The sequence below is a fragment of the Macaca fascicularis genome, chromosome 10 (assembly GCF_037993035.2).
Source record: "Macaca fascicularis isolate 582-1 chromosome 10, T2T-MFA8v1.1".
Taxonomy (NCBI): Eukaryota; Metazoa; Chordata; class Mammalia; order Primates; family Cercopithecidae; genus Macaca; species Macaca fascicularis.
In genome coordinates, this window is record NC_088384.1 from 94,425,496 (window position 1) to 94,534,195 (window position 108,700).

Here is a 108,700-nt window from a genome sequence, read left to right on the forward strand (position 1 = left end):
AGCCAAGATACTAGACTCTAAAATGTGAGCATTTAAATCATTACCACTACTGCCTTTCAGGACAAGAAAACACTAAAGCATCTGTTTTCTTAAATGTTCTACTATCCAAAATACAAAAGAAATCAAAAGTAGAAAGAAAAATATGAATCCTTACGTCTGTGCCACCCAGCTTCAAGGGAGTCGGTAGGTGGGGGCATTTGGGTGGTGGCACAGAGCGGGGGATGGGGTGCTTAGGGAGGGGAACCAATCTGCACACACACATACACACGTGCACACCCGTGTACACACAGGCATGCATACATGCACATGCGAGTCTCCCAGGCTGCACTTCTCCCTGCCTGTGGGGCCCTAACCACAAAGGAAAACCACAGCTGCCCTCCCTCTCTCCCACTCTTGCCACGTTCCTTCCTCCTTTCCGCATTCTACTGACTTGCATGTCCCCAGTGGACTCCTTTATAGCTCTGTGGTCCCACCTCAAAGCCTTGAGGTCTTGGCAGCTCTGGAGGATGAGAGAGGACGTGGCCAGGGGCCTTCACGATGCGCCAAGATGGGCATCCCTGCTGGTGCTGGTTGCTGTGGGCACCACCGTGACAGCGGCCGCCAACCCTGGCGTCATGGTCAGGATCTCCCAGAAGGGCCTGGACTATGGTAATTAGATGCCTTCCTTCCCTCCTCTCCACCCCTGAGGAGCAATTATTGAGCATCTACTGTGTACAGCCCTTTAGACCCATCACCTGGCATACTCATAGCTCCTCAGGGCAGGTCCCCTTGCCCCCATTTTATATATGAAGAAACTGAGGCAGAGCAAGTTGCCTAAGATCACAGGGCTGGGATGGTAGAGCTGGGATTGGGGAACTGGTCTAGAGGACTCCAAGTCCAGTGCTCAGACCCCTGAGGGTCCTCATGGTCCCCTCCTTCCCTCTTTGCAACCTCCATCTTGGACTTCTAAGCCCTTCTCTTCTTTCTAAAGCCAGTTCTCAGCCTTGCCATTTGCTTCTCAATGCTGAGGAGGCTGAGCAGTCAGAGGGAGAGTGTGGGAGGACCTCCCCACCCCGTGCTCTCCCCAGTGCAGGGACTGGTGGCCATACTGTGCACAGTGCTCCGCTGGGTGACACAAAGAGGGTCCCCCCAGACCACTCACCCAGGCCCAGGCAGAGGAGAGAAAGGCATGAAACAGCCGGTGCTGACCTGCTCTAACCTGTGCCAGGCATTGAGCTAGGAACTTTACACGCACCATCTCATTTACCCTCGCTTCAGCCTGTGTAAGACAAACTGCTGCTGTCAACACTTGCACGCCAGAAGCTGGCAGCCTGGATTTGAGCTCTGGTCTTGCCTGATGCCCCAGCGTGGGGTTGCTCGATGCTGCCTCCCGGTGGCAGAGAGATGACCTGCAGAGCAGTGGGTGATAGCCAGCCCCAGGGAAATCAGACCAAGGGGAAGGCAGAGCCTCTCCAGTTGGGGTGCCCTCGGGAAACAGACAGGACTCAGGAGGAGCTGGTATCCCATCCCTGAATTCCCACCCTAGCCCAGCAGGACGTCTCTGAATCCTAGAGCCGCAGACAGAAGGCCACACCAGACAGAAGAGCTAGGAGGAAGGAGTATGGCCCTGAAGCCTGTCAAAGCAGAGGCTCAGTCATGGTCTTTAAGTTCGGTGGTCTTCATGCTCCGTCATAGCAGCCTCAGTTTCCCCTTCTACCCAATCCCCTTGTGCCAATCAGAGTGAGTTTTCTGAAATGCAGCAAATCTGTTCACGTCCTCCCCTGGCTCACATTCTCCGTGGCTGCCTACTGCCTTCAGAGCTATCCTGACCCTTTGGCATGGCATTTGAGACCCTTCGAGGCCTGGTCTCTGTCAACTTACAGATCCTGGACACCACACATTTTTTTTCCCTCCACACGGTGACCAGTTATGTGTCATTTACTTTTGAACCCCCAGAAAGCCTTCTCTAGGGCATGGGCTCTGGGACCAGAAGGCCTGGGTTCAAATTCTGCTCCTTGTCAGCTGTGTGGCCCCTAGCAAGTCACGTCAGCTTTCTGAACCTCAGCTTCCTTATCTGTGAAATGAGGGTAGTGACAGGACCTACTTCCTAGGATTGTACAAATTCATACATGCCCAGAGCCTAGAACAGCGCTTGGCACAGAGTAAAGCTCAATACATTTCATTGATATTATTATTTCCTAACTGGCTCCGAGAAAACCCAAAGTCTGGGCTCCCTCATCTTACTATTTACTCCTTTTCAGGTAATGTGTTTGCCTTTTAATTGGTTCTTTGATGCTGTTAGCCACATCATAACTGGTGGTAGAATTTCTGCCATTAGGACATTATTTATTCATCTAATAAATCTTTTTTTGTTTTGTTTTGAGACCGAGTCTCGCTCTGTCACCCAGGCTGGAGTGCAATGGCGCCATCTCAGCTCACTGCAACCTCCACCTCCGGGGTTCAAGTGATTCTCCTGCCTCAACCTCCCAACTAGCTGAGATTACAGGCGCGCACCATCACACCCAACTAATTTTTTGTATTTTTAGTAGAGATGGGGTTTCACCATGTTGAACAGGCTGAACTCTTGAACTCTTGACCTAAAGTGATCCACTAGCCTTGGCCTTCCAAAGTGTTGGGATTACAGGCGTGAGCCACCGCACCCAGCCTCATCTAACAAATCTTAAGTGCCTTCAAAGTGTCAGGCACAATGGGAATGTGGGGGACACATTAGTAAATAGAACAGATTGCTGCTGACCTAAGGGGCTTACATGTAATAGGGGAGGGACATTAGTCAGAGTAATGTGAATAAATGCATGATTACAAATGGTAACGGGGGCTCTGGAGGAGCCATCCACAGCATCATGAGAATAACACAGGGTGTTGCTCTGATCTACTGGGCCAGGGAGGGTTCCCAGAGGAAGTGATAAATGAGCTGACTAGAGGCTGACCGGGTGAATATGGGAGGGAAGAATTTCTTAGGGAAAAGGAATAGCTTGTGCAAAGGCCCTGGGGAGACAGCCCAAAACTCAGAGAGGTGGGGGATGTGGGGGGGTGTAGCATAGAGCAAATAACAAATTAAGTACCCAACAAATACTAGTAGGATGCATAACTGGGTGTTTCAGGGGTGATATTTTAGACCACGGGTCAGCAAACTATAGCCCTCAGTTTTTGCATGGCCTATAAGCCAAAAATAGTCTTAATATCTTTAAATGATGGGGAAAAATCAAAAGGGTCCGGCATAGTGGCTCAGGCCTGTAACTCCAGCACTTTGGGAGGCTGAGGCAAGAGGATCACTCGAGCCCAGGAGTTCGAAACTAGCTGGGCAACGTGGTGAAACCCCAGATCTCTGCAAAAATGTTAAACACATTTTTTTAAAGTTAGCCTGGTGTGGTGGCAAACACCTGTGATCCCAGCTGCTAGGGAGGCTGAGGTGGGAGAATCACCTGAGTCCAGCAGGTCGAGGTTGCAGTGAGCCGTGATCATGCCTCCGCACTCCAGCCTGGGTGACGCAGAGAGACCCTGTCTCAAAACAACAACAAAAGAAGAAAAATACTATCTCACAACATGTGAAAATTATATGAAATTCTCATTTCAATGCCAACAAATAAAGTGTTATTGGAATACAGGCACACAGAAGACCATAATATTGTCTATGGCTGTTTTGTGCAGTAACGGCAGAGCTGAGTATTTGTGACAGAGGCAGTTTGGTTTCCTATAAAGGGTCAGTTTACTATTTGGCCTTTTCTAGGAAACCTTAACTGGTCCCTGTTTTTGATCCTTCCAGTGCCACTGTTCATGCTATGAACAGGCGCCCAGGGTCCAGAGCCTGCCCTGCCCCTCTGTCCCCTGCTCCAGGCCGTGCCTCTGACTGTCACCCCTGCCTTCTCCCTTCAGCCAGCCAGCAGGGGACGGCCGCGCTGCAGAAGGAGCTGAAGAGGATCAAGATTCCTGACTACTCAGGAAGCTTTAAGATCAAGCATCTTGGGAAGGGGCGTTATAGCTTCTACAGGTGAGGCCCGCCAGAGCTCAGTCCTTGATTTGCAGGACTTGCGGTGTTCTGGGACCACCAAGAGCTAGAACGCAGAGCCACAAACTCCTCAACTCACAGAGTTTCATATCCCAAAGCCTGTGTTTACATCATCCCAAGGAGAGGCAACCTCCCAGCTGAGCGTGGAGAAAGCCACACAAACCACAACTCCCAGGAAATGTCATGAAACCCCAAACTCTGTGCCGTTTTATCAATTAGAATGTGCCATGTTTCAAGGTCAGAAAATCTTTTCCAAAATGGCTTAAGGCAGAATGCATTGGCTCACATGACTGAAAAGTCACTGGAAGAGCCTGGCTTCAGGTTCAGCTTGAGGCAGGCTTACATGCCACTGGGCCCTGTTTCCTCTCTTGCCACCTCTCAGCATCACTTCCTTGGACAGGCCCAATTGGCAGGCAGTGTATCCCCTCCACAGGCAAGACAGTCACCGGTAAGTCTCGCTAGATCTCCTGCTCAGCACTCTGAATGGAGAGCCCTAAGACTCACTCTGACTGGCCCACCTTAGGTTACGTACACAGCCCTGAGCCAATCACTGTAGCCAGGGAATGAAATACACTACCTGGCCGAGCCTAAGTTGCAAGCTCCACCCCCTGAAGATGGACATAAGATCAACTTTCTTTGGAGTGGCATGGAACAGATGTGGGGAGGGGCTTCCCCTAAATAATCTAGTAGTTCTGTTATCACAAGAAGGGGGTTGTGCACTGGGCAGAAAACCCATGAAAGTCCTCTACAGAGTTTTGTACACCCATTCATTCACAGATATTTTGAGCACCCACTGTATGTCTGACACAGCAGGCTCTGGGGCTGCAATAGCGAAACAAGACAGAGCTATACAGACTTCTCCTATGCAGAGTTTCCAGTTAAAGGGCCTCCTATTTTATCTTCATTGATTGTCATGCACCCTGCAAAATAGAGATCATTGTGCCCGTTTTACAGATGAGGAAACTGAGGCTCATGGTAATTATGCCCAGGGTAACCCAAGAGTATATTAAAGAGCAGGATTTAAATGCAGGTTTTTTCTGACTTCAAAACCTAAGCCACTCCAGTTGCCTACATGTTTGTCAAGGCTGCTGTCTTAGCTTTGGAACTCCTGGAATGGACGGAGTGAAGGACCAGGTGGTGGGGGATGAGTCTGCATTAACCATTAACCAAGTCCTCATGTGGGCACCTAGGATTATATGAAATTATATGAAATTCACATTTCTCCTTTGCAGCATGGACATCCGTGAATTCCAGCTTCCCAGTTCCCAGATAAGCATGGTGCCCAATGTGGGCCTTAAGTTCTCCATCAGCAACGCCAACATCAAGATCAGCGGGAAATGGAAGGCACGAAAAAGTTTCATGTGCGTTTCTGCGCTTGCGGTTTGTTGGGTGCGCTCTTGGTGATATTTGGACGGGATTAGAGAGTCAGGGCCTCTGGAATGCCCAATGTTTGCCTTGCCTGTGACCACCTATTGCCACAGGGTTCCTCAGGAAATTCTACACATGAGAAGATTTTACATGACCCTTGGTTAATAACTGAGCATTTATCCACATCTCAGTGCAGGATACTGGCAAGGCTGAGTTGGTGCATGTGGCTTCCGGTGGAAAGCTAAGTGGAACTTTCAATTTCTTCTGTTTATCAGTTAGCTATTGCTGTGTAACAAACTATCCCAAACTCTGTGGCTTAAAACAACAATCAGCTGTCATCACTTATACATCTGTGTGTTGGCTGGGGCTCAGCTGACCTGGGTTGGGCTTAGCAAAGGAGGCTTGGCTCCACCTGTGTCTCCTTCTCCTTGGACCAGTGGGTTATGCAGAGCATACTCTTGGTGATAGCAGAGGTGCAAAAAGGGAAAGCAGGAACACACAGGTCCTCTTAAGGCCCAGGCTCAGAACTTATATAACACTGGCCAAATCATTTCACGTGGCCAAGCCCAAAGTCAAGGACAAGCAAAGGCACCCTCCTCAACCCCGCCATGATAGGCAATGGTAAGGGTATGAATGCAGGGGAGGGTGAAAAATAGGGGCAAATAACCCAAACTACAACTCCGAATCTAAATCCTGGGCTCTCCCCACAGCTACCCTGCCCACTAACAGTGGTTCAGAGTGACCGTCGCTTTAGGAAGGTCTCCTTTCTGGGGAATCTAGGGAGGAAAATGGAGGAGAAACCGCCCTGGCGAATGAAAGGGGCGTGAGTCTGCCTGCCCTTACAAGAACTACTCGGTGTGTCTCCTCCCTACAACAATGATCACTTAACTCTCTCCCTGGGGCCTTTTGCATCTATCTTTTCCCTTGCTGATCACACACAAAAACAAAAGAATGTCCACTGTCTTATCCAAAACCCATTGCATCCCTGAGGGAGGAGTTATTAACCTCATTACTGAATTAATGGTGCCATTAATTAATGCAAGTCATTGGCCCCAAACACCCAGCTTTTTAGTAGCAAAGCTGGGACACACACTCTGGTGTCTGACTGCTGAACCAGGGTCTGAGGGAGGAAATGGAAGCTCAGAGAGGTAAGAAACATGCCCAAGGCCACACAGCTGGGGCGGCAGCTGAGGCAGTGGTTAAGAGCAGGTTCCTGCCAGTCAGACATGAATTCAGAGTTCAGGTTGGAATCCTAACTGTCCCACTCAGCTGCTGTGTGCCTCTTCTCTCTGAACTGCATCTCCTCGCCTGGAGTGGGGATAATAACAAAACCCGCCCTCCCGCACTGGGGTAAAGTTTGAACGGCAGTGGGAAGAAAGGATTTGTTCCACGTTCCTCTTTGTTTTTCTCCAGAAAAACAAGCGGCAATTTTGACCTGAGCGTAGAAGGCGTGTCCATTTCGGCTGATCTGAAGCTGGGCAGTGACTCCACATCAGGCAAGCCCACCGTCAGCTGCTCCAGCTGCAGCAGCCACATCAACAGTGTCCACGTGCGCATCTCAAACAGCAGAGTGGGGTATGGACTCCAAAGGGCTGTGGCTGGGAGGAGGGACCTAAAGAACAACTCTCTCAATCATCCCTGTATTCCGAAAACACACCCAGAGTGCCACCTGCATGCCAGGCCTTGCTCAGAGGCCTCAGGCATGGCACGGGAGGCAGGGGTCCACAGATGAAGCAGACACTCTCTTTCTCAAGGCATCGTTTGTTTATTCCATATTCATTCAGCAGACTTAACTGAGCACTTACTATGTCCCAGGCTCATACTAAGCACGTTACATATGCACTAAATTATATCATCATCACAAATCTGTAGGCATTCATCTATCCATCCATTCAACAAATATCTAGTGAGACTCAGATCTGCACCAGGCTTGTGCAATGTGGTCAGGAAATGAGTGACCAATGAAAACTTAGTAAGAGTTAATATTTGTCAGAGGCTGACTGTGCCCAGCACTGATTTGAGCACACTCATTATCTCATTCAAGCCACACCATGACTCTGTGAGATCAGTCTATTATTACCCCGTTTTCTGGGGAGAAAACCAAGGCATGGAGAGATAGGCAATAGCTTAAGTTGCTACAGCTGGTGAGTGTTCAAGTCTAGGTTTATTTCACCCCAGACTCAGCCACACAGTCCTGTTCTCTTAAAGTTTTCAGCCCAGTGGGGAAGAAAATCATTAACCAAAGCATTGCATGAATGAATGGTTCACACAGAATTACAAAAGGAGATAAGAATTAAGAAAAAAGAGGTACAAACTTGTATGAACACAGAGAACCGGAGGCTCTGACCCCATCTGGGGGCAGGCCAATTCTTCCTTGGCAAAATGACATTTGAACTGAGATGAAAGGATAAGTAGGCATTAGTTAGGGAGGTGTTAGGGACGGGGGTGTTTTAAGCAGAGGGAACAGCATGTGCAAAGGCACGGTGGTGGGAGGACACACAGGAGAGAGGACATGGCAGGCCAGTGTGGCTGGTGTGCAGTGAGGGAGGGGCTGGTGAGGAATGAGACTGGGGCAGGGGCCCAACCACGCAGGGATTCAGGAAATAGCCTCATGAACAGGTCACTAAATCGGGGACAAGCGTCTGATGGGGTGTGTGTGCAGTTAGAGCTCAGGGGAGAGGGTGCCAAGGCCTGTTTCCAGGAGGGAAGAAAGCTTTTGAGACGATGCAGCCTCCTTAATCCAGCCCAGGGACAACCGAAAAGCCTCATCTATCTCCCTACTTGTCCATCTCTAGGTGGCTGATCCGACTCTTCCGCAAAAAAATTGAGTCTACGCTTCGAAACAAGTTGAACAGCCAGGTAGGAGGGGCTTGGAGCCCCATCAGCGAAAAGAGGGGAAGGGCCCTCAGTGACCACACACTTCCCCCTTCTCCGGACACTCTGCTGTCACTCCAGACCCCTTGGTAGTGCTTATAGCCCTTTGAAACCACAACCCCAGCTCTAAAAGCCAGTCATGTATGTTTTGCTGAAGAATCCACCAAGAGACCAAGAGATGATCACTTCCCACACTCCCAACAAACTTTCCCTCATGCCTGCTTGGGCCACCTCTGCTTTTCCCCAGCCTTCCTCCCTGCTGAGAAAATGCCATTCCCTTCCTGCCTCCCTCTCTTCCCATACCCCTGGTAGACTCCTTCCTCCACCCCACCCTGAGTTCCTTCCTTGATGCTCCCCATTCAGACAAATGCCATTGATGAAGCTACATTTCTGGGCTTTGGCCAAACCCCAGTAGTAGCCCATTCCCTGAGGCTGGAACTAATATAAGGGACAGGTGTCGGCCAGCACTCCTCCAACCATGCCCACAGCCTCAACCCACAACCCAGATACTTCAGATAAGGGACGAGGCCATTCATTCAGCTGGTTTTCCATTAACAAATTATAAATTTTTAAGAATCATCTGAGCCTGTCTCAAAAAGCAATGAGTTTTGGCTCTCTCCAGAGGGCAATGGAAGTCGTTGAAGGTTTAGGCAAGGGGGTGACCTGGCCAGATCTGTGCTTTAGAACAATTTCCCTGTCCGCTGTGGGAATGACTGGAGGGGCCAAGAGTAGGGGCAAGGAGACCACTGAGGAGGCTTGTGCAGTCTTCTAGGTGGAAGACGTTGGTTTCCTTGTTAAAGACACTAAACAGGTAGGGGGGCATCAATCATGTGAGAACATCTATCTGAAGATACTGTGTCAAAAGCTTAAAAAGCAAGAAATCAATGCATGTTTGTCAAAATGCATAACACAGTGGACTATAGAATGGGTTTTAGAGTCACATGGCAAGAGTGGAGCCAGTGGCTCGGTTGGGATTAGATGGGACAGTTCCAATGAGCAGGACAATCCCCAGCCAAAGTCTCAGGATAGCGTCTCGGGGTAAGTTTTGGCCCTGGCTCCAGGGCTTAACTAGCTGTGTAACCTTGAGGAAATGACTTGACCTTCTTGAACCACAATTTTACCATCTGTAAAATGGGGACATTAGGCCGGGCGTGGGGCTCACGCCTGTAATCCCAGCACTTTGGGAGGCCGAGGTGGGTGGATCACCTGAGGTTAGGAGTTCAAGACCAACTGGAGAAATCCTGTCTCTACTAAAAATGCCTGACCAACATGGAGAAATCCTGTCTCTACTAAAAATGCAAAATTAGCCTGGAGTGGTGGCACATGCCTGTAATCCCAGCTACTTGGGAGGCTGAGGCAGGAGAATCGCTTGAACCCAGAGGTGGAGGTTGCACTGAGCCAAGATCATGCCATTGCACTCCAGCCTGGGTAACAGGAGCGAAACTCTGTCTCAAAAAAAAAAAAAAAAAAAAAGAAGAGGACATTAATACTTTCTTCACCAAGGCACTATAAGGATTCATGAGATAATGCAGAAAATGTGCTCACTCACTAGGCTAGCTCACCCACAGTTCAGCTGTCTGTATAATCAAGTAATAGTCTGAGAAGAGTGTTGAGATATATTTAACATTTGGAACAATTACGATTATTTCTTAGTACCATTTAAAAGTGGCCCCTATAGCAGCCAAGCTAATAAGTAGCAAAGCTGCTGCTACTGTTGATGGTGATGATGATGGTGAGGTTGACGATAGTGATGGTAATGGTGGGGATGATGATGATGATGGTGATGGTGAGGATGATGATGGTTATGGTGAGGATGATAATGGTGATGGTGATGATGGTGATGGTGAGGTTGATGATGGTGATTATGAGGTTGATGATAGTGATAGTAATGGTGGAGGTGATGAGGATGATGATGGTGATGGTGATGATGATGGTGATGGTGAGGTTGATGATGATGATGGTGATGATGGTGATGGTGAGGTTGAGGATGATGATGGTGATGATGGTGATGGTGAGGTTGATGATGATAATGGTAATGGTGGGAATGATGATGATGATGGTGATGATGAGGATGGTGATGGTGATGATGATAATGGCGATGGTGAGGTTGATGATGGTGATGGTGATGGGATGATGATGGTGGTGATGGTGATGGTGAGGATGATGGTGATGGTGATGGTGGGGATGATGATGGTGATGGTGAGGTTGATGATGGTAATGGTAATGGTGGGGATGATGATGATGGTGATATTGAGGATGATAATGGTGGTGGTGATGATGGTAATGGTGAGGTTGATGATGGTGATAGTAATGGTGGAGATGATGAGGTTGGTGATGTTGATGATGATGGTGATGGTGAGGCTGATGATGGTGATGGTGGGGATGATGATAATGGTGATGATGATGGTGGAGATTATAATGATGATGATGGTGATGGTGAGGTTGATGATGGTGATGGTGATGGGATTATTATGGTGGTGATGGTGATGGTGGGGATGATGGTGATGGTGATGGTGGGGATGATGATGGTGATGGTGAGATTGATGATGATGATGCTGGGAATGATTATAATGGTGATGGTGATGGTGAGGATGATAATGGTGATGGTGATGATGGTGATGGTGAGGTTGATGACGGTGATGGTGGTGATGATGATGGTGATGGTGAGGTTGATGGTGATTATGAGGTTAATGATGGCGATAGTAATGGTGATGATGATGAGGATGGTGATGATGATGATGATGGTGATGGTGATGGTGATGGGATGATGATGGTGGTGATGGTGATGATGGGGATGATGGGGATGGTGATGGTGAGGTTGATGATGGTGATGGTGGGGATGATGATAATGGTGATGGTGATGGTAGAGATTATAATGATGATGATGGTGATGGTAGGGATGATGATGGTGAGGGTGGGGATGATGATAATGGTGATGGTGATGGTGGAGATGATGATGATGGTGATGGTGATGGTGAGGTTGATGATGGTGATTGTGGGGATGATGATGATGATGATGGTGATGGTGAGACTGATGATGGTGATGGTGATGGTGGTAAGCATATGCCCATTTAATAGACATTTTCTTCCTCCAAGGCAGGAGCTCATTCTGGGCAGTTTCAATGGTGATAGTGAAGTTGATGATGGTGATGGTGATGGTGATGGTGATGGTGATGGTGATGGTGGGGATGGTGATGATGTTGGCCCATATAATATATGGAGTGTTTATAGTGATCTGACACTATGCTAAGAACTCTTTCCATGGATTCCAGCATTTAATCCACACATTCTGGCACTTAATCCCCTGTGAGAGAGATTCCATGATTATCCCTATTTTACAGGTGAGTAAACTGAGATACAGAAAGAGGAAGTAATAGTGCTTGGATTCAAATCCAGGCTACCCTGCCTCAGAGATGAACCTTGCTCTTAATCATAAGATCCGATTTAGAAGCAAGTACTGGCCTGAATGAATGAATGAAGGAATGAGATGTCATGATACCAGGAGGGGCTGGAAATGGTGAGGAGTGAGCCAGGGAGTCTGCCCCCAGGGAATACAGTGTGTAGGATGGGTGTCTGAGAGAAGGAAGAGCCTGTGTCAGTACAAAGTGTGCATGAAGGGAAGAGCAGGGAGGGAGCTGGGATCCCATCAGGATTTGCTGTGATCTGGAGCCATCTGTTGGCCCTGATAGGTGAGCAACACTGGTGACAATGCCTGAGGTGCAGCTCAGGAGTCCAGCAGGGCCCCAGCTGCCAGCTGTGCGGCCCTCTGTTCCTGGGTCATTTGGAGAAGAGGCGCAGGTTCCTCGGAGAATGCCAGTCCAGGTCCTCTTAAGACTTCAAGAGCCTTATGTGGTAGAAACACACTTCAGGGAAACCAAATTTTCTCCTTCCCTCCTTCCCACTGCTGTCTTCCCTCCTTCCTTCCTTCCTTCCTTTCCTTCTTCCCTCCTTCCTTCCTTCCTTTCCTTCTTCCCACTCTTCTTCCTTTCTTTTGTTTTGTTTTGTTTTGTTTTGGTGATGAAGTCTCGCTCTGTTGCCTAGGCTGAAGTACAGTAGCACAATCTCAGCTCACTGCAACCTCCGCCTCCCAGGTTCAAGAGATTCTCCTGCCTCAGCCTCCTGAGTAGCTGGGATTACAGGCATCTGCAACCATGCCTGGCTCATTTTTGTATCTTTTGATAGAGACAGGATTTCACCATGTTGGCCAGACTGGTCTCGAACTCCTGACCTCAAGTGATCCACCCACCTCAGTCTCTCATAGTTCTGGGATTATAAGCATGAGTCACCGCGCCCAGCTCTTCCTTTCTTTTCTTTCTTTACTGTTTTTCTACCTTCCTTCCCTTTCTCCTTTTCTCCCTTTCTTCCTTCTTTATCTTCCCCTCTTCACTCCTTCCCCTTCCTCCCTCCATCCCCCAGGAAAAATAACTTGATTGACAGTGTAGAAGGAGGGATAGGGGGAGGATAGAGGTGACCTCTAGGCAGATGGTGCAGCCAACCCTAAGGAGGAGTAGGAACCTGAGGAGTTTGGTTTGGGATGTGCCAGCCTTGGGGACCAGTAGGACACCCAGGGACAGTTGTCTATGAGGCATCTGGGTCCCCAGATAAGCCTGGGCTGCAAAGTAGGGCCTGGGTACTGGTCACATGTTGGGAGCAGTGGGGGTGACTTCACCTGGGCTCCCAAAGACAGATGCTGAGACAGGGTTTGAGTGCAAGTCATTTACTGGGAGGGGTTCCCAGGCAGCGCAGTGAGGAGGTCGGGAGGCAGGGAAGGGGCTTTACTGAGTGGGTTGCTGCTATGGGCAACTGGGACTCAGTCCTGCTGGCAATTCTCAGAGGAAGGGTGGGGAGCACACCTCAGAATTGTTCCAGAAGCGGGAAGAAGGCTGGGGTATTTGTCTGCCACCTCCTAGCCTTCTTTCGTTGAAGGCTGTTCTTAGAGACCTAACTTCTTGGCACTTCTGAGCACAGTCCAGAGAGTGTGGGCGGGGCGCTGCAGCACCTGCCACAGGGGCCATGGGGATGCCTGAAACAGCTCAAGAAGAGGGCCTAAGTGGAAGGGACAGGGAGCCAGGAAGAGAGCCCAGAGAAGCTCCCACGTCTTCAGTGAAAGAGGAAGAGCTTGCAAAGGAGTCTGGGGAAAAGCCTGTAGGGGATAGGAAGAGAGCAGAAGGTCTTGGTCACAGGTCTCTAGAAGGAGTGTTTCTAGAAGGGAATGGGCAACCACACCAGGAGCTACCCAGTAGTCGAGAAAGGCAAGGACTGAAGAGACTCTGCTGGATTACTGAGGGGAAGGTCATTCAAGAACAACATCGGGACAGGGAGGGAAGGAGCTTGTCTGACCACCAGCCCCAGCCCCAGTCTCTTAGTGAGGGGAAGGCTGTGGTTTCAATCCTATATTCCAGCTATCTATTGCTTGAAAACAAACAACTGAAAATTTGGTATCATAAAACAACCAGCATTGTTAATGTTCATGGATTCTGTGCATCAGGAAATCAGATGGGCATGACGGGGATGGCTGAGCTCTCTGCTCCATGAGGTCTGGGGTCTCACCTCAGAAGACTCAAAAGTTCCATGTTAGAATTACCTGGAGGGTTCCTCGCTCCCATCTCTGGTGACTGGGCTAGGAAGACTTGAAGTCTCAGCTCTGCTGGGACTATTGACCCAAGCCACTACCATGGCCCCTCCACGGGGCTTGGGCTTCTCATATCATTGAGTGGGTTCTGCATAGCCTTTTACGACCTCACCTCTGAAGTTACACAAAGGTGAGGTGTATTGTTGTGTACTGTTGCTTAGAAGCAAGTCACCAAGCCCAGGTTCTAGTGGCAAGTTCACAGACTCCATCTCTTCGTGGGGGTGTGGCAAGGCCACATTACAGAAGAGCAAATGGAATGAAAAATATGATTTGCCACATTCCATTTTACAGATGAAGAAAGAGAGGTCTAGATAAATGGAACAACTTTCTCAGTGTCAAAGTCAGTGTGTGACCCAACACAAATCTTCTCAGGCTAGTGTTTGTTCCATTGCAAGTCACGGGCTAGGGGACAGGGGGATAGGGGTGGGGTGGCAAAGGCAGGTAGGGAATGGCTTCTCTGGCCATACATATCAAACGTGAGGGTGCCCACCTAGTTAAGTAGAAAGCCTGCCCATGCTCCCAGAAGCCCAGATAAGGGAAGGCTGGCCATTGACTACCTCGTATTTGTTTACTACCTCATTCCACAAAGGATCTGAGACAGGAAAATCAAACAGAAACAAAAGAAAAAACAAAACAGCAACAACAACAACAAATCGCCTTATAAAATAGAAAACATAAACACCCATCAGGAAAGTTCCACACACAGGGCAGGAAGTAGAATGCAGTTATGTAGGCCATACAGTCATATACAGTTATTATTGCTAAGCTACATGTTCAACTCTGAGCTTCCTGGTGGCCAAAAAGAAAAAGGAAAGTTGATTGGCTACATAATTTTCAAGAAAACATTCAAGGAAAGCAAGGCATATCTGGCCCATTATTGCCAAGGGACATTTTTCACTATGGGAAGACCTTACTGATTACTTGTTTGGTTCTCCCCAGGTCTGTGAGAAAGTGACCAGTTCTGTATCCTCCAAGCTGCAACCTTATTTCCAGACTCTGCCAGGTGAGGGCTGGATGAGGATCAAGGATAGAAAGGAACAGAAGGGGGAGGGTGTGAGGACGTCATGGTGGATGTGATGGGGCCGGCAAGTTTCCCAGACAGCCCTGGGCCTGGGTGGGAATGAGAAGAGTAGTAGGTTATGTTCAAGTGGCAGCTAGCATCGGATCAAGTCCTTGTGCTAGGTCCAGAAGTGAGGAGGACAAACAGCCCATACCGCCTCATTCCCTTAGCTCTGCAAGGGCCAAACAGCCAAATACTCCCAGCTCTCTAAGGCCAGAGACACATGACTGGCCTGAGATCTGATATTGATCACTTCTTTTTGGATCTCAGTTTCCATGTCCTTAAAATGGGGACAATAATCTTCACCCCCAAGTACTTGGCAAGCTGCAAAGAACTGTGGCAGGCACTCAGGAAATTGTCCCCTCTCAGTCTCCCAACACTTCCCTGAGAGAAGCATTATTCTCCTCGTTTTTCACCCCATCCCCCTGTTCCCTAGCCCGTAACTCACAATGGAACAAGAGTAACCTGGCTGGGCTCACGCCTGTAATCCCAGCACTTTGGGAGGCCATGGCAGGCGGACCACCTGAGGTCAGAAGTTCAAGACCAGCTTGGCCAACATGGGAAAATCCTGTCCCTACTAAAATTACAAAAATTAGTCAGGCCTCATGGCAGACACCTGTAATCCCAGCTACTTTGGAGGCTGAGGCAGGAAAATCACTTGAACCCAGGAGGCAGAGGTTGCAGTGAGCCAAGATCATGCCACTGCACTCCAGCCTGGGTGACAGAGCGAGACTCTGTCTCAAAAAAAAAAAAAAAAAAAAAAAATGAGGAACCTGAGGCTCAGAGAGTAGGTGAGACTTGTCCAGAGTCATGAAGCCATCAAGAGGCAGAAGCAAGATCCAAATCTGCAGCTAAGGTTTCCTTCACTCCAGAGCCGGGGCTTTCAGCTGCTCTCAGGACTACCTCGCTGTGAAACCTTGCATGGTTGGCACATAGTATATGCCCATTTAAGAGGCATTTTCTTCCTGCAGTACAGGAGCCCATCCTGGGCAGGTTCGATGCAGCTGCACTGCCCAAGGTTTGGCCTCACGAGGCAGGAAAAAGATTTTGGTCTGAATCCCAGCTTCATCCCTCACCAATCATTGGACAACTTGGATTTCTGAGCCTTGGTTTCTTCTCTGCTAACTGAGAAAAGGGATAAAGGAAGGGCTGATGTTTATTTAACTCTCATTGATTACTACTGGGAAACAGAGAAACTCTTCAGACTTGAGCCAGCCAGGGCTCAGCCTGGGCTATTATCAATGATCCGGACAATGATCCTCCCTGGCTTTTGCATGGAAAGGGCATTGGGCATCCACCTTCTCTCAAAACCCTCCCAGCATCTTTGAGGTCACTAGGATTCTCTCATTCTACAAATGACAAAAAAATGACTCAGAGAAGTGCAAAGACTTGTCCAAGGTCATCCAGAGTTTGGTTCAAGCCTAAGTCTCTCTGTGCCCTTGACCGTGTGTCTTAGCCACTCATCTCAGGGCTGTTGGAAGAAGAGAGTAAGGGGGTGTCTGTGAATGTGGGGTGTGGGTTCATTTTCCCTTAAGGTGAGCTCCCTTAAGGAGGGCTCCCTGGAGGAGGTGGGAATGGAACTTGCACTGTAGTTCTTGATCCAATTTTAGGGGATTCTTATCCTGCATTTCAGTTTCCAGGGATGATGCCATGGAAGCTAACTCATGGTCCATCTTTCTCTCTAGTAATGACCAAAATAGATGCTGTGGCTGGAATCAACTATGGGCTGGTGGCACCTCCAATAACCACGGCTGAGACCCTGGATGTACAGATGAAGGTGAGGCTGACACTGAGAATCACACACCCTCACACTTCTGTCTCAGACACTCCAGGGCTCCCCAGTCCTTGGAAACAAATTTTATAATGTCCCCCACTTCCTATCTGACTCACCACCACCCTCTCTACTCTCCCAGCCTCTCCCTGCTCCAGTCACACTGGCCTCCCCGCCATTCCTCAAACACACCATGCCTGCCCGTCCCCAAGGCCTTTGCCCTTGCTTTTTCTCTGCCTGGGTGCCCTTCCCCAGGTTTCCACACAGCTCTCCCTTGCTTCCTTCAAGTCTTTACTCAAATATTCCCTTCCTAGAGAGGCCTTCCCAGATCACTATCACTGAAATAGCTCTCTCCTCTTCCCCTACATCCTGCTTTATTACCAATACACACACACACAGTCTCAAGTCTGTCTCCCTCACTGTGATGGGAGAGAAGGAGCTTCAACTGCTTTGTTCACTACAATATGTGCAGCACCTAGACCAATGGTTGGCACATAGTAGGTGCTCAATAAATTATTTGTTGGATGGATGAATGGGTGGATGGATATATGGATGGAGGGGTAGTTTGATGGGTGGGTGGGTGAATGGATGGGTGGGTGGGTAGACAGGTGGATGGGTAAGTGGATGGGGGGGTGGGTGTGTTGGTGGATGAATGAATGGATGGATAGATGGATGGATGGATGGATGGATGGGTAAGTGGGTGGATGTATGGGTGGATGAAAGAATGAGTGGGTGGGTAGATGGGTGGGTGGGTAGGTGGATGGTTGAGTGTGTGGGTGTATTGGTGGATGGATGGGTAGGTGGATGGGTGGGTGGATGAATGGATGGGTGGGTGGGTAGATGGATGGGTGGGTGGGTGTATTGGTGGGTGGGTGGATGGATGGATGGATGGATGGATGGATGGATGGATGGATGGATACATGGATAGTTGGGTAGGTTGATGGGTGGGTGGATGAATGGATGGGTGGGTCGGTAGTGGGTGGGTGGGTAGGCGAATGGGTTGGTGGATGTATTGGTGGGTGGATGGATGGATGGATGGATAAGTGGTTGGATGGGTGGGTGGATGAATGAATGGGTGAGTGGGTAGATGGGTGGGTGGGTAGGTGGATGGGTGAGTGGGTGGGTGTGTTGGTGGATGGATGGGTAGGTGGCTGGGTGGGTGGATGAATGGATCAGCGGGTGGATGGGTTGATGGGTGGGTGGGTAGGTGAATGGGTGGGTGGGTGTATTGGTGGGTGGATGGATGGATGGATGCATGGATAGATGGGTAGGTGGATAGGTGGGCAGATGAATGGATGGGTGGGTGGGTAGATGGGTGGGTAGGTAGGTGGATGGGTGGGCAGATGAATGGATGGGTGGGTGGGTAGATGGGTGGGTGGGTAGGTGGATGGGTGGGTGAGTGTATTGGTGGATGGATGGATGGAAGGATGGATGGATGGATGGATGAATGGATGGATGGATAGATAAGTGGGTAAGTGGGTGGGTGGGTGGATAGAAGGAAGGATGTATGTTTGTATGTACGGATGGATGGACGGATGAATGGATGGATGGAGTTTTATTGCATGCTGCTCCCTCCCTTACTCACCACCCTCCAACCAGGCACACTGGCCTTACACTTCCTCAAATAGGTTAATCTTCCTCTCACCTCAGGGCCTTTGTCCTAGCTGTTCCCTCTGCCTGGTACTCCCTTCCTTCCCAATGCCCATCTGTACCCTGCTGGCTTCTTACAGTACTCTGCATGGATCTTCGCTCAGCTGTCACTCCCAGAGCAGCCTTCCACACCACCCCAGCAAGGCTGGGTCCCACTCTGAAATTCATCCTGGATTGTGCCTCCTTCAGTCCTTCCACATTGGTGATTTCCCTCTTTGTTTACAGTTTGTTTGTTTCAAAACACATTCAATGTGAAAAAGAAAATTTAGAAACTGCAGAGGAATTCAGAAATAAATATAGGAAAGAAGGAAAAGATAGAAAAAGAGAGAGAAGAAGTACCTGAGTCTACAACCTACAGATAAGCACCATCAATAAACAAGTGTAGATCCCTCCAACCCTTGTCTTTGCAGAAACAGAGGAAGATACACACACACACACACACACACACACACACACAGAGAGAGAGAGAGAGAGAGAGAGAGAGAAACAAATGTACATAAAAACAAATACACACAAAAAACAAATACACACAAATACACACAAATACACACAAATACACACAAAACCCACAATATAGAAACAGGAAAAAATGCACACACATGTACTCACATACAGACAACAAAATACACGCAGACATATATTTTGCATGTGTCATATTATATATTCTGCTTTACAACTTTAAAAAATCGATATGTGTAATAGGAACATCTTTGCCATCCACAAAATATCCTCTTGCAGCCCTTTACTGGCTGCTTGGTTTTTCAGCGGACAGCTTGGGATAAGGTACGAGTACAGTGCTCCCTCCTGGGACACTTGGGCTCTCCATTTTTTTCTACAAACGTAACCAAAGCTGCAGTGATCATCCTTGCAATTGTGTCTCTGTCCATCCTTGAGCATTCCCTAAAAGAGGAATTGCTAGACCAAATGGCATACTAAGAAAAAAAAAAAATGAATACCCACATATATCTAAGTGATACAACAGAGGAAAAGATTAAAACAATAGGTAATTATCTTCAGTGAATAAGAAAGGTCCTGTTTATCTCCTGGGCTCCTGCCCAGAGTTGATCACTGACAACCATGGAGTGTGTTAACTTCCCAGGTCCCTGGTTCTAAGCACTCACATAAATGCATAAGAAAATCCATCTAGGGGGGCCGGGCGCGGTGGCTCAAGCCTGTAATCCCAGCACTTTGGGAGGCCGAGATGGGTGGATCACGAGGTCAGGAGATCGAGACCATCCTGGCTAACACGGTGAAACCCCGTCTCTACTAAAAAATGCAAAAAACTAGCCCGCCGAGGTGGCGGGCACCTGTAGTCCCAGCTACTCGGGAGGCTGAGGCAGGAGAATGGCGTGAACCCGGGAGGCGGAGCTTGCAGTGAGCCGAGATCCGGCCACTGCACTCCAGCCTGGGCGACAGAGCAAGACCCGTCTCCAAAAAAAAAAAAAGAAAATCCATCTAGATTTTGCTGATGATCTACATGAATGGTTACACACTGTTCTTCCACTTGCTTTTCTCACTTAACAAGATGATTTCTAGTCAGTACATAGGTCCATCTTTATTATTATTATTTGAGATAGAGTTTTGTCTTGTTGCCCAGGCTGGAGTGCGATGGCGTGACCTCCACTCACTCCAACCTCTGCTTTCCAGGTTCAGGCGATTCTCCTGCCTCAACCTGCAGCAGCTGGGATTACAGGCTCCCGCCACCACGCCTGGCTAATTTTTTGTATTTTAGTAGAGATGGGGTTTCACCACGTTGACCAGGCTAGTCTCAATTTCCTGACCTCTGGTGACCCACCTGCCTTGGCCTCCCAAAGTGCTGGGATTACAGGTGTGAGCCACTGCGCCCAGTCCATCTTATTATTATTAAGAGTTGCATGTATTCCATAATATGGAGGTTATGTTTGTTAATTTTAAGTAATAAAATAATTATAAGGTACAGAGAATGCTATACACTTCCAAGTACCCAACACACAGATTTAAGAAATCTTACCATTTTGTCATATTTGCTTCTGATTTTTTAAAAAATAAAAAACATTGTAGAAATAACTAAGGAGGCCCCCTTGAGTGCCTCTCCCCACACCCCAGAACCGTGCTGATGATGTTGGTGTGTGTCCTTCTTGCCTGTGTTTTTATACTTTTTATGGGCCTTTAAATTTTACATAAGTGGTATCCTACCATATGTATCCATCTATAATTTGGTTTTTTAAGCTCAACATTTATTTGCTTAAAAATGATCTGCTTTTGCAACATATTGCCAAATTGCTTTTCAGAAACATAAAGAGCAACCCTAGAAACTTATGAAAGCTCTCACAAAACACTAGATAGCATCAGTTTAAAGCACACACAACACTCAAAACAATTGACCTCTTTTCCCATTTTGCTAACTTCACAGATGAAACAAACAAGATTTCACTGTTCTTTTCGTAGGGCTTCTGTGCTTACTAGCAAGGTTGAGGTTGAGACAATGGAGTGGTTAGGAGAATGTTCACTGGACATTGGAGGCCTGGGTTCAATTTCTGGCTCTGCCACTTACTAGCTGTGTGACCTTGGGCAAGTCACTTCACCTCCGTGTGCCTCAGTGTCCTCTCCTATACGATGAGCAAAATTATACCTGCCTTCCCAGGACTGGCATGAAACGCACTTAGAAACTAATGCCCAGGAGGCATTTGATGCTACTGTTAACTTCTGATCATTGCTTTTTCTTTTTCTTTTTTTTTTTTTTTTATTTGGTCATTCCTTTTTCCTTTGCGAGTGTACAAATGGTGTCTTCAGCCCATTTTTCCCTGGGTGGAGATGCTGACTTATAATTCCTGAAGAACACCTGGGCTCACTCTGTTGCCTCTACCTCCAGGGGGAGTTTTACAGTCAGAACCACCACAATCCACCTCCCTTTGCTCCAGCAGTGATGGAGTTTCCTGCTGCCCATGACCACATGGTATACCTGGGCCTCTCAGACTACTTCTTCAACACAGCCGGGCTTGTATACCAACAGGCTGGGGTCTTGAAGATGACCCTTAGAGATGACATGGTAAGGCTGGGCTGTGGGTGGGTGTGGGAAGAACACTGGACCCAGAGTCCTGCAGCCCTTCCAGACAAATCTGGAAAAAGCTTTTCTCACATTGAGGGAGGTTAAGGTGTTGACTCTAGAGTCAGCTAGAGCTGAGTTCCAATATCGGCACCCCCCGTCTCCAGCTGGGTGGCCCAGGTCAATTACTCTACCTCTCAGAACTTGTTATGTCTTCTGTAAAACACCAATAACTGGTTTTCTCCAAAGGGTGTCATGAAGATTCAATGAGATAGTAATGCCTGATTAAACGAGATATTAGTCTATGAGAGGACCGAACACAGAGCTTTGAACATAGAAAGTAATGAATAAGAAACGTAAGGGCTACATTGACGAGTACTTGTCAGACTCTGTTATCCAGTCCTAGCATCACACTAAGGCAGAGGCAGACTCTGCCTTAGCCTTAATGTGGCATCCTATGAGATTGGTTTGAGGGCAGATTGGGCTTTCTCAGGAGCAAAAAGCAAGCAGGCGGTCACTGACTAGCTCCTAACCATTCTGGGCCAACTGCTGCAGAAGGTGTGGCTTGGCTTCCGGGCTGGTTGCTGCAGAATTTGTGGGTCGGTGCTCTGTTGTCACATAGGGGCTGGCCACTGTCGGTGTGTGCAGTCAGCCTCTCGCCCCCATATAGGACTTACCCCCTCCACTCCGTCTATAACAGCATCCTCCGAGATCCTTTTCTCATCTCTTGCTACAGATTCCAAAGGAGTCCAAATTTCGACTGACAACCAAATTCTTTGGAACCTTCCTACCTGAGGTATGGAAGACCTTGCTTTCCTTTAGTGAGCCCGGGGGTTCTGGGAGGACAGGGCTTTGCTGAGTGGATAAGGAGACCCTCCCCTCCACCCAACATACACACACAAGATCCAGAAGCAACCCAGCATGAAAGGGTGGAAACAGCTTCATCCCCAGAACAGAGAAAGGCTGCAAGTGCCCAGTTGATCAGGTGTGGGAGTAGATGCTGGCTGGAGGTGGAGGGAGGATCTTTCATGCAATAAATTTCTATTGAATGCCCACCATGTGCCTGGGGCCCTGTGCTGGGAACCCAACAAAACAGGCCACCTCCCTACCCTCCTGAAGCTCCCAGACCAGTAGAGAGAGAAAAATATCATCCAGACACCCAAAACAATAACAAAAATAATGTGGACTGTTACCAGTGAAGCCAACAGGTGGATGAGGTTACTTTAGACAAGGTGGTCAAGGAGGGCCTCTGTCTTTTTCTGCTCAGGCTGCCATAACAAAATGCCACAAACCAGGTGGCATAAATAACAGAATTTATTTCTCATAGCTCTCGAGACTGGAAGTTCAAGGTTAAGGTGTCAGCAGATTTGGTTTCTAGTGAGGGCTCTCTTTCTGGCTTGTAGACTGCCTCCTTCTTGCTGTGTCCTCACAGGGCCTTTTCTCAATGCATGCATGGCAGTGGGTGGGAGAGAGCTCTCTGGTGTCTCTTCTTATAAGGACACTAATTCTATCGGATCAGGGCCTGACCTACCATTATGAACTCACTTAACCTCAGTTACTTCCTTAGAGGCCCTTCTCCAAATGAAGCCACACTGGGAATTAGGGTTTCGACATATGAATTTGGGGGAACACAAACATTCTGTTCATAGCAGCATCTCTGGTGGTAAAACCCCATAAATTTCTACACAGAGAAGCTCTGGTTGGGGGGAGAGGTGCGGCCGGCAGGGGTATCCAGGAGTGTTGTCTTGAACCTTCTTTGCATAACAATCACTTTATTTTTACTCAGACTGTGGGTTTAACTGGGGGAAGATCAGAGACTAAGAGAGACGGGAAGAAGGTCACCAATGCCCTCCTTAGTTCCCCCTTGAAGCCGCTACTGCTGTCTGAGAAAGTAACATCTGCAGAGACCTGAAGGAAGGGAAAGAGCCGAGAGAGAAGAATGCAAGGAAAAGCATCTAACAAGGGGGAACAGAGAGGGCAAAGGGTTTTAGATGGCAAGAGAGTTTGTTGAGTTTGAGGCACAGAAAGAGTTCCGTGTGGCTGAAGATGGAAGACAAGAGGCAGAGGCACATGTGGTAAGGCTGGCAGGGTGCCAGCTGGCAGACTGTGCAATCTTAGGATTTATTCTAAGAGCAATGGGAAGACAATGAAGGTATTTAAGCAGGGGCAGGCCAAGACAGGATTCATAAACATTTTAACAGAAACTCCTTCTTTCGTTGGTTGTCTCCACTGGGGGCTGCAGGTGGCCAAGATGTTTCCCAACATGAAGATAGAGATCCACGTCTCAGCCTCTGCCCCACCACACCTGTCCGTGCAGCCCACCGGCCTTACCTTCTACCCTGCCGTGGACGTCCAGACCTTTGCCGTCCTCCCCAACTCCTCCCTGGCTTCCCTCTTCCTGATTGGCGTGGTAAGCTGTTCCTGGGTGTGGACAGATGAGGAGCCCCAGACAGTCCCAAGAGCACTGTCTTTGGAGTCAGGAGATCATGTGAATCCTGTCTGGATTCAGACCTGGACTGTCACTCCAGAGCCTGAGACTTGAGTCACTGTACTCAACGGTGCCGGCTCCTGAAGGTATTCATCCCCCCAGCCATTCACTAGTGCATTTGTTTACTTACTCATTCTATTATTCATTCGGTCAATTTCTCATTCATTCAATTATTCATTCCATGTTGGGGTGAAATATGTGTACTGTTTCCAATTCATTCACTTATATCTTTAGTCATTCAATTATGCATTTGTGTATTTGTTCATTCATTCAATTATTAATTCATTCAGTTATTTATTAGATTGTTGACTTGAAATATGCCTTTTCTGATTCCCACACGCATTCATTTATTCAATTATTCATTTACTTATGCCTTTGTTCAATTGATCATTCATTTGTATATTTGTTCATTTATTCATCCATCATGTATTCATTCATGCATATCTTTGTTATTCTTTCATTCACATATTTTTTAATCCTTCATTTGCCTCAGTTTTCACTCCATTGTTGATTTATCCATTCATCCCTTTGATCACTCCATCACTCCACAAAGATTTGATGGCACCCGTACGGCCACTGAGGGTGTGGTTCAGACACTCTCTGCACCAGGAAGCACTTAGAGGCCTTAGGCAAGTCCACGTGGTCTCCCAATCTGAGACCTGTTATTCCCACTTTGTGCACAGAATAGGTCCTGCGGGGTCATCCAAGGCCACACAGACTGCACAGAACAGCTGAGGTGGGAACCCGGGACTTCCTCCTCCTATTTTTTGAATGAATTAATGAATGAGGGATTGTGAGAACAGTGCTGTCCTGGACTGCAGCCCTGAAGTCTGCCTTATGTAGCCCCTCCAAGAGTGGCCCAAGAACTCTAAAATGGTCCTGGAAGTAGAGAGAGAAAATGGAATCTGGCTGACAGTTTAGGACTCAACAGCCACAAAGCCAAGGGAAGGGTCTCCACTCCTCCGGTTCTGCGGGCCTGACCCCACGGTGTGCGCTGCCCTGCGGAGCCGCTGTGAAGCTGACCCTTCTCGGTTTGGAGGCCTTGCAGCCAGGCGCCTGGGTCGGGGCACTTCACCCTGGGTTGTTGTTTTGGCAGAGCACGACTGGTTCCATGGAGGTTGGCACCAAGTCTGACAGGCTTGTTGGAAAGCTCAAGGTGGATAGGTAAGTGGGCCTGTGAGGGGAGGAGGGGGCTCCCCCTCTGTCTTTGGTGTCCATGGGATGGCAGTGGCCCTGTGATGTATAGAAGCACTGCATTGTTGCTTTCCTGTTGGTTCATCACATTAAAACCTCAAAGAGTGTGCAATGGCCACAGTATCCCCATTTGGCAGACCATGAAACTGATGCTCAGAGAAAAAGTGATTTGCTCGAGGTCACACATTGTAGGTGACCAACCATCTCAGCTTACCTACAAATGTCCCAGTTCTAGCAGTGACAGTCCTGTGTTCTGGGACATGGCCAGTCCTCATGTCTGGGAGGCATCAGCTGATGATCCCCACTGAACCACAACAGCATCCAGCTGCCCCATGTCCCTGGCTTTCCTTGACACTAGAAAATCCCACTTCAACTTCTTCTCACCCCATCCTCGGGACTTTAACCACCATCCTCTGCTGGGAAACTCTAGAATCCACATGGCCCTGATTCGAGTCCCGGCAGGGGAGTTTGTGGTTAAGAGTGTGGCCCTGACATGAGGCTGCCTGCGTTTGAAGTGCAGCTCACCTTGGCAAGCTCCAAAATGCTGCCAACTTCAGTTCTCTGGCTGTGAAATAAGCCCAGTAAGGCCGGGCGCAGTGGCTCACGCCTGTAATCCCACCTCTTTGGAAGGGAGGATCACCTGAGGTCAGGAGTTTGAGACCAATCTGGCCAGCATGGTGAAACCCCGTCTCTACTAAAAATACAAAAATTAGCTGGGCATGGTGGCGGGCGCCTGTAATCCCAGCTACTGGAGAGGCTGAGGCAGGAGAATGGCTTGTACCTGGGAGACGGAGGTTGCAGTGAGCCAAGATCATGCCACTACACTCCAGCCTAGGAGATAGCGTGAGACTCTGTCTCAAAAAATAAAATAAAATAAAATAAGCCCAGTAATTACTTTGCCGACAGCATCATTGTGAGCTGAAATGAGGTATTAATATGTGTTGAAGTGTTTAGAACACTTCTAGGGACAGAATAAACACTCAATATGCAAGAGGGAAAGAGAAACAGAAACTCAGAGAGAAATACAGGCCAGGCAAGGTGGCTCACGCCTCTCTCCCAGCACTTTGGGAGGCCATGGTGGGAGGATCACCTGAGCCCAAGAGTTCAAGACTAGCCGGGGCAACATAGTGAGACCTCGCCTCTACCAAAAAAAATTTTTTTAATTAGCCAGGTGTGGTGGTGCATGCCTGGGGTCCCAGCTACTCGAGAGGCTGAGGTGGGAGGATCAGTTGAGACTGGGAGGTCGAGGCTGCAGTGAGCCATGTTCGAGCCACTGTACTCTAGCCTGGGCAACAGAGCAAGACCCTGTCCCAAAATAAATAAATGGATTTTTTAAAGTAAAGAAATACAGAAAGGGAGGTTGAGACATAGAGAAAGAGACAGAGATACAGAGAGTGACACTCAGAGGAGACAGACACGAAGGAAGGGAGGGGAGAGATGTAGAAAAGGAAAGGCAGAGACAGAGGGAGACACTCAGAGAGACAGAGGAAGGGAGTAGGGGGCAGAGAGAAGGAAACACCGTATGCAAGCAGATGTGATGGCCCCCCGCAGTGAGACCTGACACCTGCCTCTTCAGCACGTTTGCGCTGTTTTCACGCAGCCTTGACCCACATCCCTGCCCGGTCCCGCCTTCTCCCTGGCACCGAGCCGTCCTTCTTCACCTTGAGACAGGCCCCAGAGGTTTATGCGCAGCTCATTTCTCCTGGCATCGTGTTGACAAGCGTTACTGCTTCAGAAACGTATAGATCTAATTTCTCCTGAAACACCCATGGGCCTCTCGAGTAAAGGAGCTGGAGAGGATACAGCTGGGTGTGGGCTGAGCACAGGCTTTCTGGAATATGCAGGGGATGGGGATAGGGTGTGAGAGTCCATGGAGCAGAAATCCTGGGGCTACTGACTCTTGAGGAGCAAGGGCAAGTTTTCAAGCTTTGTACAGTGTTGGAGACAACCCGGGCTTTGCCTTCGAGGAGCCCTGTTTGAAACCCTGCTGTCTTTCTTTCTTGCTTACTTGCTTGCTTTCTTGCTTTCTCTTTCTTTCTTTCTTTTCTTTCTTTTTTCTTTTCTTTCTTTCTTTTCTTTCTTTTTTCTTTTCTTTCTTTCTTTCTCTCTTTCTTTTCTTTCTCTCTTTCTTCCTTCCTTCCTTCTTTCCTTTCTTTCTTCCTTTTGTCTTTCTTTCTTTCTTTCAGAGTTTTGCTCTGTCACCCAGACTGGTGGGCAGTGTGACATGATCTCAGCTCACTGCAACCCCCACCTCCCGGGTTCAAGCGATTCTCCTGCCTCAGCCTCCTGAGCAGCTGGGACTAGAGGCACACACCACCACACCTGGCTAATTTTTGTATTTTTGGTAGAGACAGCGTTTCCCATGTTGGCCAGGCTGGTCTTGAACTCCTGACCTCAAGTGATCTGCCTGTCTCAGCTTCCCAAAGTGGTGGGATTACAGGAATGATTCACTGTGCCTGGCCAAAACTCTGCTTTATTACAGCCTGGGCAACATAGTGAGACCCCGTCTCTACAAAAAAAATTTTTTTAATTAGCTGGATGTGGTGGCATACACCTGTAATCCCAGCTAGTTGGGAGGCTGAGGTGGGAGGATCACCTGAGCCCGGGGGGGGTCGAGGCTGCAGTGAGCTGTGATTTTGCTGTGCAGTGCAGCCGTGACTACACTCTAGCCTGAGCTAGTGAGACCCCATCTTAAAGAAAAAAACAAAAAAGAAACCCTGCTTTGCTGATTGTTAGCTGTGTGACCTGGGACCATTGCTTGACCTCTGAGTGTCAGTTTCATCATATGTAAAAATGGATGTAATGGCCCTTGCCTCTTGTAATATTACTGGGATTCAGTGGGATAAAGCACCCAACACAGCTAATGAAAGGTTGGGTTTCAATAAACAGCCATATGTTCCCCGCTTCCTCTGAGATCACTGTTAAAAATGTCATAAAGGCCATAAAGGAAAAATACTATATTGGCTCAGATAACTGAAAAATCCAAGGTTTTCAGGCAAGGAAAGACCCAGTGCTCAAATGATATCCTTAGGAATCTGTCTCCCTCTCTTGGCTTTGCTATCCTCTGTGCTGGCTTCACTGCCCAGCAGGCTGTCACCAAGTGGCAGCAAAATAGTCACCAGGAGTTTCCTTATTTTCCCAGAGAAAAGAGATTACCTAATTCCCAGTATTCCCAGCAGAAGTCCTGGGACTGACTTGCACTGGGCCAGCATAGGTCAGAGGTACATTCTTGCAGCAATGACTGTGGCAGGAGAGGTGGACTATGCCCTTTGGCCAGCATGGCCCAGAGCTCAGTGTGGGGTCAACAGCACTAACAATGCAGGGACTGTGTGAATTCTCCGAAGGAAACATTGGGGGGCTGTGACGGTGGAAGGGGAGTGGATACTGGATGGGAAAACCGGGCAGTGTCCACCAGAGTGGGTCTCTCCTCTCTAGAAACTGGGTTCTCACGCTAGTCGGGCATCTGGTGGTCTCAGTCCCCCCTCCCCCTCTCACAGGCTGGTCCTGGAACTGAAGCACTCAAATATTGGCCCGTTCCCGGTGAGTCTGAGGCCCTTGGTGGCTTCTTCCTCCTCCTGACCTGGTGGTGGGGAGAGGGACATGCCATAGGCTCGTAGCATTATTTAAGAAGCTACTGGCTCATTTGCATTTAATTTGGTTGTGAATTAATGATTCGAGAAGCTTGGTGGGCAGAGGGATCTGAGCCAGAATCCCTGCTCCGTGCCTACTAACTGTGAGGCCTTGGGCAAGTCACTTCCCTTTTCTGAACGCCAGACCTTCCCACCTAGGTAAGTGTAGAATGGTTTAAATGGGATTAAACATGCACAATCTGGTAGAGAAAATCTGCTCAACAAATATTTGTTGGATAAACAAATGAATTACTTTATCGAGCACCTATTATGTGCCAAGTACTGCTCCAAGTGCGGAGTAGGCTGATGCACAAGACGGGGAAGTGATGCCTTCTCAGAGCCTTACATGGCAGCAGGAACACAGCACAAAAAGAAATGAAAGACCAGGTACAGTGGCTCACGTCCATAATTCCAGCACTTTGGGAGGCCAAAGCAGGATGATTGCTTGAGGCTAAGACTTCAAGACCAGCCTGGACAACATAGCAAGACCCCATCTCTTATAGAAAATAAAAATTAAGTGGGTGTGGTGCCATGCACCTGTAGTCCCAGATACCTGGGAGTCTGAGGCAGGAGGATGGCTTCAGCCTGGGATTTCCAGGTTACACAAGCTAAGATCATGCTACACTGCACCCCAGCCTGGGGGACAGAGTAAGATCCTGTCAAAAAAAAGAGAGAGAGAGAGAAATCATTTCAGTCCCAATCAAAGCTATAAAAACCAAAGCAGGGATGGGTGGAAAGTGGTGGTGGAGAATGAAGTCAGAGGATGTGATCAGGGAGGGCCTCTCCAAGGAGGTGATGTTTGGACTGAAGGAGGAGAAGGAACCCTGTGGTGGGGACAAGCTTGGCATGTTTGGGGAATGAAGGGAGCCTGTGTGTCTGCAGCAGAGCAAGTAGGGGGCATTGGAAGAGATGTGGCCAGAGGGGCAGGCATAGGCTGGCTCATTCAGGGCTTTCCGGGCTGGGCTAGAGGAGGGGAGATTGTTGTATTGCACAGGCAGTGAGGAGCCAGTGCACTGTTTACCGCAGGGAGTGCTGTGGGTGGAGTTATACCTTTGTAAGAGCTTCCCCTGGCTGGGGTGGGGGGATGGATTACAGACAAGGGAGTCAGTGGGAGGCTGGTGTGTTTGTCTACGTGAGATGCTGGGGGTGGGGACTCAACCAGGAAGAAGAGAAAGATGGTGGATTGGAGACATATTTTGGAAGTAGATTTAGACAGAACTTAGTGAGAGATGTGAGCCTCTTTTATAAGGTGTATTTAAATATTTAACGCATATCAGTCGCACACCTTCTTCTGCACCCAGCATCATACTAGGCACAGTGGGGTATAACATGTGGTCCATGTCTGGCAGATTTAGACACAGCACAGAAGCCTCCCTCATGGCTGTGTGGTGAGGGAAAGGATTGTCCAGGTGACTTCCAGGGTTTTGGGTGGAGCAGCTGGATAAATGGCAGAGCTACGTAGTGACATGGAGAAAGGGCTGGTAGGAGAGGGAGGAGCAGGGAGAAACCCAGCTCACGTCGGTGGTTCCCCTGCCCAGGAATCACTGCTCGTCATTAGGTAGATTTGCCCCTGCTGCCCTCACGAGGGGCATTGATGACGAGTTGCCCCTGTTAGCAGTAAGTAGTCGCCCACGTTGTTCAACACCAGCCACACAGAGTGCCTGCCCTGTGTCTAACATCAGAAGCTGCAGTCTGCTGATCCTGTCCAGGGTCTTGCTACATTGACCTGAATCTCCTGCTGGCCTCTGGTTGAATCCCAGTTTCTGCTGCTCTGGAGAACATTTCCTTAAATTCCCGAGATGCCCCCAAGTTCCCCACCAAGTGAGTGCCTTGTAAGCCCCCCAACCCCAAAGTCATACCATCCCAGTGTCCCCTTTAAATCTGATAAAAATCCAGCCAGCCATTTCCACCGAATGAGATTCCAAAATGGAAGGACCAAATGCAACCTCACTGTATTTTCATGGACTTAGTGGTTCCAAGGCTCTCTTGGTGGCTTGACTAAGTCCATAAATAATTTCTACTTCTGTAGAAAATAGAAATTTAAAGTTCCCAGGATTCATAGGAAGGAGGGCACGGCATTTGGTGAGGCCAGGGAATAACAGACCAGGAAAGGAGACTCGATTGTTCCAGAAACAAAAATGTGTATATTTAGAAGTTGTAAATGTCACAACTACAGGCAAGCCTCTTGAGGGTTTTACAGTATTTTTAAATTTTTTTATTATTGCCAAAGCAAAACATATGCACTATAGGGCAATCAGAACCTACAGATTTGGAAAAGAAAGAAAATAAAAACCACGCATATTTTCATCACTTAGTTAATAATTTGGAGTATATGCTTCCTGACCTTTTGCTATGCCTATTTAATTAAAAAATGAAATGATGTGATTTCTATAGCCTGGTTTTCCTCACTCAAAAACATATCATGGTTATCTCTGTGTTGATACTTACATTTCTGCAATATCATTCTTAACAGTTGCATAATATTTCCTTCTATTAAAGTATTACCATTTTCCACCAAGTGATTCCCCTATTGTTGGACATGGAGGTTGCTTTTAATGTATTGTTTTGGATACATTTGTTGCTTTGGTCAACATTCTTGCATCCACATTTTTTCCTACACCCTACGTTATTTCCTTAGGATAAATCCCTTGGAGGAATCTTTGCTAGCCCAAAAGGCACACAGGGGTCTTGTTATGTTGCCCAGGTTGGTCTTGAACTCCTCCTGGTCTCAAGTGATCTACTCGCCTCAGCCTCGCAAAGCACTGGGGTTACAGACATGAACCACCGAGCCCAACCAGGCACACATAGGCTTTTGATGAACATTGCGCCAAATAGCCCTCGAAGAGGTTGATTCGATTTGCCCTCTTACTGCAGTGTCTGAGAGGACACATTTTTTAAGCCGAGCTTTTCCCATTTGAATACTCTCTGATGACCTTCCTCATCATTGTCGTGAGTTGTAAGGCCTTGCACCTTACAGTTGAGAACATGCTTTACATCTGGAACCATCGGAGCAAAAGAAAGCACTTCCATGACCTTGACTGGGCTGCCAAGTGTTCACATATCACTTGCGTCCACCTCTCAGCAGTTTTCCCAGCTGTGCGGTTGCTGAGCAGCACTAGGGGAAAGGAGGGTGACAGAGGTGGGGAGATGAGGACTGCTGGTCCCGCAGGGTCCTGGCGATGCAGGACCATCCTCCCACCCTTCCTCTGATTTCCAGGTTGAATTGCTGCAGGCTATCATGAACTACATTGTACCCACTTTTGTGCTGCCCAGGGTTAACGGTAAGGAACCTTGAAGAAACCATTCATTTTTAGTCATGGGGGAAGAGGGTGGGGTTGATTACCTACAGTCACCTAATACCTGGCCCCAGGTGTGAGGGCTGGGCAGTGGTGATGTCCAGTGAACCTCAAATGGCATCTGACCCAGAAACGGATGGAACAAAAAGGGAACTCACATGGGTTGACTTACTACACATGGGTTGATTCATTATTGCATGAATTTGTCCTTCCAAAACCCCCATGAGATGAAGGATTATTAACATCTCCAACTTTTATGGGAGGAAGTGGAAGAACAGAATGATTTAGTGACTTAGGTCACAGAGCAGACAAGGGGTGGGGCATGAGTTTGATCCCAGCTGTGAAGACAAAGCCCAGGGTCTTTTTCCAACTCTGGAAGAAGGATGAGGGGGTGCCCTGATAACCCCTCCCAGAGCTTAGATCACCACGCTGGTAAAAACTTCAGGCAGGCCTGCCCCTGATCTTTGAGAGCAAGGGGCAAAAGTACAAATAGAGGCCCATATAACCTGTAACTAGGATATTTAGAACTTACTGATTAATCCAACAAATTATCATATGAAATATGATACATCAGTCCTGGGATCTGTCCTCCTACCTTGACAAATGTAGCTTTGTAATGACCTGGGAGGCCACGTTCTAATTTAGATTTCTCCAGAGTTCCATGTCAGAATGTGGCGGTATGTGGGGCACAAGCCCTGGCCACTGTCCGCCTCTGGCTTTATCCTTAACGTTGAGGAGTTTCATGCACACATGCATTAAATACCCCTAATTACACACCACGCTCTGTCCACACCATTGCAAGCAGCAGATTTTTGGTTTAGTGTACACCAGTGGTGCTGCACCCTCAGGAGGGCCGTCGTGGGGACAGAGTCCATTCAGGTCCTAGAGGTAGACTTGGGGCTGATGGACAACGGGTGAGAAGTACAGACTCCGGGGCAGCCTTCCTTTCAGGCGTGTACGCCCATGCCAGTCCCTACCTAGGGCCAGGCGTGCCAGTTCAGGGAGGCTTTCTACCCAGGCTCTCTGGCCTTCCCTCCTCCTCTGCCCTTCTCTTTCTTTTCTGCTGGTCCTCACCATTGGTCTCTGTCACAGAGAAACTACAGAAAGGCTTCCCTCTCCCGACGCCCGCCAGAGTCCAGCTCTACAACATGGTGCTTCAGCCTCACCAGGTGAGTCCCAGGGTCTTTTCCACACATCTCCCCTAATGATAGTGACCAACAGCAGCCCATGGCCGCAATGCTTCCTGCATGCCAAGCCCTGTGTCAAGTGCCTTCTACCCTTACAACAACCCTGGGAGGTGGGTGCTGTTAAAAAACAGAGAAGACAGACCAAGTTTCAGAAGAGCCACACAGTGTTAAATGAAGTCCAGATTCAAAGCCAGGTTCCTGGCTTTGAACCATTGCTGCATCGTTCCCATGCTACACTCGGCAAAAATGAAATACATTTATTGGCCAAAGAACCTCTTTTATAAGGTGCATTTAAATATTTAACAAATACATGTTGTATGCCTTTTGCACCCAGCATCATACTAGGCACTGTGGGGTGTAACATGTGGTCAATGTCTGGCAGATTGAGACACAGCACAGAAGGTTCCCTCGTGGCTTTCACCCAGGCCTATCTCCATCTGCATTTGACACGATGCCTTTCCTGGGCATGCTTTCTTCTCTTAGTCGCCAGCACTCCCCTAGCTCCTGGTTGTCCACCTGCCACCTCCTCTGCTTGTTCTCCCACCCCTTCTCTGCAAGCTGGAGATCTCCAGGACCCCTCCCCAGGCCTCTTCTCTTCCCCCACCAGTGGCTGGCCTTCATCACTCTCGTCAACCTCTTCAGGCTTAGCTGCCATGTGTGTGCCACCCAGCATCCCAGACATGCTTCCAGTCTTTATTTTTTCCAAACTCTCAGCTTTTGCATTTGCAGGCTCCCTCAATGTCTCCACCCTGAGGCCTCTTAAACCCAGCATGTCCCCACAAAGCTGTCACCTCTGTAGCGAAACCATCACCCAGTGTTGCATTTGTTACCTTGGTCAAAGGCTTTCCTGATAACTTGTGGCCCTCATGGGTAGCCTTGCATCACCCAGATCCCGCCCTCTCCCTTTCCCCCAATGTCCAGTCCATCAATCCTCAATTCTTCAGACCAGGGAGCTAATTAATGGGGCTGAGAGACTGTAGAAAAATAGCCAAGAGTGCAGAGGAAACACATACCGCATGTTCCCCACCTTATACCAAGTTCATGCTTTTTTAAAAAAATGACCCATGGCACAATTTAATTTCTTCATTTCTAAAAATCCTGAGTGAAGGGCACAAAGGAGCAGAGAGAAGTGGTTTTGCAGCCTTGATTGTAACAAGCACTCCCTTGAGCTGCCATGAGGCAGGGCTGACAAATGAAGGCCTCTAAAACAGCCTGGGGGGGTCTCCGTGTCTGAGAAGGAGGCAGCTTCCAGGGAAGCTGCTGACAGATTCGCAGGTGTTGGCAGCTGTTGATGTGTAGATCCAGGCGGCGAGACACTGAGTGACCCCCACTGGCCCTACCTTTCTCCTTCCCAATAGGCAGGCTCCCAAAATGTCCTTCTTAAAACTCCAGCAGCTGCACACTCACAAACAAGGGGTGCATCTTAACTGGTGACGACATTCTCATCTCTCCCTAGAACTTCCTGCTGTTCGGTGCAGATGTTGTCTATAAATGAAGGCGCCAGGGGTACCAGGGGCTGTCAGCCGCACCTGTTCCTGATGGGCTGTGGGGCACTGGCTGCCTTTCCCCAGGGAATCCTCTCCAGATCTTAACCAAGAGCCCCTTGCAAACTTCTTCGACTCAGATTCAGAGATGATCTAAACACGAGGAAACTTTATTCGTTGGAAAAGTGCATGGTGTGTATTTTAGGGATTATGAGCTTCTTTCAAGGGCTAAGGCTGCAGAGATATTTCCTCCAGGAATCGTGTTTCGATTGTAACCAAGAAATTTCCATTTGTGCTTCATGAAAAAAACCTTCTGGTTTTTTTTTTATTTTATTTTTTATTTTTCCTGTGAATTCTGTGTGCTGGTATTGTTTCTTGTTTTATGTTCATTTATTTATTATTCATTGGCTGTAACCAATGTGGCCGGCAGTGCCAGTTTACAGCACAGATACAATCATCTCTTTTTATTTCTTTAATTAATCTATTGAGTCCCCACAGCCTCCATTAACAGAAAGTCTCATTGTTCCAACTGTCCTTGGGATTTTCTTAGTCCAAATTCCTAATGTCACACAGAGAGGGTCTGGAGAATGGATCAGTCCACTATGCTGTTGTTCTTTCCATTACCACATGGTGTCGCTGTTGACCGGTCATTCTGCACAGCCCATTGTCCTGTGTAGTCACCCGTCCACTAGGACTGTTGCTCCTGTCACCACCACACAGTGTCGCTGTTGAACAGCTAACCTGCACAGCCCGCGTTCCCTGCCCCACTCTTGGGCTCCATGGTGATGACCCCCACTTCATCCATGTTCTCCTGCCCAGCCATTGTCCCCAAAAGCAGAACACTAGGCCAGGTGACAGAGGCCATTAGGGTTTTCTGCTTCAGTCACATATTTGGGTGCAATTAGCACTTCCCCGTGACTCTCCCAGCCCTGGTGTGGAAGCCAGATCACCAGTCCAGACTGTCTTTGGAATTCTGGGGAGTTTCCTTGGGGGCTTTGGGCCATTTCCTGCCATGGGACATCAGAGGGGGCTATCTCAGCCCATTAGATGGGGTTTTATGGATTGTACTTCAAATTGATTGAGGAGTCCTGGAAGTCCTTTCTATGCTGCTGACATTTGCTCTGAGACCAGAAGGATGAGTGACAACACACTGGAGGAGTTTGATGCAGATGGTGGAGTGGGGGACCACATGACCAGATTTAGTTTTTAAAATGTTTTATTGTGACTTCTGAAAGCATCAGAAGGACAAGAGTGCAAGGAATGGGCACAAATTAGGAATATTTTGTTATTCAAGCTTCAACCAGGTTGGTGATGGTAAAACTGAAGAGAAGCATTCGTAGCGAGCAAAAGCAGATAAAGGGTATTTATTTTATTTATAAAGAAAAATGTACACAATTCTGCTGACATCACTGATTCTCTGTTAAATGGAGGTAAAGGCTCTAGGGCCACAGAAGAAGAGGGGACCATTGATCAAACACTCTCAGGAGTCAAGCAAAGGGCATAAATGATCTAATTGAATCCTGATAGCATTCTTCATCCCCCAAGATGGGAATTGCTCAAACCTTTTTGGCTGCTGTTTTTGAGACAGAGTCTTGCTCTGTCGCCCAGGCTCGAGTGCAGTGGTGCGATCTCAACTCACTGCAACCTCTGTCTCCCAGGTTCAAGTGATTCTCCTGCCTCAGCCTCCTGAGTAGCTGGGACTACAGGCATGTGCCATCATGCCTGGCTAATTTTTGTATTTTTAGTAGAGATGGGGTTTCATCATGTTGGCTGGGCAGGTCTCGAACTCCTGGCCTCAACTGATCTACCTGCCTTGGTCTCCCAAAGTGCTGGGATTACAGGGGTGAGCCACCGAGCCCAACTGTTCAAATGTTTTAAATTGAGTTACCCTTCCCTGATCACACAGCCAGCAGGTGGCAGAACTGGAATTCCCACCTAATCTATACCCACACGTCAGAGCCCACGCTCTTTTCGCTCCTCCCAGATGTCAAAATCTTGTCTGTTCTGGGGGAGTTGGCATGTTTAAAGCAGAACTTCTTTGCTCCGTGGCATAGGTTGTACACTGTAAAAAGGTACCAGGTTGAGGAAACAAAAGTCTTTCTCTAATTTGTCCACCAGGAGGATGCATCTTTTTCTCCACTAGCCAGGGGCTAGTGGAGGCCCTGAATAGAAAGAGAAGAGCAGCTAGCAAGGATGGAAGGAAGAGAGAGAAGGGAAGCACAGTGTGGGATAGACTGGGAGGCTATGAGGACTGTTAAGGACTCTAGGTTTTGTTCCAAAAGATAAGGCAAGGCATTGGAGAGTTTTGAGCAGAAGAATGTCACAATCCAATTTGCATTTGAGCCCTCTGGCTGCTGGGGAGACTTGCTGGTAAGTATGGAGACACACCTGCCATCCCCACGCTCATTCTCTTTGGAGTTAGCCCCCTTCTACACCTGCCCTCTACTTTCTGTAACATACAGGCACCCCTGCTCCATGCTCTATAGGGGGAAAAAAAAAAAGCAATTATTAGGTTGGTGCAAAAGTAATTGCGGTTTTTGCCATTACTTTTAATGCAAAAACCGCAATTACTTTTTTTTTTTTTTGAGACAGAGTCTCACTCTGTCACCCAGGCTGGAGTGCAGTGGTGTGATCTTGGCTCACTGCAACCTCCACCTCCCAGATTCAAGCCATTCTCCTGCCTCAGACTCCCAAGTATCTGGGATTACAGGCACACGCCACTCTGCTCAGCTAATTTTTTTGTATATATATATTTTTAAATATAGACAGGGTTTCTCCATGTTGGCCAGGCTGGTCTCAAACTCCTGACCTCAAGTGATCCACCCACCTTGGCCTCCCAAAGTGCTGAGATTACAGGTGTGAGTCATGGAATCCAGTCTTGGCCATTACTTTTAATGGTAAAAAAACATAATTACTTTTCCATCAACCTAAATATTTCTTGGACCTGAAGACTGGTGCATTGTGCCTGGGAACTTCTCTCTAATGGTTGAGAAAAGGCAGTTGCTTGGGGGTTAGGGTTTGAGCAGCATTCGCCAACACACTCCAAAGGTTCTGCCAAGTTGGTTACAGAACCACTATTTGAGCAGCTTCTCCCTTCAGGCTAAGCATTGTCTGCTGCAAATGACTGCAAATGTGTATTCAGGGTTTCTTTGGGTGGTGTTGAAAATGTTCTAAAATTAAATTCTGGATTGTACACTTTAAATGGGTTAATTTTATGGTATATTAAATGTATGTCAAAGTGGCAAAAAACAATTGAAGGAAAAAAAAGGAATTGCTCACTCCAAACCGCCTAAAAGCTCACCATCAGAGCAGCTTCCCTTCTGGGATAAGCATTGCCTTCTTGGGGTCCTTTTGGAAATGCTGACTTACTAAATAAACATGAGGGAGGAGTACCCTATGCAAGGAGAGAAGGTGGGAAGGGGCACAGGAAGACTAAGCACTGTCTTCATCATTTTGCCATATCCCGCTAGCGGCCATAAGCAGCCCTGGCCCTGGGTCTGTCTCTTCAGGCTTATTATCCTATTTAATCCTCATGACAACTGCTAAAGGTAGACACATTGCCCTCCTTTTTCAGATGAGGAGTCTCTAGAAAAGTTGTGTGGCCTGCTAAGCTAACTGTTTGGAGCCGGGGCTCTGGAGTCACCTGGCAATGGTTTCAAACATAAATCCAGCCCGCCCCCCCATGAGCTGTGTGACTTTGCAAATGTTCCTTAACCTCTCTGGCCCTCTATTTCCTCCTTTGAAAAGGAGAGTTAAAACCTTGCCCTCTTCTTTGGCATGAGGTTATTGGGAAGAATCAGAGGTATGATTGATAGGGTCGTGGCTGATAGGGTCGTGGCACAATGGTTAAGACTGTGAACCATGATCCCAAATATCTTGGGTTTAAATTCCACCTCTGCTATTTGCCAACTGTGTGGCTTTGGGCAGTATACTTAATTCTCAGGTTTTCTATTTCTCATCTATAAAGGGAACATCATAATATTACTTACCTCATAAAGTTGTTATGAGAATCAAATACATGTCAAATCTGCGGTACAGGGGTTGACAAGAGTAATCCAAGTTTACTCTAATTTGAATAAACACAGTTCTTCTTACTATACCGTAAAGGCTATATCTGACCAGGTGCAGTGGTTCATGCCTGTAATCCCAGCACTTTGGAAGTCTGAGGCAGGCAGATCACTTGAGCCCAGGAGTTCGAGACCAGCCTGGGGAATATGATGAAACCCTGTCTCCACTAAAAATACAAAAATTAGCCAGGCATGGTGACAGACACCTGTAGTCCCATCTTCTTGGGAGGCTGAGGCACAAGAATCACTTGAATCCAGAAGGCAAAGGTTGCAGTGAGCTGAGATCATGCCACTGCACTCCACCCAGCCTGGGTGATGCAGTGAGACTCTGTCTCAAAAAAAAAAAAAAAAAAAAAAAAAAATACTCCATCTGGCTTGCTACGGTAGTATTCCCAACACCTGCCACATAGTAGGTGATCAATAAGTGTTTATTTTTAAAATGATCTGGGATTTCAACCCACATCTGCATAACTCAAAACCATTATGCCAGTGATTCTCAAAGTATGATTCAGGGCTGTCTGCCTGAATGGGCCTGACCCCAAGAATCAGAGCCCCTGGCGGGCCAGAAGTCTGGGTTTATCCCCGCCAGTTGAGCAATAGGCTCACAGTGTGACCTGGGCCAGTTCTCCCTCTCTAGGTCTGTTTCCCCATCTGTAAAAGCAAGGGCTCTCTGGGGTAAGGAGCTGTTTATCCACATGGCCAGTCCTGCTCCAGGGGGGCTCCTGGTATCTCAAGACATGCAACCTTCAAGCCACAAAGGATCGTCACTGACATTACTACTTTTATTTTGTAAGCCTGCATGTCTCAGGGCTCATGTGTGTGTGCCTGTGTGTGTGTGCACACAGGCACACATTCAGATCTGCAGGTGATGTGGCTTGGGGAGAGGCTGCCATAAATATTAAACTCCCAACTCCAAAGTACCCTGCAGAGATTCAGAACTGCAGGAATTCATAATATCGTTCTCTTTCAAGACTCAGTGTTCTCAGGAGTGTGGGCACCGTCATAGAAAACTATCGAAAAGGAGAGTGAAGAGTTAGAGAACTGCTGAGCTCAGAGGGAACTCAGAGCTCATTTAGTCCCTTGTTCCCAAAGCTTCAAGCATGATCCATGGTCAGCAGCATCACCCTCACCAGGGAGCTTGTTAAAATGCAGAGGCTTAGCCCCCAGAGGAACACGATGGATCAAGATTTGCATTTAAACAAGATCCCTGGGGGACTTGCCTGCACGTCTTTGTTTCTGAAAAGTTGTCCTAGTCCCCAGCCCTCATCTGCATTTGGGGGAAACTTGAGGATCAGAGAGGGGTGGAGTTTGTTCCAGGTCCCCCAGTCCATTAGCAGCAGGGCCTTGACAAAAACCTGTGCAGACTCTATTAAAGGATTCAAAGCTCTCTACAAGAGATAGGCGTTTGCACAAAAGATGAGTAAGTGCAGAAGAAACGCACAGTGTTGCTACTTGTGTCCATCAGGGTTCAGGCAGGAAAAGAGAATCCAACTGCAATGGTTCTTGGGATTTGAATAAAGTGGCTATTTCTAGAGTTGGGGGACAAGCTTGAGGAAACCAACCAGGGACTGTTATCCCTAAGGCTCAAGCAGCAAAGAAAAGCATCTGGGTATCCCAGCCCAGGGAGATAATGGGAGCCACGGACAAGGGCTTATCAGGAAGGACACAGCCAACTGCCACACTTGTGATCAAGAGAAGACAGCAGGGAAAAGTGCCCTGACATCTGGCCTCCTGCCATGCCACCGTCTGGCTGAACCCAACTAGAGATGAGGAAACTGAGTCACAAAGTGCCCAAAGTCACCCCGTGGGGGAGTCAGGATTCAAATCCTGACCATCTGGCCCCAGAGTCCATAAAGATAAACGTTAAGGTTTGTTTATTCCTTTGGCAATTACCTACTATTTGCTGCTCAGTATTCTAGACACTACGGATTCCAAATTCTGGGTTTTTCAAAATCTTTTCGGTAACACTTTTGTAGTCAGAATGGTATCCGCGGCGAGTCCGCAGCACTGCCAGCCCTTGTCTTCTCAGAGGAAAGAATTCAACTGAGAGATGGAGGCAAGTTTTAAAGCAGAGGCAAAGGTTTGTTGAAAGAAGCAAAGTTGGGCGCAGTGGCTCAAGCCTGTAATCCCAGCACTTTGGGAGGCCGAGACGGGCGGATCACGAGGTTAGGAGATCGAGACCATCCTGGCTAACACGGTGAAACCCCGTCTCTACTAAAAAATACAAAAAAAAAAAAAACTAGCCGGGCGAAGTAGCGGGCGCCTGTAGTCCCAGCTACTCGGGAGGATGAGGCAGGAGAATGGCGTGAACCCAGGAGGTGGAGCTTGCAGTGAGCCGAGATCCGGCCACTGCCTGGGCGACAGAGCGAGACTCCGTCTCAAAAAAAAAAAAAAAAAGCAAAGTGCAATTGAGAGATCAAGTGCCCCGCTCAGCCTTTGGCTCGGGGTTTTTATACACTGGCTTGGTTCTGGGGTTCCTTCCTTGGGCGGGCTGTTACGTCACCCCTGCGTGCGCAGTGACCTGCCAGCCCTTGGGAGGGGCCGCATGCGCAGTGTGTTTACTAAGGTTGTGCGCATGCTCACTTGGGGCGATTTTCCCTTACTGGTCTGTCGCACCAAGAGAAAGATCATATACAAGTCAGACTCCTCCATTTGCCCTTCTGCTCATGGTTAAGACCTTACCAGGGAATTGTGGTTTGCTGGCTCCAGATGACGTCAACTAGATGTTAGGGAACTCCTCTCCCTCTCGGCGCCATTCGTGGCCACTTATGTCAAAGGGACAGTTTTATGATTGCCTGTCCATCATTTGATGCACTGCCATTTCTGGGGACCCTCTCCTGCACAAGAACACAATAAACATCCTCGTTAAAAGAGCCCCTATTTCACTGCAATAAGACTGAGTGGTGGCCAGAGTGGTAGCAGCTGTTGCTTTTGTGGAATTGGATGGACAGCCTGGTAGGAGAAAGGCCCAGGGGTTCTGACCAGCACTGGGGTCATGCTGCTCCCTGAGGCCTCTGCTGGGTCCTGGGCCATCAGCAGGGACCTTAGCCAGGAGTGGGAACCTGCAGGGGTGGAGGCTGGGCCTGGGCCACTTGGCAGCTCTAAGGTTGCTGCTGTGGGAAATTCCCAACCCTGCAAATGACCCCCAGCCAGGGACATCCTTAAACTGCGGCCAGAGGAAGAGTGACATCTATGTCCCCATAAGATCCTTATGCTCCAGAATGTCCTCCCCCACTCTCCTCCGCTCCTGGGCAGGCTGAGGTCCAGGAAGCAAAAGCCCCTAGGCACACTGGGGATGTACCTGTGAGCCCTTCCCTGCTCCAAAGCCTCCCAAAGGCTGGCTCCTCACCCTGAGGCCTCTGCTCAGCTTATTGCCTCCCAAGAGAAGCCTGCCCTGACCAGCGTTTTGGAATGGCATCCCGCAGACCTGGACTTAAATTCCTGCTGAGTGACTGCGGCCTACATCACTTCACCCTGCTAAACCTCAGTTTCTTCATCTCAAGACAAGACTAAAATATGCACCTGGGGTTGCTGATGCAGGGATGAGAGGAGACGTGCAGCTTAACCAGCAGAGCACCTGCACATAGTAGGTGCTCAATAAATATCAGTTTCTTTTCAATTCCTGCCAGGTGCTGCAAGGATCTCAGGAAATGGAAGACTCAGCCCTGCCTGCAAGGAGTCACCAGACTGGTGGGGTGGGGGCTGGGGGGAAGGACAGAAGAGGACCCCAATAAACCTCAGCCCCAGTGACGGGAGCAACGCGGTACAGAGGAACAGAGAGGCCTGGACTGTGGGGTTCCCTGGGCTTAATGTGGGATGTCCTGATCTTAACCTCAGTGCCTGCCTGTGCTGTTTGTGACCTATTGGGACTCACCCTGTTAATCCCAGCACATTCGATTGGTTGAGGCCATCATGAAGACCTGCCCAATTTCAAGGGAAGGGGACAGAAACACTGTCTTTTGATGGAAGGAGTATCAAACAATTCGTGGGCATATTTTTAAAGGACCACAATTACCAAAAAGCAGAGTGGTTCATGCTGTGGTGGGGAAAGTGCGAAGGGTTCTGGGACCTCAGGGGAAACCCTTTCTAGAATCTAGAAAAGCATGGGAGTGGTCAGGGAAGGCTCCCTGGGGGTGAGGGCAGAGCAGAACTCCCAAATGTAAGCAGGGCTGGGGCAAAACTCTAAAAATTAAGCACAGTCCGTACTATAAATTTTGTTTTCCAGAATGAAATTTTACTATCTTTACTTACGACAAATATATGCCAGGGACCATACCCCCAAGAAAATAAAAATTTTAGAGGCTGGGCATGGTGGCCCAAGTCTATAATACCCGTATTTTGGAAGGCCAAGCAGGAGGCTCACTTGAGCTCAGGAGTTCAACACCAGCCTGGGCAACATAGCAAGACCTCGTCTCTACTAAAATACAAAAAATTAGCTGGACATGGTGGCTCACGCCTGTAGTGCCAGCTACTCAGGGGGCTGTGGTGGGAGGATCACTTGAGCCCAGAAAGTTGAAGTTGCAGCGAGCGATGATCGTGCCACTGCACCTCTGCCTGAGCAACAGAGTAGACTTTGTCTCAAAAAATGAAAAAAGAAAAAAATATTTACATATCAACAAGCAAAACCTTTTTTTTTAACACTTATAATTCTACCCCCTAACCAGAGACAAGGCCTCATGACTCCTTTCTAAATATTTTCCAGATTGTTGAATATGGAAGCCTATTTTGAACCCCCCCAAAATAGAACCTTACTCTATGGTGCCATTGGAAACGGATGCCTCATGAGACCCCTTTCCTTGCCAAGAAATACCTTTATTTCTGCAGCCTCACTTTAAAGTGTGTGTCATAATTCATTTAACCAATGACCTTCTGTGGGATACATGAGGTTGGGTCTCACTTCTCCTGTTTCACACAGCATAGCAATGGTATCTTAGAGCAGTGATTTACTGGCACACTGACGCAATTATGTGCTTAGGGGCAAGTCCCTGAAATTGAATTCCTGGGTCACAGGGCATGTAGCTGTTTAAACATTTGCCAATTGCCTTCCAGAAAATTTTATCACCAGCAAGGTTTGAGAGAGGCTTTTTCCCATGGGGGAAAACATTTATTTTTTAAATAAACAGAGCCGGTATATTTAAAAAAAAAAAAAAAGAGAGAGAGTTTGGATGGCGCCAGACGTGGCTTCACTCTCAACCCTGCCGTCTGCTGGGTGTAAGATCTTAAGGGGACTATGTGGCTTCTTTGAGCCTCAGTTTCCTCATCTGCAAAACCAAGCCTTCCTAGCCGAGCTCTTAAGAGACTGGCTGAGATGAGGCAAGACGAATGGTGATGAATGTGGGTCTTTCCGTGGGGAGGGTGGACAGGGATGATCATAGAAGCCAGGCTTCCTCATCCACTGATCTGGGCAGTGAAAACTGGCTTCTAAGTATGACCTTATGACTTCAGTGATGTCGCAAGCAGGTTCCAGTCCCTGTGCCTCCCCTTCCCGCTCCCAGGAGCCCACCCACCCTCAGGAACTGCCCCCAGCCATCGGACCTTGGCCACTTAAGGGACCTGGGCCCAGTCCACAGCTGGGACAGTCCCAGCCCACTGCACTGGGAATCTAGGATGGGGGCCTTGGCCGGGGCCCTGCCGTCCATACTGCTGGCATTGCTGCTCACGTCCACCCCAGAGGCTCTGGGTGCCAACCCCGGCCTGGTCGCCAGGATCACCGACAAGGGACTGGAGTATGGTAAGAAGCCACGTCTGCTGGCTGGACTTGGCAAACCCAGGCCCCAGGCTGCTCTGCGTACAGTGGGGACAGGGAGTGGGGACACAGACCAGACCCTCTCCCTGGGGCAGTGCCACCTTCTGGGTCAGGCAGCTCTGGCTCCGATTCTGGCCTCACCGCCCACCAGCTGAGTGCCCTGGGCACGTTATTTGTGGTATTTGTCCACCACCAGCCAACAGAACACAGCTTTGCGTGCAAGTGGTTGATTTGGGAAATGATCCCAGGAAACACTGTAGGGAATCGGTAGTAAGATGAGGAAGGGAGGGCAGCCAGGAGAGAGTGTGCAATTAAACCAGCCACCACCTCTGACGATGGGAACCACCCAGCTGGGAAAATTCTGCGTAAAGTTTGGAAACACATGCCTCTGAACTAGAAGTCAGAATTGTGGTCACCTCTAGAAGCAGGCAGAGACCCTGAAGGGCATGAGGGAGGGGAGCCTGCCGAGGTACTAGAAGGTGCCATATCTTGATCCAGGTGGTGATCACAGGGCTGTATAAACATTAAAAGCCGGGCATGGTGGTTCACACCTGTAATCCCAGCACTTTGGGAGGCCGAGGCGGGCAGATCACAAGGTCAGGAGATCAAGACCATCCTGACTAATACAGTGAAACCCCATCTCTACTAAAAATAAAAATAAAAATAAATTAGCCAGGCGTGGTGGCGGGCACCTGTAGTCCCAGCTACTCGGGAGGCTGAGGCAGGAGAATGGCGTGAACCCAGGAGGTGGAGCTTGCAGTGAGCTGAGATTGCGCCACTGCACTCCAGCCTGGGCGACAGAGCGAGACTCCGTCTCAAAAAAAAAATAAAATAAACAAAATAAACATTAAAAATTATTTAGCGATACCTTTAAAATTTGTGCCCGTTAGGTACTTTATGTATATTATTCCTCAGTTTTAAAGAATGGTCAGGCCAGGTGCAGTGGCTCACACCTATAATCCCAACACTTTGGGAGGCCAAGGTGGGTGAATAGCTTGAGGCCAGGAGTTCAAGGCAAGCCTGGCCAACATGGTGAAACCTCGCCTCTACTAAAAATACAAAAATTAGCCAGTCATGGTGACGGGCACCTGTAATCCCAGCTACTTGGGAGGCTGAGGCAGGAGAATCGCTTGAACCTGGGAGGCAGAGGTTGTGGTGAGCCGAGATCATGCTACTGCGTTGCAGCCTGGGCAACAGAGGGAGACCGTCTCAAAAAAATAAATAAAAATAAAACAAAGAATGAGCAAAAGTAGGAATATTTCTTTTAAAATGTTGAAACAAAGCCTCCAGACTATCCAGGTGGCAAGGGAACTGGGATATTTATACACCACAGTGATTAATTGAGGGTTTCTGGGCCGGGGGTTTGTCAGCGCCCCAGCACTTCTGTTGCATGTACCTGCTTTCTGCAGTTCCAGGACAAAGAGCCTCAGGACATACAGGCTCAGGGAGGCAGACACTGGCAGCTGGGAGTCAACTGTCACTTACTGGAAAGACTCAAGGATATGGACAGGCACTGACCACCTGTCTTCTCACATTCCTAGAGCCTGAATTGCTTTACCTATTAAATGAGATAACAACATTCCCTTAAGTAGGGTTGTTGGGAGCCCAGAGTGGCTCGAGGCAGGGAGAGGGAAATCAGGGAAGGATTCCAGGATAAAGTAAAATGGAAAAGACAGTGGGAATTACCCAGGGACAAGGGGTAGTGTTCCAGGCGGAGGGACTCCAACATGGGCGTTTGCTAGAGGGAGAAGAGCAAATTGGAAAGAGGTGAAAGGGGAGGCCGCTGGTCATCTGCGTACCCATGCCTGCCTTGGGGGCAGAAACCTGGGTCCCTCAGATCTGGGAACAGTGGGACCCGGTAACTGCTACTTGCATTGAAACCGTAAATCAGGAGAGTTTGTCTTTTGTTCCTTTGCACTGTGCACACACAGCATGTTTATGTAACCTGTCCTCTGAGGTTGGGCATTTTAGTCCTTTCCTTTTTTATTTTTATTTTTTATTTATTTATTTTTATTTATTTATTTTTTTTGAAATGGGATCTCACTCTGTCACCAGGCTGGAGTACAATGGCACAATCTCAGCTCACTGCAACCTCCAACTCCCTGGTTCAAGTGATTATCCTGTCTCAGCCTCCCGAGTAGCTGGAATTACAGGCACGAGCCACCACACCCAGATAATTTTTGTATTTTTAATAGAGACAGGGTTTCACCATGTGGGCCAGGATGGTCTCAATGATCTGCCTGCCTCAGCCTCCCAAAGTCCTGGGATTACAGTCGTGAGCCACTACACCCGGCCCCTTTCCATATTTTTAATAATATAAACCCTGTTTACTGTTCCAGGCATTTACTGAGTGCCTGCTGTATGCCAGGCACAAGTTAGGAATGCTTGTTATCCTCCCAGCCCTCTTCTTGCTTTGCAGTTTCGATGCCAACCCAATGAGGAAAGTTTTGTTTTGTTTTGTTTTGTTTGAGGTGGAGTCTCACTCTGTCGCCCAGACTGGAGTGCAGTGGTGCGATCTCGGCTCACTGCAATCTCTGCCTCCTGGGTTCAAGCGATTCTCCTGCCTCAGCCTCCCGAGTAGCTGGGACTACAGGCGTGTGCCACCACACCAGGCTGATTTTTGTATTTTTTAGTAGAGATGGAGTTTCACCATATTGGCCGGGCTGGTCTTGAACTCCTGACCTCAGGTGATCCCCCTGCCTCAGCCTCCCAAAGTGCTGGGATTACAAGCGTGAGCCACCACGCCCAGCAAATGTATTGTTGTCATTGCTCTTTGACAGATGAACAAAGTGAAGGTTGTTTGGGGACTTTGTCAAAGTCACCCAGCTAGAAAGATGCCCGCTTTCTCTAGCCCCCAAATCCTTCCAATTTCTTCTACACAGACCAGATGCCATGGAGGACAAGAAGGAGGACCACCTGTCCAAGTGCGCCGCACTTTTGCCTTCAGGGAGTTGTTGGCAAAGGCATTCCATTTCCTTGTCAGTAAAATGGGTATGAACCTAACAATGCCACAGAAATGCAGGGACGCCTCTGAATGTCCCTCATGCTACCTGGCACACAGAGGGGCTCATATCCTGTCAGTGTACTTAATGCTAATAACGATGTTGACCTCTCTCTTCAGGGCAGGTGGGAGCCACCGTAGGGTTTAGAGCAGGGGAGGAGGCAGGCCGATCAAGCTGACTCCCAGCTATTTCCTGTCCACAGCGGCCCAGGAGGGGCTATTGGCTCTGCAGAGTGAGCTGCTCAGGATCACGCTGCCTGACTTCACCGGGGACGTCAGGATCCCCCATGCCGGCCGTGGGAGCTATGAGTTCCGCAGGTGGGGCTCTCCCTTCTGCTGGGGCTCTGAGGTGGCTGGAGCTGGCTGTGAGGGCGAATTGGAGAGTGAGGAAGAGAGAGCCTCAGGATTGGGCTGCGGAGGGACCTCTTTGGGGCAGACAGTGGGATAGTTCCCTGAAGAGTTCAGAAGGAAATTCTGGGAAGGAATTGAGCTCCTCCACTCATTCATGCAGCAAATATTAAGGAAGACCTTAATATCTGGCTGTGTGACCTGAGCCTCGGTTTCCTTACCTGTAAAATGGGGTTTATCTGCTTCCTCCTTCAGAGTGCTAATCCAAGATCCAATCTGGCCACTGGATATAGTTTGGAAGAGAAGATAGACCTTACACTTTAAATCTAGTAGCCCAATGGTTAGAGCTGAAGTTTGTACTTGGGGGAGTCAGGGAAGGCTTCCCAGAGAAGATGGCATTTGAGCCAAGACTTCAAAAGATCACTAGACTTGAGCAGTTGATACTTTAAAATGGCGTCAACTGCTTTTCGAGGGCTGGGCAGTGAAGAAAGTACAATCAGGCCCGTAGCACATTGTACCCCTCCCCGCTCACTGCTATTGAGTGTTTCCTTCATTCCTGCCTTCTTTTATTCAGTCCATCAGCAAACATCTATTGAGCACCTACTATGTGCCAGGCAAATAAAACAGAACTTGACCATTCTTTTCTCACTGTTGGCAACCTTGCTGACCCTTTTGGGTCTTCTCTTAAGGCTGCCACCATATTCCCTGAATCTGTTTCCCGCCTAGCTGGATGTATTGGGAGAGGGGTGGGTTAGCAGGAGCTGCGAACCCAAAGAGATATGTCTACGGACCTCCTGAGGATGCCACCTGGGGTCATTAGATTCATGGTTTCTGATGCTGACTGCAAAACTGCGGGTAATTGCATCCCTTCCTCGAGGTTCTATTTCCCCTTCTGTGGAAAGGAAACAAGAACAGTCCTGACCCCCTCAGTGTGGCCCAGATGGCATGAAGAATGTAATGTGCTTAGCATGGACACATGGTCGGTGCCTGGGACACACCTGGTGCTCACCTGGAGCAGATCCTGCTGGTCTAGTCCCCACTGTGGAGAGGGGAGGCCTGCAAAGGTGGGAGCAAGGGCCCTGGTGAGGCTGGGTCCAGGCCCAGGGCTGACAACTCCTTCCGTGTCTCTCCCTTCAGCCTGAATATCCACAGCTGTGAGCTGCGTCACTCTGCACTGAGGCCTGTCCCCAGCCAGGGCCTGAGTCTCAGCATCTCCGACTCCTTCATCCGGGTCCAGGGCAGGTGGAAGGTGCGCAAGTCATTCTTGTAAGTTGGCCCTGCTCCCAGGCCCTGGAGCTCTTGGCCTTGGCCTTCGCCCCATCCTTCTTAGGTCCAAGGTGTTCCTAGCTCATCAGAAAGGCCACGTGGTGGACAGATGGAGTCCAAGCCCAGAGGTGGCCTGGGGATTGAGTCCTGGCTCTTGGATATGAGTGTCTTTCCCTCTCTGAGTCTCTACTTCCTCATCTCCCAAGGGGGACAGGCCTGCTTCCTTGATGGAGTCACGGGAGGGCTAAGTGCGATAATATCATGTCTCCTTGGTTTGCTTCCCACAGAAGCAGACCTTAGGGCAAGAATTCCAGTGCAATACTTTATCCTGGAAGTGATCTGAGGAAATCCACAGGGGAAGTGAGGAAGGGAAGGGAAGGAAGTCAACCTGGTGGGCAAGTGAAGCTCTGTCTAGCTGGGGGACGGGGACGGCGGAGAACACGCCTCTGAGTTACTCCAGCCCCACCCTGTCACCCCTTCCTCCTGTTTGTCATTGGCCAAAGGCTGCTTCCAGGGGCTCTGGCTCTCAGGCACTTTGAACAGATCTCTGACCTCAGAGGCACTTGGATGGAAGGGTATTCGTGTGCTAGGGCTGCCATAACACACATAGACCGGGTGGCTTAAGCAGAAATGTGTTTTCTCACAGTTCTGGAGGCTGGGGGCCAAGGTCAAGGTTTTGGCAGGCCTGGTTTCTTCTGAGGCCACTCTCCTTGGCTTGCAGATGGTTGCCCTTTGGCAATTGTCCTCACGTGGTCTTCCCTTTGTGCTTAAGAAATCCCATTTCTGAGGCCATGCACATTGGCTCACCCGTGTAATCCCAGCACTTTGGAAGGCTAAGGTGGGAAGATCACTTGAGGTCAGGAGTTCGAGACCAGCCTGGCCAACATGGCGAAACTCAGTCTCTACTAAAAATAAAAAATAAATTAAAAATTTAAAAACTAGCCAGGTGTGGTGGCAGGTACCTGTAATCCCAATTCAATTACTCAGGAGGCTGAGACAGAAGAATCATTTGAACCCTGGAGGCAGAGGTTGCAGTGAGCTGAGATCACGCCACTGCACTCCAGCCTGGGGGACAGAGCTAGACTTCATCTCTTAAAAAACAAAAAAAGAAAAAAAGAGAAAAGAAACCCCATTTCTCTCTGTATGTCCTAATCTCTTTTTTTTTTGAGACGGAGTCTCGCTCTGTCACCCAGGCTGGAGTGCAGTGGCTGGATCTCGGCTCACTGCAAGCTCCGCCTCCCGGGTTTACGCCATTCTCCTGCCTCAGCCTCCCAAGTAGCTGGGACTACAGGCGCCCACCACCTCGCCCGGCTAGTTTTTTGTATTTTTTTTTTAGTAGAGACGGGGTTTCACCGTGTTAGCCAGGATGGTCTCGATCTCCTGACCTCGTGATCCACCCGTCTCGGCCTCCCAAAGTGCTGGGATTACAGGCTTGAGCCACCGCGCCCGGCCCTAATCTCTTTTTATAAAGACACTAGGCAGATTGGATTAGGGCCCACCCTAATGGGCTCATTTAAATGTAATCACCTCTTCAAGGGGCCTATCTGCAAATACTGTGACATTCTCAGGTACTGGGGATCAGAGCTTCAACATTTGAATTTGGGAGGCAGGTGGTGACACAGAGCAGCCCATAACAGAAGGAGCAGCCCAAATATGGGTGACATGGCCATATTCATACTTCAGATCTGCACTGCCCAAAATAGTAGCCACCTGCCATGCCTTTACTGAGTACTTGAAAAGTGCCTGGTACAGGTTGAGATCTACTCTAAGTATGCAACACTGGATTTGAAGATTTAGTATTTAAAAAAACAAAACAACAACGCAACAACAACAACAACAAAAACACTGGCCGAGCGTGGTGGCTCATGCCTGTAATCCCAGGACTTTGGGAGGCTGAGGCAGGTGGATCATTGGAGGTCAGGAGTTCGAGACCACACTGGTCAACATGGTGAAACCCCATCTCTACTAAAAATACAAAAATTAGCTGGACATAGCTGTGCACACCTGTAATCTCAGCTACTTGGGAGGATGAGGCAGGAGAATCGCTTTAGCCTGGGAGGCGGAGGTTGTGGTGAGCCAAGATCGCGCCACTGCACTCCAGTCTGGGCAAGAGAATGAGACTCTGTCTCAAAATAAATAAATAAATAAATAAATCTCATTAATAATGTTTATACTGATTACATGTTGAAATGATACCATGTATTACTAAAACCAATCTCAGCTCTTTCTTTTTATCTTTTTAATGTATCTTCTGGAAAATTTAAAATTACATGTGTGGCTCACATTCTATTGCTTTAGAAAGATGCCCGGTTTATATGTCACCTACACATGCACATTCTTTCTAGTTCCATGAAAGGAACCGGCCACACTCTCCTACCCTGTCTTTTGTCAGTGAAATATCTTAAATATCTCTTTATATGGGCATATGATGATCTACCTCTTTTTTTTTTCACTTTTTTGAATGTGCTTTTAAAAATTGATATGAAATTCACAGAACATAAAATTGATTATTTGAAAGTATACCTTCAGTGGCATTTATTACATTCACAATATTGTGCAACATCCACCCCTATCTAACTCCAAAACATTTTCATCATCCCAAGAGAAAACTCCTTACCCATTAAACAATCATTCCCCATTTCCCTTCCCCCAGCTCCAGACAACCACCATTGGGGTTGGAGACCCCTGGAATAGACCACATTTTGACCCATTGTTTTCAAAGTCTGCATAACATGGGTGCCTACAACTTATTCAACCTGTCGCTGCTGGTGGACATGTCGGTTGCTTCCTTTTTTTTTTTTTCTACTGCCCATGATGCTTCAGTGAGCTGTCCCACACCTCACATATATCTTGGCAGGAAGAGCCAGAGGATAAAGGCTTAGAAGTTAAATTACTGGGCCAAAGAGTATGTGTGTTAGAACGAGGAGCGATCTCACTGATTTGTGTTTCAGAAAGCTTGAGCCAGTGTGCTCTCCCAGCCACAGTGTCTGGGACTTCTGTTTACTCGTACATTCAATAGCATTGGGTATTAAAACTTCAAAAGTTGTTTTGAATCTGATAGGTGAGAACTGGTGTCATTGCTATTTTCATTTTTAATGACTTTTATATGCTTATTTTACACTGCATTTCCTGTTCATATCTTTTTTTTCCTTTTGAGTTGTTTTTCCTTTCCTTGTTAATTTGTATTGGCTTGCTCTTTGTATATTAAGGAAATTAGCTCATATATTAAGGAAATTGGCTCTTTGGATGTCTCATACTGCAATTTTGTTTTTTACTTTACATATGGCATTTTTTTGGTCCACTGAAGTTTTAGTTTTCTATGCCGACAAGTTTATTAAGGATTTCCTTTATGGCTTATGAGTCTTGGATCTTGCCTAGAAAGGCCTTCGTCCAGCCCTGACTGTAAATACTGGATCCGGGTTTTCTTCTAGATCTTTTATGGCTGTATTTGTTATTCTTAAATCTCTGCTCAGTTCCATCTATTAGGAGGTAAGAACTGAGACTTCTATTTTCCCCACAAATGGTGGCAGACCCTGGTCTAGGAACCAATCGTGGCTTCTCTTATCTCCTCCAGGAAACTACAAGGCTCTTTTGATGTGAGTGTCAAGGGCATCAGCATTTCAGTCAACCTTCTGTTGGGCAGCGAGTCCTCAGGGAGGCCCACAGTTACTGCCTCCAGCTGCAGCAGCGACATCGATGACGTGGAGGTGGACATGTCGGGAGACTTGGGGTAGGTCTCCATCGGGGCACTGCCAGCTGGACTCCTGGTTGCAGCTCCTGGCCGATCCGGCGCTCAGCCTGGCCTCTGATAATTGTAATGATCCAGGTGGCTTGCACAGGCACTTGAAGATCATTCTCTGGGGAACGATGTTGAGATGAACAGACTCAAGCCAGGAATATTGGTGCATCATTGTCATTAAAAAAATAAACTTCCATTTATTTGGAAGTTTATTTGGAAGTTTATTACCAATCTGGCTATTGGAGGAACACAGAAACTTTGGTTAAAGGAGAGTTTGCAAAAAATATACAAGTCTTTGGACGAGTCATTTCATCTCTTCTAGTCTCTGTTTCCTTGATTAGAAAAGTGTGACCAGGTGTGGTGGCTCACGCCTGTAATCCTAGCAATTTGAGAGGCCAAGGCAGAAAATCACTTGAGCTCAGGAATTCAAGACCAGCCTGGGCAACATGGTAACACCTGTCTCCACAAAAAATACAAACATTAGCCAGACGTGATGGCACATGCCTGTAGTCTCAGCTACTTCAGGGGCTGAGTTGGGAGGATGGCTTGAGGCCAGGCGACAGAGGTCACAGTGAGCTGAGACTGTGCCACTGCACTCCAGCCTGGGTGACAGAGTGAGATCCTGTCCCTCGCCCCCTCCCAAAAAAGAAGAGAAAAATGTGGATTCTCAAGCCGCTTCCCCAAATCTACTGAATGTGATCATGCGATGATTGGGGTGCCACAGGCGCTGGGAAGCCAGACACACCGAATCAGGCTGGATGTACTGGGACACAGCAGGGCGCCAGGAGGGGGTGGAGAGGGCTCCCTTTGTGGACTGGCCTGGCCAGGGACCCGGGCCCAGCTTTCCCAGGAACCCGGCTGTCCCCAAGTTCAGTGGCAGGCTGTGCTTCTCTCCGCAGGTGGCTGTTGAATCTCTTCCACAACCAGATCGAATCCAAGTTCCAGAAAGTACTGAAGAGCAGGGTAAGAAGGTCCAAGCTTCTGGCCTCCCCCGAGCTTGGCGAGGGCTGAATGGAAGACCTCACTGACCGCTGGCCCTGGACCAGGCCATGGGGGCTGGTTTGGATGTACTTGGGCCCAAGGCTGAGGGAGGACAAATCATTTGCCCAGGTCATGGAGCTGTTGTGGGGCACGCTGGGGGCAAAGCTCCAAGTCCATTCAGTCAGGGCAAAAAATGGTCAACTTCTTGGCCAAGAGTTAAACAGCAGGGGCTAAGCAGAGACTCCAGCCCCTCTCTCTGCTCAGCCTTGCTCAGTGTCCCACACTGCCCTGCATTCCACCAAGGTCCCAAAGGAAACCATTCCTCAGGTGCCTGCAGGAGACCAGGCAGGAAAGCTCAGCGAGGGCGTGGGTCAGGTGGGAACTGGGCAAGCTCGTGGGCACCAGCCCTGGATGGGGAGGCAGCAACACTGTCAGACTGGCCTGTTAAAAAAGAGTATGTGAAATCTTCGGAGTTTGTCATCTTTAACTAAATCAAAAAGATGTTGTGTTAACTTTCAGTTCCTCTAAACACTCATTCATCCCAAAATCCCATTTCTGAGATACTAGCCAAAGGGTATCTGTAGCAATGACTGTGGGAAAGGAGAAAGTGATGAAGGAAGAAAGGGAAAAATACACACAAACACACACACACCCCACACCCCCCACACACTCCCCCTTCCACCCACCACACACCATACACACACTCTACACACACACCCCACACACCACACCCCCACACACACCACACACACACACTACACACTCCCCCTTCCACCACACACACACCATACACACACTGTACATACACACACCCCCACACACACCCCCACACACCACCCACACACACTACACACATCCTACACACACACCCCACACAACACCCCCATACACACACCATATACACACCCTGCACATATACCCCACACACCACACACCCCCACACACCCCTCATACACCACACACCCCTACACACTACCCCCGACACTCTCCCCCCACACACACCTGCCACATATTCCCCTACACACACCCCACACACACCCACATACCACACCCTCCACATACCCACACATACCCACACACACATCCCCACACTCACACCCCACACACACACCACCCTTCACATACCACAACCCCACACACGTCCCACACACCCCCCACACACACCCCACACACACCCTCCCACACACACTTAACACACCACATCCCCCTACACACATCCCCCACACACCACACACCCCACACACACCCTCCCACACACACCTAACACACCACATCCCCCTACACACATCTCCACACACATCACACACCCCACACACACACCCTCCCACACACACCTAACACACCACAACCCCTACACACATCCCCACACACACCGCACACACCACCCACACACACCCTACACATACACACCACACACACCAACCCCCCACACACACAACCCACACATCCTGCATCCCCCCAACACACTCACCCCTCACACACCACACCTCCCCCCAACACACACCCCCACACACCCTCACGCATGTACCACACCCCACACAAACACACACACCCCACATACCACACACACACCCTACACACACCCCCTACACACACACCACACACACCACAGACACCACACACATCCTACACACACAAACACACCACCCACACACACCACACACACACCACACACACATGCACACACACCCCCACCCCCCAAGTCTGTAGGTCCAACCTCTGGTTTGGCTTTGAGTGCCCCCTCGTGGTTGAAGCAGGAACCGCAGGCAAACCCTGCACTTTGGATGTGGCCAGTTGTGCTGTTTCTTTTCTGGTTCTGGGTCCCTGGGATTAAGTGACCTTAAGAAATATGCCAACCTACTCAGGCACCCTGTTGCCATATTGCTGTGCCTAACAATAGTAATGTAGTACAATTATAATTATTATAGTAATCACGTACCATGATAATTATTGTTTTGATAAATGAATATAATTAATGCTGTACAGAATATATTATTGTATAACTATTCTGATTTATAACAAAAATGGCTGCTATTTCTTGAGGCTGTGGCCAGGGATAACGAGCTCAGCACTTCGTGTGCACAGTCCCATTGGATTTTTTTTTTTGAGACAAGAGTCTCACTCTGCTGCCCAGGCTGGAGTGCAGTGGCACGACCTTGGCTCACTGCAACCTCCACCTCCCGGGTTCAAGCAATTCTTCTGCCTCAGCCTCCCGAGTAGCTGGGACCACGGGCACGTGCCACCACACCCAGTTAGTTTGTTGCATTTTTAGTAGAGACAGGGCTTCACCATATTGGCCAGGCTGGTCTTGAACTCCTGACCTCGTGATCCACCCACCTCAGCGTCCCAAAGTGCTGGGATTTCAAGTGTGAGCCACCACACCCGACCAGTCCCATTGGATCTTAACCTCAACCTTGGAAGGAGGTGCCATTTTCCACATGGACAGAGGAGGCTGAGGGGTGGAGTAGCTTTCCCAGTGTCACCTTGCTGGTGAGAGGCTGAATCAGGAATGGAGCTTCCTAGGATGTGGAGCAGCTCATATCAAACACCTTCTGGGGCTGGGTATCTTGGGAAAGATGGAGATCTTACCTGACCCCTGATCCTTAGAGATCTTCAAATTCTCTTCCTTCCGGAAAAACTAAGAGCCTGGTGCAGGCCTTTCTAATTCCCCACTCGGGGTGCGATGTGACACCTGGACCAGCAGGGCTAAGGAGAACAAGCGCTCACAAATGCTTGCTCTCTGGGTGATATATACTCACTACCTCATTCCCCAGCTTCCCAAAATATTACCAGAAAGGGGTCCCGATCCGGAACCTCAAGAGAGGATTCTTGGATTTCGTGCAAGAAAGAATTTGGGGTGAGTTCATAAAGTAAAAGCAAGTTTATTAGAGAAGTAACAACAGAAAAGAAAGGCTACTCCACAGGCAGAGAAGCCGCATGGCCACTCAGCTGCGTATACTTGTGGTTATTTCTTGAGTCTATGCTAAACAAGGAGTGGATTATTCATGAGTTTTCCTGGAAAGGGGCGAGGACTTCCCAGAACCGAGGGTTCCTTCCCCTTTTAGACCATCTAGGGTAACTTCTGGACGTTGCCATGGCATTTGTAAACTGTCATGGCGCTGGTGGTCATGTCTTTTAGCGTGCCAATGCATTTTAATTAACATATAATGAGCGGTGAGGATGACCAGAGGGCATCTTGGTTTTGGTTGGTTTGGCCAGCTTCTTTACCGCCTCCTGTTTTATCAGCAGGGTCTTTATGACCTGTATCTTGTGATACCAATCCTGCTGACCTCCTAGCTCATCCTGTGACTAAGAATGCCTGACCTGGGAACGCAGCCCAGCAGGTCTCAGTCTCATTTTGCCCCTGTTCAAGATGGAGTCACTCTAGTTTGAACACCACTGACAAAAACACCCTGGGAAGCACTTGGCTTTGCCATTGTATCTTGTGGGTAAGAACCAAAAAGCAGAGAGAGGTTCTGCAAAGGTCAAACAACCACTGGGGACTGGGCAGGATTTGAACCCAAGTTTACCTGGCTCTCCTGCTGCACCCCTAACCACTACCCCAGCTGCCTCCCCAGGAGGCCCTGCTGTGTGTCTGTGACTCAGGCATCCCATGCCTCCCCTGCCCAGTCCTTTGGGTCCCTAGAGACTGGGGCATCCAGGTTCCAGGCTTTTGGGATGGTCTAACGGGCTGTTGTCTGAAGGAAAGGCAAGAAAGGAGCGGTCTTCAGGGAGATGGGTGGAGTTTCTTGGTTCCCTTGCAATCAGCCACGAACGTTCCTCACCACACTTGACCTTGCTTTCTGGCAGCTCCTCGCTGCTAAACTCCCCTCCCAGAAAGTGGAGCAGTTGCAAAGAGAGGTTAAGATATAGCCTTTTGCCTTCCCAGCCCCCAGCATCGCCCTTCCATCAGCAACCCAGTGCCCGATGGATGGTGCCTGCTCACCCTTTAGCACAGAAGCCATCTGTGACCCCTGCACTAGGCCAGGGCCCTGCATGTCCCTCTCCTTCACTGTATATGTGGATTTGTTGAACGATAGGTGGTAGCTGGCTGACAACAAGAGCTGTTTAAAGTGAGGACTTTCTCATCGCACATAAAGAAAATATTGACGTATGAACCCAAATGTTTTAATGGTGGAGTTTCCGACAGCATCTCCAATGCCCCCTCTTCAAGCTGTGTCAGTGAGTGCCCACAGATTTTCTTTGAAAATGGTCTCTTGATTGACATTGCCCTTGGTCTTTCCTGCATAAAACATTAACCTGCTACAAATTCCATCCCAGGTTTCTTTAACCACAATGAGAATTTAAAGATACTTGCAAAGCCGTCCCAGTGTAGAATCCTTCTTGATCTTTATGATTTTTTTTTCCTCCTAAGATTTTCTGTTGTCTGGTCCAAATTTAACCATGTTTTTAGAGGGTTTTTTTTTAAAGCACCTCCACTTTCCAGAGGATTTATCTTAGGTTTTCATAGAAAGAACACTTTTAGCTGGGGCCAGGCATAGTGGCTCATGCCTGTAATCCCAGCACTTTGGGAGGCCGAGGGGGGTGGATCATTTGAGGTCAGGAGTTCCAGACCAGCTTGGTCAACAAGGTGAGATCCTGTCTCTACCAAAAATACAAAAATTAGCAGGGTGTGGTGCACATGCCTGTAATCCCAGCTACTTAGGAAGCTGAGGTAGGAGAGTCACTTGAACCTGGGAGGCGGAAGTTGCAGTGAGCTGAGATTGTGCCATTGCACTCTAGCCTGGATAACAGAGCGAGACTGTATCTCAAAAAAAAAAAAAACAAAAAACCTTTTTCCTCAATGATATTGCATTAGTGTACATAATAAATAATTCGAGTGATTACAAAAGCAAGTACAGCAAACAGGTGGTAGGCTTTCATGTGGGCCCCAGTAGGGCTCAGTTGGACTTTTCAAAGTCTATCCCAAGGCCGCATAATAAATAATTCGGGTGATTACAGTGGCAAGTACAGCAAACAAGTTTGGAAATGCACATTTCCTTCTCTTGAGAAGCAGGCCGCACAACTGGTGGCAACTGTGTGTGAGTAACCTACAGACCCCAGCATTCAGTCTTCCAGGAGTACCAGCGGGAATGGGGGATACTGATCAATCCAGCCAATCTGTTCAGGATGACCATGAAGAACTATCTTTGGCTGGGCACGCTGGCTCACGCCTGTAATCCCAGCACTTTGGGAGGCCAAGGCGGGTGGATCACCTGAGGTCAGGAGTTCAAGACCACTCTGGCCAACATGGTGAAACCCCGTCTTCACTAAATATATAACAATTAGCTGGGCATGGTGGTGAGCGCCTGTAATCCCAGCTACTCGGGAGGCTGAGGCAGGAGAATCACTTGAACCTGGAAGGCAGAGGTTGCAGTGAACCGAAATCGCGCCACTGCACTCCAGCCTGGGTGATAAAAGTGAACCTCCGTCTCAAAAAAAAAAAAAAAAAAAAAGAACTATCTATATTAACTGTATGCTTATTTGTGTGACTATTTCTAGTTAGTGTCTAGTTCTGCTATTAAACTCTAAATTTGGAGAGGCCAGGACCTCCCAAAGGAAAACTTGGTGACGGTGGAGTTTCAGGCACTGTCTCCAGCCGGCGCCCTCCTCAGGCTGGGTCAGTGACTCCCTAGCTCAGGTGTCCAGCCTTGGGACAGACTGAAAAGTCCAATTGGACCGTAGTGGAGTCCACATGGGAGCCTACATATTTTTATTGTTTCTATTTCCTTGGTACCTGGCTCATGACAAGCACTTATAAATATGTGTAAACCAATGATCACTGAGCATACACTTGGAATAATGTGACTGCAGTGATGGGCATGGGGCCAGACCAAAGCTGGGGAACTCACTCAGGCATTCTCTTTCCATGTTTTTCAGATTTGCGAAATGATCCAGAAATCAGTGTCCTCCGATCTACAGCCTTATCTCCAAACTCTGCCAGGTAGGACACTCCATCCACCCCTGGGACATTTTATTTCTATTTATTTCTATAAGAGCATATATATACCTTATAAAATAGTAAATGGGGCAAAAATATAGAAAGTAAAAATTAAAGGCCAGGCGCAGCGGCTCACGCTTGTAATCCCAGCACTCTGGGAGGCTGAGGCGGGTAGATCACCTGAGGTCGGGAGTTCGAGACCAGCCTGGCCTACATGGTGAAACCCTGTCTCTACTAAAAATACAAAATTAGCTGGACGTGGTGGCGCATGCCTGTAATCCCAGTGACTCGGGAAGCTGAGGCGGGAGAATTGCTTGAACCCAGGAGGTGGAGGTTGCAGTGAGCCGAGATTGCGCCATTGCACTCTAGCCTAGGCAACAAAGACCAAAACTCTGTCTCAAAAAAAAAGAAAAGAGAAAAAGAAAGTAGAAATTAAAAGTTCATTTTTCTCCCCAACTTTTCTTCCAAGAAGGAACCTCTGTTTTGGGTGTATCTTTTCAGATATTTTCTTTGCATGTACAAATATAAATACATGTAAGCATATGAATAGACATTCTTATATGTATTATTTTGCTCATGAATCTATGTGTATATGCATAATTTAAAATATGTATGTTCATATACACATAGTATAGGCATTGTTCTAGATTTCTTTTTTTTGAGAGGGGGTCTCATTCTGTGTCCCAGGCTGGAGTGCAGTGGTGTGATCTCGGCTCAGTGTAGCCTCAACCTCTTGAGCTCAAGTGATCCTCCTGCCTCAGCCACCTGAGTAGCTGGGACCACAGGTGCATGCCACCACACCTGGCTACTTTTTGTATATTTTGTAGAGACAGGGTTTCTTTATGTTGCCCAGGCTGGTCTCGAACTCCTGGGCTCAAGTGATCTGCCCACCTCAGCCTCCCAAAGTACTGGGATGACAGGCGCGAGCCACTGTGCCAGCTTGATTTCATTTTTAAAAACTTTTTATTGAAGTATATCTATAGAGAAAAGTGCTCTAATCATAAGTGTGCTGCTAAAGAGTCTTTATATGCATGTAACCAGCTCCCAACCAAGAAACAGAACATGACTGTTTTTTCAAAGCCCCTGGTGTCCCCCTCGGTCACTGCCCAGCCCTCCAGGGTCACCACCATCCCAATTTCCAGCAGCAAAGATTAGTTTTGCACTTTGCACATGAATGGAATCAGACAATATTTTGAGTATCTTTTCAAAAGCCAGAAAGTTTTCTTTGTTCAACTTTAAAATATGAGGTCAGGGTTGGGCGCAGTAGCTCACGCCTTTAATCCCAGCACTTAGGGAGACCAAGGCGAGTGGATTACCCGACGTCAGGAGTTCGAGACCAGCCTGGTCAACATGGTGAAACCCTGTCTCTACTAAAGATACAAAAATTAGCCAGGTGCCGTGGTGGATGCCTATAATCCCAGCTACTTGGGAGGCTGAGGCAGGAGAATTGCTTGAACCTGGGAGGCGGAGGTTGCAGTGAGCCGAGATCGCGCCACTGCACTCCAGCCTGGGCAACAGAATGAGACTCTGTCTCAACAAAGAAAAAAAATAATAAATAATAAATAAACAAAGTAAAATATGAGGTCAGGTCAGGCGTGGTGGTGCACACCTATAATTCCAGCACTTTGGGAGGCCAAGGAGGGAGGATCACTTGAGTTCAGGAGTTCAAGGCCAGCCCGGGCAACATGGCGAAACCCCATCTCTACAATAAATACAAAAATTAGCCAGGCATGGTGGTGTGTACCTGTAGTCCCAGCTACTTGGGAGGCCAAGGTGGGATGATCGCTTGAGCCCAGGAGGTCAAGGCAGCAGTGGGCTGAAATTGTGCCACTGCACTCCAGCCTGGGCCACAGAGTGAAATCCTGTCTCAAAAAAAAATGAAATAAAATAAAACATGAGGTCAATGCATATCGTCGCATGCACCTGTAGTGCAGCTGGTTTATTCTCCTTGCTGCGTAGCATATCACCATGTCGATGCTTCCCCATTTATTTGTCCATCTTAGGGGGGTGTTCAGTTTTAGGCCATTATCCGTAGTGCTGCTATGAATGTCCTAGTACCTATGGTCGCATGTCTTTGGGTATATACCTGGGAGTGAATTTGCAAGCTCATGTGATATGCCCAGATTCAGCATTATCAGATCCTGCCAAACAGTTTTCCAAAGTGGTTGTAACAGCCCTTATTATGTTAGCAGCCATGTAGTATTCCATCACATGGATGTGTCCTCATTTATCTAATAAGTCCCCCACTGATGGACGTTTGGGTGTTTTCCTGTCCCTTGCTGTTGCCAACAGGGCTGCAGGGAGCCATCAACAAGTGGAGTCCCTGGGTCCAGGGTGCACACATTAAGGTTGGAGGGGGAGACCCTGATAAATGATCTGAGATGCTCTCTGATGCCTTGGCTCCCAAGCCCCTATGCGGTTACTTGCTGACATCAATTTTACCAGAAGTCCAGGCGGGCAACCCAATACTGGGACCTGAAACATTCGTTCATTCAGGGTTTTGGAGGGCAGTGTCTGGGCCCTCTGGGCATACCATGCCTGACCTTCCTGGTTACTGGCTCAGCATTAAGCTCCAGGTGTGGCTGGAGAGGTGAAGCCTGGACTCATGGTGTGTGTCTGTGTGTGTGTGTGTGTGTGTGTGTGCGCACTTGTCTGGGAACTACTTAGGCCCTAGGCTGAGCATACACCCCCACCACTGTTAACTCATCCAACGGAACCCATGTAGTCTCTTTCTTGAAGAAGCAATTCTTTGCCCCAGGGCCGGGCTGGTAGGGAGATTCTGAAAAAAGTCACAGAGAATGCGAGTCAGCCAGAGCCCTTGCCCCTCCTCCAGCAGCTGAAAGTGGCACCTGGCCCCTAATTCTGCCCTGTCGTCATTCACAGTTACAACAGACATTGACAGTTTCGCCGACATTGATTATAGCTTAGTGGAAGCCCCTTGGGCAACAGCCCAGATGCTGGAGGTGATGTTTAAGGTGAGGGTCCTGGGGCCGGGCTGGGTGGGTGAGGGTTTCCCTCAGGGTCAGCCATTCCCTGGGCCACCTGTCCCCCCAGCTTCAGATCTGTCCTCATCTTCCCAGTGGTTCCCGCTGTGTCGAGGGCCGGGTGATACGGAGTGGTGGGATGTGCTCCCAGAGCTAGGATTCTCCACGGCTGTCTTACACCTCTCAGGTCTTAACCCTTCCCTCCTCCTTCTTCCCCTACTTTGCCTTGCCCATCATGCAGAAGAGGCCAATCAGAGCGGGCCTAGGGAGTGTAGATGGGCCTAGGGCATATAGAGGGGCTGGCCAGGACATCCTGTGGGTTAATACAGCAAAGCTTCTGGGGAGCTTTTCATTAAAAGACATAACACTGCCTTTAATGGTGGAGTTTCAGGCAGTGCTCCAGCCAGCATCCCTTCATCAGACTGTGTAGGGAAATACCTGGCCCCAGCCCCGGGACAGGCTTTGAAAAGTCCAACTGGACCCTATTTCCCTCTCCAGGGTGAAATCTTTCATCGTAACCACCGTTCCCCAGTTACCCTCCTTGCTCCAGTCATAAACCTTCCTGAGGAACATAACAAAATGGTCTACTTCGCCGTCTCAGATTATGTCTTCAACACGGCCAGCCTGGTTTATCACGAGGAAGGGTATCTGAACTTCTCCATCACAGACGACATGGTGAGGATGGTGGCAAACAGGTCTCTCAAATGAACACGTAACCTCCTGCTCCTTCCTTCTTTCCTTTTCACCTCTGTGGACATCAGTCAAATAGTAAGTTATTACTAAGAGAAAAATCAAGACCAAGAAAAATATATTAGCACAATCTCCCTTTTTACTTTGGTAACCAAGAAACTCAAAGTCAAAGTTCTTTCTCCCATGGCCGGGTGCGGTGGCTCATGCCTGTAATTCCAGCACTTTGGGAGCCTGAGGTGGGCAGATCACTTGAGGTCAGGAGCTCGAGACCAGCCTGGCCAACATGGCAAAACCCTGTCTCTACTAAAAATACAAAAATTAGCCAGGTGTGGTGGTGGGCGCCTGTAATCCCAGCTACTCGGGAGGCTGAGGTGGGAGAATCACTTGAATCCAGGAGGCAGAGGTTGCAGTGAGCCAAGATCGTGCCACTGCACTCCAGGCTGAGCAAAAGAGTGAGACCCTGTCTCCAAAGAAAAAAAAAAGAAAAAAGCTCTTTCTCCCTTATAACAACCGTGGAAGACTTTGCAGCTTGCTTATCTGTGTTTTGGTCTTCTACACCTGTTTACTAGTCTAGACTTGTTGGTCTAATTCGTATTTTCTCTCATCCTGATGATTTCTGGAGGTTTATTCAAAAATATTTTAGTGAATGAGGCCGGGCGAGGTGGCTCATGCCTGTAATCCTAGCACTTTGGGAAGCCAAGGTGGGCGGATCACCTGAGGTCAGGAGTTCAAGACCAGCCTGACCAATATGGCAAAACCTCATCTCTACTAAAAATACATAAATTAGCCAGGCATGGTGGCACATGCCTGTAGTCCCAGCTACATGGAGGCTGAGGCAGAAGAATTGCTTGAGCCCAGGAGGCAGAGGTTGCAGTGAGCTGTGATCTCACCACTGCACTGCAGCCTGGACAACAGAGTGAGACTGCATGTCAAAAAAGAAAAAAATACATATATATATGTGTGTGTGTGTGTGTGTGTATATATATATATAAAAGTGAATCATATAGTTGCATATAGTTTCAGAGAAAAGGAAATAAAGATCAAGTGAAAATAAAGCACAATTATAAAGACACTGAGCCCATAAATTAATTTCTTTAACGTCTCAAACCTGTCTGGGAGCTTCCTTGTAGCTAAAGTGATAAGGGTACATGATTTCATGATTCATGGTGAAAAGGAGAGACAGCCTTCCTCACACTCCCAAAACAACTGTTTCCAATGCGGCTTTGCATAAGGGAGACTGAATTTTATAGTGGATCACACCTTTAATGGTTCTCTAGTTTCTCTAATATTTCTGGGTTTCAAAAAGTTGTTTCTTGAAGCACTTCATAAAAGTTGAGGCTTCATGAATGATGTCAGGATGGTGGGAGAAAGAGTGTGGTTCGGCTCAGATGGTCCAGCTTACCCTGGTGTAAGTCAGGGGCCGTCTGGTAGATGGAGGGTCGTTTTGTCCTTCGAATGGCCTCCTACACCAGTACAGGCCTTTGCTTTTGGCATTGTGTTTGGTTTACCCATTCTACCTGCAGCACAGGCCTCTCTTTCAATGGGATGATAATTGCTACGTTTTATGGAGCACTCACCATGTGCTGGGCCTTGTGCTAGATGCTCGTTTAGCCCTCACAATAATTTGAAGGTGGGGACTACTGTTATCCCCATTTTATGGATAAGGAAGTTGAGGTTCAGGGAGATAAAAGGGCTGGCCTGAGATCACAAAGTCAGGACACAAACCGAGGTCTGTGTGACTGCAACCCTCACCCTCGCAGACCCACACATCAGCTACACCCAGGGGAGAGCAGTCAGGTTGCTGGGGACCCATGTGCTCTGCTTGGGTGAATGCAGGGACAAGCATCTCATCCCTGCCAGGGTAACCCAGGTCGTGGAGAAGCAACAGTCTTGCACATCCCCCCGCCTCCCCAGTCTTCTTTAGACCTTCAGCTCCAGCGGGAGCACCCTAAAACTTCTTCGTATCTCTTTGCTGCAGATACCGCCTGACTCTAATATCCGACTGACCACCAAGTCCTTCCGACCCTTCGTCCCACGGGTAAGGAGTTCCTTAGTGCCCCATGAGTGCAGACCGAGCCTACTAGACGCCAGAGATTTCTCTTTAAAACCTCCTCATTACTCTCAGCTTGACCACGAGTCAGAAGGCCAGGATGAGACTCCCATGAAAGGCTGGGGTGCTGCTCCCTTCAAAGCCTAAATAACGGAGGCTGAGCCCCATAACTTGTGGGACCACAGCTTGTCCAGTCTTTTATTGGTGTTATCTAAGAATCCCAAGGAATGCTGGCATCGTCCCTAAAATGTACCCTAATGAATAGCAGCTAACAATTACAGAGGGCTTCCTAGGTGCCAGGCATGCTCTTGATGCTTTAAAAAATTAGTTTTTGGCCAGGCATGGTGGCTCATACCTGTAATCCCAGCACTGTGGGAGGCCAAGGTGGGCAGATTGCTTGAGCCCAGGAGTTCAAGACCAGCCTGGGCAACATGATGAAACCCCATCTTTACAAAAAATACAAAAATTAGCCAAGCATGGTGGCATACAGCTGTAGTCCCAGGCGCCAGGGAGGCTGAGGTGGGAAGATCACCTGAGGCTGGGAGGTTGAGGCTGCAGGGAGCTGTGACTGCACCACTGCACTCCAGCCTGGGCAACAGAGTGAGACCCTGTCTCAAAAAAAATTATTAAAAGATTAGTTTTTGAATGGATAATAGATTCTCAAGGTTCAACATTCAAAAGATCTAAAAGGTTATAGAGTAGAAAGTCTCACATCCACTCCTATCCCTTAACCACCCAGTTCCCATCTGAAGTTTGCCAGTATTACCAGATTATGCATATCTTTCTGATGATATTCTATGTATATACAGGTTCAGTATCTCTTATAATGCTTGGAAAAGCAACTCTGCCCACCTTCTTAGTGAAGCATTTTACCCCCTCAGCCTTCCAAACGTCTCCGTTCTAGAAGAGGATGTAGGTTTTACATATCCATAACCAAAAGGCTCATGGGAGTACTGTTTTTCCACGAATATCCTCCTAAAAAGGAAGAGTCTTGCCCCAAATTAAACTCTGTACCTATCTCTAGTTACACAGAAAATTAAGAGCACTTTTGAAATGGTGGAGTCTAGGGCTGGTCGTGGTGGCTCATGCCTGTAATCCTAGCACTCTGGGAGGCCAAAGCAGGCAGATTGCTTGAGGCCAGGAGTTCAAGACCAACCTGGACAACATAGCAAGACCCTGACTCTATTTTAGAAAGAAAAGCTAAAAAAAAAAGAGAGAAAAGAAAAAAGAAGTATTCTGTGGAATATCATATTAAAAGAATAATAAGAGAAAAGTAAATAGTTTTTTAAAAAAGAAACGGTGGGATCTAGCTATGTCATATTTCGAAAACACTGGCAATCTGACCTCAGCATGCCCAATTAGCAGAGTGTGATGAGGGGATGGAGAAACCTTGGGAGAGGTAGGGAGGGAGAAAAAATGGGCCCAACTTTTCTGGAGGACAATTTGGCAATACCTGCTGAAAGCTTTAAAAGCATTGCTGGCCAGGCGCGGTGGCTCACACCTGTAATCCCAAGACTTTGGCGGGCAGATCACCTCAGGTCAGAAGTTTGAGGCCAGCCTGGCCAACACGGTGAAATCCCGTCTCTACTAAAAATACAAAATTAGCCGCGTGTGGTGGTGCACACCCATAATCCCAGCTACTTGGGAGGCTGAGGAAGGAGAAATGCTTGAACCCCAGAGGCAGAGGTTGCAGTGAGCCAAGATGGCACCATTGCATTCCAGCCTGGGTGACAAGAGTGAAATTCTGTCTCAAAAAAAAAAAAAAGCATTGCTGTTCTTCAACTCAGCAATTCCACCTCTAGGAATGTTTTCCTGAAAATAATAGCCAAGGTGGTCATTATAATGGCAAAACCTTGAAGACAACTTGATGCTTGATATAGAGTTTCATCCATCACAAGACCTGTACACAATGAAGTACAATGCAGCCATGAAATAGATGGCGCCGACTCTGTGTCTGACATGGAGAGATGGCCAGTTTTGCCGTTAGGAGAAAAGGGCACAGAGAATTTCGTGGGCAATAAAATCAATCAAAAGCAATTCCCAGCTTTATCTGACTCCCTCAGGCCTCTCCTGGCAGACTTGTATATTTTCTTCTCTTGACGTAATCTCCTAATTCTGCTCCCAGTTAGCCAGGCTCTACCCCAACATGAACTTGGAGCTCCAGGGATCAGTGCCCTCTGCTCCACTCCTGAACTTCAGCCCTGGGAATCTGTCTGTGAACCCCTATATGGAGATAGACGCCTTTGTGCTCCTGCCCAGCTCCAGCAAGGAGCCTGTCTTCCGACTCACTGTGGTAAGGTTCAGAGCCTTTGCAAATGCTGTTCCCTTTTCCCCACATGCTTTTCTCCCCACTCACCACCTGGATAATTCCTCCAGGTCTCAACTTAAATATTACTTCCCGGAGAGGGCTTTCTTGCTGGCCCTTACCCCCAATCTACCTATGCCCTTTGCCACTTTTTCTTGTAACACCCTATCATCTTTCTTCTCAGCATTTACTACCAAGGTACTTTGTAGCTGTCTGTACGTGCATTTGTTTAATGCATGTATCTCTCACTATGTTAGTCTGGGCTATTGTGAGGAGAAATGTAGACAGATCTTTGTCTATTTGCTTTGTTCTTTGTCTGTATTTGACCCTGGAAGACTACATTTCCCGTGCTTCTTTGCACTCTGATTTCCACCAGGTCAGCCAATGGGAGGTACTGTCAGGAGAATGAAGTCGGGGAGGAAGGATGAAGCCAGAGTACTATTTCCTCTTTCTTTGCCACGGCAGAGGCTCAGACTGTGACTCTGTCTCCTCTGTGGTGACTTCCATAATTCCGCCTCCACTCATTGTTCCCCTAGTCCTGGGGAACTGTGGATACAGCCTCCTGTCTCTGCTAATCTCTGGATGGCCTCACCAATGCTTTACTAGCTTCTCAACAATTCCATCACTTGTATAACCAATTCCCTATATTAAATTCCCTCTGCATTAAACATTGAGAGTGAGTTTTCCTTTTTTGATGGACTCTGTCTAATAGGGAAGGGATGCCGTGTCCTTTGGCGGCCCTGCTCGCTGGATGGAGAACTCTGCTCTCTTGTTTCTTGACTTTTGAAATCAATAAGTCAAATCTCTGCCAGGGTAATTCTTCCTAGAGGCTGTATCTGCAATTTTAATATTGTTGTTATTGTTATCAAAAGTATCATTATTAATATATTTTAAATTAAAATACAATTTATTGTCTGGGTGTGGTGACTTACACCTGTAATCTCAGTACTTTGGGAGGTCAAGGCAGGAGAATCACATGAGGTCAGGAGTTTGAGATCAGCCTGGGCAACATAGCAACACTCCATTGCTACAAAAAAGAAAAAAAAAAAAAAAAAAGCCAGGCCTGGAAGCATGCACCTGTAGTCCTATCTACTCAGGAGGTTGATGCGGGAGGATCACTTGAGCCCAGGAGATCAAGGCTGCAGTGAGCCATGATTGCACCACTGCACTCCAGCCAGGCGATAGAGAGACACTCCATCTCTAAAATAATAATAATAATAATAATTTATTATTGTTGTTACTAGGGCTGAATCTTGACCTGAGATAACTAGAAATGATCCTTTTTAGAGCTTTCCAAGAGTAGGTACTCTATACCTTATCTTAGTAGTCTGTTCAAAGTTTAACTGCTATCATGGACAACAATTTCAAGTAAAAATGTTCAAGTCCAAGTTCAAATATTGATTGAGCACCTACAGTGAGCCTTCTGGGAGGGGCAAATTTCCTGCTTTAGCTCATTGAGCTGTTTGTTGAGAGGAGACAGTCCCTCGTCATCATCCTTCCTATACATACAACCTTCATCACTTACACCTGCTTCCTTCTACTGGCATTTCCAGGCCACTAATGTGTCCGCCATCTTGACCTTCAATACCAGCAAGATCACTGGGTTCCTGCAGCCAGGAAAGTAAGTTGGCCTCCTGCCCACATGCGGGTGCCCAGCTGGACTCCATCTGTATACTGTAGCTGCTTCTCTGTAGCTGGTGGGAGGGGGGAAACCATTTGGAAAGTACACTTACATTTCACCCCAATTGGCCCAATTCTTCTGCCCCACTGGTCCTGCCCCCACAAATCTCAAATTGTTAAAGAATTCACTAAGACTGTTACTTCTTAATGTATGAATTTTAGGCCCCACCTATATTAACTTCCTGAAATGATAAAGAGTGAGCTTTTTGACACTATTTCATCTGCCCTCTGACAGTCTTCCCGATATCATTGTATCACTGCTTTTAGTTCCTCAGTCATCTTTTCCACTCCTGTTCCCGCCCTACCTTTGGCCCTGTGCCTTCTCAAGCCCATCCTTTCTCGCTTCTGGGGACCCCCACATTGCTTAGACTTGCATAAAGCTCACACCTTTGAATCTTCTCTGATTCATTACAGGGTAAAAGTGGAACTGAAAGAATCCAAAGTTGGACTATTCAATGTAAGTTGTTGTTTTTATTGATGACATGATTAGAATGTTAATTAATTTGGGGTGTTTCCTAAGCAATTGCTATGACACCTATAATAGGAAATACAAAAGGAGAAGAGTTGATTTTTTGCCCTGGAGAAGTGTAAAGTCTTGAAAACACAAGACATAGGGCCAAGGAACAGTTATATCCTAATGTAAAACAATATGTAATTAAGTCATCTACTGAACAGAATTCTTTTAACTGCCAGAGACAGAAAGCCAATTGAAATTGTCTTAAGCAAAGAGGAGAAATATATAGGATTATATAACTGAAAAGCAAAAATAAATGAAAAAACAAAGATCAGAGGTTTCAGGCATAGCTGGATTCAGGTGTTCAAATTAGTGCATCAAGAATCTCTCTCCCATCTCTCTGTTCTGTTTTCATTTGTGTCAGCTTCACTCTCAGGCAGGCTCTCCCAATTGGTAGCAAGCCCCAAAGTTTCCTACCGTTTCCGTTTCTTTAAAAATTTACAAAAAAAACAAACAAAAAAACTCCCTGCTCACTCTCATTGGACTAATCTTGGGCACCCAGTCTTAAGCCAAGCACTGTGGCCAGAAGTTGGGCAAGGCCAATCAGCCCAGCATGGATCTCATCTACAGTCCAGGAGGCAGGATTTGCAGTCACCTACATCCAAATCATATAGACTAAGACTGGCGAGGAGGGTTGTTCCCTGGGGGGAAACAGACTCTGTTATCAAAACAAGAGGGATTGAGTGCTGAGCAGGTAAAACCAAGAAGTGATTTCCATAAAGTAGAAAAAGTAGTGAAGTAGACGGCCCCATATAAAAGGAGGAAAGAGAATGTGAAAATCAGTGTGGGCCGAAGTGATGGAGAAGAGCTTTCTGGAAAGAGGGAAGGAGGAGCTGGGTAGACTTTAACGTGCAGTCGTTGGCTTCTCTTTTACCATTCCATGATGCTGGCCTCCACTGACCACCTCCACCTGTGCCCTGCCTCCCAGACTTTCCCAAAGCACTTATGAAGTGGAAGCAAACACAGAAGCTGTGGGGAGAGATGCAGGGACCCTGAGGCTGACTCCTTGCAGAGAATAAAGGGTGAAGTGAATAACGGTACACTCATATTGTATCTGTGCATGTTTACTGCAAAGTAAAACATTCGAGTAAAAAGTTTCACAAAAATCCATCCTATTGGGTTTTCAGAGCATGAAATGTAAAAACAAGAACTATAGACTCAGATAAATTTAGATTCAAATCCTGATGCTGCTGCCCAGTTGGTAGTAAGTCCCTTTCATTCTGTAGGCCTCGGTTTCCTGATATGTGAAATAGGGACATTAATATGAATGTTGAGGGACTGTTGTAAAGATTGAATCAGACACACACACAAAGCTCTGAGCTCTCTGCTTGGCATATAGTGAGGGTTAAAAGTTGTGTTTCATGATTTTGGTAGAGCAGCTTATTTTGCTTTTATTAAATTTTTTAAATTATACAGGTAGTTCAGGAAAAACATTCTCACTGTAAATAAAATTGAACACTAAAGATAAGGCTAAGGACAAGTCAAACGTTAATGTTCTTCCTTTAGAGGAAAGACATTTGGGTGTGTAACTTTCCAAAATTTTTCTATTCACTTGCATAATAAATGCTCATCTCAAAAGAGTTTTATCTTATAAAATAGTAACATGATGTAATAATAGTTTGCTTTTTCCAAGCATTTTGCTATGTTGGCACACACAGAACCACCGTGTGGCCATGTGGCGATGTAAGTGTACCTCTCCTGTTCTCCTCCAGGCGGAGCTGTTGGAAGCACTCCTCAACTACTACATCCTCAACACCCTCTACCCCAAATTCAACGGTAAGAACCACTGTGGATTTTTCCAAGTCAAAAGCGGACACTGCCGTCTGGAGGAAAGAGAGCTGGACTTGGAAAACAGGGCTCTCCTGGGGGCTGTATGACCGTGGGCAAGTCACTTCTCTCTGAGCTTAGCGACCTTCCTGTGACATGGGATGGTTGAAGTTGGCCTCATCTCCCTCCAGGGCTCTAATGAGGGTTGGGGGCTGGCACAGCTCTTTGGAGCACGGGAAACCTCCCTATAAGCGGCATAGAGGGACACATGGAAGTGCCCCACGTTCTGAAGAGGCAAGTCAAAGACTGAGGACCAAGTTAATATAGAAGGCACAAGGCAGCCGCCTCTGGACTCACATCTCCCAGTCAATTGCCCAACTGCCTAGTCAAAAAAGAAAGCAAAAGACTTAAACCCTGTTTCCATGAAGCTTTGCTTCTTTTGGCTGCAACAGAGAGCAGGACGAGGCAAAGGGCAGGGAGTGGATGCCCTGTTCCTTATCTTATCGTGAATGTGTTCTTCCTCCAGACAGCACCATGCCTGACAGCTTAGGCTTCCAAGCCAGCTTCCCTGGGTTTAAATTCCCTTTCTGCCGCTTCCTAACTGTGTGACCTAGAACAAGTTATTTGACCACTCTGTGCCTCAGTTTCCTTATCTGTAAAATGGAAAGAATAATCACACCTACCTCATAGTCTTGGAAATCATTAAATGGGAATATAGCGAATATAGAGTTTGCAGAGAACATTTTCGGTAAAAATCTGTCTCTAATTATTATATATTCACCAATCTCTCTCAATGTTGTGCTTCAACCTCCAGATAAGTTGGCCGAAGGCTTCCCCCTTCCTCTGCTGAAGCGTGTTCAGCTCTACGACCTCGGACTCCAGATCCATAAGGTTGGTGGGTTCAGGGGGCTCTGAGGATGTGTGAGGGAGGAGGTGGTTTATATGCTAGCTTCAGAGGCCATGACTCATGGGTGACACCCAGCCCAGCCCTGCAGCTGGGAATGTCTGGCCAGGGGGAGGACGGGTGCTCCTGGGCCTTACCATATGCCACAAAACCATCCACGTGTCCTTCAGAAGTGGCACCTCTGCTGGTGCAGGCGGCATTTCACACAGCCTTATGCCACCACCACCTCCCATCCCTACCATGAGGGACCTGAGGGAAGTTCAAGACCAACTCGTTTTGAAAACACTGCAGGCCGGCGCGGTGGCTCACGCCTGGAATCCCAGCACTTTGGGAGGCCGGGGCGGGCAGATCACTAGGTCAGGCGTTTGAGACCAGCCTGGCCAACATGGTGAAACCCCGTCTCTACTAAAAATACAAAACTTAGCTGGGTGTGGTAGCAGGTGCCTATAATCCCAGTTACTCAGGAGGCTGAGGCAGAATTGCTTGAATCCAGGAGGTGAAGGTTGCAGTGAGTCGAGATCATGCCACTGCACTCCAGCCTGTGCAACAGAGCAAGACTCCGTCAAAAAAAAAAAAAAAAGAAAGAAAGAAAGAAAAAGAAAAGAAAAGAAAGAAAATACCATAAGTCCTAGACATAGCATTTGGTCAGGTTCTGAAAGTCATTTGTAAGTTTTAAGCTTTTCTTCTAAATTTTTAGGTTGAAGAGCTTTATTATAAATATATGTTTGGCATGCCTCCCCATTTAAACAAGTACTACAACCATATGTACTTCTTTTTTTTTTTTTTTTTTTTGAGACAGAGTCTGGCTCTGTCACCCAGGCTGGAGTGCAGTGGCGCAATCTTGGCTCACTGCAACCTCTGCCTCCCAGGTTCAGCAGATTCTTGTGCCTGAGCCTCTGGAGTAGCTGGAACTACAGTCTCCCACCACGACTCCCAGCTAAATTTTTTTTTTTTTTTTTTTTTTTTTTTAATTTTTGGTAGAGACTAGGTTTCACAATGCTGGCCAGGCTGGTCTCAAACTCCTGGCCTCAAGTGATAGGCTCACCTCGGCCTCCCAAAGTGCTGGGATTACAGGCATGAGCCACCATGTCCAGCCAACACTATATACATTTTTAAAAATTATTCATAAGCCTATTGCTCCACTACAACCACAGTTTGAATTTTGGTGTACTTCTAGTGCTTTTTGTTTTAAGGTTTTTTTTTAAGTTTGTTTGTTTGTTTTGCACAGTTGCATTACTAGTGCTCCTGCCTGTTTTCTTTCTTTCCCTTATTTTTTAAACTTAAAATAAATTTTTTTTTAGGCCAGGAGCAGTGGTTCACACCTGTAATCCCAGCACTTTGGGAGGCCAAGGCGGGCGGATCATGAAGTCAAAAGTTTGAGACCAGCCTGGCCAATATGCTGAAACCCCATCTCTACTAAAAATACAAAAATTAGCTGGGCATGGTGATGTGCGCCTGTAATCCCAGCTACTCAGGAGGCTGAGGCAGGAGAATCACTTGAACCCAGGAGGCGGAGGCTGCAGTGAGCTGAGATCATGACACTGCACTCCAGCCTGGGTGATAGAGCAAGACTCCGTCTCAAAAAATTTTTTTTTAATTAACTTAAGGTTCTTTTTTAAGCTTAACTTAAAAACTGTTTTAATATCAAGTGAAATAGTGAAAAACTATTTTTCACTACTCAAACTATGATTCTGACCAAGCATTTTGTGGTCTATCAGTGCTTGCAATTTTCAGGTTATCTTTTGAGGTGAGATGAACTGGGTTGGCAGACTCATTAGCAGGAGGGGGATGCTGCACTGTGCCTGGTACATTGTTAACATCAGAAAATAATAGTCATTAAAGGGAATGAAGGGCAGGGGGGGATGATTAGGAACCTAGAAACACTGACCAACTGTTCTATCTAAAAAACAAATGTCCAAAGCCCTTTTGGGCTCTGAGATACTCAACACTTAACTGCTCTTGAGCGTTTGTAAATCAAAGATTGAGTGACAGTTCATCTCATCGGCCTTAGTTTTCTCCTCTGTAAAATGGGACGTAACCTAAACGTCATTGAGCTTTTGTGATGATTAGAAGGCAAGTATGATAGCTTCTAGCTCAATGTTTGACATGTGGAAGGTAATTATAATTATTATATATTATAATATTCATTAGAATTTTGAGGTCAACTCTGTCCATGTGTCTAACCATCTAAAATAAAGGATGGATCCCTGTGGGAAAGAATTGAACTTGGTCTTTGGTTCAGAATTCCTGCCCCTCTGGGTGATGGAAACATAAGAAAAGCAGGAGAGTACACCCTAGCAGTTCACAATTTTTCGTCATTTGCCAAGGAGAGAAAATTTAGGTGACACAAAGGACACTTAGAGGCCTGTCAGGCAGCAGCAGCTCGGGGAATGACAGATCGATCTCTACCTTGGAGAAGGCGGCTGGGAAAAGCTATGCTTTATGGAGAGCTTGGGGACTGAGGCACACTCGCGATTTATGCACTGACCTGGATTCTGGCAGAGCTTGTGTTTCACAAGACGTGGGCGCCCTTTCAATCGCAGATGCATCTTTTTGGAGTAGAGGATACTCTTTACCATCCTGTCCTGTCCTGTTTTTCCTAGGACTTCCTGTTCTTGGGTGCCAACGTCCAATACATGAGAGTTTGAGGACAAGAAAGATGAAGCTTGGAGGCCACATCTGGATCTGTATGTTGCATTTCCAGCTGTGCAGCACATTTCAGAGATTCTTGAAGAATGAAGACATTTCTGCTCTCAGCTCCGGGGATGAGGTCTGCCTGGCCTCTGCCTCCACCCTCCTCCTCTTCACCAGGTGCATGCATGCTGTCTCTGAGTCTGGACTTTGCTTTCCCCTCCAGGAGGGACCACCCTCCCCGACTGGCCTGGGGTATCTTTACAAGCAGGCACTGTAATTTTTTTTTTTTTTTTTTTTTGCCATCTGATCCCCATGCCTAGCAGAGTGCTGGCACTTAGTAGGTCCTCAATAAATATTTATTAGATGATGAGATGATGAAATCACTTGGCAAGCCTCATCACTGCCTGCCCTCTTCTGACCTCAGGGGTCTTTGGATAGTTAACCCCATCTATGGTCTCCAAGGCCCCTTCCTCATCGCCGCTGCTGTGGGAGCCTCAATGAGAGAACCAGGGATTCTGTGCATCACTTAGCCCTGGACCTGGCATCGGTGCTCGTCTCTAAGGCCCTTGTCCTGTCTCAGGCAGGGGCTCACTTCAACATCGTTCCTTCCCTCATTTCTTGCCTGCTACAGCCAGGGGAGCCAATGATCTCCTGGAGCAAAAGCTCAGCCTCCCGCTGCTTTTCCCCCCATTGAAGCAGGTGTAAATTAGGAGGAAATGGATCTGTCTAAGTTTTTGGTCCAACCCCAATAAAAAGCTCATCCAACTGTTGTTTATAAGCCCCAAGCCTGGAGGGAGAGGCCATGATTTCTAATTACTGAACAATGAGCCTTTGATCAGACTAATAAAGAGTCGTTTCCAAGTTATGTAGTTGGGCTCCCAGGGACTGGGAGTCAGAAGACTCGTTTGATGATTTTTTTATTGTGTTAATGAGCAGATGGATGGAGCTTCAGGCTAGCAGATAGTTCACAGGGAATAGTCCCATTTACCCTGTGTGTGACAGAGATGTGTTCCAAGATGGGACGACGTGTTGTCGCCCAGCTGGTGGCAGGGTAAGCTGTGGCTTCGTGTCCTCTCTCCTCTCTACTTTTGTTCATTTGTTTTCCACCACTGTCCATCCCTATGGCCGACTGGTGAAGGACACAGGCTTCATCCAGTACTAGCCGTGTGGCTTTGGGAAGGTCACTTTCCCCCTGCGGTCCTTATCTATGAAATGATGATGATGATTATAGTAGTCACTTTCTGGGACTGCTATAATGACTGTATTGGGTAATCCATGTGGAAGGATTTATTTAGCCACAATGGGGATTCCATATTTCTTGGCTGGGTGTGCTTACTAAGCACCTTCTATTTGCCAGGCTTTGGGGTCCTCATGGGGAGAAATACCTGCAGCGCAGGCTCCATTCCTGTTCCTGCTTTTAAGAGTGATACTTAGGTATGCTGAAAAGAGCCAGTATTGATTCCAGCCTACCAGTTTTGGGTCCCTGGGCAAGATATCTCCAAGCCTCAGTGTCCTCTCCTGTCAAATGAGGCTGGAAAGAGCTCCCAGCAGGATTACTTTGGAACTTGATGGATTCATGTTAAGCTTCTGTAGGTGCCCAGGGAATAACCAGGTGGTGGTCAATGGATGACACAATTAGATCACCTGTCATACTTTGGTGTCCCCAAAAGTAGACCCTGAAACAAAGAGGTGAGTACAAGTATTAGGGTGGTGCAAAAGTAATTGCGGTTTTTGCTGTTACTTTTTTTTCTTTTTTTTTTTTGAGACAGAGTCTCGCTCTGTCGCCCAGGCTGGAATGCAGTGGTGCGATCTCGGCTCACTGCAAGCTCCGCCTCCCGGGTTCACGCCATTCTCCTGCCTCAGCCTCCTGAATAACTGGGACTACAGGTACCGCCACCACGCCCAGTTAATTTTTTGCATTTTTAGTAAAGACAGGGTTTCACCATGTTAGCCAGGATGGTCTCGATCTCCTGACCTCGTGATCTGCCTGCCTCAGCCTCCCAAAGTGCTGGGATTACAGGCGTGAGCCACTGCACCCGGCCTTTGCCATTATTTTCAATCGCAAAAACCGTGATTACTTTTGCACCAACCTAATAGTTTATTTGGAAGATCCCAGGCGGTACCAACAGGAACTGGAAAATGAGATGGAGAAGGCAGCCTATAAATGGTGAGTGATGAAACCAATTACTACCATAGGTGACTGGAGCTAATCCCACTGGAGAAACTCTGAGACTTAATGTACAGCACATCTCATGGTACCCCAAGAGCAAGGGGAGCTGAAGTATATATACGCCACTTCCCATCAGTCATAGGTTGAGGGGAACTCCTAGGGGTTATTAGTTCTCTGGTTCTTCTATTCTGGGGAGTGGGCTATAGGAGTCATAGAAATCTCTCAGGCAAAGAAATGCAAGCACTGGTGATTAGAAGTCAGATTGGTGTGCATTGGTGGTAAGGTCTGGGAATCTGGGTGGGGCACTGATGTGGTCTATTCATGACCTTACAATAGGGTAGCAGCTCAGCTGGTCAAAACCCCAGCTGTACAATTAAAATGTTAGCCACGTTGCCTGGAAAAATTGTGATTTGTTCTCTGCATATTTTTTTACAACTCAGGTTTAGTTTGCAGGCAAGCTTGCATTCCAGAACATTCTAGGACATTCCCAGGGATAGCTCCAAGAAAAGGCTCAGGGAAGCTCAGGCAAGTCCTTGATGGGTATGAGGCAACAAGGTTTGCCATAAGACGAGGGAAAAAATACTTATTTGTGACAAAGGCAAAAGGTTTGTTATTCATAAAGCAGGAAAAGGGTATTCTTATTCCATGAAACTAAACATTTTCATTTTGTAACAAGTGCTATAGGGGCCAAGAGAAAGCCTCCCCCTTTGCCCTCTGATAATTTGCTGAAAATGAAAGGACAATAGATACATTAATAGAAGAAAAAGGCATACAAAATTTATTTAACATAGACAGCATGGGGGAATCACATAAGAATCATTACCCAGGCTGGGTGCAGTGGCACATGCCTATAATCCCAGCAATTTGGGAGTCTAAAGTGGGTGGATCACTTGAACTCAGGAGTTTGAGACCAGCCTGAGCAACATGGTGAAACTCCATCTCTATAAAAAGTACAAAAAAAAAATATATATATATATATATATAGCAAGGCATAAAGGCATGCCCCTGTAGTCTCAGCTATCCGTGAGGCTGAGATCGCTTGAGCCTCACGGGAGGATCGCTTGAGCCCAGGAGGCAGAGGTTGCAGTGAGCCAAGATTGCGCCACTGCACTCCAGCCCAGGTACCAGAGCCCAGGTACCTGTCTCAAAAAAAGAAAAGAATAATTACCCAAGAAGCCAATGGGCACAGATGCTTCTCTACCCTTCTTCATAGGGAAGGGCATAGATTAAGGTGGGAGTAAGTGATTTTCAGGGGAAATGATTGAGCCCAAAGAAGAATGGCCTGGAAGAAGAAGTTCCTCTGTGCACTGGGGGAGGTGGCAGGAAGGTGAGGGGCAGAACTTCACAATGAACAAAGGTTGCCTTGTTATACAGATGAAGGGCCCCGGGTAATCTCTGAGCTGCACTAAAAGGATAGATGAAGAAGCCTGTCTGGGCAAGATGATGATTCCCAGTCTTTTCTCCAGTTAATCTTTCTTGGCTCTTTGATGAGATTCCTAGGAAGGGGGTCTTAAAATAATTGCATTTCTTTTGGAAAGAAGTTTTCTTATTCAGAGAAGGAAATTCCAGACAGAGTCCCTGCTGGTGCTTCAGGAAAGAGGATCAGAGAGCTAAGGAGGTGAGGGAAGATCAGAGGAAGACCTTGAGGCTGCTTTTTTAGTTCAGCATATCAATGTGCCATGTATTGGCATATAGTTTTCTGAGCCCCAACAGTGTTATATCTTGATGGGGTAGTACAGGACAACACAGCTGGTCCTAGAGTCCCATTGCAGGTTCTGACACCCTGAAATCTGACCATAAACATATGAGTATCCCGGACAGCTCCAACCTGTAGAGAAGGACTGGCCTTGGGACAGGAGGTTCTGATCTCAATGACCAGAAGAACCGGACTGTCAAAGAACTTTCAAGAGACCACAGTCTCATTGCTGTGTAGAACTCATTCTCACACAAAACCAAGATGCCACCTTGGAGCGCCTCCTCTTGACTACAACCTGTTCCTCCCTTCTGCCCTTCACTGATTTCCCCTCTCCTCTCCTCAACCTGATCAGAACATCTAGCCCCACCGGTGTCTTCCAGGCCACTACTCTGATTTAATTTGTCTCCATACCTAAGCACAATTCATCATCTCTAACAGAATCCTTTCATCTCCTGACATTCCTACTTTCTACATCCCCAGCCTGGGGCCTAGGCTTAGGTAAGAGAATTAAATCACTGGAGGAAAAGGCAGGCAGGCTATAGCCAGTTGAGGTCTCCTTCCATCACCAAAACCACAGCTCTGTCTGAATGGCCTAAGCAGCAGAAACAGCCTAGAAAATGGAATACATGATATTTCTAATGAGAATCTCAGGTAAGGTCTCAGAACCCATTCAGTCTCAAGACATGCTTTTTTTTTTTTTTCTTTTTTCTTTTTTGAGACAAGGTCTGGCTCTGTCTCCCAGGCTGGAGAGCAGTGGCACAATCTTGGTGAACTACAACCTTCACCACCCGGACTCAAGCCATCCTCCCACCTCAGCCTCCAAAGTAGTGGGACTACAGGCATGCACCACCATGCCCAGCTATTTGTGTGTGTGTGTGTGTGTATTTGTTGTAGAGACAGGGTTCTGCCATGTTGCCCAGGCAAGCCCCGAACTTGTGAGCTCAAGTGATCCACCGACCTCAGCCTCCCAAAGTGCTGAGATTACAGGCATGAGCCACCATTCCCAGCTGCATTTCTTCTTTCTTTTTATTTATTTATTTTTGAGATGGAGTTTCTCTCTTGTCGCCCAAGCTGGAGTGCAATGGCATGATCTCGGCTCACTGCAACCTCAGCATCCCTGGTTGAAGTGATTCTCCAGCCTCAGCCTCCTGAGTAGCTGGAATTACAGGCGCCCATCACCACGCCCAGATAATTTTTGTATTTTTAGTAGAGACTGGGTTTTGCCATGTTGGCCAGGCTAGTCTCGAACTCCTGACCTCAGGTGATCTACCTGCCTTGGTCTCCCAAAGTGTTGGGATTACAGGCATGAGCCACTGTGCCCAGCCTGCATTTCTTCTTTCTAAGGAGCCCGAGATGCAGCTTAGAAGAAAAGACACTAGCATGCCAGGATAGTCCATATTGTGCTGTAAGTGAAGGCAGCATGGAGAAGTCCTGGCAATGTAGGTAACAAGGTCAGGGGCAGCCACAGGTCTGAATAGGTGGAAAGATGAGAGCTGTGGGGTATAGTATCAAAGGGTTAGGCAAACAGTAGAATCAATAAGTGTGCATGTGTGGAAAGGGCAGGAGAAGAAAACAAAACAAACAAAACCAAAACCAAGTACAGCATTGGGCCCCAGGGATTAGAAAGTCTGGCAGGAGCTAGCACAGCGAATGTACTTTGCTTCTTTCACAGGAAAAGTCTAAAATGTATTTCCCTATTAGTACACAGAGATCTTCTGCATTTGATTTTTAAAACTTAACACAGCTTCATAATATTTCACATTTGTGTGTGTACAAAATAACTTCTTCATTCTTATTTAAAGATGAATAGGATCTCCTGGTGAAAGGTACAATTTATTTAACCAATTCCTACTTATGGATCCTCAGGTTGTTTTAAAACTTTTGCTTTTGTAAATAATGTTTCAGTGAATACCTGTATTCATATGCCAATTCATACATGTGGAGGTACATTGCAGAATAAATGCCCAGAAATCAAATCCCATAACTCTGACTCTTCAGTTAATTTAGCAAATTGTCATTTGCTCACTTTCTCCTCTTTCCAGACTTTCCCCTTCTCTTGAGGTAGTGCCTGGGTATACAGGGATGTTGAAGGGGTCCATATGGTATCATGGCAGTGGAGTGAAGCAGGACATAGTAAAGAATTTAACCTTGCTCAAAGAGAGACATGGCTTTTGTCCTTGGCCCCTGGAAGGTAATCTCTAAGCCGTTGGAATGCTTGCCTGGTAACAGTGTCTTTGTTTACCTGGGGGCATTGGTCCATAACAGATAGTCTAACAAGGGGAGCCATGGCAGGGCTTTTGGTCACATCATATCAGCTTAACCTCTGAAGATGCTGAAGACTGAGCCCAGCCATATGGGCAGCCACAGAATTTTCCGTGGTCTGGAGCCCAGGAGAGAAAACTGGAAATTTCTCAAAAGCCAAATAGTGACAGGAAATTATTCAGTCGCTGATATGGTTTGGCTGTATCCCCACACAAATCTCATTCTGAATTGTAGTTCCCATAATCCCCAAGTATTGTGGGAGAGACCCAGTGGAAAGTAATTGAATCATGGAGGTGGTTACCCCCATGCTGTTCTTGCAATAGTGAGTGAGTTCTCATGAGATTTGATGGTTTTTTGTTTGTCTGTTTGTTTTTTTTAGATGGAGTCTTGCTCTGTCGCCCAGGCTGGAGTCCAGTGGCACAATCTTGGCTCACTGCAACCTCTGCCTCCCAGGCTCAAGTGATTCTCCTGCCTTGGCCTCCCAACTAGCTGGGATTACAGGCACCTGCCACCATGCCCGGCTGTTTGTATGTTTAGTAAAGACAGGGTTTCACCACGTTAATCAGGCTGGTCTTGAACTCGTGACCTCAAGTGATCCACCCGGCTCAGCCTCCCAAAGTGCTGGTATTACAGGTGTGAGCCACCGCACCCGGCTGAGATCTGATGGTTGTATAAGGGGCTTTTCCCCTTTTGCTCAGCACTTCTTACTGCTGCCCTGTGAAGAAGATAACTTTCTCCTCCTCGTCCTTCCGTGATGATTGTAAGTTTCCTGAGGTCTTCCCAGCAATGCGGAACTGTGAGTCAATTAAACCTACTTACCCAGTCTTGGGTGTGTCTGCATAGCAGTGTGAAAACAGACGAATACAGTCACTTTATTGAGGTCAAGTGGCCAATTTTTGCAACATTGCTAGATCAGGGTCTCAATGAAAAACCCCCTTTTAGGGAGAAGGCACAAATTTCCCATATAGAAAAATTCTAAGTAATGTATATAAACACTGCCCTGCAAGAAGTGGGGAGGATGACTCTCTGTCCCTTAAGTATGGTCTACACTTAGTGACTTGCTTCCAAAGAATAGAGTATGGAAGGGCGGTGGGGAGTAGATTTCTCAAGAAACCTGACAAATACTACATTAGCCGGGTGATCAAGATTAAGATACTCAGTGATAAGTCATGTTGATAGTAGGCGTCTTAGTTCAGGCTGCTCTAATGAATTACCATAGACTGGGGGACTTCAACCGTAAACCCTAGTTCTCACAGTTCTAGAGGCTGGAAGTCTGGGATTGGGATGCCGGCATGACCGGCGAGGGCCCTCCTCTGTGTGGCAGGTTTCTGACTTCCCACTGTCTCTTCACATGGTGGGGAGCAAAGAGAGGGAAGCAAGCTCTGTCATGTCTTGTCTTCTGATGGCACTGTTTAATCCAGGTTAGCGTAAAGCTGCCTTACATATTTTGAAGTTCAGCCTAAAGATTCCTCTGTACATCGTGAACTATAACCTAAATGGAGTTGTAAACAGACCATACCCTACTCTTGTGCCAATCACCGAGTTTTGGCCAATCAAAAGTAGCCAACTGTTTAAACCATTCAAATAAGGCAAACGTAGAGCTGTAACCAATCTGGCTGTTTCTGTACCTCACTTCCGTTTTCTGTACATCACCTTCCTTTTTCTGTCCATAAATCTTCTACCACCATGTGCTGCGCTAGGTGGGCTCTCTTGAGCCTGCTCTGGTTCAGGAGGCTGCCAATTCGCCAATTGTTCTCATTCCAGTAAACTCTTTTAAATTTAATTTAGCTTAAGTTTTTCTTTTGGCTGGATGCGGTGGCTCACACCTGTAATCCCAGCACTTTGGAAGGCCAAGGCGGGCAGATCCCTTGAGGTCAGGAGTTGGAGACCAGCCTGGCCAGCGTGGCAAATCCTGGTCTCTACTGAAAATACAAAAGTTAGTCAGGCATGGTGGCGTGCATTTGTAATCCCAGCTACTCAGGAGGCTGAGGCAGGAGAATCACTTGAACCCAGGAGGTGGAGGTTGCAGTGAGAATGAGAAGAGATCGTGCCATTGCACTCCAGCCTGGGCGACAGAGCGAGACTCCATCTCAAAAAATAATAATAATAAATTAAAAATAAATAAATAAATAAAATAAAGTTTTTATTTTAACAGTGCTAATTCTATTCATGAGGGCTCCACCTTCATGATCTAATTACCTCCCACAGGCCCTACCTCCAGATGTTATCCTATTGAGGATTTAGATATCAACATATGAATTTGAGCAGGAGACATATATTCAGTCCATAACAGTAGGTGTGTTTGACATGCTGAGATGAGAATGGCACTCAATGGTCTTCCTCCCCAAAACCCATAGTGAAAAACATCAGAAAAATCCAAATTCAATGGCATTCTACAAAAACTCTTGGCAAGTTCTCCTCAAAACTGTCGAGGTCATCAAAAAAAGGACAGTGTGAGAAACTGGCACAGCCCAGGGGAGCCTCAGGAGACTTGAGGACTAAATTCAGTGTGGCATCCTGGGTGGGACCCTGGAAAATGAAAAGAACATTAGGGAGAAAAATAATAAAATGTGGATAAAGTTGTGGAGTTAATAAGAATATGTCAATCATTAGCTGTAATAAATGTAATACTAATATAAGATGCTAACAATAGAAGAACCGAGGACAGGATATATGGGAATTCTCTTTTTGATCTTTACAAATCTAAATTAGTTTTAAAAATTTTTGTAAAGAAATTGAAAATTATTTTTTGTTTATTTACTGAGACAAGGTCTTGCTCTGTCGCCCAGGCTGGAGTGCAATAGTGTGATCACAGCTCACTGCAGCTTCCACCTCCCAGGCTCAAGCAATCCTCCCACCTCAGCCTCCCAAGTAGCTAGGACCACAGGTGCTTGCCACATGTCTAGCTAGTTTTTGCGTTCTTTGTAGAGACTGGGTTTCACCATGTTGCTCATGCTGGTCTCAAACTCCTAGGTTTAAGCAATCCACACGCCTTAGCTTCGCAAAGTGCTGGGAGCCACTGCACCTGGTCTGCTTTAGTTTTTTAAATCTAAAACTATTAAATCTTTTTCTGCAAATCTAAAACTATTCCAAAATGAAAAGTTCATTTAAATCTTATTGAGGCTGGGCATGGTGGCTCACACCTGTAATCCCAGCACTTTGAGAGGCCAAGGTGGGTGGATCACCTGAGGTCAGGAGTTAGAGACCAGCCTGGCCAACATGGTGAAACCTTGTCTCTACTTAAAAATTCAAAAATGTGGCCAGGCGCAGTGGCTCAAGCCTGTAATCCCAGCACTTTGGGAGGCCGAGACAGGCGGATCACGAGGTCAGGAGATCGAGACCATCCTGGCTAACATGGTGAAACCCCATGTCTACTAAAAAATACCAAAAAAAAAAAAAAAAAAAACTAGCCGGGCGAGGTGGCGGGCGCCTGTAGCCCCAGCTACTCGGGAGGCTGAGGCAGGAGAATGGTGTAAAGCCAGGAGGCGGAGCTTGCAGCGAGCTGAGATCCGGCTACTGCACTCCAGCCTGGGTGACAGAGTGAGACTCCATCTCAAAAAAAAAAAAAAAAAAAATTCAAAAACGTGCCAGGTATTGTGGTAGGCATCTGTAATCCCAGCTATGTGGGAGGCTGAGGCAGGAGAATTGCTTGAACCTGGGAGGAGGAGGTTGAAGTGAGCCAGGGTCACACCACTGCACTCCAGCCTGGGCGACAGAGAGAGATTCCATCTCAAAAAAAAAAAAAAAAAAGTTTCTTTTAAACTTAGAAAACGTTTTTCATCCATTGGTAGAATGTAGATGATCAGAAGTCACCAATTATCTACAGAGGAAATCGTGGGCCAGAAAGAAAGGTCATCAGCTCAGTCCTCCCCAATAGATGGTGATAGCAGTTAATTTGTTGGTGGCTACTTTGAACTTGGAAGCCAACAGAATCTACATAATAGGGTTTCAAACGCCTTTCAGAACCGATCTTGTATCACAGATGCAGGAAGAGAGCTTAGGTTTTCCTCTTTAGTGTGTCTTCTTTAGGAATGAAATCCTCATTGACACATTAGTGGGTGACTGGTATTTAATGAGAGGCATCAGATTGCTGTGATTGAAGAATTTAAATTCCCCATCAGGGCCGGGAGCAGTGGCTCACACCTATAACTCCCAGCACTTTGGGAGGCCAAGGCAGAAGGATTGCTTGAGCCCAGGAGTTCAAGACCAGTCTGAGCAATACAGCAAAACACTGACTCTTTAAAAAAAAAAAAAAAAAAAAAAAAGCCCCATCAGGAAAACGCATGCCCAGCTCAGACTCCTCACACAATAAAAATAACACCAGGACTGATCCCCACACTCCTCCAACTTTGCTCCCAAAGGCTGCTTCCTGTCTTCTAATCGACTTCGCTCTGCTCCTGAACCCAGGGCTCTGTGAACTTCCCTCGGGCTCAAACCTGGGCCCTCTTCTCTTTTTCTGCCCTCTGGCTATTTTTAAAAAGATATTCTCACATTCCTAGGGGATGTCCACCTCCAAAACTTTGAAGACTATCCCCAGTTGTCCTGTTTCCGGTCCAGCCGTCTCTTCTGAGATGCTGGCCTGTCCCCTAATGGCAGGCTTGATGTCCCCTTCAGACTAACTGGATTCAGGGAGCTGCACCCAGCTGGTGTGCCAGGGAAAAGGTAGAGGCATCCTGGGGACTTCTCCTGGAGTCTGGCGCATAAATTCCCCCACAGCGCATCCAGCTGGGCCTGCATCTCCCAGCCCGCAGAGGAACGCTGGTAGTAAAACACAGCAGAACAGACGGCTGCTTTATGGGCCAGAAGAAAACGATTTCCCACCTGAGGCCACTAAAGAATCTAGGGCTCAATTCTCTACTTTCCCTTAGAAAAGGCTTTCCTCCCATCTCAAGTGATCTCATGGGGCCATTAGTACAGACAGAGCAGAGAAATCCCAGGGCCGGGTGGGCTGGTTTTAAAAGAATGTTCTCACTATCTCACCTTGGAATGGAAGGTTCGGCCCAGAGCTACCACCTGCATCCTCCAGATCCCATCAAGCCCAGATTTCAGTCCCACCCATCCATCCCACAGCTAGTTTTCTAGGACCTGCAGTTCAATCAAAAGTAGCTCTCAACCTGGAGGTGGAGGTCGCAGTGCACCGAGATCGCACCACTGCATTCCAGCCTGAGTGACAGAGCAAGACTCCATCTCAAAAAAAAAAAAAAAGTAATTATCTAAGAACTGCCCCTGCACATTGCCATGTTAAGAGTCAATATCAAATGGCTGAAATGAAAAACACAGATAAAATCAAAGTATGTTGGCAAGAACATGGAATAAATGGAAAGTGTGTGCCCTGTTGGTGGGAGTGTTTCTTCATCAGTTTTGGCTGCTATAACAAATTACCATAGACTGGGTGACTTAAACAACCAACATTTATTTCTGATAGTTCTAGAGGCTGGGAAGTTCAAAATCAAGGTGCTGGCAGATCTGGTGTGTGGTAATGGCCATCTTCCTGATTTTCTGGTGACCATCTTCTCCTGGTACCTTTACATGTCAGAGAGCAGAGAGAAAGGAAGCAAGTTCTCTTGTGTCTCTTCTTATAAGGGCACTAATCCCATCATGAGGGCCCCATCCTCATGACTTCATTACCTTCCAAAGGACACATCTCCAAATACCATCACATAGGGGGTGAGGGTTTCCACATGTGAATTTTGGCTATAGTCTCAGATACTCAGGAGGCTAAGGCAGGAGGATCATTTGAGCCCAAGTGTTCAAGTCCAACCTTGGCAACATAGTGAGACCTTGTCTCTTAAAAAAAAAAAAAAAGCACTGCATAATATTCCATTGGATGACTATTTCTAAGTTTGTTCAACTATCCCCCATTGATAGACATCCAGTTCTTCACCACTACAAACATATGAGTTGAAACATAAACACTTAGTCCACAGCATATTTATAATTTGCATAGTAGAGTGCAAAGTGGTACAACCATTGGAGGACTGTTTGGCAAGATGTATCTGCTAAAGTTGAACGTGCATGATGAGCCCCATGACCCAGGAACTCTACTTTTCAGTATATACTCAAAAGAAATGCCTACATCTATTTAACAAAAGATGCATACAGGTATGTTCATAAAGCAGTTTTCATAATAGCCCCAAGTGGAAATAACCCAAACATTCAGAAACAGTAGATGGATAAATGGTGGCACATTCACACAATGGAATACTAAACAGCAATGAGCATGAATGAACTACAACCACACGCCACCACATGGGTGAATCTTGCAAACAGGATGCTGAGTGAAAGATGCCTGGCATAATTTCATTGACACAAAATTCAAAAGAAGGCAAATCTAATTTATGGAAGCAAAAGTTCGACAAGTGGTCAGACTTCAAGGTGGGGAGGGGGATAGTAACTGGAAAAGGATGTGAGGAAGCTCCTGGGGTTTTGGTAATGTTCTACTTCTTGATCCATGTGCTGGCTACATTGGTGAGCTCACCTTGAGAACATCTGTCTCTCCATATACTTGTCTGTGTGTATGTTACACTTCAAAATAAAAGTATCTATCTGAAGAGTATGTCTGTATTTATGAGACTCCTTATAGTGTCTTTGACTACTTAGGCTCACAATAAACAAAGCACCATTTTTCAGATTTTTGTCATCCAAATATATCAAGATTTACATTGTGTACAACTGCTTATTATGGCATTGTTTGTAATGGCAAAATAATAACAAAGTAAAAATAAAAGAAACCTCTATGGTCCTTAATAGGATACTGGTAGTTATATCATGGTATACAGCCATGCAAAGGAATACTATGCAGCCATTAAAAAGAATGAATGAATGAGGCCCATCTCTGTGTGTGGACATAGAAAAATGTGCAGACTTATTAGGTGGAAATAGTAGGCTTCAGAACAGTAGGTACAGTATTATGTTCTTTAAAAAGATATAGACACATGCATGCATGCTTATATGTGTACAGGAAACTACTAAGAGGTTACCTAAGATACTGAAACAGAAGTTACCTCTGGAGAATGGAAAAGAAGCATTGGTAAGGCTGGGAAATTTTTATTTTCTTTCTTGTACCATCGTACATTATTTGGATATTTTTAAGCAAGCAAATACTACTCCTTAAAAGTAAATTCTCTGGCCAAATTCAGTGGCTCACACTCAGCATTTTGGGAGGCCAAGATGGGAGGATTGCTTGAGGCCAGGAGTTTGAGACCATCCTGGGTGGCATAGGGGGACTCTGTCTACAAAAAATAAAAATAAAAATAAAATTAAATAGAATTTAAAAATGAATTTTTAAATGTATTCATTTCCTATTGCTGCTGTAACAAATTAGCCACAAACTGAATAAATTTAAACAACATGAACTTATTATCTTTTAGTTTTGGAGGTCAAGAGGGCTGCATTCCTTCAGGAAGCTCTGGGGGAGAATCTGTTCCCTTCTTTGTTCAGCTGCTAGAGGCTGCTTACATTCGTTGGCCTGCGGCCACTTCCCTCAACTTCAAAACCAGCAGCAGAGCATCTTCTCTCCTCTCTGACCTCTACTTCTGGCCTTATATATTCTTTAACTCTGATTCTTCTGCTTTTCTCTCATAAGGACCCTTGTGATTGCACTGAGCCCACCCAAATAATGCACAATAATCTCCCCATCTCAAAATCCTTAACTTAATCACACCTGCAAAGTCTGCTCACCATTCGAGATAACGTACTCATAGGTTCGGGGAATTAGGACATGGACATCTTTGGTGAGCCCATTGTTCAACCTACCACAAATGTATATCAAAGCAATTTAGGTACACATTTTAAAAAATCAGATGTGCAAAAGGGCTTAACATAAGAAGCAGTGGTCTCGGAGGTACCACTTTTAATTCCTTAAATGTTTCTGGTTTTAGTTCCTTTGATGGATAGCTCAAGATCTCAAATAATGTTCCTACATTATTTTTTTAATTTACCAATTTTCTAAAACTTTGCTGAGTACATGAGGACTTAGCTTGTCACCCCATTTTCCTTTCCTCTCTCAAAATACTATGTAACATAATGTTTTTTGTTTCTCTATTGGTATGTTTGTAATTTTAGATAATACATTCACACATATTTTGTGCTCTATCAACTGTACCTATGTGACTTCCCTTTACTCACTGTGCGACCTTGGTGGGTCTCTCTGAGCCCAAGTTTCCACATCTAAAAAAGTCATAAATGTGCAGTAGTCTTACTAGCTGGCTGTCCACCAAACCATTTCTCTTTCCACCTGGACACATGGTTGAACTACATTTCCCAGCACCTCTTGCAATTAATTGTGGCCCATGTGACTGAGTTCTGACAAATCCATAAACACCACCTGTATGATCCCCCGCTCGCTCGCTCGCTCTCTCTCTCTCTCTCCCTCCCTCTCCCCATCAGCCAGCTGGATGTTGATATGTTGACACCCAAGGTGACTTGCGATAAATGTGTTGAAGATGGCAGAGCCTCCAGCAGCAGTCTAGGTCCCTGAATGATTGTATGGAGCAGAGCTTCTCCCATCCCCAACTCTGGCATTTGGGCTTTACAAAAGCAGCAATAAACCCATCACAGTCACTGAGATTTGGGGATTTAAACATTAAAGAGGAGCTAGTGTTAGTTTTAATTGGTACAGAAAGTATAGCAACCCATGAGACTGTTGAATTACTTAAATGTATGTAAGTATATTAAGGTTTGTAAATTGCTTAATCTACAGTAAATGCTCAACAAATGGAAACTATTATTATTAGTAACACACTCCTTGGACATCAGGGTTCTCCCCTGCTTCCCCTCCCAGAGCCTTTCTAGTTTGCCCTGTTCAGTTAACTCTTCCTTTCCCTAAGCAAGAAAATATGTGCCTATCAAACACCATAAATAACCAAATAATCTCTCCTTGTTCAGAACTCAGCTCCACAGTTCAATTGGCAACTGATCATGTGGTATTTTCGACTGCTATTTAAATATTTTGCTATCTAATTTCTCCTGGTTTTATGTCTAACATCCCTAAGTAGTTTATAATTGCCTTGAAGGCAGGAAACAGATATTACATGTCTTTGTATCACCCACGGCTCAATGCAGTACTGAGTCGGGCACTTAATATGTATCTGGTGATTTGATTTGAAGTCTCTTGTCACTTAACCTAGTGCTCCAATCTTTTCCCAAGTTATGGGCTGCCCTAGGCTTTTATCATATAGCTCCTTCAATTTATAGCCAGCTGTTAATTATCTCCAGATCCTTGCCGCTGCGCTCCTGTGCATGCTCAGCTGTCCCCACCTTTCACTTTAATTCCTCCTGTTCAGATCCCAGAGTCGCCCGCAAAGGATATCTTGCCCTGTTCTCACTGATGATGGTTCTAAGCTGTCCACTGGGGCTTTGAAAGGTACTTGGGAGGTAAATGAGCCACGAAATGTTAATCCAGGAGGGTGGAAACCCAGGGCAGCAGGAAGTAAGAGAGGACCTTGAGGGCCTCCATTTTGCAGGGTGCTCAAGGGTCAAAGGGAAGGGAGGCCCTGGCAGGTTGAGGTGACCTTTACTGTAGTTAACACTTTGGTGAGTTTCCTTAACAACTTCCCATTTCCGAAGAGCCTGGACATGGTTGAGGTCTTGCAGAGAGCAAGTAGAGAGTGGGGTGGTTTCAAATGAAATAGTCCCTGTCAATCTAACAGTCCAATATTTGTAGTTACATCTCGCTTTGGATTCAGTTGTGGTACCCCCAAGAAAGATATGCTGGCCAGGCGGGGTGGCTCATACCTGTAATCCCAGCACTTTGGGAGGCCAAGGCAAGTGGATCACTTGAGGTCAGGAGTTTGAGACCAGCCTAGTCAACATGGTGAAACCCTGTCTCTTCTAAAAATATAAAAATTAGCCAGGCGTGGTGGTGGGCACCTGTAGTCCCAGCTACTCAGGAGGCTGAGGCAGGAGAATTGCTTAAACCTGGGAGGCGGAGGTTACAGTGAGCCGAGATGGCACCACTGCACTCCAGCCTGGGCGACAGAGCAAGACTCCGTCTCAATAAATAAATAAATAAATAAATAAATAAATAAATAAATAACAAAAAAGATATGCTGAAGCTTTAACTTCCAGGACCTCAAAATGTGATCTTATTTGGAATAGGCTCTTGATAGAGGTAATCAAATTAAAATGAAATCATTAGGGTGGGCTCTAATCCAATATGACTTGTGTCCTTTTAAAAAGGGAAAATTTGGACACAGACGCAGCTACACACAGAGGGGAGGTGATGTGAAGACAGCCATGTGATACTGGAGGCTGAGATTGGACTGATGCAGCTGCCATTCCAGGGATGTGTGAGGCTGCTGGAAGCTAGGAAGATGCAAGGAAGGATTCCACCCAGAGCCTCAAAGGGAGAATGGCCTGTGGGCACCTTGATTTCTGATTTCTAGCCTTCAGGACTGGGAGACAATCCATTTTTGTTGTTTTAAGTAACCCAGTTTGTGGGGATGGGGGGGTGGTTAAGAAAGGGTCTCACTCTGTCATCTAGCAGACTGGAGCGCAGTGGTGCAATCATGGCTCACTGCAGCCTCAACCTCCTGGATTGAAGTAATCCTCCAATCTCAGCCTCCTGAGTAGCTGGGACTACAGGCATGTGCCACCACACCCAGCTAAGCTTTTGGTGTTTTGTAGAGATAGCATCTTCCTATGTTGCCCAGGCTAGTCTCGAACTCCTGAGCTCAAGCTACCCTCCTACCTCAGCCTCCCAAAGTGCTGGGATTACAGGCATCAGCTACTGTGCCTGGTCTAGTTTGTGGTATTTTTTATGGCAGCCCAAGAAAACAAATACACTTACTTTCCCTTATCCATGCTTCCTTTCCCATATCCATAAAGGGGCACCTAATGTCAACCTCTCAAGAGTGGGAGGATTTTAGCTGAAATAAAGATTTAAGTTAGCCATGCAAAAGTCAGCTTCTCACTGAGTTTCCAAAATAACTGCAGCTGTTCCAAGTGTTCTTTTGAGAGGAAAACCTTTAGAAGTGTTCTCTGGGAGATGGGCTCCCAGGTTGCCAAACCCTTTTCTGGAGGGAATGTTCCAGACTCAGCTCCCTTGGGACTTTCCCTGCTGCCTGTATGAGTCTCAGATGTGCTGAAACCGAAAATCAGATGGTAGTGGCTGCTGATGTTTGGTGCCCAATGGTCTGGATAAATTCTTTTTGTTTCCATTAGAACATTCGGTTTCCCCAATCTATGTGCTCTTGGGAGGTGGGGAGAGAAAATACACTCATTCCATAAATATTTATTGAGGCAGCACTGTATGCCAAGTGCTGTCATTGTGCTTGGGATTTACCAGTAAACAAAACAGACCCAAAAAATTCCCACCTTTATAAACCTTACATCCTAGTGTGGGAAGAGACAGGCAATAAATGAGAACAAAAGTTAATTAGATAGTAGGTTAAGAGATGATAATGGTTATGGGAGAAAATAGAACACAGTTATAATCCAATCTTTATCCATTTTGTTGCTCAAATACTCCCAGCTTTAGTCGTTAGAAATGACTTCAGGATGGCCCCTACATCCTTTGACTATGTCCCTGTATTCGCCTGTTTTCATACTGCTATAAAGAACTGCCCAAGACTGGGTAATTTATAAAGCAAAGAGGTTTAATTGACTCACAGTTTGGCATGGCTTGGGAAGCCTCAGGAAACTTACAATTATGGCAGAAGGCAAAGAGGAAGCAAGGCACCTCTTCACAAGGCAGCAGGAAGGAGAAGTGTGAGCGAAAGGGGAAGAGCCCCTTATAAAACCATCAGATCTTGTGAGAACTCACTCACTATCATGATAACAGCATGGGGGAAACTGCGCCCATGATTCAATTACCTCCACCTGATCTTTTCCTTAACACATGGGGATTACGGGGACTACAATTCAAGATGAGATTTGAATGGGAACACAAAGCCTAACCATATCAGGCCCCATCATTTTCTGAGCACTTCTGCACTCTAGCACCATAGTACATGTGCCAGGTTCATCTTTTACTTCCCCTGCTCAAGACTTGCAATCTCCAAGGAGCTCTAGTTCCTTTTATTGGAAAATGGTATTTGGAAACCAAGATCTGGGTGCTAGATGTCTAGATGTGCTCACTGCTACTGGGATGCCATTGCCTCTAGGCCTTCTGAGAGGACAGAACTAGAACCTTTACATAGGACGATTACTAACAAGTATATACATACAGTCATATTTATTTCTATATTTATGCATCTGTATAAATGTTCAAAACCATGGGTTCATACTGATATTTCTGATTCTCATCCAGCACCACACAGGGTTCATTCTAGCTCTTTCCTTATTTCTAACTTTTTTTTCAACAGTGAGAACCCTGGCTCTAATTATCCACAATCTGCTTTCCTTTTTGTTCAATCCAAACAGACACATATTGACTAAACAGAGCACAATATTTGTATGCAAGTCTTTTTATCTTTAGCCTTACAATATACAGTCAAAATGCTGTCTTCCAAAGTTGCTTAGTTGTTTTATTCCCCACACACTTCAGTGGGATTATCTCATTCATTTGTAACACAGGTTCATTTGCTACAGCTTATACGCCATTTGGGGTCTCTCCCACATATCCTGGTTGGTTTTGATGATTTATTTGTTTACTGGGCATGTGAAACATTACTATGGTTCTGACAGTCAAGGCTATACAAAAAGGTGTGCTTGCCAGCATTTGGTATTATATATTTTTTTAATTTTAGCTATCCTAATAGGAGAATAATGGTATCTCATTGTGGCTTTAATCTACATTATCCTAAGAGCTAATGATGTTGAACATCTTTGGTGAATTATCTAATCAGGTCTTTTACAGATTTTCTCGTTGGATTATTTATTATCTTAATGTTGAGTCTAGAGAGGTTATGTGTTTGTGTGTGTGTGTGTATATGTATGTACATATATATATATATATATATTCATTCTAGATACAAGTCTTTTGTCAGATACATGAATTGGCAAATGTTTTCTCCCGGTTTGTGGCCTGCCATTTCATTCTCTTAACAAGGTTGCTCATGGATTACAAGTTTTTAATTTTGATGAAGTCCAACTTATTATTTTCCTTTCATGGCTTGTGCTTTTGGTGTAATATCTAAGAAATCTTTACCAAGACCTAGGTTTTCTTTTGTGTTTTCTTCTAAAAGTTTTATAGTTTTGCATTTTATATTTAGATCTATGATTCCTTTGGAGTTAATTTTTGCATACAGCGTTCGGTTTGGGTGAAGGTTTACTTTTTGGCCTATGGATGTCCAATTGTGCCACCAATATTTTTGGGGGGCACTATTCTTTCTCCATGGAGTCGCTTTTGAACCTTTTTCAAGAATCAGTTGCCCATACTTGCATGGATCTATTTCTGGACTCTCTACTCTTTTCCCTGGATTTGTGAGTCTGTTCCTCCAATACCACTGTCTTCATTGCTGTTGTTATTATACGGTAAGTCTTAAAATCAAGTAGTGTGATTTCTCCAACTTTATTCTTCATTTCCAAAATTCTTTTAATGTTTCTAGCTCTTTTCTCTTTAAGAGTACACTTTGGAATCAGCTCGTCTATATTAACAAAAACTCCTGCTGGAACTTTGATAGGAATTATATTAAACATATAAATAACTTTGGAGAGGACTGTCATCTTTGCTGCGTTGAGTCATCCAATCTGTGAATGCAGATTGTCTCTCCTTTGATCCGGGTCTTTGATTTCATAGCACTTCATAGTTTTCAGCACACAGATGCTGTACATGTTTTGTTAAATTTATACCTAAGTGCTGCATCTTTTGGAGCTATTATAAATGGCACTGCATTATTAATTTCAGTTTGCAATTGTTCATTGCTAATTTACAGAAATATGACTGATTTTTGCATGTCAACCTCTCACTGTCTTACTATAATTTGTTATTCTCTTACTATACTACTGGATTCCGTTTATTAATCTTTTATAGAAAAGTTTTGTTTCAATATTCATAGATGAAATTAGCCTATGAATTTCTTTCTGCTATCTTGTCAGGTCTGGATATTTGTAGCTTCATAAAAATAACTAGCAGTTTATCTTATTTCTCTCTATGCTCTGGAATTTTGATGAGCTTTGGAATTACCTTATTGAAAGAAACTATGAAGTCCTCTTGGATGACTTCCTCAACTAATTCCATAGTTATCGATCTGTTCAGGTTTTCTATTTCTTCTTGAGTCAGTTTTGGTAATTTGTATTTTTTAAGCTTACTATGGTTTTAAATCAAGTTACTTTTCAAGGGGACTAATGTGAATTGTGTTAAATATGATGTTTTTTATAATTTTTTTCTCCCCTTTATCTTTATGCTGTATAATATCATGCAACAGTTAAAAAGAAAAAGTGAATCTGTATGTGCTAACACAGAAAGATCCACAAGACATAATTTTTAAAAGCACGTTTCAGAAAAACAGAGAATCAATTTTTCAACAGAAAATCTTATTTTGAAATTAGAACTCTGATTTCCATATACAAAATTGATGTAAAGGGGTCTGAAAAGATACCCACGAATACTTGATAGCAGTATCATCTTTAGACTGAAGCCAGAAGGATCCCTGCCTTGGGCTTTGATTTTGGAGGAACCTGCTCCAGTTCCCTCCAGATGCACCGTATCCCACAGGGGTATGCCAGAGGGACATGCCTGTCTGCAGCCACCACCCTCCTCCCAGACCAGGCTTCATGTATCTGGAACCCTAGAATTCCTTCCCAGGGCCTGTGAGGGGCTCACCTCAGGTATGTCCTCGTGGGAATGGAGCGCACCACTGTCGTGACCACTGCTAGGCCCAACTGGTAACTAATGGGTGGCTGTTTAAGGAGGGTGTAGAGGAATTTGAATGTGCAGGTTGGAGTCTCCATACACCGGTGCCTAAGGAGGCCATCGTGATGCAGACAGAGCTGGGTGTGGGAAGGAAAGGGAGGCCTTCCTGCCATATCCTGGCAAGGAACTGGGGGAGAGTCCAGACAGTTTAAATCCAAATCTGGCTTTCCAGCTCATTATGAAGGTATATTTGTCCAGACAGGAGGATAGAACATTTTTATTCAACTGTTCCTTAGCTGGGTTTACAGAAACTATCTAGACATATGTAGCAATTACATTAAACCTACCCAGCCTCAGCTTGATTGCCCCACCAATGTCACAAGCATGTCTTGTTAATCATGTTACTTCTGGGGAGAGGTTGGGACTTGAGGGGAAACAGGAGAAAAGGGGTGTTGTGGGTTGAATTATAAATTCATATCTCAAATCCCTAAATCCCAGTACCTCCGAATGTGATTGTATTTGGAGTTATGGCCTTTAAAGGGGTGATTAAGTTAAAATGAGGCCACTAGGGTGGGTCCTAATGCAATCTCAGTTCCCTGCAACCTCTGCCTCCGGGGTTCAAGTGATTCTTGTGCCTCAGCCTCCTGAGCAGCTGGTATTACAAGCACACACCACCACATCTAGCTATTTTTTGTATTTTTAGTAAAGACGAGATTTCCCCACGTTGACTAGGCTGGTCTCGAACTCCTGACCTCAAACGATCCACCTGCCTCAGCCTCCCAACGTGCTGGGATTACTGGCATGAGCCACCGTGCCTGGACATGATGTCCGTATAAGAACAGGAAATCTGGGCACACACAGAGATGTCAGGGGACTTGTGTACAGAGGTACAACCCTGTGAAGAGGCAGCAAAACAGGGGCCATCCACAAGCCAAGGAGAGGCCCCGGAAAAAAACCCAATCTCTATCACAGACTTCAAGTCTCTAGAACTCTGAGAATATAAATTTCTCTTGTTTAAGCCACTTCTCTTGTTAAGTATTTTGTTAGGGCAGTCCTAGCAAACTAATACAGAGGACTTTGGCTTTTTGCTCTATTATTTCTTACTTGACTTTTGTTTCTTATGCACATATATCCATGCATTATTAATGTAATTAAGAAATAACATTTGTTGGCCGGGCGCGGTGGCTCAAGCCTGTAATCCCAGCACTTTGGGAGGCCGAGACGGGCGGATCACGAGGTCAGGAGATCGAGACCATGCTGGTTAACACGGTGAAACCCCGTCTCTACTAAAAAATACAAAAAATTAGCCGGGTGAGGTGGCGGGCGCCTGTAGTCCCAGCTACTCGGGAGGCTGAGGCAGGAGAATGGTGTGAACCCGGGAGGCGGAGCTTGCAGTGAGCTGAGATCCGGCCACTGCACTACAGCCTGGGTGACAGCGCGAGACTCCGTCTCAAAAAAAAAAAAAGAAATAACATTTGTGAGAGTAGGTATGAAAACAAAGAAATACATGTTAAGATGTTCTCTTCTCATGCTTATTTTTCTATTCTCATTTCTAATCGTGCCTTCTCCGCCTGTGTGTGTGTGTGTGTGTGTGTGTGTGTGTGTGTGTGTGTGTGTGTGTTTCCCCCTTGATTAGGCTAGATAGTGGCCTAATCTGTTCCACTATGTAGTTTTTTTCCACTATGAGTCAGCCCTTCAATTGATCAATTCTACTTTTATTTTGTTTTCTGATTCATTAATTTCTGCATGCCTTCATTCTGTTCTTCTTTTCTTAGATCTATTTTATTGCTCATTTTGTATCTTTCTCGGTTGAATGCTTGATTCATTTATCTTTTTCTTTTACTTTTCAGAAATACATGTTTAACTGTTGAATTTTTCCCAGGACTTTTTCCTCCCCCTTCAACCCCTGGTTCTTTGGACAGATTTGGCAACAGCTTTGTAAGTGATATTAGAAATAGTTGGCTGGGCATAGTGGCTCATGCCTGTAATCCCAGCACTTTGGGAGGCCAATGCAGGTAGATTGCTTGAGCTCAGGGGTTCGATACCAGCCTGGACAATATAGCAAAATCCTGTCTTTACAAAAAATACAAAAATTATTTCCCGAGTATAGTGGCATGCACCTGTAGTCCCAGCTACTTGGGAGGCTGAGTGGGAGGATGTCTTAAGCCCAAGAGGCAGAGGTTACAGTGAGCCATAATTGTGCCACTGCACTCAGCGTGGGTGATCGAGTGAGACCCTGTTTCAATCAGTCAATAGAAATAATCGTCTTCAATAATTAAAAACAAGATTTTTATTTAATTTTTTATTTTTCATTTTCCCTTTAGGCGTATTTAATATTTTCCCCCCAGGCCGATCATTCTTAGTGTATGAGCGTGTGTGCACATGTTACTAAGACAATTACCATGTTAAAGAAATATTCAATTTGAAAAAGAAAAAATATATAATTGTTTAATACTGAATTTTCCTTTCAATATGATTTTAGCTCTATCTCATCACTTGACAAATAGTGTTTTCCTTTTTTTCCTCAATCTGGCCTGAACTGGCAATTTTGACTTACTCTTGTTCTTAAATGGAATTGAAGAGGAGGTTTTAAATTTTTCATGTGGTTGAGTTTTTGTCTCATTTCTACTTTTCTTTTAATTTCTGGTTTTATTGCTTGGTGGTCAGAGGCCTCTACTATTTCTATTATGGGGAAAGCTACTAATATTTTCTTTATAGCCATAGTGTATTAGTCCATTTTCACACTGCTATAAAGAAATACCTGAGACTGGGTAATTTATAAAGGAAAGAGGTTTCATTGACTCACAGTTCTGCGAGGCTGGGGAGGCCTTAGGAAACTTACAATCATGGCAGAAGGCGAAGGGGAAGCAAGCTTGGACCTTCTCACATGGTGGCAGGAGAGAGAAGAGTGAGGAGTGAAGGGGGAAGAACTCCTTATAAAACCATCAGATCTTGTGAGAACTCACTATCATAAGAACAGCATGGGGAAAACCACCCCCATGATCCAATCACCTCCCACCAGCTCTCTCCCCAGACAGGTGGGGGTTATGGGGATTACAATTCAAGACGAGATTTGGGTGGGAACACAAAACCTAACCACAGTTTCGTAGTCAACTTTTATCAATGCTTTCATGGGTGTTTCAATAGGAGGTATATTTTCTCTTCTTTTTTTTTTTTTTTTTTTTTTTTGGAGATGGAGTCTCACTGTCACCCAGGTTGAAGTGCAGTGGTGTGATCTTGGCTCACTGCAATCTCCACCTCCTGGGTTCAAGCAATTCTCCTGCCTCAGTCTCCCAAGTAGCTGGGATTATGGGCGTGTGCCACCACATCCAGTTAATTTTTGTATTTTTAGTAGAGATGGAGTTTCACCATGTTGGCCAAGCTGGTCTCAAACTCCTGACCTCAAGTGATCCACCCACCTAGGCCTCCCAAAGTGCTGGGATTACAGACATGAGCCACTACACCCAACCCAGAGGTGTATTTTCTGATTGAAGGATACACAATGCAATATTATCTCTTACATCAATCTGATGAGTTATTTGATTCAGATCCTTCATATTACTGTGTGACCTGTGGCTTATGCTAAAACCTTGGGCCACCCTTTATCCAATGTGGTTCAGTTCATTTACCTCTGCTCAGCCGGCCTTGTGCAAAGGTGATGTCAGAGTGTGGTCCCATCTCTCCTCTTTCTACCTTCCCCTCAGGCTGTTGGTTTGGGTTAGCAGCCTAGCTCAGACAACGTCAGGGCACAAGATCACTGGAGCCTCTTGACAGCCCAGGTTCCTGCCATGCTGGGGCTTGGAGACAGGCTCAGGGAGTGACCTTCTCTGATTCTCCAAGCCCACCTCTGTCCTGAGTTATCATATTTCCAGGTAAAGATGTAGGCCAGACCCTTCAGGACCCTGCCACTTACTTTTAAGGATCTTGCGTCCACTTGAGATCTGGGGAGTAAGGAGGGGCAGTTGAGATCTTCCTCAAGTTTTTTGCAAATATCTCTGAGTCTGCAAAGATGCGCTTGCCAATTTGCTCAAATCTGCCACATTCATTATAGATGGGATACTCTTCCATAATTTGCTCTGCTATTTTGTTGTTGTTGTTGCTGCTGCTTGCAACAAAACAGGGTGGGGTGGGGTCTCACTCTGCCATCTTTTTGTCCTCATATTTATCTCTGCCAATTGCTTCTGACTGTTGTCACATTCTATGAAAGTTGACAGCTGGATTCTCACCAAATTGAGAGACTGTGTGTTGAATCGTCTGATTCAAAACAAATGCCATTCGTTCTGTGTATAGCTGGAACACCTCACAGGTCACTCTGAAACTGGAGTTCAGCAGGAGGCCTGTGTGCCTGCTGGTGACGACACACTAGGCAAGCGTGTTAAGATGTGGTGGAGAAAGAACATAGTGGCTTCACATCATAAGTCACAAGAAGAGAGAGATGCTCCCCGTTGTGTCTCACATGGGCGACTCTGCGTGGCCTCCAGATGAGCAGCAGCCAGGCTTTACCGGTTTAATGACGTTCTTTTTCGCTTCCTGTGCAACATCAGGGAGTTTATTAAGTTGTATATAAATACAGTGTTCTCACTGGGTATGGCAGCTTATGCCTGTAGTCCCAGCACTTTGGGAGGCTGAGGTGGTGGATCACTTGAGCCCAGAAGTCCAGGAACAGTCTGGGCAACATAGTGAGACCCCATCTCTACAAAATAATTTAAAAATTTTTTAACTTAAAAAAAATTAAAAATTAAACATAGTATTTTTTAAATGTCCCTGCTTTTCCTTTAATGTTTTACGTTTCACTTTCTCCTTTCCATTTTGTTCTTTTTATTCTGTCTCCTGATCCTGTAACAAATTTGTAAGCACCAGTACTTCTAATGTCCAGGAGGTGCTTTTATGACTCCACTTTCCCTCGAACAAGACCTTATTAGCTCTTTCGTTATAATTCTTTTAATTAATTAATTAATTTATTTATTTATTTTTGAGATGGAGTCTTGCTCTGTCACTCAGGCTGGAGTGCAGTGGCGCAATCTCGACTCACTGCACCATTCTCCTGCCTCAGCCTCCAGAGTAGCTGGGACTACAGGTGCCCACCACCACACCCAGCTAATTTTTTGTATTTTTAGTAGAGACGGGGTTTCACCATGTTAGCCAGGATGCTGTCGATCTCCTGACCTCATGATCTGCCCGCCTCAGCCTCCCAAAGTGCTGGTATTACAGGCGTGAGCCCCTGAGCCCAGCCTTTCATTATAATTCTTACTTCCTCCTCAGTCTGTCTTTTACAAAAACATCTATTTTTTTAAATTATGTGTTATTATAAAACAGGCTAGAGAGCTTAAATTTATCTGATAGTTGACCATGCAGAAAGTTGATTTTTGATATGGCTACAAGTCAGAGGGCACCCTACCCCAATTTTTCTAGTTAATTCCAAAGTCCCTTTACAAAGGAGAAACTTGAAGGTAGGTGTTTGTTCATTGTCTTTTCTTCACCTCCTTATATATAGAAGTTGGTATTAGCCCAGAGGACTCTTTTATTTATTTTAACTGGTAATTATGATGTGAAAACTGGTAATTATGATGTGATATATGTATCAGTCAGGTTTCACCCAGTTATGCTGCAGGACAAACAGCCCCAAGATCTTAGCACCTTCCCACCACCATGGCCTATTTTTCACTCACATTATACATCAGCTGTCACTCTGCCCCATGCCCTCTTCATTCTGGGATCCAGGCTGCAGGTGTAGCAGGACGAACCACAGACAAAACTCCTCAGACACCAGATTAAAGAAGGAAGAGGTTTTTTTATTCAGCGGGTAGTGATGGCAGACTCGTGTCTTAAGAGCTGAGCTCCCTGAAAAAGAAATACTTGGCCTTTTTAAAGGCTTACAACTTTAAGGGGTCCACGTGAAAGGGTGGTGATAAATCAAGCAAGCGTGGGAAACGTGACTGGGGGCTACATGCATCAGCAAACAGAACAAAAAGTTTTACAATGCTTTTTTCATACAGTGTCTGGAATTTACAGATAACACAAGTCGTTTAGGTCAGGGGTTGATGTTATTATTATTACTTTTTTTTAACTCCTAGGGCCAGGTGGTGGTGCCAAGGTTGTCTGACTGTTTATCTTACTTTTGTTTCTTTCTCTCTTTCCTCCTGTCTTGTGAACTAGGCAAGGTGGGGGGAGGGAGGCAGCAGGAGTAGTAGTCTCCTTCTACTTTCTTATCCCCCACTTTGAGGAGAGGGATAAGGAAGTGGTCTCCTTCCTTATTCCCTCCTTTGAGGAGAGGGATACAATGTAATACACTTGTGCTGAAGTTTTCTGATGAAGGATGGTAGCTACACAGGAACAGCTGTTACCTGGAACATTGACATTATCCTGGCAGAGGGAAAAGAGAAACCGCAGAACCATCCTCTCGCTCTTAAAGTTTCTGTTCAGGAGCACCAGGCCACTTCCACTCATCTTTCATTGGCTAAAGTAAATCCCATGGCTGCGCCTAATGTCAACGTCATGGGAAATAGAATCCTCCAGCAAGGATGATTTGTAGGGAAAGTCCAGTAGGAAGGACTGATATGGAGTGGCTGCAAATGTTTTAAACAAATAATGCAATCTACCAGAAGAACAAATAAGCAATCTACTATCTCTGCATTAACCTTGCACTTATTTCATTGTCCCTTGCATGTGTGTTTTTATTATGAAATATTACAGACATACAGAAAAGTGCATAAGACATCACTATATACTATAATGAATATGACTGAAAGGGCTGGTCCATACTGAGTTGAACACATCTTTTTTTCTTCTTCTTTTTGCTTTTTTTTTTTTTTTTTTGAGACGGAGTCTCACTCTGTCACCCAGGCTGGAGTGCACTGGTACGATCTCGGCTCACTGCAACCTCTGCCTCCCGGGTTCAGGCGATTCTCCTGCTTCAGCCACCCGAGTAGCTGGGATTACAGGCACACACCACCACACCCAGCTAATTTTCGTATTTTTAGTAAAGAAGGGGTTTTGCCATGTTGGCCTGGCTTGTCTCAAACTCTTGACCTCAAGTGATGTGCCCGCCACGGCCTCCCAAAGTGCTGGGATTACCAGCATGAGCCACCGTGCCTGACCGAACACATCTTTTTATGTACAGAGGGTAGAACTTATTTTCTGCAAAGTGCCAGAGGATCATTACAATGATTCAAGAGGTTTGTGAGTCCAAATGATAGTTATTGTCTAGAGAATCTCAGCTGTCCTTCTGTCCCCAGGGCCTTGGCTCTGTGTATCGGAGTTGCAGATGAGCTTCCTGAGGAATGAGATGGGCTGGCAGCTACTCAACCTGGCCATGGATCACTTCCTCCCAGCATGCACCAGTGAAAAGCAATGCCTGTTCATCTCACATGCACCGTTTCCCTCCAGCTGCTCCTCTGGATTTGAGCTTGGCCTGTGTCTTCCCAGGGCAATGACATAAAGGAATTCACAAACATAATGTTGACAAGAGGCCAGACACAAAAGACCACATGCTATATGATGCCATTTATATAACATTCAAAAATAGGTAAAACTAATCTATGTCATTAAAAGTCAGTGAGCAGTTTCCTTTGTAGGAGTGCTGACTGAATGAGAGATTGAGGGGGTGCTTCCAGGGTGCAAGTAACGATATTTCTTGATCTGGGTGGTTACATGTTTGTGTCCATCTTGTGAAAATTCTTTGAGCTGTACAACATATGATTTGTGCATTTTTGTATATGTGTTAGATATCAAACTTTAAAAAAATATATTGGGTAAAAAGTGCTCAGAAATGCTGTTTTTATAATCATCACTTACCTGTCATCTAAGAAAGTCAATGTGTGTAAACTATGAAAAGTGATTTCTGGCTGGGTGTGGTGGCTCACATCTGTAATGCCACTGCTTTGTGTGGTGAGGTGGGAGGATGGCTTGAGCCCAGGAGTTTGAGGCTGCAGTGAGCTATGATTGTGCCACTGCACTCCAGCCTAGGCAACGCAGTGAGACCATCGCTATATATACATATAACAATTTCTGTTTATTGGCTGAAGTGATCTTATGACAATCATATCCAGCCAAGCCTTTGCACTAAATAGTTATATCAGTTGGGAATTAAATTCAACTGCAGGGAACCAAAAACAAACAAACAAACAAACAAACAAATAAAAGTGTCTCAGTCAAGACAGAGTTTGTTTTTCTTAATGAGGAATATGAAGAAAGATAGTCCAGAGCTAACAGGGCAGCACCAGTGGGACATCAGGTACCCAGTCTCCTTCTGGCTTTTCTCTCCGCCATCCTGAGAATGTGACCTTCTTCCTCATGCTCACAAGGGGGACGCTGTGCTCCAGTCATCATGCACGTTCCAGGAGGAAAGAAAGAGAAGATCTAAGAGAAAAATGGACAAGTTAGACAAGTCTAATCCCTTTTAAAGGGTTTTTTCAGGAGCCCACCTCTTCCTGATTCAGGCGTGGTCGCTCAGCAACCTCCTACCATGCAGGCAGCTACTCCAGGACCCAGTTCCTGCAGTGCATGGCAGCCAGCAGCACCACAAGGCCAGCAGCTTCCTGCAGTGTCTTTTTTTTTGGTGATTTTGTAGCAGAGTGCCTCTAGTGAGACACCATTCTGTGAATAGCTTTCTCTCACTCCATAGAAGACAGTTTCCTGGAAAGTTCCAGAGGACAGATTTCTAGCAGATTCTACCAGCAAACACCACAGTGGCTTCTCTGCCATCCAGGGAACCACAGCTGTGCCCTCTGCAACAAAGTCTGGATCTCAGCCTTGAGAGAATGGGGGTAGAGAGTTGGGGGGAACTTTTTCTTAGTCCTGAGAATGGTGGCTGCTCTTTATTTTTTTATTTTATTTTTCAGACAGGTGCTCTCTCTGTCACCCAGGCTGGAATGCAGTGGCACAGTCTTGGCTGCAGTCACTGCAACCTCCGCCTGCTGGGCTCAAGCGATCCTCCCACTTCAGTCTCCCAGCTAGCTGGGACTACAGGCACACACCATGCGCAGCTAATTTTATTTTTTGTAGAAATGGGGTCTTGCTATATTGCCCAGGCTGGTCTGGAACTCCTGGGCTCAAGTGATCCTCCTGCTTCAGCTCCTAAAGTGCAGGGATTACAGGCATGAGCCACTGTGCCTGGCCTATTACTATTTTAATAGTTCTTGGTTTGCTCTTCAGAAAACTGGGGCGGGATTTTCTCTTCACCTTGAAGAGTGAATCATCTCTGGTTTAGGAACCCCAAAGTGAATTCTAACTCCTGTGAGGTCTTGGGGCATCCAGAAAAGTCACTATGAAGTGATAGGAAGATAGCGGTGGTGAAAGGCCCAATTCCAAGGAGGAAAGAGGAGGTACCAAGTGCTCGTGGTAGATGTGAGCTTGAATTCACCAAAGCCCAGCTGTGAGTTTCTTCAGAAAGGAAACTCCGTTGAAAGTGCAGCCTGCAGCGCCATCTTTTGGCCATGTCTGGGAATGTCACAACTGGAAGGAACACTGTAGGCAACTGGTCACCTAGGATGCTGGCGAACCCTGCAAGTTCTTAGGCACACTCTCAGAGGTACCGACTCAGCAGGTTTGGAGGATTCACATGTTTATCATATCCCTCCGGGTATTCTCGTGTAAGTCGTTCAGTAATCCCCTACCTCCCCGCATCTGGAAGCCCTATTTTAAAGTTGTCAACAGGCCAGGCGCAGTGGCTCACGCCTGTAATCCTAACATTTGGGAGGCCAAGGTGGTCAGGAGTTCAAGATCAGCCTGGCCAACATGGTGAAACCCCGTCTCTACTGAAAACACAAAAATTAGCCGGGCGTGGTGGCACATGCCTGTAATCCCAGCTACTCGGGAGGCTGTGGCAGGAGAATCGCTTGAACCCAGGAGGTGGAGGTTGCAGTGAGCTGAGATCGTGCCATTGTACTGCAGCCTGGGCGACCGAGTGATACTCCATCTCAAAAAAACATAAATAAATAAATAAAGTCGTCAACAAAAATGTGCACAAGGCTGTGATGCACTGAATAGGTCACGGTGGTGCCCCAAAACACCTAACCCAAATCTAACCATGAGGAAACATGAGTCAAACCCAAAAAGGAACTTTCTACGACATGACTAGTCTTCACTTTTAAAAAATGTCGAGGTCATGAGATACAAAGAAAGGCTGGGGAAATATTACCGACTCAAGGAGACTCTGAGACGGGGCAAATGAATGCAAGAGATGATCGGAGATTTTGTTTTGTCATATAGGACACTGTAGGAAAATTGACAAAATCTGAATACGGTCTGATCATTAGATAATAGTACTGTACCAATGTTAATTTCATGATTTTGATACTTTTTTTTTAATATTTTTTATATTTTTATAAATTTTATATTTGTAAATTTGTACTAATTTGTACCAATTGTACTATATTTGTACAATTATAGTATAATTGTATATAGGAGAACGTCCTTGCTTTTAAAAAATGCACACTGAAGTATTAAGGGGTAAAAGGCCAACAAGTCTGCATTTGACTCACAAACAGTTCAGGGGGAAATATGTATATACATGTTTATATGTTTCTATGTGTGTACGTATATGTCAATGTATATATTTGTTTTTTTTTTCTGGTTTTTTTTTTTTTTGGTTTTTTTGTTTGTTTGTTTGTTTGTTTTTTGAGACGGAGTCTCACTCTGTCACCCAGGCTGGAGTGCAGTGGCACAATCTCGGTTCACTGCAACCTCCGCCTCCCAGGTTCAGGCAGTTCTCCCAGGTTCAGGCAGCCTCCTGAGTAGCTGCGACTACAGGCGCCCGCCACTATGCCTGGCTTTTATTTTACTTCACTATTTTATTTTATTTTATTTTATTTTATTTATTATTTTATTTTATTTTATTTTTGTATTTTTAGTAGAGGCGGGGTTTCACCGTGTTAGCCAGGATAGTCTCGATCTCCTGACCTCGTGATCCACCCGCCTTGGCCTCCCAAAGTGCTGGAATTACAGGCGTGAGCCACTGCGCCTAGTCCTGTTTTTTTCTTTACGTCTTTATGTATATATTTGTAATCTTGGTGAAAGGTATTCAGGAATTCTTCGTGCTACTTTTGCAACTTTTCTAAAGTCTAAATTTATTTTTTTAATGAGGAGTTAATTTTTTCCAAGCCTCCTGAAAAATAGCGTTATAATGCCACCATTCAATTACACGGTAAGACAGTAATACCCCACCTTTCTATGGAGCCCTTGGTAGGTGCCAGGCATGTGCTAATTTGAGGTTTATCTCATTGAATCCTCACAGCAATCCTGCGAGGAGATGTTATCATGACCCCCAATTTTCAGATGACGAAACCTTCAGCTCAGAGAGGTGAAGTGACTTGCCCAGGGTAACACAGCCAGTAAGTAATGAAACTGGGTGGCTGTGCTCTCCGAATCCAGAGTAATTTAAAAAGTACAAGTAGCAGCACGTAGGGTCCACAACACTGGATGGCAGGGTCGCACTGTTCAGAGGACTGGGGGCCGCTCCCATGGCTGCAGATTGAACTCTACAACCACCTTCAAATGTGCCTGGCCCTTTGCTATGCCTCTGCCCACCCTTCTGCTGCTCCTGGCATGTCCTGCTCACTGTCTCCACCAGTCCCTCTCCTACTTCCTGTTCTGGAATAGACTATCTGTTCCCCCATGTCCCCTTCCCAAGCTCCCTACCTGGGAGAACACTCTCCCTGCTCTGTGGTTCCACAGCCCTATACCTGTCCCTTTCTCAGGGACCATCCCAGTGTTTTTGTTTTGTTTTTTTGTTTTTGTGTGTTTTTTGTTTTGTTTTGTTTTTGAGACAGAATCTCACTGTATTGCCCAGGCTGGAGTGTAGTGGTGCAATCTCAGCTCACCACAACCTCTGCCTCCCAGGTTCAAGCAATTCTCCTGCCTCAGCCTCCCGAGTAGCTGGGATTACAGGCACATGCCACCACGCCCAGCTAATTTTTGTATTTTTAGTAGAGACGGGTTTCACCATATTGGCCAGGCTGGACTCAAACTCCTGACTTCAGATGATCCGCCTGCCTTGGCCTCCCAAAGTGCTGGGATTACAGGTGTGAGCCGCTGCATCCAGCAGACTATCCCACTCTTTATCTCCTGCTGCAATTCTCCTGGCAAAGCAGAAGAGTGTAGCTGTAGCTAGCTCCAGCTGGGGACTCAGCCAGGCCTGGATCCAAAACCTGGCTTTATCTATCACTGGCTGTCTGATCTTGGGCAAGTCACTCGGCCTTTCTTAGCATCTATGTTAGTCTGTTCTGCATTCAATACCTGAGACTGGGCAATCTGTAAAGAAAAGAGGTTTATTGCCGGGCACAGTGGCTCACGCCTGTAATTCCAGCACTTTAGGAGGCCGAGGCAGTCAGATCACAAGGTCAGGAGATCGAGACCGTCCTGGCTAACACGGTGAAACCCCATCTCTACTAAAAATACACAAAATTAGCTGGACGTGGTGGTGGGCATCTGTAGTCCCAGCTACTTGGCAGGCTGAGGCAGGAGAATGGCATGAACCCGGGAGGCGGAGCTTGCAATGAGCTGAGATCGCGCCACTACGCTCCAGCCTGGGTGACAGAGTGAGACTCCGTCTCAAA

At 46.6% G+C, this 108,700-nt stretch overlaps 2 protein-coding genes across 6 annotated transcripts; both read left to right on the top strand.

The window, feature by feature from the left end:
* Window positions 1-419: 419 nt before the first annotated feature.
* BPI (bactericidal permeability increasing protein) lies at window positions 420-34,988 on the top strand. The gene is made up of 15 exons (XM_005568978.5): window positions 420-648; window positions 3,874-3,988; window positions 5,239-5,367; window positions 6,788-6,949; window positions 8,170-8,233; window positions 14,820-14,883; window positions 16,626-16,717; window positions 21,213-21,389; window positions 22,123-22,182; window positions 23,629-23,796; window positions 24,971-25,038; window positions 28,566-28,608; window positions 31,915-31,978; window positions 33,086-33,162; window positions 34,637-34,988. Exons 1-15 carry the CDS (start codon window positions 435-437, stop codon window positions 34,673-34,675), a joined length of 1,536 nt encoding a protein of 511 aa, XP_005569035.3. The 5' UTR covers window positions 420-434; the 3' UTR covers window positions 34,676-34,988.
* A 9,315-nt stretch (window positions 34,989-44,303) lies between these two features.
* On the top strand, window positions 44,304-76,146 carry LBP (lipopolysaccharide binding protein). Of its 5 annotated transcripts, XM_005568980.5 has the most exons (15): window positions 44,304-44,462; window positions 47,682-47,796; window positions 48,964-49,092; window positions 52,667-52,822; window positions 53,731-53,794; window positions 59,693-59,756; window positions 62,637-62,728; window positions 63,236-63,412; window positions 65,406-65,465; window positions 67,603-67,770; window positions 69,336-69,403; window positions 69,877-69,919; window positions 71,689-71,752; window positions 72,558-72,634; window positions 75,251-76,146. In XM_005568980.5, the coding sequence occupies exons 1-15, from the start codon at window positions 44,339-44,341 to the stop codon at window positions 75,293-75,295; spliced, it is 1,446 nt and encodes a 481-aa protein (XP_005569037.3). In that variant the 5' UTR covers window positions 44,304-44,338; the 3' UTR covers window positions 75,296-76,146. The 5 variants fall into 5 exon arrangements, with proteins under 5 accessions (XP_005569037.3, XP_073861406.1, XP_073861404.1 ...); XM_074005305.1 differs by lacking the exon at window positions 53,731-53,794; XM_074005303.1 differs by lacking the exon at window positions 47,682-47,796.
* The last annotated feature ends 32,554 nt before the right edge of the window (window positions 76,147-108,700 follow it).

Bases quoted from the DNA above. Each gene is read 5' to 3' on its own strand.
- BPI (XM_005568978.5), top strand. From the start codon at position 435: ATGTCCCCAGTGGACTCCTTTATAGCTCTGTGGTCCCACCTCAAAGCC. The intron at 649-3,873 runs GTAATTAGATGC...TTCTCCCTTCAG, and splicing joins CCAGAAGGGCCTGGACTATG to CCAGCCAGCAGGGGACGGCC. The intron at 16,718-21,212 runs GTGAGGCTGACA...CTCTACCTCCAG, and splicing joins CCCTGGATGTACAGATGAAG to GGGGAGTTTTACAGTCAGAA.
- LBP (XM_005568980.5), top strand. From the start codon at position 44,339: ATGGGGGCCTTGGCCGGGGCCCTGCCGTCCATACTGCTGGCATTGCTG. The intron at 65,466-67,602 runs GTAAGGAGTTCC...TTCTGCTCCCAG, and splicing joins TCCGACCCTTCGTCCCACGG to TTAGCCAGGCTCTACCCCAA. The intron at 71,753-72,557 runs GTAAGAACCACT...TTCAACCTCCAG, and splicing joins CCTCTACCCCAAATTCAACG to ATAAGTTGGCCGAAGGCTTC.